At 40.7% G+C, this 144,179-nt stretch overlaps 1 protein-coding gene across 2 annotated transcripts; it reads left to right on the plus strand.

Moving 5' to 3' along the window:
- Nucleotides 1–27,065: 27,065 nt before the first annotated feature.
- On the plus strand, nt 27,066–85,103 carry LOC116801460 (sarcoplasmic calcium-binding protein, alpha-B and -A chains). 2 transcript variants are annotated; one of them, XM_032721196.1, is made up of 7 exons: nt 27,087–27,136; nt 27,193–27,204; nt 27,263–27,359; nt 39,281–39,447; nt 64,813–64,893; nt 71,623–71,775; nt 84,648–85,058. In XM_032721196.1, the coding sequence occupies exons 3-7, from the start codon at nt 27,308–27,310 to the stop codon at nt 84,762–84,764; spliced, it is 570 nt and encodes a 189-aa protein (XP_032577087.1). In that variant the 5' UTR covers nt 27,087–27,136; nt 27,193–27,204; nt 27,263–27,307; the 3' UTR covers nt 84,765–85,058. The 2 variants fall into 2 exon arrangements, with proteins under 2 accessions (XP_032577086.1, XP_032577087.1); XM_032721195.1 differs by lacking the exon at nt 27,193–27,204 and having other exon boundaries at nt 27,066–27,136; nt 84,648–85,103.
- Nucleotides 85,104–144,179: the final 59,076 nt, after the last annotated feature.

Below are 144,179 nucleotides of genomic sequence, written 5' to 3' on the forward strand. Positions count from 1 at the left end.
AAATTCCTCTGCATGGGCGCTCCCGCTTCACGCGGAGCTCTTCTCTCCAGGCTGTTTCTGGGAACGGCTGGCTGCTGGTTCCTTCCTTGGTCCCTGTGACCATCTCGTAGCGTAAGCATCCTGGCCGGGCTGCGTCTGGGAACTCTTGGTTGCTGGTTCCCTCCGTGGCGTTTGAAACCACCTCGCTGCTGCGGCCTTCGGTCCTCGTCCGCGCCATGTAGCAGACGGTGATGCATCTTTCGGCATCCATTGATCTGGCACTCACCCTGCATATAGCAGGATCTAGCGACGTGCCCGCCTCGTAGGCATGTGAAGCAGAGTCGGTGGCTCTTCACAATCCTTCACCTTCCCGTTGGCAAAGCTTGAACGAATTCTCTGCAACTCGTGATTTCATGATGTCCTCCACAAATGGGACAACCTCCATGCCGATCATCCTGTTGATCGCATTCGTTATGGTCGATGCTCGCATGCAGAACTCGACGCTTCGGCTCCTTTCCGTTAACGTCCAAACGTACTCCTGTAGCCACGCGTTGAAGTGGACAACAGTGGGAAAGGGCAAAATCGTTGCAGCACGCCTGGCTCAGTCCACACGCTTGCTCGTAGGAAGCTTGGCCACATGCTCCTCCATGAGGGTTGGGTTCTCCAGGTGCTGCTCCGCCTTCGCTGAGTACAAGAAGGCCGCGAGGTTACTCACTCGGGTAGCGAAAGGAATGATCTTTAACAAGTTGTGCTCCGAAATTGGCTGCACCTCTCGCACGTTGATCAGCTGGCTGCGTATAAGCTGCCGGACGGCCGAACCTAAAGCGCAGCTACTCCATCACGACGCTGACATTACCTGTATGAATTAGTAGCGACTTCACTGTCTTACGGGCTTCATCCTTCAGCGCTTTCAGTAATCTATGGTCGTTCTCCAGATCCGTGCAATTGTACGCTTGGGTCGTCTCTACGACCGCACAGCTGAAGATCGGCCACTCCTCGGCGTGCCCTCCAAATACAGGCAAGTCAGGAAGCTTCCTTGGCGCATATGCTCCCTGGGTTCCATTCGGCGTCATCGCGGCGTAGGATCCAACAAGTGGCGATGCTGTTCCCACACTGGTCGCTGGGCTCGCAGCTATGACGGCAGTACTTATATTTTTATTTTATATATATGATTTATTTATGCAAGTAGATGGTACAACTCACAATGATAAAGCTTTATTGAAAAACAATCATGTATGCTTCTATGGTTACACGCTAGAGCTTTTGATCCCGTTAGTCGATGCTCACAATGTAGAGACGAAAGCTTTTTTAGATTTTTATGTATGTCACTATTGATATTCTTCGGTGCTTATGATCCCGTTCGTTGATATGCACAGAGTAGAGATGAGCTCGTGATGAAGACAAGGTTGTCGCTGTTATGGTAACTCGCGCTCCCAAATGGCGCCTTTGCGCGCTTCAAAATGGCGCCTCTGCGGCTGTCTATGCTTGGCGCTCCTTGCGCCTCGTGACCGCTGGCTGCACAAATTCTCCTCGCTGGCCGTCTAAGCCGTCACCCCAGCTCCTAGCAACTCTGTAACTGGCCGGCTAAGCAGTCATTCCAGCGCAAGTTGCCCTTGCAGTCTCCCTCGGACTGCAAATAAAAGATGTCGTCGCTCGAGTGGAGTTGCCTTCAACGGCTATTGGATCCCGAAGAAAGGAAAGACTTTTCCGGCAGTAGTAGCTCGCTCGTTTTATTCTATGATCGTTCTTTAAGATTATTCAGTACAAATTAACTTAATCATATCTTACTGCAGTTTGCCCGTTTGCACGCTAAGTTTTTCGCGCCTTGCGATGGCGGCCATTAGTGTGCCCGTACACATTTATCCACCATATCCTATCACTATCAGGAAATACTGACTACGCCTATCGATTACACCGTTCGATCCGCGGCAATAATAATAATAATCATATTAATAATAATAATTATAATAATCATATTAATAATAATAATTATAATAATAATAATAATAATAATAATACAAAGTAATAATAATAATAATAATAAAAATAATTATAATAATAATAAAAATAATAATAATAATAATAATAATAATAATAATAATAATAATAATAATAATAATAATAATATTATTATTAATAATAATAATAATAATAATAATATTAATAATAATAATAATAATAATAATAATATTAATAATAATAATAATAATAATATTAACAATAATAATAATAATAGTATTAACAATTGTCGTTGCTCGAGTGGAGTTGACTTTAAGAAAGAAAGGAAAGACTTTTCGGCAGTAGTAGCTCGCTCGTTTTATTCTATGATCGTTATTTGTCGATGCTCACAAAGTAGAGACAAAAGCTTTTTTGAGATTTTTATGTATGTCACTATTGATATTCTTCGGTGCTTATGATCCCGTTTGTCCTTTCGCCTCGTGACCGCTGGCTGCACAAATCCTCCTCGCTGGCCGTCTAAGCCGTCACCCCGGCTCCTAGCCGGGACTAGTCTCCCTAGGACTGCAAATAAAAGATTTCGTCAATGTCGCTCGAGCTAGCGACGTCCCGACCAGTTTCCACCGACGGGAAACGACTCCAACTGTGCGTGCCTGACCAACAGGTTCTCCGCGTCCTTACATTCTGCTGCAGTAAAGCCATATTCCTCGAGATAGCTTCTCTGTTAGCGGCATACGCGCGGAAACCGTAGGACCCAGGCCATGATCCTCACCAGGCGATTGAAGCTCCAGGATCTCTGAAACTGAATTTGTTTATATGCCCCTGATGAAGAAGAGATGCCCAGTGAGTTTGCATTAGATTAACAAAATCGTTTGCCACGACTAATGCAAACTCACTTGGCATCTCTTCTTCATCAGGGGCATCTGAAACACGCTCAGTTCTTTCTTCAGGCACCGGCCAGCTGGCTGCTGGCTGCCTAAAAAATGCAGGTCCTTTTAGCCACCTTGAATCCTGGCCAAGGTCCGTAGTCTCCATTGAGAAGCCTTTAACGACTCCAGAATCTCCGCCACTCGGTTGCCAACAAACTGCTTATACCGGCATGCAATTCTATGGCCCGAACTACTCCACGCTTGGCGCTCCTTGCGCCTCGTGACCGCTGGCTGCACAAATTCTCCTCGCTGGCCGTCTAAGCCGTCACCCCAGCTCCTAGCAACTCTGTAACTGGCCGGCTAAGCAGTCATTCCAGCGCAAGTTGCCCTTGCAGTCTCCCTCGGACTGCAAATAAAAGATGTCGTCGCTCGAGTGGAGTTGCCTTCAACGGCTATTGGATCCCGAAGAAAGGAAAGACTTTTCCGGCAGTAGTAGCTCGCTCGTTTTATTCTATGATCGTTCTTTAAGATTATTCAGTACAAATTAACTTAATCATATCTTACTGCAGTTTGCCCGTTTGCACGCTAAGTTTTTCGCGCCTTGCGATGGCGGCCATTAGTGTGCCCGTACACATTTATCCACCATATCCTATCACTATCAGGAAATACTGACTACGCCTATCGATTACACCGTTCGATCCGCGGCAATAATAATAATAATCATATTAATAATAATAATTATAATAATCATATTAATAATAATAATTATAATAATAATAATAATAATAATAATACAAAGTAATAATAATAATAATAATAATAAAAATAATTATAATAATAATAAAAATAATAATAATAATAATAATAATAATAATAATAATAATAATAATAATATTATTATTAATAATAATAATAATAATAATAATAATATTAATAATAATAATAATAATAATAATAATATTAATAATAATAATAATAATAATATTAACAATAATAATAATAATAGTATTAACAATTGTCGTTGCTCGAGTGGAGTTGACTTTAAGAAAGAAAGGAAAGACTTTTCGGCAGTAGTAGCTCGCTCGTTTTATTCTATGATCGTTATTTGTCGATGCTCACAAAGTAGAGACAAAAGCTTTTTTGAGATTTTTATGTATGTCACTATTGATATTCTTCGGTGCTTATGATCCCGTTTGTCCTTTCGCCTCGTGACCGCTGGCTGCACAAATCCTCCTCGCTGGCCGTCTAAGCCGTCACCCCGGCTCCTAGCCGGGACTAGTCTCCCTAGGACTGCAAATAAAAGATTTCGTCGCTCGAGTGGAGTTGCCTTCAACGGCTATTGGATCCCGAAGAAAGGAAAGACTTTTCCGGCAGTAGTAGCTCGCTCCTTTTATTCTATGATCGTTCTTTAAGATTATTCAGTACAAATTATCTTAATCATATCTTACCGCAGTTTGCCCTCCAAGCTCTCGATCTACAATGCACGCTGAGTTTTTCGCGCCTTGCGATGGCGGTCATTAGTGTGCTCGAACACATTTATCCCCCAAACCCTATCACTATCAGGAAATACTGACTACGCCCATCGATTACACCGTTGGATCCCCGACCCCATGAATAACCGATTCACTTAAATCCAGAACTTCAAGTTTAGAGACGGGTCGCATCAGTGTCCTCGATAGGCCGTTGTCGCTCACGCGCACCTTGGCGCGCCTGACGACACCATGTGCTCCGCTGTAGACTTCCTCAACGATGCCCTTGAATTACTCTCGTCGGGGCAAGGCGGGATCGCAGACGAAGACCATATCACCCTGGTGGATGGGCTTCGTTCTTCGGCACCACTTCTCGCGGCGCACAAGCGTAGGCAGGTACTCCAAGACCCATCTTCTCCAGAAACGGTCTCGCAGCATGCGAGCAATTTTCCACTGCTTTCTTGTAGAACCCTTCATGGGCAGCTCCGCATCCAATCCAGGCGTATCCGGCAGATTGGCGACTCCCTTGAGTAAGTTGTTCGGCGTCAACGGCGCCTCCTGTTCGGCATCCACAGGCACATGGGTGAGTGAACGCGTATTCACAATATTCTCCGCTTCGATCAGGAGACTCTCCAATACATGGTCCTTCAGGGTATGACGCAGTACTCTCTTAACAAACTCTCCCATACTCCGCCCTCAGACGGGTTTACTGGGAAATTGAAAACCCATTCGATGCTTCTACTTGACAACTTACTCTGAATCTTCTCCATCTCAAACACGTCACCAAAGCGTCTGGCTTCGCTGTCAGCTCCCACGAAGTTCTTGCCGTTGACGATGCGCAGTCTACGGCAGACGAAGTTTCTGATCGCAATTATGCAGGAATCCGTCGACAGGTCATGCGCCAGTTCCAGATGAATCGCCCTTGTCGTCAAGAACGTGAACAAGGCGACCCAACGCTTCTCCTTGTGACGGGACACAGTCAGCAACAGTGGCCCAAAGTAGTCCAATCCAGTGTACTTGAATGGCAATCCACCCGCATCCAATCTGTCCTCTGGATGGGGTCCCATTACAGGCGGCGTAGGCCGCACTCTCTGCAACTTGCACTCGCACAATGAGATCACTCTCCGCATCACTCGCCTCATCTTCGTGACCCAGAATCTCATCCGGATCTCAGCCATCGTAGCATCCACATTTTGATGCTTTATCCTGTCGTGGAAATTTCGCACAATCAGCTCTGTCAGACTGTGCCTGTGTGACAGTATTACGGGTCTCCTCGCACTGTACGGCATGCACAGTGTGTCATCAATTCTGTCAATGTCGCTCGAGCTAGCGACGTCCCGACCAGTTTCCACCGACGGGAAACGACTCCAACTGTGCGTGCCTGACCAACAGGTTCTCCGCGTCCTTACATTCTGCTGCAGTAAAGCCATATTCCTCGAGATAGCTTCTCTGTTAGCGGCATACGCGCGCAAACCGTAGGACCCAGGCCATGATCCTCACCAGGCGATTGAAGCTCCAGGATCTCTGAAACTGAATTTGTTTATATGCCCCTGATGAAGAAGAGATGCCCAGTGAGTTTGCATTAGATTAACAAAATCGTTTGCCACGACTAATGCAAACTCACTTGGCATCTCTTCTTCATCAGGGGCATCTGAAACACGCTCAGTTCTTTCTTCAGGCACCGGCCAGCTGGCTGCTGGCTGCCTAAAAAATGCAGGTCCTTTTAGCCACCTTGAATCCTGGCCAAGGTCCGTAGTCTCCATTGAGAAGCCTTTAACGACTCCAGAATCTCCGCCACTCGGTTGCCAACAAACTGCTTATACCGGCATGCAATTCTATGGCCCGAACTACTCCACGCCCAAAAAAATGGCGAGGACATGGGAACCGTCCCACGACGTCCATCTCTTTGCGCCAAGTCGCATTTGCTTTCTCTAACATCTCTCGCAGCAGCAGCCTCGCTGTAATCATGAGGCAGCACAGGAATCCCAGAGGGTCAAACGTCGACATCACCAGGCGCAAATATTCCCTCTTCGTATGGGCTCGACTCAGAAGGCTGCTTGGCACTCGATGATAATCCACGTCTAATCTGATGCCATCCGTTGCTACCTGCCAACGCATTCCGCGGATCTTTTGCTCAGCCTCACCCCATCCGACGGTCTTGACGCGTCCAGGTCCTAAAGCCGTCCCCACGGCTGCATGGAAACTGGCATAACTCGAATCCAGCCTCCGCATGTATCTCCTTCACTCGGGTAGATACGCTGATAGCCGCGTCCTCTGTAGCGAAACTGTCCACATCGATATGTGGTAGTCGGTGATAGCTTTGACAGCTCTCGGATCCAAATCCCGAAACTTAAGGGCATTCACGGTCTTCACGTAATGTGCAGTGCTCGGCGAGCATGCTGCTCCAAACGTCATTACGCTCATCTCATAGACATTCGGATCTCTCTCGTCGTCGCCATCTCTTTAAAGGAATCGTTGGGAACATCTGTCCTTGGGTCGGATCAGCACTTGGTGGAACATCTTCTTGATGTCACCGCAGACTCCGACTGCTCCCTATCTGAAATGAAAGAGCACGGCTGGCTAAGGCGTAAAGTGCTGAGGCCCTTTGTCCAGCTCCGAGTTTAGCGAGATTCCTCCAGATTCGACACCAAAATGTGGCATATACCATAACCGGTCGCTCCTCACCGCGACCTCATCCGGCTGTAGCCTCCTTGCGTATCCTTTAGACACGTAATCCTTTATAATCCGATCATATTCCTGCGCCAACGGCTCATTGTTGACCAGCATCTTGTACGCCATCTCGTAGCTCTGTGGCAGCACAACGTGGTCGTCCTTCCAGAGTAATCCCGTCTGGTAGCGACGACCCACTCTCACCATGGTGTCTTGAAGCATTCTTTTTGCCCGCTGGCTGCGACCTTTAGCGCGGGCTTAACTCCAAAGTTCTCCATGTCGGAGTAGTCCTCCACCAACTGTTCCATCGCGTCATCCACTGACACGACAAGTAGGCACCACCTCGGTGATGGCATAGTCGATTGCCCACTTACACGCCCAAACACAACCCAGCCTAGCTCGGTTGCGGCCGCGTACGGTCACTCTCTAGTGACCCTATTCCCTATTCATCCCTTGGACATCCTGTCGACTTAATGTCTGCATCGGCACACTCAGGCTCGATATGGCATACACGTTTCTCAATACGTGACGAGTGAGCTTTCCAACTCCGCTTATCTTTAAACTCTCCACGTTCTACCTCTCTGGTTGTTCTACCTCCAAACCATTGGATATTTAGCTGACGACGCTCTCCTCGCACTCCAAGATCTCTTCGCAGCTCGTCATCGATCATCGTGACGGAGGATCGTTCATCTAAGAGCGCATACGCATCCACTTTCCGCCGAGCTCCGTACAGCGTAACTGCTAGTATACGGAACAGCTGGTGGCCTCCGTCGGTGTCGACACAGCTCAAATTCCTCTGCATGGGCGCTCCCGCTTCACGCGGAGCTCTTCTCTCCAGGCTGTTTCTGGGAACGGCTGGCTGCTGGTTCCTTCCTTGGTCCCTGTGACCATCTCGTAGCGTAAGCATCCTGGCCGGGCTGCGTCTGGGAACTCTTGGTTGCTGGTTCCCTCCGTGGCGTTTGAAACCACCTCGCTGCTGCGGCCTTCGGTCCTCGTCCGCGCCATGTAGCAGACGGTGATGCATCTTTCGGCATCCATTGATCTGGCACTCACCCTGCATATAGCAGGATCTAGCGACGTGCCCGCCTCGTAGGCATGTGAAGCAGAGTCGGTGGCTCTTCACAATCCTTCACCTTCCCGTTGGCAAAGCTTGAACGAATTCTCTGCAACTCGTGATTCCATGATGTCCTCCACAAATGGGACAACCTCCATGCCGATCATCCTGTTGATCGCATTCGTTATGGTCGATGCTCGCATGCAGAACTCGACGCTTCGGCTCCTTTCCGTTAACGTCCAAACGTACTCCTGTAGCCACGCGTTGAAGTGGACAACAGTGGGAAAGGGCAAAATCGTTGCAGCACGCCTGGCTCAGTCCACACGCTTGCTCGTAGGAAGCTTGGCCACATGCTCCTCCATGAGGGTTGGGTTCTCCAGGTGATGCTCCGCCTTCGCTGAGTACAAGAAGGTCGCGAGGTTACTCACTCGGGTAGCGAAAGGAATGATCTTTAACAAGTTGTGCTCCGAAATTGGCTGCACCTCTCGCACGTTGATCAGCTGGCTGCGTATAAGCTGCCGGACGGCCGAACCTAAAGCGCAGCTACTCCATCACGACGCTGACATTACCTGTATGAATTAGTAGCGCCTTCACTGTCTTACGGGCTTCATCCTTCAGCGCTTTCAGTAATCTATGGTCGTTCTCCAGATCCGTGCAATTGTACGCTTGGGTCGTCTCTACGACCGCACAGCTGAAGATCGGCCACTCCTCGGCGTGCCCTCCAAATACAGGCAAGTCAGGAAGCTTCCTTGGCGCATATGCTCCCTGGGTTCCATTCGGCGTCATCGCGGCGTAGGATCCAACAAGTGGCGATGCTGTTCCCACACTGGTCGCTGGGCTCGCAGCTATGACGGCAGTACTTATATTTTTATTTTATATATATGATTTATTTATGCAAGTAGATGGTACAACTCACAATGATAAAGCTTTATTGAAAAACAATCATGTATGCTTCTATGGTTACACGCTAGAGCTTTTGATCCCGTTAGTCGATGCTCACAATGTAGAGACGAAAGCTTTTTTAGATTTTTATGTATGTCACTATTGATATTCTTCGGTGCTTATGATCCCGTTCGTTGATATGCACAGAGTAGAGATGAGCTCGTGATGAAGACAAGGTTGTCGCTGTTATGGTAACTCGCGCTCCCAAATGGCGCCTTTGAGCGCTTCAAAATGGCGCCTCTGCGGCTGTCTATGCTTGGCGCTCCTTGCGCCTCGTGACCGCTGGCTGCACAAATTCTCCTCGCTGGCCGTCTAAGCCGTCACCCCAGCTCCTAGCAACTCTGTAACTGGCCGGCTAAGCAGTCATTCCAGCGCAAGTTGCCCTTGCAGTCTCCCTCGGACTGCAAATAAAAGATGTCGTCGCTCGAGTGGTGTTGCCTTCAACGGCTATTGGATTCCGAAGAAAGGAAAGACTTTTCCGGCAGTAGTAGCTCGCTCGTTTTATTCTATGATCGTTCTTTAAGATTATTCAGTACAAATTAACTTAATGATATCTTACTGCAGTTTGCCCGTTTGCACGCTAAGTTTTTCGCGCCTTGCGATGGCGGCCATTAGTGTGCCCGTACACATTTATCCACCATATCCTATCACTATCAGGAAATACTGACTACGCCTATCGATTACACCGTTCGATCCGCGGCAATAATAATAATAATCATATTAATAATAATAATTATAATAATCATATTAATAATAATAATAATAATAATAATAATAATAATAATAATACAAAGTAATAATAATAATAATAATAATAAAAATAATTATAATAATAATAAAAATAATAATAATAATAATAATAATAATAATAATAATAATAATAATAATAATATTATTAATAATAATAATAATAATAATAATAATAATAATATTAATAATAATAATAATAATAATATTAATAATAATAATAATAATAATATTAACAATAATAATAATAATAGTATTAACAATTGTCGTTGCTCGAGTGGAGTTGACTTTAAGAAAGAAAGGAAAGACTTTTCGGCAGTAGTAGCTCGCTCGTTTTATTCTATGATCGTTATTTGTCGATGCTCACAAAGTAGAGACAAAAGCTTTTTTGAGATTTTTATGTATGTCACTATTGATATTCTTCGGTGCTTATGATCCCGTTTGTCCTTGCGCCTCGTGACCGCTGGCTGCACAAATCCTCCTCGCTGGCCGTCTAAGCCGTCACCCCGGCTCCTAGCCGGGACTAGTCTCCCTAGGACTGCAAATAAAAGATTTCGTCGCTCGAGTGGAGTTGCCTTCAACGGCTATTGGATCCCGAAGAAAGGAAAGACTTTTCCGGCAGTAGTAGCTCGCTCCTTTTATTCTATGATCGTTCTTTAAGATTATTCAGTACAAATTATCTTAATCATATCTTACCGCAGTTTGCCCTCCAAGCTCTCGATCTACAATGCACGCTGAGTTTTTCGCGCCTTGCGATGGCGGTCATTAGTGTGCTCGAACACATTTATCCCCCAAACCCTATCACTATCAGGAAATACTGACTACGCCCATCGATTACACCGTTGGATCCCCGACCCCATGAATAACCGATTCACTTAAATCCAGAACTTCAAGTTTAGAGACGGGTCGCATCAGTGTCCTCGATAGGCCGTTGTCGCTCACGCGCACCTTGGCGCGCCTGACGACACCATGTGCTCCGCTGTAGACTTCCTCAACGATGCCCTTGAATTACTCTCGTCGGGGCAAGGCGGGATCGCAGACGAAGACCATATCACCCTGGTGGATGGGCTTCGTTCTTCGGCACCACTTCTCGCGGCGCACAAGCGTAGGCAGGTACTCCAAGACCCATCTTCTCCAGAAACGGTCTCGCAGCATGCGAGCAATTTTCCACTGCTTTCTTGTAGAACCCTTCATGGGCAGCTCCGCATCCAATCCAGGCGTATCCGGCAGATTGGCGACTCCCTTGAGTAAGTTGTTCGGCGTCAACGGCGCCTCCTGTTCGGCATCCACAGGCACATGGGTGAGTGAACGCGTATTCACAATATTCTCCGCTTCGATCAGGAGACTCTCCAATACATGGTCCTTCAGGGTATGACGCAGTACTCTCTTAACAAACTCTCCCATACTCCGCCCTCAGACGGGTTTACTGGGAAATTGAAAACCCATTCGATGCTTCTACTTGACAACTTACTCTGAATCTTCTCCATCTCAAACACGTCACCAAAGCGTCTGGCTTCGCTGTCAGCTCCCACGAAGTTCTTGCCGTTGACGATGCGCAGTCTACGGCAGACGAAGTTTCTGATCGCAATTATGCAGGAATCCGTCGACAGGTCATGCGCCAGTTCCAGATGAATCGCCCTTGTCGTCAAGAACGTGAACAAGGCGACCCAACGCTTCTCCTTGTGACGGGACACAGTCAGCAACAGTGGCCCAAAGTAGTCCAATCCAGTGTACTTGAATGGCAATCCACCCGCATCCAATCTGTCCTCTGGATGGGGTCCCATTACAGGCGGCGTAGGCCGCACTCTCTGCAACTTGCACTCGCACAATGAGATCACTCTCCGCATCACTCGCCTCATCTTCGTGACCCAGAATCTCATCCGGATCTCAGCCATCGTAGCATCCACATTTTGATGCTTTATCCTGTCGTGGAAATTTCGCACAATCAGCTCTGTCAGACTGTGCCTGTGTGACAGTATTACGGGTCTCCTCGCACTGTACGGCATGCACAGTGTGTCATCAATTCTGTCAATGTCGCTCGAGCTAGCGACGTCCCGACCAGTTTCCACCGACGGGAAACGACTCCAACTGTGCGTGCCTGACCAACAGGTTCTCCGCGTCCTTACATTCTGCTGCAGTAAAGCCATATTCCTCGAGATAGCTTCTCTGTTAGCGGCATACGCGCGCAAACCGTAGGACCCAGGCCATGATCCTCACCAGGCGATTGAAGCTCCAGGATCTCTGAAACTGAATTTGTTTATATGCCCCTGATGAAGAAGAGATGCCCAGTGAGTTTGCATTAGATTAACAAAATCGTTTGCCACGACTAATGCAAACTCACTTGGCATCTCTTCTTCATCAGGGGCATCTGAAACACGCTCAGTTCTTTCTTCAGGCACCGGCCAGCTGGCTGCTGGCTGCCTAAAAAATGCAGGTCCTTTTAGCCACCTTGAATCCTGGCCAAGGTCCGTAGTCTCCATTGAGAAGCCTTTAACGACTCCAGAATCTCCGCCACTCGGTTGCCAACAAACTGCTTATACCGGCATGCAATTCTATGGCCCGAACTACTCCACGCCCAAAAAAATGGCGAGGACATGGGAACCGTCCCACGACGTCCATCTCTTTGCGCCAAGTCGCATTTGCTTTCTCTAACATCTCTCGCAGCAGCAGCCTCGCTGTAATCATGAGGCAGCACAGGAATCCCAGAGGGTCAAACGTCGACATCACCAGGCGCAAATATTCCCTCTTCGTATGGGCTCGACTCAGAAGGCTGCTTGGCACTCGATGATAATCCACGTCTAATCTGATGCCATCCGTTGCTACCTGCCAACGCATTCCGCGGATCTTTTGCTCAGCCTCACCCCATCCGACGGTCTTGACGCGTCCAGGTCCTAAAGCCGTCCCCACGGCTGCATGGAAACTGGCATAACTCGAATCTAGCCTCCGCATGTATCTCCTTCACTCGGGTAGATACGCTGATAGCCGCGTCCTCTGTAGCGAAACTGTCCACATCGATATGTGGTAGTCGGTGATAGCTTTGACAGCTCTCGGATCCAAATCCCGAAACTTAAGGGCATTCACGGTCTTCACGTAATGTGCAGTGCTCGGCGAGCATGCTGCTCCAAACGTCATTACGCTCATCTCATAGACATTCGGATCTCTCTCGTCGTCGCCATCTCTTTAAAGGAATCGTTGGGAACATCTGTCCTCGGGTCGGATCAGCACTTGGTGGAACATCTTCTTGATGTCACCGCAGACTCCGACTGCTCCCTATCTGAAATGAAAGAGCACGGCTGGCTAAGGCGTAAAGTGCTGAGGCCCTTTGTCCAGCTCCGAGTTTAGCGAGATTCCTCCAGATTCGACACCAAAATGTGGCATATACCATAACCGGTCGCTCCTCACCGCGACCTCATCCGGCTGTAGCCTCCTTGCGTATCCTTTAGACACGTAATCCTTTATAATCCGATCATATTCCTGCGCCAACGGCTCATTGTTGACCAGCATCTTGTACGCCATCTCGTAGCTCTGTGGCAGCACAACGTGGTCGTCCTTCCAGAGTAATCCCGTCTGGTAGCGACGACCCACTCTCACCATGGTGTCTTGAAGCATCCTTTTTGCCCGCTGGCTGCGACCTTTAGCGCGGGCTTAACTCCAAAGTTCTCCATGTCGGAGTAGTCCTCCACCAACTGTTCCATCGCGTCATCCACTGACACGACAAGTAGGCACCACCTCGGTGATGGCATAGTCGATTGCCCACTTACACGCCCAAACACAACCCAGCCTAGCTCGGTTGCGGACGCGTACGGTCACTCTCTAGTGACCCTATTCCCTATTCATCCCTTGGACATCCTGTCGACTTAATGTCTGCATCGGCACACTCAGGCTCGATATGGCATACACGTTTCTCAATACGTGACGAGTGAGCTTTCCAACTCCGCTTATCTTTAAACTCTCCACGTTCTACCTCTCTGGTTGTTCTACCTCCATACCTCCAAACTCCTCGCACTCCAAGATCTCTTCGCAGCTCGTCATCGATCATCGTGACGGAGGATCGTTCATCTAAGAGCGCATACGCATCCACTTTCCGCCGAGCTCCGTACAGCGTAACTGCTAGTATACGGAACAGCTGGTGGCCTCCGTCGGTGTCGACACAGCTCAAATTCCTCTGCATGGGCGCTCCCGCTTCACGCGGAGCTCTTCTCTCCAGGCTGTTTCTGGGAACGGCTGGCTGCTGGTTCCTTCCTTGGTCCCTGTGACCATCTCGTAGCGTAAGCATCCTGGCCGGGCTGCGTCTGGGAACTCTTGGTTGCTGGTTCCCTCCGTGGCGTTTGAAACCACCTCGCTGCTGCGGCCTTCGGTCCTCGTCCGCGCCATTTAGCAGACGGTGATGCATCTTTCGGCATCCATTGATCTGGCACTCACCCTGCATATAGCAGGATCTAGCGACGTGCCCGCCTCGTAGGCATGTGAAGCAGAGTCGGTGGCTCTTCACAATCCTTCACCTTCCCGTTGGCAAAGCTTGAACGAATTCTCTGCAACTCGTGATTCCATGATGTCCTCCACAAATGGGACAACCTCCATGCCGATCATCCTGTTGATCGCATTCGTTATGGTCGATGCTCGCATGCAGAACTCGACGCTTCGGCTCCTTTCCGTTAACGTCCAAACGTACTCCTGTAGCCACGCGTTGAAGTGGACAACAGTGGGAAAGGGCAAAATCGTTGCAGCACGCCTGGCTCAGTCCACACGCTTGCTCGTAGGAAGCTTGGCCACATGCTCCTCCATGAGGGTTGGGTTCTCCAGGTGATGCTCCGCCTTCGCTGAGTACAAGAAGGCCGCGAGGTTACTCACTCGGGTAGCGAAAGGAATGATCTTTAACAAGTTGCGCTCCGAAATTGGCTGCACCTCTCGCACGTTGATCAGCTGGCTGCGTATAAGCTGCCGGACGGCCGAACCTAAAGCGCAGCTACTCCATCACGACGCTGACATTACCTGTATGAATTAGTAGCGCCTTCACTGTCTTCCGGGCTTCATCCTTCAGCGCTTTCAGTAGTCTATGGTCGTTCTCCAGATCCGTGCAATTGTACGCTTGGGTCGTCTCCACGACCGCACAGCTGAAGATCGGCCACTCCTCGGCGTGCCCTCCAAATACAGGCAAGTCCGGAAGCTTCCTTGGCGCATATGCTCCCTGGGTTCCATTCGGCGTCATCGCGGCGTAGGATCCAACAAGTGGCGATGCTGTTCCCACACTGGTCGCTGGGCTCGCAGCTATGACGGCAGTACTTATATTTTTATTTTATATATATGATTTATTTATGCAAGTAGATGGTACAACTCACAATGATATTGATATTCTTCGGTGCTTATGATCCCGTTCGTTGATATGCACAGAGTAGAGATGAGCTCGTGATGAAGACAAGGTTGTCGCTGTTATGGTAACTCGCGCTCCCAAATGGCGCCTTTGCGCGCTTCAAAATGGCGCCTCTGCGGCTGTCTATGCTTGGCGCTCCTTGCGCCTCGTGACCGCTGGCTGCACAAATTCTCCTCGCTGGCCGTCTAAGCCGTCACCCCAGGTCCTAGCAACTCTGTAACTGGCCGGCTAAGCAGTCATTCCAGCGCAAGTTGCCCTTGCAGTCTCCCTCGGACTGCAAATAAAAGATGTCGTCGCTCGAGTGGAGTTGCCTTCAATGGCTATTGGATCCCGAAGAAAGGAAAGACTTTTCCGGCAGTAGTAGCTCGCTCGTTTTATTCTATGATCGTTCTTTAAGATTATTCAGTACAAATTAACTTAATCATATCTTACTGCAGTTTGCCCGTTTGCACGCTAAGTTTTTCGCGCCTTGCGATGGCCATATCCACCATATCCACCATATCCTATCACTATCAGGAAATACTGACTACGCCTATCGATTACACCGTTCGATCCGCGGCAATAATAATAATAATAATAATAATCATATTAATAATAATAATTATAATAATCATATTAATAATAATAATTATAATAATAATAATAATACAAAAATAATAATAATAATAATAATAATAATAATAATTATAATAATAATAATAATAATAATAATAATAATAATAATAATAATAATAATAATAATAATAATAATAATAATAATAATAATAATAATAATAATAATAATAATAATAATAATAATAATAATAATACTAATAATAAAAATAAAAATAATAATAATAATAATAATAATAATAATAATAATAATAATAATAATAATAATAATAATAATAATAATAATAATAATAATAATAATAATAATAATAATAATAATAATAATAATAATAATAATAATAATAATACTAATAATAATAATAATACTAATTATAATAATAATAATAATAATAATATAAATAAAAATATATTTATATAATAATAATAATAACAGAGAATGTTATAGTCGAGTTCCCCGACTATCAGATACCCGTTACTCAGCTAGTGCAAATGCAAAGGCCAAATTTCATCACTTTCCTGGGCTATAAAAAGATTGTTGGGCTAAAAAAAATTGTTTCAAAGTGTGGGCGTGACCGGTTCGGCGCCTTTAAGGCGTTAAAGTGGGCGTGGCAAATATTTTTTTTTATAAATCGATCAAAATGTACAAGAATAATAATCTTATGAAAAGCTTTCGAAAAATGGTTCAAAAGTGTGGGCTTTGCAGTTTTGTGCAGCTTGTGGCCGTAAGAGTGAGCATTGCAGCATGGGTCAAAAAACTTGGTCTGCGTCTTTGTCTCTATAATCTTTATGCTGAATCTCAACCTTCCAGCTTTTTTTATCTAAGATCTCGATGTTCATACGGACAGTCGGACAGATGGACAGACATGGCTAGATCGATTCGGCTATTGATCCTGATCAAGATATAGTTTATATAGTCGAAACGCTTCCTTCTGCCTGTTACATACTTTTCAACGAATCTAGTAGACCCCTTTACTCCACAAGTAAGTGGTATAAAAACTAGGTGCAGAGATAGAAATCAGCAAAAATATTATGACACTAAACAACGGTCTATTGATCCTCACCAAAGAAAGAAAATCGAAGCAGTCAATACGATTACTCTGAGAAGAAGCCACTTGTCCAATATGCAAAAAGCCAAGCTAAAAGAATTACTCAAGTCATTTCCAGATTTGTTAGCAGAACCAAGCCAAAAACTGACCCACACAAGGAATGTTAAGGCAGCGATCCGAACCTCGTCCGACACTAGTGATTTCATCAAATTTCTTTACGACTGACTGCTCTGATGATCGCGTTGCTCCTGCGGCGTTTCTCCTGCAACGTTTTTGTCTTCGTTGTCCTGTGCTTCCTTGACAACGGACGACGTGACAGCCCGAACGGGATTAGGATGTTATGGGGCAGGGTGTATCGTCCACGGGTTGAGGCAACGACCGGCCTGGGACCACCTTTGCCGACCACTGACGCTTTCAAACACTCTTCCACTCCAAAGATCGCTCTTCACTTGCACTGCTCGTTCTTCCGTTTCCCGCGGCCCTCTTGCTGCCCGACACTTCCACAGTTTGCTCTTGTGACTGACTGCCTCAAGCTGCACTTGCGCCGTCCCCTTATAGGCCGCGGAGATCCCGTTATTTCCCCTTTTGGGCCCCCCCTTTTGGTCCAAAGTGCGTCCTCGTTGTGCATGTCCAAAGTCCGCACCGTTACCGTTCGACCTCCGTGCCTTGGCCGGCTCGAGTCCAAGGTCCAGCGCGGTACCGTTAGTTCACGGTTTCTGCGCTTTGCCGGGGTCCAAGGTCCATTAACTACAGTTAACTACCGCCCTTGAGTCTTCCTCCATCGCAGCCGACTTTGTTGTTGCTAGGCCGCTCCCCTGCATCTAGATTTGAGGGAGTTTTAAGACTCCTCACAACGCGCATAAAATGACATTCTTCGATACCCAGATTTCAATAAGGAGTTCCACATAACTACAGATGCTTCAAATTTCCTATAGCATTTCTATCTAGAACACTTTATAAAGCCGAAGAGAGCTATGCGGCTGATCAGAAAGAGATGCTAGTCATAATTTGGACATAAATTAAGGCTGAAAGCAGAGTGCGCGCACGAAGCGAGAAGCTATGAGCAATACAAGAAGATGGCATAGTGAGAGCATTGCGAGAAACAAGAGTAAACGGTGCTACAGTCGTGATGCTTTGATTAAACTTCTTTTATTACGACCTTTCTGTTGATATGATCGACACCGAATGCCGCGCCCAGCGCATTCTCATTTTCTTATTTTCCGTGTGTGAGTGATTGCTTCTGATTCTTATTGCTTAATGCCAGCTTAGAAGTAGGACCGAGATGACAATATGATTCTTATATCTGCCGTAGGAGCCTATATCTGAATTTTATTATTAATGTAGTAACAATTACAAAATCATTAAAATTAATTATATAAATTAAATTAATATTTTCCAATTGTAAATTTCAATAAATGGGCTTAAAATATTACTGTTGTCAAGAGTAAGTTCTGAATTGTTGGATTTTATATAATCTGATATTTTCAGATTCTTAAAGTGGTTAGTGGTTATTTACTCAAGTATTTTGTTTTCCAAATTGGTGTATGAAATATTATTTATTGTAGGTGTGCCGTTGAATGATAGTAACTATGATCAGTCTAAATGAGAACTGTTACATTATTATTTCCATTTATTAGAATGGCACTTTCTTGAATGATATATCTTCTTATTTTCGAATGGTTTGATACGGCTTGGCTAGCGGACGTGTTTTTCATAGGTCGCGTGTTCATCTTTAAACAAATCGGCTTTGGAAAAAATGTATGAAAAAGAGCAGAACAAAAAAAAAAAAAAATTAAAAGAACAACCAAAAAGTGCAGGAGACACTTTGTCGCCAAAACTGATAAGAAAGGTGACGAAAATAGACACTGTGCAGCGCCAGAGCCACAACAATTATTACTCTCCGTTACAAGCACTGGATGATACTACTGAAACCGAAGGCAGTAATGCAGAAATTTCTGCAAAAAAAAAAGACTTTTGTCCCGCCAATTACGGTGCTCACAACATCAAAGGATCAAGTGGATGATATGTGCAATCTACTCAACACTCAAGATTACTCCATCAGAAAAATTTCTATTGGAGTAAAACTGCACTGCACGAATATTAAAAGCTTTGAAACACTGTGCACTCATCTAAAAAGTATGAAGCATGAGTGTTTCTCCACATCATTTATTTTTCCAGATTTTCACCAGATTAACTCTGTTTCTCCTACGAACCGTAACGCTGAAAGTTCTAGCCATGATCTGTTAATGTTCATGTTGAAACACCATTTTAAAATCAAAAATTCTTTTAGAAACAGACGGATCCGACTTTTTTTTTTTTTTTTTTTTTCGCACGGGTCCCACGGCCAAACCTCCCGCCCAACCGACCGAGGGGCGCTGCCGTGTATCGTACGGCTCGATTCGTGAGAAGATATAGACGCGATATAAAAAATAGAATAGGAACGAGGAAATGAATATATAGAATATAATGTGGAATAACTATGTTAAATATTAGTGTTAGTAGGATCTAATTATGTAATAGAAAAGAAAAAAACGATTGCTTTAATAGCGGCAGAGAGTCAAGATTACAGATAATAGGATAAAGTCTATTATAGTCAGAACATAAAACTCTGTAAGGGTCATGCAACTCATAATTAGATATACAATGATTTAAGATAAGAGGTATATAGTTTCTAGTGAATCTACTTGGAACCGAGAAGTTAAGCCGACTAATCAAGTCGGGACTCTCAACATCCCCACGAATAAGCTTACAAATAAAGACTGTTCCAAGCATAGTTCTACGGTTAGCTAGGGATGGTAAATTAATTAAAAGTAGTCTACTGGAATAAGGAGGTAATATATGGTTTGCATCCCAATTTAGGCGCCGCAAGGCAAAAAGTAAGAACTTTTTTTGGACCGATTCAATGCGGTCCGAGTGGACTGCGTATTGTGGACTCCAAACAGGTGATCCGTACTCGAGAATCGGACGGACTAACGAAATAAATAAGGTTTTAGTCAAGTAAGGGTCATAAAATTCCTTAGACCACCTTTTTATAAAACCAAGCACACCCCTGGCCTTATTGACAATAGACGAAATATGGTCAGAAAATTTTAGTTTTGGGTCCAGAAGAAAACCAAGATCATCAACTCGTGTTATTCTGTCCAGAGAGCACCCACTTAGAGTGTAAGTCGTGCGTATTGGGTTGGCACGACAAAAGGTCATAACTTTACACTTGGAGCCATTTAAGTCTAATATGTTATCACGGCACCATATTTGAAATCGGTCTAGATCGGGTTGTAGGTCCAAATGGCGTCCTTGTCCTGAAGGCATAATTTAACATCGTCTGCGTACGTAAGTACACGCGAATGTTTTATTATTAAGGGGAGGTCGTTAATGAATAAGGTAAAAAGAAGCGGACCAAGATGGCTCCCTTGTGGGACACCGGATGTGACTCGGAGAATAGAAGATAACGAATTTTTAAAGAGGACTTGTTGTGTCCTGCCATTCAGATAGCTTGAAATCCAATTTAGAAGATCGACAGGGAAACCTAATAGATCAAGTTTCTTTACTAGAAGGTAATGATTAACAGAGTCAAATGCTTTACTAAAATCAGTGTAGATGACATCTGTTTGAAGATTATTTTTTAAACCCTGTACTACGAAAGAAGTTAGCTCCAAGAGGTGATATGATTGATCTACAAAGGTGCTGCAAATGAGGAGTGATAACATTTTCGAAAAGTTTTGGGATAGCCGACAATTTAGAGATTCTTCTGTAATTGCTTGCATCCAGTTTGCTACATTTTTTGTGAAGAGGAATCACAAAGGACTCCTTCCATATATGAGGGAATTGTGAAGATTCCAAAGATAAGGTAAACAGTTTCAGTAGAGGCTTGCACAAGGCTTCCGCACAGAATCTGAGCACACAGCCTGGGATTCCTTCGGGACCTGGCGAATAGACCGGTTTAACACGCTGAAGATCGTTAAGCAGTGAGCTTTCGTTTATAGTGGGGCAAAATATTAGATTCGACTTAGATACCGCATAAGAGTATGGCTGTTCGGAATGAGGTAAAGTTTAATATGTTGTTTGAAAAAACTCGGCGAATAGATCGGCTATTGCCTGATCCGATGTAACCGTAGTGTTTTCAAAAAATAGCGAGGAAGGGTAAGAACTTGTTTTTCGCTTAGTGCTAACGAAATTATAAAACTGTTTCGGATCCTGTGCAAACTGGAACTTACAACGGTTTAAATAATTTTTGTAGCACTGAGCATTAAGCACGGTAAAGTTTAACCGAGCGCTTAAATATTTACAAAGGATGGACTGTGAACCGGTATTTTTAAATTTCATATAGAGTCTGGACTTTACATTTCTTAGGTGTGTCAACTCTTTATTAAACCAAGGAGGTTTAGAGATTGACGGATAGTACATCGGAACACAAGAGTCAAAAAATGATTTAATTGCGGTATAAAACATATTAATCGCATCCGCCATTATGTTGCAGTAGTAAAGATCGGACTATTTAAAGCCAGCTATAAAATTGTTTAGCCTCCTAAAAATTTGCCTTGCGAAAACAGGGAATTGGTTTTGTTGACTTCTCTGAATTTACTTTTAATACCGTACCTAAGTCGATTTCCACCTCGAAAGTAGGATGATATTGATCTTCAGGTTGAGTAAGAGGTACTACCCTGGACGGAAACACACTTTCAGGACTTGTTACAAAACATAGATCCAAAAGTCGACCAAGGGAATTTGGAATATAATTAACTTGCGACAGCGATAAGTCGAGCAAGCCGTCAATAAAGTCATGTTGTGCTAAAGTGAGAAGGATATTCGATTGTTTTTCTGGGGACCACATTGTGCCAGGTATATTAAAATCACCTAGAACTACCAATTGGTCCCTGTCAGAAAGTTTATTTAAGATGGACTGGATAGCGGACAGATGATTCTGATATTCTGGGAATTCAGAAGATGGCGGAATATAGGAGCACGTAATATAAACTGATCAGTCCGAAAAAGACAGCTTTACACATACGAATTCCGAGTTACGGGAATCGTCCAAAAGTAACTCCTCCGACGCGAGGGTAGATCTAAGCGCAATTAAGACTCCACCTCCCCGTCTGGAGGGACGGTCAAACCTATATATAGTGTACATACCTGGGAAGTCTTCGGAGTTACGTATCTCCGGCTTTAACCAAGTCTCTGTGAGCACTATAATATGGGATGCAAATGAAAGACTATCACAATACAATTTGATTAATTTGCTACGCAAGCCTCTAACATTTTGATAGGAGATAGTAAGTTTTGTTGTTAGTTTTTTGAAGAGGAAGAAGATGAAGAGGCGGATGGTGCAGTGGTCTGGCCACGTGAGGGAAGTTTAGTTCCCACGGGCACCTTTTTCTTATTTTTAATCTTAGCTTCAAACTCTTTTACCACCATACTATCCGGCCAAAAATCACCCGAACATATGGTCGAAAAGAGCTCGTTTGGGACAGTTATCTTGAAAGATGATATGTCCCTAGCGTAAGAGAAGTTACATTTTTCCACTTTTATATTATCGGCTTTTGTTTTGTCTTGTATATAAGACAATACATCCGACGATGTTTGATCAGGGGAAAGCAGAGAAACAAAAATTTGTTTCTTTAGTGGAACCACCGCGAGGGGTTTTGGCCCTGCAGATGGTATTTCTGAAGCGCCAACTTGTGCCGGTGGTCCGGACTCATTGTTCCCTTGTGGTGGTAAACTAATCGAGACAGGTGGAATCACTGGTTGAGAAACCAGTGCAGACAATTCAGAATTTTTAGAAATCACAGGGTGGGGTCCATCCACAGCTGATTGATCGGATTGCTCCGAATCTTTTTTAGCTGCCGATCTTAGCTGCATATGTGGATTTGCTGCGATTGACAGCTGATCAGTTGTGGAGTCCTGTTGATCATTTGCCCGTGGTTGCGGGGCCTTATGCAGCCTACCCCACCAGCGCCTTTTTTGCGCTTTGTAGATTCATCTAATAGCTTGAAGCCATTAAACTTTGAATTAAGCGCGGAAAGAAGATCATCTGCTCGACGAAAACTATCTCTAGCCAAAACTGTTGATCAGTTCTTTCAAGCCACCTTTAGTTTGGCGCATAAACGATTTCCACCAAACCAGCGCACTTAGTATGCACCATTCTATCACATAGCCAACAAGTCATTTTTGGCTGCTCAGGTTTTATAACCTGGCAACAATTTTTATAAAAGCAGACAACATTTACGGTTTCCATGTTTAACTGAAATCAGACCACTGTGCGTGCACGAAAACACAAGACCAAAACTTTCAAGCTAGCTGTTAAAAGAACCACACGAGAGCAGTCTGCACGCTGAGAAATTTAGATTTTGTGTGGGAGAGCGAAAGAGAGAGAGTGAGAGCGAAAAGTGCAGTTTATGTGCATGCAAAAAACAACACCAAACACCACTGCGAACAACGCACAAAAAAGGGAGAGTAAACAAAACAAAGAGACGAAAAATGCAAACTACTTTGTATATTTGTTTAAACTACTGCACAAATCACAAAAGAATCAACTCGCGAAGCGAACGGATCTTTAATAATTATGTTTAGATATATGATAATTAAAGAAAATTGTTTTAAAACCACGGCTGGTTTGACAAACACAAAATAAAACCGGGGAGCAAAAAAAACACGACCACGAGCATTGGTAAACTTCAGGTTTACTATTCCATTTCCAACCATAATCATGAAATCTACCGTCCGGAATATACTACAGACAATATAATAGACCTAAAGAAACATCTCAACCCGTCCGTAATAAACGGCACCCACATGAGATATTGTGGAAAAATACAGACAATCTAACGACACCCACCACCCAAAGTCAGAAATTTAATGAAACTCCTATTCTAGATTACCCAGATCACATATTGCACATTGTCAAGTGAAAGACACTTATTCCTCACAGCCATAGATAAATTTTCAAAAGTATCGCAAACGAGAATAATATATTCTAAACTCACCGAATATATCATAACCCCTTTTTTTTTCCTCGTAGTCCCGAAATATATCATTATGGATAACAAGAATGCTTTCAATTCCCAATAAATGAAGTTCATGCTGGAGATGTCACAGATAGTGGTTCATACTGCCCCACCAAAAAAACAGTTAACGCTTCTATTCGACACTTTCCGAAATAATGAGATGCCTCAAAAAAGGGGGCACAGAGTGCCATATCAAAAGATAACATTTTTTTGCAGGATATTACTATAGACTACACACGACGCCGGGCGAACGATGAACTTAACGAACTAATCGAACGCACAGGTACTAATAATCCCCAGAGGTATAGGGAAGTTGCATACTTCAACGACTTAGCCGGTACACCTCATCGACATCGACCAAATCCGAACTGCCCTAGACATTTTACATGAGCACACTGAAAATAGTCTTAAACGTAGTCCATTATACGATACCCTTTACCGTGAGATAATCACAACTATGCACACATTTCCAAAATTGTATAGCCTTTCCCAAAACTCTAAAAACTAGAGCAGAGCTCATAGACAACAATAACAAACAAGTCCTTGTTAACAAACAATTACAAGACAGAAGTATCTACTACAGTATCTAATGCTCTAGCAATTTCTATACAAAAGACCAGTTCCGTTCGTTTAGAAATTGCTCGTAGATTAGACGACTCCTAAAAGAAGAAATTACTCACATTAGTAATGCCATCCAGTGGGCGCGACTAAACGTTTTCAGATGAATTAATTGAAATTAAAAGAATATTTAAAAGAACCAACATGCCATTACTAGTGATGAAAGAAGCTATGGAGTTTTCCGAAGTCTCTATTCTACATAATAAAACAACACATTTGTGCATCGTAAAAGTCCCAAGCTTAGAAGAAACACAATACCATGATATAATTGTAAAACCAATAGTTAAAAACAACACAACTATACACTTAGACTTTTATCAAATATTTGTTTTCGAAAATCTTACCTATAGTATTCCCCAAAGAAAACAACTCTTAATATACAAAATTTTAATTGCATTCCAAAGTTAGTTCTGGGAAAGAAAGATCTGTGTAGTTTTAGCAACAAGCGACAACTTATCCAGAATAGAAGAAGTCGACGACGGAATCATCATATTAACCGATTACGATGGAATCATATCCTAGATCCTCACAGAGCTTCACATAGAAGCTTCACTTACCTTGTTCAGCTATGAAACGACTCGATGATAACCGACAACAACGTTTCACCAACTTGGAACCGGCAGCCCTGTCTCCTAGGTCGCCTCTTGTACATTTTACAGCTGAGGAAAAAGAAAGACTTTGGTTATATCTCTTGAAGCGTTGCATATACATAAAAGGCACATAAAAACCCATTTAATGGCCAACAGAATAACCCTGCTGACGCTCTTCGGTATTACTCTGATTATCATCCTGGGCCTTCATACCTATAGTCAAAGGAAAAGAAGCATAACCTTGCAGCTTGGACCTATACCGGGAATGAAAACAAAAGTTAACATCAGCTACCTCAGTTCAACAACATTCGTTACTTCTAGAGAAAGCTTGGACAAGCATAAATTAGAGTGGGAAGAGTTAACAACAATAATGTCAACATTGGTCTACAACAGAATGTAATAGAATAACGAAACCCAATATTCAAGCTCAGCGCCAGCGTAATTTCCTGCACACGCCGAGCTACCAAGCAGAGTTCCCAGAATGTGTTTGGCAATTGTTTCCGCTCCCACCAGCGCTTGTGATTCAAGATTGCAGTTCATCTTTGCCTATTGGAAACAACGAAGCAGACGTCGATCCTCTGCCAATAAAGACAGCTAAAGACTCGCAGCTTATTAGGGGCAGCATAAGTAGTTCAGTTGCTAATTGGATTTCCATAAATAAAGACATTGTTCTCACTTCAATTTAAAATCTAACTTTTTCTACACCCGTTACTCGTAGAGTAAAAGGGTATACTAGATTCGTTGAAAAGTGTATTACAGGCAGAAGGAAGCGTTTCAGACTAATTTAAGTATATATATTCTTGATGATGATCAATAGCCGAGTCGATCTAGCCATGTCCGTCTGTCCGTATGAACGTCGAGATCTCGGAACCTATAAAAGCTAGAAGGCTAGAAGGTGAGATTCAGAATACAGATTCTAGAGACAAGACGCAGCGCAAGTTTGTTGACCCATGCCACGCCCACTCTAACGCCCACAAACCACACATAACTGCCACGCCCACACTTTAGAAAAATGTGTTAATATTTTTTTTTCACTTTCTTTTTAGTTACAATACTAATTTGTATCTATTTGACAAAAAAATGATTGCCACGCCATAAAGCCGCCAAACCGGTCACGCCCATCCTTTAAAAAATTTTTTGGCCATTTTTCATAATGTAATTAAGCGTGCCAAAATTTATTTTGCCAAAAAATATTTTGCCATGCCCACTCTAACTCCCTAAAGCCACCGAACCGGTCCCGCCCACACTTTTGAACAATTTGTTATTATTTTCTCATTGGACTCCCCAATATCAATCAATATCCCACAAAATGTTGCAATTTCGCGTTCGCATTCACACTAGCTGAGTTACGGGTATCTGATAATCGGGGAGCTCGACTATAGCATTCTCTCGTGGAATCAACGAATCTTATTTTACTCTACGTGTATCGGGCATAGAAAACATATATATTTATATATTATATATATTATATATATTATATATATTATTACTTAACAGCAATCGACAACTATAGACCTCCGATCACAACGGCATTACGCCTTAAAATTGTACATTTGAATGTTGAATATTGTATTTCCTATCTATGTATGTATATGTATATGTAAATAAAACCGAAAATAAGAATTGTGAGTTTTATAAAATGTGTGCTTTATAATAGGTTATGCATGTACTATAAATATATACTTGTGAATATACCTGTGTGTAAGCTAGTGAAAATAGTAAATATATTTCTATTAATAATCATGTCAATTAATTAACATTCCTTTTATATGATAAAATAATTTTAAATATATTTTACTATTAGTGTTCAAATACAAAATTAAATATAGGTGAATTGTTCATTTAATAAGTATTTTTTTACCTTTTAAAATAGTTAATTAGAGCCTAATCTATCTGGGGACTTTCATGAATAACATCGTAACAGGTAGTCTAAATATTTGGTAGTAGAAAACTGGATTGTTATTGATTGTGATTTAAAAACAGTATTGTAGATTACTTAACATAATAATTACCATTAGTACAATGAAAACTCTTAATTAAAAATAAACTACCTTTTGAAAGGGAACAAATATATACTTATGCACTTTCTATACAATACACGTTTGTCTGTATAATGTTTAGATACATACCATATACATAATGTTGCCAAAGTGTACGACTTTTGGCAAAAGGTTTAGCAAATTTAGTTAGTCTGAAGTAAGCTATTCCGAAGGTAAGGAGCTCATATTTACTATTCAAGAACTTTATACATTAAATTACTATTTATAGATACCAAAAAATGTAATTTATTTATAGACATTTATTAGTTCAGATAGTAATGGTATGTATATATTTCTAGCCATATAAATTTTATGAGGATAAGCTCCAAACAAATTCCGTCATAATGGCTTATTCCTGGGATAACCGTGTCGATTTTGTCGTTCGGTATATGTATGGTGAGTAGAAAAGGGCTTGGGATAACCGCATCCCTTAGTGAACTAAAATTCCTTAAAAACATAAGTATGTTTTATACAAAAAATTTAAGTTTATAGTCCTCTGCATTGAACACATAAAGCAATTACACGCATTATTATAGATATCTTCGGAACTATCCAGTGGCGGCTATATGATAAATAATACAATTTCAATTAACATGTTGAAATCTTAGTTTTGCTTATCGAAATCCTATGAATATATTATAATAAGGACATAGGAAAAATAGAAAAAATTTAAATATCTTGCTATAGTCTGCCTCTTAACAATATATAAATTTTATTTTAATTTTATCAAATGTGGGACGAATATCATATAGCTCATTAGGAACTGCTTCAAAATTAATTAACCAAAATACACGATGGGTTCTGATTAGATATACATATGTTTTTATAATTAGGGTAATCGGAAAGGATTTTTCCAGTTTGCAAACGCACAAATTGCGAAATATAATAAAAATAACATTTACCATTGCTGCGGATCGAATTTATGTAACAATCGCAAATCTGGCAACTTAAATGTTGTGCCATATTTTTGTATTCTTATAATCCGTTAAGGATTATTATTATTATGAGGTCACATGGATAACTGTCATGTTAGGCCAAGCGGACCACTCTCAAATTATTTCGTGTGAAGTAATCAATGCAGCCGGCATGCAAGACTTATATAAGTCAGGTTAAGGCAAAGACATTAGAATAACAAGATACGTAACGCCATTCAATTTTGTGCACTCAATTTTTTTGGGTATTATGGTAATGGTATGCCTGGTAAATTTGACAAAATATGCCCTTCACCTTACTAGTTCTTAGACTTTAAATCTATAATATCTTTATGTACAAATTTTTTGTCTTTCATTGCCTTAACGATATTATTATTTAAATATAGCTTAGAAATAGTAATAGTCGAAACGATGTACATAAAATCACAAAATAAACTTCAAAAATAACCTTGCTGCCTCAAGATATGACTTTTGCAAACAAACGTTTTAATTTTTTTATATATATTTTATAAATTTTGTATTTTTCACTACGTATTATTTTTATGAAAAATTTGTTCACAGTGTAATGACTGCTTTTGGGAAAATTTATTTACAGTAGCTATAATAATTTCTATTGGATTTGCTTTAATTATTAAGTATATTTATTAAATCATTTGACTTAATAATACTGTACATATGTGACCCATTTTTATTAATTAAAATTCAAATAAGATTCAGTTGAATTATGTTGTTAAATTCCAATTTAATATTTTTAAAAAGCGCGCAATTTTGGGTGGGAAGAAAAGCGTGCCAACATTTTGGTTTTCCCTTTAATTTCTCTTAATCCGTTTGCGTAAAGCTAGTCAGTACGCAGAGCTTTTTAATTGTTTTAAAGTATCGCTATATAACCGAGTTTATACTCAATTAAAATCGTTTCGTTGCAATAGTAAAGTACGGTAATATATTCACGCCGTGAATTTCTAATAATTATTTAATTTCAACATACTGCCAAACCCAAACGAATCACCTTCTAGGAAAAGTACGTACACATATACACCTTCTCGTCTATTGGTTTTACCCACACAAGCAAGAAAATTCTATTTTTAGATTTCTTACGCTCTCAGCGTAAGCGTTTTTTGGCCATCACCAAAAAAGTGGCTGCATAGTGCAAAACCAATGTATGGCCGTTACGCATCTTGTTATTGTAATGTCTTTGGTAAAAGGGTATACTAAATTCGTTGAGAAGTATGTAACAGGCAGAAGGTAGTGTTTCCGACTATATAAAGTATTTATATTCTTGATCATGATCAAAAGCCGAGTCGATCCGTCTGTCCGTATGAACGTCGAGATATCAGGAACTATTCTAGAGACAAGGAGGCAGCGCAGGTATGTTGGCTTTTATTAATTTTGTTCGCCAATATCTATCCCAGAAAAATTATAAACTTTATCGATCCAATTATGAATTCATGAAACCCTAAAAAAAATATATGTAATCAAAAACATGTACACGTAGACTATCGGGCCAGGCAGCCGCCTGCAATTCCTAATATTGTTTTTTATTTATATGCTAACTTTGTACACACCGTCAAACTTTACTGCACCTTATCTGTGCAGCAATATTATCATTATCTATGCAGTTCAGCTGCGTGAGCATCTAAGCTCTTCCCTCTCTCGCTCTTTCTTTTGCATTGTAGCACATACACTTTTGGTTTAGCGTTCTGCCGTTTGCTGTGCACTTAAGTCGCTCATTATTCGCTTTCGTTGTCTTGATTCAAAATCTCGTTCGCTAAAACCATTATAAACATATCGTTTGAAATCTCTAAGTAAACCTAATAAAGAGACGTCTTTATTGCTTAAAAACACTAATAAAAAAACATTTGTTTACCCCGATGTGATTTGTGCGTAAAGAATAAATTATGCAAATCTTGCACAGCTGATTAAAGCATTAATTAACTTTAATTAATTCGCTATTGTTGCTGAGTGCGTTGTTGAACAACAATTTTGGTCTTGAATAATCAGACAAATTAAAGGCAGAAAACGCTGAAAGTAACTCCGTTGGTTATGCAAGATTGCATATATGTAAATTAACATTTATATTCGTGCGCGTACATAGCCATATAACGGAAGCTTCCGCCAATTCTTCTTTGCGCTCATATTCCCGCTTGAACCGAATTTCGAGAAAATTCTGGAAAAGTTACCGATATTCAATCAGGGTGACATTTATAATCATTCAAGTATATCAGGTATATCAGGTATATATCAAGTTCTGCAATAATTTCATTTGATTAGTCCGTTCTTTATGTGTCTGATCGATAAGCGTTAACAAACATTTAGAACAATTCTCAACGAGCTCGAAGAACTAGATTTTAAGGAAATTGAATGTAATTTGAATGAGAAACTAAATGACATTCTCGTAAATCGTAACTCCTCTGTTCGGGGGGAGATTTAAAAGCGGGTCTCGCAACTCAACTCCAATTCAACTTTTGCTGACGGTATTTCTCCGTATGATTGTGGCCATCAACAGCTTTCACTCCGGCGTAGGTCACCGCCGCTTCCCCTCTTCAGCTTCCAAAATTCGCTATAGGCTATGCTAACTGGCTGGACTTCTATTCTGTTGATCTTAACTGCACCCTATAACATTCCGATTCGCAAATCAGCTTCAACTTAAGAGAACAAAATCTCGCCAGCTTGTGTCACCGGAATAGGCAATTCTAGTTTTGAGTCAGTAAAAATTTTAATGCGATCTCGAACGTCTTAGTTCTTGACCAACATCACTGCTGTTATGGCCTCCAATGTAATTGAAAGTCAGCCGTCATTGAATATAGACATTTGCAGCTGGAACATACCCCAAAACTTTAAGCTCGCGGACCCAGAGTTTTATTGCTCCCAACGCTTTGACTTACTAATTGGCGCCAGTCTCTTTCACGAACTGCTGTGCATCGGTCAAATCAAGCTTATGCCCTGATTGCAGCCGCAAGAAGAACGGCTGGGATGGGTTGTTTCCGGATGTTTTAGTCGCTCGGATTACACACACTCCATAACTGATTGACCAACTACGACGTTAACGGAGAAGACAGTGCTAGAACATCATTAAAGAGTCCCTCTTGAAAAATCTCCGCACACTAAAAGATCAGGACTAGACGGCTGTCTAGATGCTCACATGCCTCGCTTTTACCCTTTGTAAAAGCCTTTTTTTTCACCAAGATGGCCTTCGCCGAGTATATGGTCAGCTGGAGAAGTCTTCGTTGGATTCAGTGACCGAAGCCCAATCAGCGTATCGAGGGATCATAAGGCGGCAGGACCGACGCAGCGAGCAGTGAATGAGCTGCGTCTGCTGCTCCTTTGGAATCGTTCTGCATTTTGATTTGTTATATAGTTGGCCAAGGCTGGAGAGCATGAAGCTTAGAACTTAACGACCTGGACCTTCCCATCTCCACAGAAACACAAGAGTCTTGTTACTCAGGTCTTGGTGAAACTTTTCACGTATGTCTCCGGTTATAGCGACTTTGCGTTCACGGAATCGTAGGTACTGTAAATAGTACCTTACCAGGAGCGTGAGCTGTGTATGAGTCGCCCTACCGCCATAGGGTGAGATCCAGTTTGTCGTACCTCATGATATTAAGAAAGTTTGCCAACGCTTTGCCATGGTTTCGTGTGTGGTCTTGGCCTCCATTATACGAGTGAAGCGCTTGGCTTCTATAGACCTTCCGAGAACATACGTCTTGGTCCATGTAGTGGTACCGGTATGTACCGAAACAGCGCCTTTGAAGGTCCCCTTCCGTGAAGGAGAACTGGCTAAGCGCCTATAAAATTATGGGGTCGTTTGATAAATAAGAGTAGAGCAAAGCGTGGTGAATTCTTCTACATTCGTCCACTCCGCAACTCTTTCTCGATCTGCAGTTCTGAACTGAGTGTGGTAGGCAGCATCTCACAAAATCCCAACGTTAGTTTCGGAACACATCAAGAAATTCTGGACTGTGCAGACTTGTCGTGCGCCTATGTGCATAGATGATAATCCGTTCCCGGCTAGTCGTGAAGATCTTCAGGGCCACGCGCTCTTGGCAGTGGCCATTTTGGACTCCAAATGACGACCTCAACGTCATTTGGTCGTAGGAAAAATATTTCAGAGTGTTCAGAGAACACGGATTTCGAGTGTGCGCTTAGATCTCCAAGATCGTTAAGCTATGAAATCACCGAAACCTTAATTCATTGTTAATTAGTCAACTCACTGGTTTACGATATTAATCCTACATTTGTGCTTTCCTCGTCAACTCGCACGTCCACGACGTTTGCGAGTTTCTTACGAGTGCTGCTTCTCAGCGCTTGACATACAGTGGACATGTAAGAGAGAGCGGGACCACAATACTACGGATTTAAGCTTACCGAACAATATCGAAAATAAACATATAATTGCAGTGGTGCATCTGCGTTGCTTCGCTTTTTGGCGCATTATCTACGGCGTAGGTAAGTCTCGACGCAGGGACTTCGAACTTACGGCATTTTTCGACTTAACACCTATTATTATTTGTTTAAATTTGTTAATTTATTTGTTTTCTCTATAAAAGATAATCTGTTAAATATTTATTCATTAATATGAAAATGTATTTTTGAAGGATAAGCTAGTCTAATGATTCTGAAATAAAAATAGTTCACGTTACAGATTGATTCTAATTGATTCTAAGTCACTAATTAATTCCGAATTGGTCTATAATTATAAGTAAATTATTAATTTTTTCGATTTGAGGATGTTCTGCTTAGGTAAATTTGAAAACTATATTTTTCTGTAATTTCGGGGGTTTTAAATTAAGTTCTGTTTTAATTTGTTGTTTGTTCCGGTGCAAATTAATTTCATTAATTTTTATATTCGCCTTTTAAAAATGATGTTAGTGATATTAAAGCCTCTAAGGCTTTGCCAATTTTGCATTATTTGAACCTTTTATAATATCCGAAAAGGCCTAGGAAGGATATCAGATTCTTTTTACCTTTTCCGGGTCTGTTTTGGTCCCTTTTGATGTAACAATAAAACCCAAAAAATTCAACACTTTCTTTGAAGAATTTGGTTTTTTCAGGTGCTACTCTCATGTTCGCTTGGCACACACATTTAAGTACTGTGTCAATGTGTATGACGTAGTCAGCAGCATTTTCGGAGAAAAATATCATTACGTCTACGTAGACGTAAGAAATTTTTCTCCGTGTTAAATGTAAGCGCCTCGATAGAGTGCGAAAACACTTGTTTTCTCTTAATTATCATTTTATTGAATTCAGCTTTCATCGAACTTGGGACTTCTACGTCATAGATATTTGTGAAATTCACAGTATCCAGTAAAAAAATGGGGACGTTATGCCAAATATGTGCATTAAGCACTTTTCCTTTACTTTATCACAGTGAATGGGGAGTCGACAAGAGTTATGCTTTTTTTTAGCTCCCTTAGGGGCTTTACATAATTTTTTGTAGTGCCATCATCTATGAAAAATTTTAAAAACTCTCCCCGCCAGTATTCTTTCAATAAAGAGCAAGCAGGACCTTCCTCTAAAAAATTGATAAGCAGTCCAATGAGTCGCGCGCGTTTTCGCGTTTTCGTAATCATCATCTTATTTCGCATTGGCGGCTTGCTCAAAATTGAAAACCCCCTGGCGTCTTTGTCTAGAATTTCTCTCAGAGTAGTTTGGTCTTTCAGGGGCATGTTTCTTCCTTCCCTGCTTAAAGTTCAAGGCATGTCTAAGGTTTAAAGACGATGAATGGATCTCCATTGGTTCTGGGGATTGATTTTGCTGGGGTAGGTTAGAGACCCTGTCGTCCCGTTTGCGCCATGAACCAGTACTTTGATTCTTGTTTGGCTTTTTTAAAAGGGGGTTTTGTTTTCTGGACCGTGGTCGGCACCAGAATTTTTGCTTTGTTTTTCAGGCGCGCGGTGTTGGATCTTGTTGAAGTCAATATTCTGGTTTATTTGCTCCACCGCCCTGGCATATGTGGTCGCGAACATGCTTCGTTCGATACTGGCCTCTGCCTCTCGTGCTAAAGACATTGCTGCTGGCAGGTCTTTGGGTTGTGATGGAAAAACAACAGCCCTTTGGGATTTTTTCAGCCCTAACCTCTGTATCAACCAATGTGGCTCTTTCATATGTCATGACAAATTCGTTTGTAACGAGGATTAATTTTCGTTCGACCTCATCGTTGTACTGCTTTAGGGTTTGGTCGCCTTGACGGACCGACTCAAGTCCCTGTCGTAATAGGCGTAAGGATGTTTTATCTGCATAGGAGAAGAGTCTAATGTACCCAAAATGGCTTTAAAATTAAGCACTGTGTTGTGCGAAACTATCAGAGTTCTTCTTCACTATCACTTTGCGATTTGGTTTATTTGGGCCTGGGAAACTCATAAGGTCATTAATTGATTAACACTGAGCACAAGTTATTGAGAGGCCGAATACTTAATATTTTAATTTGGCAGAAAGTTATGTTTACATTAATAACCGGCGTCTGAAAATTTTTATTTAGAGACGGCAGATAATAATTTATGGAACATTTTAAATGTTAAGACTTTGGGTACATAAGTTGTTTATTTTCTCCCTGTGTGATTTGAAGTTGTCTTAGACTTTATCAGCCCACTTACATGTTTTTTTTGTCCTGTGTTCTGTTTGGTGAACGGCAGGCCTGGCGCTTATGGTTTCCCACGAAACTGTCTTTGCACGGGATTGAAGGTTGTAGATCCAAATATAGAATTATGATGATTACGAAAGCTTCTGGCCTAGAGACTCAGATAGAGTGATAATAATAAGCTCTTTAGTGAATCAGTGGTCAAAGCAAACTGAAAAACGTATCAAACTGTACTAGAGCTAACCGCGGCCAGAAAGCCGACCGGTCATCCAGCAAAGTGCGGGAAACTAGCAAAAACAGCATTTTCCACCATATAACGGCGTGTATGCTAAATGTGCATATAAAGATTATAGGTGACCCAATAATCACCCAAGACTTAAGCTTTCTCATTAATTATCTTAACTTATATAAGGACACTTCAAATAAAACGGTTTAACAGAAATGATCTTCGTGATTAATTTTTTATTCAGTATACGCGACTTGAAATCGGAAGCATGCTACGGTAATCGTAATTTTTTTTTAGATTTCGGCAAAATCTTTCGATTTTGTTATTAGGTGCTCCGGCTCGCAAATTTTATGTATCAGAATGTTTTGTAAATAGTAAACAGATGTTTAAGCTGTTTCCAGAAAATAAACCGGGAAAATTCCGGAATTGCAACAGGCAATTTCAAGAATTTAACGGAGCTATAAATCCAGAATTTCTTTGGTTGCTCTGAACGAAGCGGAACAACTGGATATAAATAAACATAAAACTAGATATATTAGGACACTATTAAACAAGTGAAAATTTAAATTGAAAAAAAATTTAACAAGAAAATAATTCAACTAATAATTTTAAGAAAATTATATTACTATATCAGAAACATTTTTATATACTACTATAAATATGTCAATGACGAACCATTGAATAAGTGGATATAAAACAAAACATTTTTATATACTACTAAATATATTTGTATGACGAAATATTGAATAAGTTCACGTAAAACAAAAAAATATGTGCAACTCAATGAAAATATATAATAAATATAAAAATAAAACATCTAAGCTTAACAGAAAATAATAAAAGGTAATAATAAAAGCTCATAATCTTTGGACATATTGAGCGCAACATCGGTGGTTATGGACGAAACTACAAGCCCTAGAGACGAAATCATCTAGCTGCAGTCTTCATTGTAGCAAGTAAGCTAGAGTTAGAAAATGACACGATTTTTTCGAAGTGGCTCTAGCGGTGGCTTGGAGCCTCTCTCTCTCTCGAATTTTTGTACAAGAGTGAGAGAGCGGAGAGCTCTATAGCTAACAGCTCTTTTCTACGCATACAGTGACAGCCGACAACTGTATGTGTGCACACATATGATCATGCATGGTAAATTTGATAAAATATGCCCTTCACTTTACAAGTTCTTAGGCTTAAAATCTATCTATCTTGATCAATTGGCACCATTACTATTTAAATATAGCTTAGAAATAGTAATAGCCGAATCTATGTACATAATATCACAAAACAAATTTTAAAAATGACTTTATATTAGAATATTTGTCATAAGAGTATTCACATTGCGACGTGTGAAAAATTAATAAGGCAATGATTGTCGAGTGCTTGTGTCCGCACTTCGTGCCTCAAGATATGACTTTTGCAATAAACAGTATTCATATTTTGATTTATTTTATAAATTTTTATTTTCTACTACGTTTAATTTTTATGAAGTATTCTCAATGTAATGACTTCTTTTTGAAAATTTATGTTTTAAATTACAGTAGTTATAATCATTTCCTTTGTAATTGCCTTAATTGCTTAGTATATTTATTAAGTCATTTGACATAATAATAATGTATGTAAATGATCCATTTATATTATTTAAAATTCAAAAATTTGTTCCCTGGGTACCGATTATTACATATATTACACATAATTAATTATCAACATAAATAATTCGAGCGGCGATTTTAACAAACAATTTTAAATTATAATAGTCAGGGCGTGAATTTTTAATTATTATTTTATGTTATCATATTGCTACGAAATTGGCCAAAAACTGCAAAGATGTAAATTCGTTTCTTTGATCATAATTGATTTCGGCCCGAAAACCGTCTTGTTACACAAGTACCAAGTACGCACATATTTACACGTTCTCGTCTCTTGTTTTTACTCACACAAGCAAGCAAATTTTATTTTTTAGATTTCGTACGCTGTCACAACAAAAAGTAGCTGCATAGTGCCAATCCAATGTATGGTTGTTACGCAACTTGTTATTCTAGTGTCTTTGCTTATACCGAACTACTTTTGCCTCTATCGACTGCACTTTCTACCACATGGACTTGCAACAACCCAAAAAGCCAGGCTTCTCTTCCTATCAGCAATTCCAAAGCACTTGCTTTAGTGACTCGATTTGTGGTGCAATTCATGGCTAGTTGGATTTCTGAAAACGCATCCTGCCATGATCGCTGACTCGTTTCCACAGCAGTAAGCATAGTCTTAAGAGTGTTCATCACCCTTTCAACATGCCCATGTGCTCTGCAGGCATATGTAGCTATTTAGTGCAACTCAATCCTGTTTGTTGAACAAAACTCACGGAACTTGTTGCTGGCATAACTTCTGCTTTGATCCGCTGTAATACGAATGGGAACTCCAAAGAAAGACTATATATCTTTAATACAATTTGTGGAGTAAAGAATTCGAGTATGATACAAGTGAACAAACATAGTAAACGCATCTATCTGAAGTATGATATATGAACAATAGCAGACAAATATCCAATAGCGAATATGGACATTTTTTTCTACAATTGATAAAATTAAAGGGTTTCACCAAATAGAAATGGACCCTGAGTTCATATCTAAGACAGCCTTATATTGATATTAAACACTTTAAAGGCAAAGAAAATTATGTAGCAGATGCTCTATACAGGATTAATATAGGGGAAGCGCTCTTTTCTGAAGCTACGCAGCACAGCGCCGAAGAAAGTAACAAGAAACTAATATTTATAACGGAAAAACCAGTTAATAATTACACCAGAAAAGTAATTTTCATTAAGGGATCAGAAAAGGTAAAACAGGAGAATTATTATAAAAAACAGATCACCAACATATCAACATATCAAATGTGTGGGCGTGACCGATTTGGCGGCTTTAGGGCGTTAGAGTGGGCGTGGCAAAAAGTTTTTTGGGAAATCGATACAAATTTACAAGACTAATAAAATTATGTAAAAATATCCATTAATTTTTCAAAAACGTGGGCGCGACAGTTTTGTGCGGATGTAGGGCGTTAGAGTGGGCGTAGCAAAAATTGTTGTTTTCAAATCGATAGAAGCTTTCAGTACTAATAAAAATGTGAATACAATATCAACACATTTTTCAAAAGTGTGGCCGTGGCAGTTTTGTGCGCTTTGTGGTCGTAAAAGTGGGCGTGACAACATGAACGTCAACGTCTCAGGAAGGTTGAGATTAAGCATACAGATTCTAGACCAGATTGTTGACCATGTTTTTTAATATTTTAATTATTCTGTTAAATTTCTATCGATTTGCCACAAATGTTTTGATATATTTTCATATTTTTATGAGTCTTTTAAATTTCTATCGATTTGCCACGCCCACTGTAACGCCCTACCGTTCACGCCCACGCTTTTGATTAATTTTCAATTGTTTTCTTATTTTATTCTCCAATATCTATCGGTGTCCGAGAAAAATTATGAAATTTCGAATTCGCATTCACACTAGCTGAGTAACGGGTATCTGAAAGTTGGGAACTCGAATATATATTTTAAATTTCCGCTACTTCGGCAACATTTTATAGCCATACTTATAGCTATCCTTTTAACGGAGTTTTACATAATACTTTATCAATTTTCGGGAACCGGTGACCTGCTGAAATTTTCCCAACAGCTAAGTGTTCTGTGTTGTGTTTTATATCCGATACTTTTACATTGAAAACTAATTATGCGAATATCAATTTAAAAACTATTAACTTAATTCCGAGTGCTACATAGAACGTTGGTATAAACCCCTAAATGACTTTCAACCCAGTAAGGTACCCGTCCAGTAAGGTACCGATAACAATAATGTCATCTGTCATGTCATCATCAGGCTGTCGGGTCAAGCAGCCGCCAGCAATTCCTAAAATGTTTGTTTGCTTACATGCCAACTTGGGAGACACAGTTCAACTTTACTCCACCTCAGCTGTGCAGCAATATCATTGTTATCTATGAATTTGAGCTGCGTGAGCGTCTAAGCTCGAACCTACAACTTTGGCTCGGCGTTCTGCTGTTCGCTCTCCAATTAGGTCGCCTATTATCATTCGCTTTCGTTATCGTGTGCATATCTTATCGATGCAAAACCTCGTCCGCTAAAACCAATAAAAACAAATCGTTCGAAATCACTATTTAAACCTCGTCTTTTCATTGCTTTAAAATAGCTAATACTTTTTTATTATTAGCTCAATACAGGCAAGACTCTGAATTCCTCAAGAGATACTAGATAATATAATAATATTATAAAAATATAATTTTACACTATAATATAATATTTTTGTTACAAGAACCTTGTCCAGTGTTTAATTATAACATACTTTTAACTTTTTAATTATTTTCTAAAAAGTCACTGATACTTCTGCGAGATATTAAAGTTCTCAAAGAAAATACAGTCGAAAATTATTGATTTTCCGTTCGAAAGCTTTACCGCACTAATTGTTTGAACAATATTTATATATTGCGGACTTAACAAGAGAGACCGCTATAGTCGAGTTTATCGACTATTAGATACCCGTTACTTAGCTATTTTAATAATACTACGTTGATAAAATTATTCTTTTTTAGATATTGACAACAATGGATTTCTGGACCAAAATGATTTTCTTTGTATGGCAGTAAGAGCATGTGTCGTAGAAGGAAAAGGTGATTGCAGCACTGCTCGATTGGATGATTATAAAAAGCTAATGAAAAATTTATGGGATGAAATCTCTGCTATTGCTGACGACGATAAGGTATTTTTACAAATAAAGCTTCAATTTATCCCGTCGTAATCGGAAAATAAACATAACGAAATACATATCCAACCATTTTATACCCGTTACTCGTAGAGTGACATAGCCTAGTCGATCTGGTGACTTTAAAACTTTAAAAACTATGAAGTTGAGATTAAGAATACAGATCCAAAAAACGTAGACCCAGCGCAAGTTTGTTTACTAATGTTGCCACACCCACTCTAATGCCAACTAACCGTCAAAAACTGACACTGACACAAACGCCTCGATTTCAGGAATTATAAAAGTTTCAATGTTAGAAAATTGAGAATAACCATGACGCTTTCAGGGATATAGACGCAGCGCAAGTTTGTTGACTCATGTTGCCACGCCCACTCTAACGCCGCCAAACCGTAAAATAATGCCAGGACGACACTTTTGACAAAATTTTTGATATTTTTTCATATTTGTATTGATCTTGTAAATTTCTATCGATTTGAACAACACATACGGTTCGTTGCGCCACGAGTGACTGAAGTCACCAGCATTTAGCGTTTAGCATTTCTTTTTATCATCTTTGTGTTATCTCCGTCACTAACACTTGAACACTGCTCTGTGTGTGGCCTTTTTTGTGATGTCTTTTAGATTCTTCTATTTCGTAAATTCTCTCGGCTCGTTGCGCCACGATTCATACTGATGTTCTTAGGTGGCTGACCTTACCGGCATTTAGTAGGACCTTAGTAGGACCCCTGGACCTTAAAGGAATGCTCAAGAAATTTCATTATTTGCCTATCACGTAACTTCCCGTTGTTTATTTACACTATGTACTTTTCTTATTCTCTTAGTCAATCTGCCTCCACTTCTATCGATCTGCTTTCCAAACATAAGCTGTTTTCTAGGTGTTTTTACTAAGAGTTTCCAGTGTTGGAAGATGAATTCTACTATCTGCCCGCCCCTGGCTGACCATCGACTAGAGAGTGTGCGTTTTATGATAGCACTAGCGGGGGAGCATAGATAAAATCTTCATCAAATTGTTCTTTGCACCGCGTACATCAATAGCGATCCAAGCGAGACCGTCTGCATGGGGCACACGGAAGGGTACCTAATTTCAATGAGTCCAGACAAGGTATTCTCGCTCAAGAAAGCAATAATCGGTTTGAAGCCGTCAGCAAGAGCGTGAAACAAGAAGGTGAATAATGCTCTAGAGGTTGTGGGTTTTGTTCCCTGTGACTATTACTGAAAAGCCTATTTAACTAGTGTTGGGTAACCCAGCCGCCTGCAATTCCTTAATTTATACTTTGTAAAAATGCCAACTTTGGAGATAGTTAAACTCTACGGCATCTCAGCTGTACAGTATGTTTGACTTTCGGATCCCTCTGAACTTGTTTTACAACCACGACACTCAATACACCCACAAGTGAACATATGATGCATCTGGATACGCGATACAAGCGTAGAAGCATACATACGTAGGGACCCGGTAGCAATTGCTCGGCAAACACTCCCCCTTGCTAAGGAACGAGATTTTCCTATAATCTGTACTGATCTCTGGGTCACAGCCCCGAGATTTGAGCAACCAGCCCCGTAACTCAAATGTCGGACACCCGCGATATGGGTACCAACCAGAGCAACCACGATACTCCTACCTAAAATAAGCAGTCTTGGATAGCTGCTCAACCCGTGGTACCGATAAAAGAGGCTTGGTCAGCCTCCTCCTTTGCCTCCGACAAGCATTGTTAGAGGAACATATTGCCGTATTACGACAAACAACAGCGGACTGTGGTAGTATTCTCGCCCGCTATCCCCGCTGTACAGTAATTTCTCCGCTATATAAGCTCCTATCTCTTGAGCTCTCTCTAGTATTCTCACACCTACACCTTTGGGTTTGCGTTCTGCTGTGCGCTCTGCAATTAAATCGCTCATTATCATTTTCTTTGTATAAAACTCGTCTCTTCATTAATTTAAAATGGCTGATGGAAAAGCTTATTAGCATGCGGTGACCCCTGTGTGATTTGTGTATCAACAATATATAGTGCACATCATTCAAAGCTATTTAACCTTTAACTTTAATCAATTCGCTGTTGTTGCTGAGTGAGTTGTTGACAACAATTTGTGTCTGCACTATTCAAGCAAAGTTAAAGGCGTGACCATTGAAAGTACATATAACCGTTGGTCACGGAAGATTACATATACGAGATATAACGAAATAGCGAGATATATACGAAATATAGCGGAAGCTTTCGCCAATTCTTCTTTGCGCTTATCTTCCCGCTTGAACCGACTTTCGAGTCGCTGTTTCTGCTGTTTCGTTGCTGTTGCCATGGCTGCTGAAAATTCTGGAAACATTAAACATAACATTATGCAAGCAGGATGACATTTTTGAAACGCGGGGCAGATGCAATTTATAATCGAGTGGAACGTCTAGCGGACTTCCTATGAAACTGTGCAATTTTGTTTAATGAGTTCGTTCCTAATGTGAGGTTGGAGCTGATCGATTAACTTCAACAAACATTTAGAAAAATTCTTAACGAGCTTAAACAACTTGATTGGGATGAAGTCGAAAGTGACTAGGTTAAGAAGTTTAATGCCATTATCAACTTTTGCTGACGGCATTGCTTCGCATGATTGTGGCCACCAGCAGCGTACTTTTAGGAATAGGGCACAGTCGCATTCCCCTCTTGAGCATCAAAGATTCGCTGGAGGCTATGCTGACTAGGGCAACATGGGTCCACCCACCAACGAGCTGCCGCAATCCCAAATGCTTCAGGGCGGACAGGGTCAGGGACAGGGTGCCAGTGGCCTATTGGTGGTCTGGAGCATATATCGCAGCCGCCAGCAATTCCTTAATTAATACTACTCGCTCGCTAAAACCAAAAAAATATATCTCCATTGCTTTATATATATATACCATTGCTTTAAAATAGCTATAAAAAAGATTTTTAGCTGAACAGCTAGACAAATAAAAGTTGTAAAAGATTCCAGATTCTACTTGGTCTAGACATATCAAGCTAAGAAATCACTAACACTAAAAAAATACTATAAGCTCCAACGAATTACTTCATAATGAAATACTTTCTAAACCATTCTAGCGTAATTTACGTACATAGGTGTTGAAAGTGGCAATAAAATAAAAGCAGACAAACATTTATCGCTTATGAGCAAGTCTTTAAAAGTTTGGCTGAAAACAGCAATAACAGATGTAGAACGCTTTCACAAACCAATAAATAAAACGCTTATAAACATCTGCAAGACAAAATATGTATAACTAAATTTGGAAAAATTAATAATAATAACAAAATAAAATAAGAGTTGGATTCCCTCAACTATCAGATACCCAACAGTCAGTTGGTGAGAATGTGAACAGGAAATTTTTTAATTTTCTGGGGAATCGATAGATATTTTCTGGGGTATACAGCTGTGTTACACAAAGTAACACGAAGGTATTTTTCCATATCCCTTTTTGGAATCCACTTTTTATAGTTTAGTTTAGTTTTTCATGTTATCCTTTTTTTTTTTATTTACATTCTTGAGCAAATTCACCACTTTTTAAATTAAAAAAAAAATTAAAGAAAATTATATTTTAGTGGGTAGAGGACAGCACTGCTCCCAGGAGAAAAGAATATTAATTCTTAAGCTAAGAAAGGAAGGAACACATATGGGGACATTCAAAAAATCCTTGAATGTTCTGCCTAAATGGTATCCGATGCCGTTTACTATGAATGGAAGCCCGAAATCCGTGGTACCATACGTAAAATCACAGATATAGAGGATCGACGCATATTTCGTTACAACAACGTCTATCCTTTTGCTTCCTTTGGGTATATAAAATCTGAGCTGAACTTGGGAATCAGCGACGTTACCATTCGGAGACGACTACTGAATAAAAATTTTAGTGCAAGGAGTCCACGGAAGGATCTCCTACTTAGCCCTAGGCATATTAAGGCAAGGTTAAGCATCTCTAAAACCTACCTACCTACCAGTCTCCAAATGGCGTAATATCCTTTGGATTGATGGGTCAAAAATAGTGCTTTTTGGTGGAACTGGTTCACTACAGTATATCTGATCACCTCCAAACACGGAGTACCACCCAAAACACCCACTTCAATCATGGTGGACCGAAAATTCTGGTATGGGCTTGTTTTGTGGGGCGAAAAAATTTCAAAATTAAAAATTTTTTTGTATTTTATATTAATTGAGGAATCCGTACATCATTATATTGTATCATAACATAAATATTCGTATGATATTCTTATTCTACAAAAAAACTGTATCAAAATAAGAGAAATAAAATTAAATATTGAATAATTTATGAGCTACTTACAAAATACAAACCTGAGAGACGTCGCTAAATTTCTAAGAAAACTCTAACGATCTTGGCGAGTCAAAATTTAAACGGAACAGAAACGCAAAAAAATGAAATTCTGTCTATGCCTTGATTTGATCTTCGTAGGTACCGTTTGTTTAAATTCTGTTTGCACTTTTACTATGGCGATTAAAAATATAGCGTCTGGCAGTGTAAGAAAATGTACATATGTATATGGTTTTGATTTTGTTTCACACATTTGTACGATGTATGTGCCTACATATGTATGTGGGTTAGAAAATATGTATGAATGTATTTAAACAACTAGAGAATACTATAGTCGATTTCCCCGACTATTAGATATCCGTTACTCAGCTGGTGGCAATGCGAACGCGAAATTTCACCATTTTGGGATATCGTTTTGTCCGTTTTCTATGTGAAAGGAGGGGCGTGGCCTCAGTTTTATTGGTCTACCAATAAAAATTGGCAAGACAAGCAATAAAACGAAGAAAAATTTAAATATTCTTTGAAATTGTGGGTGTGGCAGTATTGGGTGTTTTAGGGCGTTAGAGGGGGTCTGATAAAAAGTTTTGGCAAAACGATAAAAATTCACAAGACTAATAAAATTATGAAAAAATATCCAAACATTTTTAAAAACGGTGGGCAGTTTTGGGTGGTTTAATGGTGTTAGGATACAATACAGGATAGTACAGGATAAATAGTGTTCATTGTCAATAGCATACAGCATACCGGGGTGTAATAACTTTATGTGTTGAGTAATAATGAATTCCTTGCATTCAGCGTGAGGTTTAATGGCCTTAAGTTTAATTATTCTTTTTACAGTACTGTTTGGTTTAAAAGTATTTGGTAGAGTCATTTCAGTGTATTTTATAGTGATTTTAGTTTTAGTGATACATTTTGATATGTCTACTTGGTTTATAGAATCTTTAATAAATTCTATTTGTTTATTAAAACGGTATATAGGGTTTTCATGTAGTTTTCAATACTTTCAGATACTCTATGTTTTTTTGTTTCTTTCCAAATATTTTATTTTAATGTTGTGTTCACTAAACCTCGTTTGCCAAAGTTGTAATTTCATATTTGGTTCTTTCATGTTATTTAGCCAGAATATAATTTGGATTTATAGTATGATCAAAGACACTAGAATAACAAGTTGCGTAACAGCCATACATTGGATTGGCACTATGCAGCTACTTTTTTGGTGACGGCCAAAATTGCTCTCTGTGCGCTAGTTAAGTCCGTGCACTTGAGGGTGGAGCCTTTTGCAAAGATTTGATGTGTATATGTATGAGGGCTTTTAGGTTTTAGCAGATATTTGTGGTGTGAAGACTTCCAATAAAATGCGACCGACTTTCTTGAAGTTCAAAATCAGAGTGACTTTATTGTCAGAAAGAGGCTACTTGAGTACTCGGTTTCCATCTTATACATAAGTACATAGGTTCTTAATTGTAAACATAATGAACATGCCGACTCGGCATTAGGCCAGCCGGGGACAATGTTGCAGTGCAACTTTGTGTGTAATGTCAGCATTCGGCCGGATGCGGTGTTCCAGTTGCCGTCTTCCCGGTTGAGTGTCCGACGATTTGTTTAGAGGCGTGGGGGTTTAGGGGTGGGGTGGTAACTCCTCCCTCCCCAGTTCGAAGTGACGGCCATAGCGAAGGTATGAATGGCGCGTAGATTGGTACGTGATGATCCTCGTGGATGCGGACGATGTGTTTCGTTCGTCGGTGCAGCCATAAGATGACTGCTAGGGACGCTACCAATCCGAGCAGAGTGTAGAGTGTCCAGGTGTGCTGTATGGTATTGTGATGGACGGCCAGGATTTTATCCATTGTTTGGGTGGCTTCGAGGTGCAGTTTTTCTAGGCTTAGTACCGTAATAGTGGTATTCCTAGTTACTTCTCGCATGGGGGGAAGAGTAAAATCCGTCTGTTCAGGGAACGTGTCAACCGTGCCGTCGTAATCGATACCGTTAATCTGTATTGTTTCGTTAATGTATGATGATGGCTGACCCCATTATTGAAAGCTCAGAGCCGTTTGTTAGGGATACCTTCAGTTTGTTCACGTTGAACGCGAAGATGTAACCTCTCTCCGCCTCGAACACGTCGGTGATGGGGCCGGTTTCCCGTACATTGCAGGAACTGTTTTCTCCGTTCAAAAGGTGTTCCAGGCATGTGTTGTTCTGTGGTGTATCAACGTAAAAGTCCTCGTCGCACAAAAATGTATTATCCAGTTTGGGGCATTTACGGGTCATATGGTATTTCTTATAATTAATATTATAAGCTAGGTAATTTGGGGTTATTACAAAATATGTGTTATTTATTGGTAATGGAACTAGTCTGGCGAGGGTATAAAAAGGTTGTTTAAAAATTGGGACTTTGATATTAAAAAAAATTTTTTGTTCGTAGCTTAGCGTATTCATTTGTAGGAAATTATATATATTTTGTTAATTTTTGACTGTGATATTTTGTTTTTCCAGTATTGTTTTTATTTTATCTATTTCTTGTTCATTTAGGATGAACTTGGGAATTATATTTATTTTCGCCAATAGCATACTTTCTGTTAAGTCATTTAAGTGGTTAATGAATAATTCTATGTTATAATTAATCCTATTTAAATATTGTATTTCTTCCAGAAGGGTATCTTGTAAGTTTAAGTGTTTGTAGATTTTGTTTTGTGAGGTATCAAAGAATTTGCTTATCAAAATTTGCTCATTATTTATATGGTCCGTGATATTTTCAAACCGGATAAGTATTTCGTTGTTAAACATTACTTGTTTTTGGAGATTGTCGTTAATGACTTCGGAATTTTTCTTATATTGTCCAGTTCTTCATGTATTTCTTTTTCATCGTTGGCATCCATATTGCCGGTAACAACCTTTACTAGACTACCCAATCCGTTAACCAAACCACGTTTGTTTCTATATGGTGTAAGGGCTTTGAGCTTTACTTGGGCTTGGGTTAATTTGGCTTTTAAAATTGTGACGGAGTCCGTCAAAGTGGAGTCGGGGTTAAATTTATTAATGGTCAGATGAAATTGTTCCATACATCTGCTGTAGTCTTGTAAGTTAATTACATGACTAATTATTTTGTACCTCTCAATTAGTAAGGCTTTCCCTAGTTCTATCCTGGCTATAGGGGTGTTATCATTTAAATAATGGACATGGATAGCCTGAGTTGGCACAAGGGTGAACCTGAAATGGTAAGTTAAGAGGTAGTGGGGTCAGTTATTATCAGTGTTAGGTACGTTGTTGCTTTTGTCCTTTTTCAAGACTGTTTTTCGAATTTTTGATTTTTGTAGTTTTTGATTTCTAGTAGTTATCAATGTATGACCTTTGTCGTGTTTGACTTTGTGAATCGAAAACCTGGGTGTAATCTTATTACGTCTGTTTTCCTTCCTAAGGACTAAAGTGTCTGGTTGTAGGTCTACAGGGTCTGTTCGGGTTTCATTTAATTTTAGGGTTCTCCTAACTACGTCATTTGAAAGTTTGTCCGTGATGAGGGGGTACAACTTCTCGCGAAATTCATTTAATTTCGTTAAGTAGTCGTGTTCATTATTGAACTGGATTGCTTGGTTGAATATATGAGTACGTCCGTTAAATAGTTCAAAGGGGGTATGTTTAGTCGCAGAATGAATAGCGTTATTATATGTGATTAAGGTTTCGGACATTATCTCGTCATGTTCGCTACTGAGTTTCTGTTGTTTTCTGGCGTCAAGTATTATTCTGTAAATCTCAGTTAGTGTCGAGTGAAGCCGTTCAACGGGAGAGTTACTAGATGATTGTTGAAAGGACGTAACGTGTAGGTCAATGTTAAATTGAGTACAGAACTTATTGAACGTATCACTAGCGAATTCTGCTCCCTGATCATAGATCAGCTTTTTGGGAATACCAAATTGAGAAATGAAATGTTTTAAGGCTTTAACTACGTTAATACGATTCCTATTAGTTATAGGTTAGGCAGCCGCAAACTTAGAAAATTTATCGATAACAGTAAGGTTATAATTTTTGTTAATGGTATAAATATCTATATGTAAGATGTCCAACGGTTTTGAAGGTAGTTCGGGTATTTGGTAGGTGATCTTTTGAGGTTGTCTGTCATATTTTAATTTTAAACATGTTTCGCATTTCCTAATTAACTGAGTTATTCTCTCTTTCATATGTGGGAAGAACTGTTGTCGTTTTATGTGTAAATATGTTTCATCGATCCCTCGATGGTTACTATTACAGTGATAGTCGGTTATAATTTTTTCGATCTCCGTACTATCAGTTATTTCGGGGAGGAAGATAAAACATCTAATGAGTTTAAATTTACTGTGGGCTGAGAAGTAGGTTTGGTAGGCTTGTTCCACCATTTGAAAAATGTGGTCGGGGGCAAATACCGCGCATGTCTTGTTTGGTTTTAACGACTGCCTAAGAATGCAAACTACGTCGTCATACTGAAAATTGGGTTTACAGAATTCCCTCCTAAGTTTGTGTTTAAACGGGGTCAGTGTGGCGTAATTTGTATTTGGGGTTATTTTGAACAGGAGCTGAATATTAAAATCATTAAGGGGTTTCTCTGAAATGGGGCAAACATTTTGAGGAATCGATAGGGCTTCGTTATGGTTGACAGAGGCCTCTGGTCTACTGAGAGCATCAGCGATTATATTTTGAGAGCCTTTCTTGTAGACGACTTCGAAAACGTAATCCTGAAGCTGGATTCTCCACCTAACTATTTTAGAATTTGGTTGTTTGAAATTCATTAACCAAGTTAGTGGTTTGTGATCGGTGATTATGGTGAATCTCCTGCCAAAGAGGTAGGGTCTGAAGTATTTGACCGCCCATATAATGGCCAGCATTTCCTTCTCAATTGTGGAATAATTTGTTTCCGCAGTTGACAAGGTTTTACTAGCAAAACATACGGGCTTATCACTATGCACCGGACCTTGGGATAGGACAGCTCCTATTGCGAAATTACTTGCGTCCGTGGTTAGTGTAAAAGGTTTTGTAAAGTCCGGGTATTGGAGGATTGGGTCGTTAGAAAGTAAGGTTTTGCAATATTAAAAGGCCTTTTTGAATTCGTCATCTATTATGATCGATTTATTGTTACCCTTTAATTTTTTTGTCATGGGTTGGGTAAGTCTCGCAAAATCTCTGATGAATTTTCTGTAGTATCCCAACAAACCTAGGAAAGACTTAATTGACTTTTTACTGTGGGGACATGGAAAGTTTTTTATGGCTTCGTTCTTATTCTTCTTCTTGTGAAACGATGTGGCAAAGGAATTCTGTCTCCCGCCTGAGGAAGTAGGATTTTGTGAGTTGTACTTTAAAGTTGGCAGATCTGAGTCTTCCAAAAATAGTTTTCAAGTGTATTATATCGTCTAGGTAAACTAGGCAGATAGTTCCGATAAGGTCTCCAAAAATATTGTCCATCACCCTTTGGAAGGTGGCTGGGGCATTTTTGACGCCAAACGGCATTCTAATGAACTCGTAGTGACCCCCCTCTACTGTAAATGCAGTTTTGGGTGTGTCGTCGGGACTCATTTCTATCTGATGGAATCCACTTGCCAGATCAAGTGTGGAGAAATATTTAGCTTTGCCCAATCTGTCTAAGATGTCCGCGATGTTAGGTATTGGATATCTATCGGATATAGTCTTCTCGTTGAGTTTTCTATAGTCGATAACTAGACGCCATTTTTGCTCTCCCGTAGGAGTGATTTTCTTTGGGACAACCCAGACGGGGGCGCTCCACGGGAATAACTGGATTTGATAATGTCCTGATTTAACATTGCCTCTATTTGTTTTTTGACTTCCTCCTTATGGATATAAGGATACCTATAAGATTTTGTATGAATGGGGGTGTCGTCTGTGGTTTTAATCGTGTGTGTAATCTTGTTGGTGAAGGTCAATGATTTGTCTTCATTGTAGAAGATATCTAGATAACTTTTGCAAAGTGAAAGTAGGCTTTGTTTCTCTTCAGAGGAGAGGTGATCGACGTCAAGGGCTTGTAAAGACGCTGAAGAGTTTTGGGGCTGTGGGGTGTCTGAAGTGATACTAAAAAGTTCAACATTGTTGGCTGTGGAGTATGGCATGCTTTTTATCGGGCTCTCGAGGTACAATAACTGATCCATCTCGCTATAGTTTGTGATAACGAAATTAGCAATATTGTTTTGGGAATTATAAATCCCGTCTGATATTATTAAGTCATTATTGATTGTAATTGAATCGATGTAGAAGTCGCCCTGTTTGGTTTCCACTGGTAGTGGCAAAATAGTTTTCGTATGTCCAGAGATATTAAATACGTTTGAAGTTAAGTTACTGTGGGTCCATAAGGGTATAATGGTACTTGGGGTTTTTAGATTTAGGTTAAGTAAATCTATTTCTGTTTTTAGTAAGATAATAAGTCCATTCCTATCAATCCGTCAAAATAAGAGTGGAACTTGAAAGGTAGAAGGGTCATTTTGCCCGTGATTTGGAATTCTGGTGGAAATGGTATAGAGACGTTTTGATTTTAAAACTGTTCAGGGCTGTTTTGAGTGTTATGGGCGTATCTAAGGTCACACAGTGCTTAGGGTCGACATATTTTGGGTCGATGAAGGAGTGTGTAGAGCCTGTGTCAATTAAAGACTTCAGGGGGTTTGTCTGGGATAGTTTGATTTTTATAAAAGGAAGCGAGGGGCTGTGCGTGGCTGGGCTTATGTACCCTGTTGGTTTCCCGAGGCCGTTTGTTGAAAATTTGAATCAGGTTGAGGGTTCTCCTCTATATTATTCAAACTATGTGAAGGTGCTCGGAAGGGGTTTGATGTATTGGACCGGTTGTCATTGGTGCCGGATTGGGGTGTGCGATTGTGCGAATTAAATGGTCTATTTTGGCCAGAGTTAGAGTTAGAGTTAGAGTATGGTCCCCTACGGTCATTTCGGTCGTTTCGTCCGCCGCGGTAATTGTTGTCGTAGCTATTTCGGTAGGTTTTATTGTCTGATCCATTGGGTCTCTGCTCTGGTCTGTTGGTTCGCTTGTTTTGTGCCTTGTATAACGTCTGCTCTATTTGGCATTGCTCGTATGCCTGTTCAAGTGTAGAAGGGGACTTTATCCTGACGAAAGTCTTGAGAGGTTCCTTCAAACCAGTCATAAAAGCATTGAGACAAACCTCGTTGTAGACAACCTTTTTTGCATCTACAACAGTGTTGTTGTGTTCGCTGTTCTTGAGTATGGAGAAGAGTTGGCTTCTCAACTTTGATATACCAAAGAACAGTTGGCCCAAGGTCAGGTTGTCCGAAAATGTGTTAAGCTCGCTTAACAAGTTGGCCTCACTTTTCTTGCTCGAGTAAAGGCGGATGAGGTTGCTTTTAATCTCATCCCAAACCAAGGGGGTATTCGCCAGTTCCTAGGCTTCGTCGGCCCTATCAATGATTTTGTTCCTGATGGTCCTCAGAGTAAGCAGACCATACGGTGTTTGGTCAGCTCCCCTGATGAGCATCAGGATTTATTCTACGCTAGTGATAAACCTATCTAATTGACGAGGTGTACCATCAAAGGTTGGCAAATGCTCAACAAATGCCATAATATCTTTAGGCTTGAACGTAGTTGAAATTAAGGAGCTAAGACCACTGACAGTGGGCGCCAGAGGGGATGGAGTGGGACGGGCAGAATCGATTCCCGAGGGCATTATGGGGGTTTGGGAAGGTATTGATTTGGGTTCTTCCGAAATCGGGGGAAGGGAGTCAGGACGTCTAACGAGATGTGGAGGCCTATTAATGTTTGGTGAAACTCCAACAACTGAACGTGTAGTTTTCCTAAGGTTGTAAACGAACTTTTTTGACATTAAGTTTGAGGTTACTTAATATATTATGTATGATCGAAAAAATAATGAACAAATTTCTTGTTTACTAGAGTGTATGGGTGTGTATATATGATGTGTATAGGTGTCTATCTTTGGCTTTATATTTTCTCTTTTATGCTCTGCAATGTGATTGATATTAGTATTTGTTTGATATACAAAATTACACAATGAAAGGAAACAAAATATATATATATATATATGTCGACTTCTTTAGTACATTGTCTTGGTTATTTTGAATGTGCAATACATGAGCGTAGCAACCCATTGTAGAAGAGTGAAAGGCGAGAACACTTGACGATACTCAAGCGTTTACCCCTTACCTCGGCTACCCAGACATGGGTGCGCAACTACACATGCAGCGTCGTTGTCGCTGTGGTACGCAGAATGAGCCTCGCTTGGTTTGAAATGATATTTGCTTATGTTTTGATTCTTCGCCGACGTATGGCGGTGTACGTTTTGAGTGTACAATGTATTTAAGAGGCTTTGGTGCTTTGTTTGTTTATACCACAGTGGCATGGTGATCAGCGTTTGATTCCATGCCAACGAGGCGGTACAGTACGCGAATGTATTGGATTGTAGTTGGTATTGTATGTATTGTATGTAGATTCCATGTCAGCGCGGCAGTACGGTACGCTTGCACCCCCTTTTTTATAAAAATTATGACGTTTGGCAGCATATGTACGTACAGATGACGTGATGATCAGCGATAGATTCCTCGTCAGCGCGGCAGTACGGTACACTTGCACTTTTTAATAAGAATTATGGTGTTCTGAAGCGTATGAACATACCGATGGCGTGATGATCACCGATAGATTCCACGTCAGCGCGGCAGTACGGTACACTTGCATTTGTCAATTGAAAATTTATGGTGTTTGGCAGCGTATGAACATACCGATGGCGTGATGATCAGCGATAGATTCCACGTCAGCGCGGCAGTACGGTACACTTGCATTTGTCAATTGAAAATTTATGGTGTTTGGCAGCGTATGAACATACCGATGGCCTGATGATCAGCGATAGATTCCATGTCAGCGCGGCAGTACGGTACACTTGCACTTTTTTTTTTGTATATTTTTTTTTTTTTTTTTTAGCGTTGTGTGTTTGAATGTATGTTTGAGTTTCATTTGGTACTTCACAGCTTCAACTTTGTTTTATAAGAATTTGTTTCTAGTCACTTTCAGTCGACATTTTGAATATAGCTTGTTTCGTTTCTTACATGTTTACTTACAGGTAGGTGATTATTAATAGGTAGGACATCCTACCGGCTGCGCCAGTTAAGTCCGTGCACTCGAGGGTGGAGCCTTTTGCAAAGATGATGTGTATATGTATGAGGGCTTTTAGGTTTTAGCAGATATTTGTGGTGTGAAGACTTCCAATAAAATGCGACCGACTTTCTTGAAGTTCAAAATCAGAGTGACTTTATTGTCAGAAAGAGGCTACTTGAGTACTCGGTTTCCATCTTATACATAAGTACATAGGTTCTTAATTGTAAACATAATGAACATGCCGACTCGGCATTAGGCCAGCCGGGGACAATGTTGCAGTGCAACTTTGTGTGCAAGGTCAGCATTCGGCCGGATGCGGTGTTCCAGTTGCCGTCTTCCCGGTTGAGTGTCCGACGATTTGTTTAGAGGAGTGGGGGTTTAGGGGGTGGGGTGGTAACTCGCTCGCTTACGCTGAGAGCGTACGAAATCTAAAAAATAAAATTTGCTTGCTTGTGTGAGTAAAAACAAGAGACGAGAACGTGTAAATGTGTGCGTACTTGTGTAACAAGACGATTTTCGGGCCGAAATCAATTATGATCAAAGAAACGAATTTACATCTTTGCAGTTTTTGGCCAATTTCGTAGCAATATGATAACATAAAATAATAATTAAAAATTCACGCCCTGACTATTATAATTTAAAATTGTTTGTTAAAATCGCCGCTCGAATTATTTATGTTGATAATTAATTATGTGTAATATATGTAATAATCGGTACCCAGGGAACAAATTTTTGAATTTTAAATAATAAAAATGGATCATTTACATACATTATTATTATGTCAAATGACTTAATAAATATACTAAGCAATTAAGGCAATTACAAAGGAAATGATTATAACTACTGTAATTTAAAACATAAATTTTCAAAAAGAAGTCATTACATTGAGAATAATTCATAAAAATTAAACGTAGTAGAAAATATTATTATTATTATTATTAAGTGGGTTTCTATGTGTATTGCGACCCAGTAGGATCTATTTTACTACCCCTTCATGACTCAAAGATCTCCCTGAAGTCCAATGCACTGTATAAAAGCCAGAATTTTATTGGGGCTCAGGGCTGCAATATTTCCTGTGGGGCTACATACATGCCTAGGAGTCTGCTCCTCTTGATAGCAAGCGCCATTATTGCATGATTACATATAATATGTGCAGAGCTCTCCTCCTCCATGCAACAGAAGCGACAGAGTTCACTGTCTGCAATGCCAATCTTATGCAAATGACTGCGAAGTCGGCAGTGCCCCGTAAGAAAACCAGTTAGAATGCGCACGGTGTCATTAAGGTCTTGAATCTTTTGTGGTTATATTCACGAAGGAGAGCCATAGACTGCCTAAGTCCTGGTATGTGTTCCCAGAAGGACAGACGTTTTTCTTCCTCTATTGACTTAAGTAAGCCCAGTACTCTGTGGTGACCAACACCACAGAATGGTTCGGGACCAATTAGAGGGTTCTCTGCCCCTTTCCTGGCTAGGTTGTCCGCTGGCTCATTTCCCTGGATGTTGTTGTGTCCCGGGACCCACCTTATTGTGAGTTTGTTGACAGCTCCCAGTTTGTCTAGGGCTGTCCTCACTTCATTTACTAGCTTAGATGTTATCTTAGCTTTGCTGAGCGCGTTTATGGCTGCTTGACTATCAGACAGTATAGCAATGTCTTGCCACGATAGTTCCTTTCCAGATTAAACTCCGCACAGCGTCCAATAGCACAGACTTCAGCATGAAAAATGCTGGTGTATCTGCCCATTGATTCGTGGTATTTTAACTTGGGGCCTACAACCCCCATCCCACTTCCCTCGTCGGTTAGGGATCCGTCTGTATACCACTTTATTGTTTGTGGTTTCATAGGGTGTACTTTCCCCAGGGTTGTCCAACTGTTTTTATTACTGAGATGAGTGCTGAAGTTCTGAGCGAACCTGTGCTCAGCTGGCATTTCACCCCTTGGTTGCATCACCAAAGGGATATATCTTTTTAGGCTTTCAGCATCCTTTCTTGTAAGGTTGCAGTCATGTCCTGCTCCCTTACTGCATTTTAGGGTGGCATTTCGATATGAAGCGGCGTTACCTCCATTAGTACTTCTAGGGCTGCAGTGGGGCAGGTGCGCATTGCTCCTGTCATGCATATGCAGGCCATTCTTTGGAGCTTATGAAGTGTCACCTTAGTGGTGCAAAGGCGTGCTCTATCACCCCAGGCTATTACCCTATAGGTTAGTATGGGTCTGACTACCATGAGGTACAGCCATCTTATTATGCGTGGTGAGGTTCCCCGCGATTTTCCAGCTAATTTTTCTACACGTGAAAAGTGCTCTGGTGCACTTATCAATTGTGTTATCGACATGAGTTTTGAAGCTAAGTTTGGAGTCGAGGGCTATCCCAAGATACTTAACTTCTTTACTGGCTTCTATGCGACATTCTGACAGGGTTATTGCCTTCATTCTCTGTAGCTTGTACCTATTTGTGAAAGGAACAATAACAGTTTTGCTAGTATTTAGGCTCAGGCCTACTTCCTTGCACCATTCGCTGGTCATGTTGGGGCCCGTTTGAATGATATCGCAGAGTGTTTCCTCATATTTACCTCTGTATATAATGACAATATCGTCAGCATAGCCCTTGCAAAGTATACCTCTGCGGGTCAGTCTTTCCAGCAACTCGTCTACCAGCAAGCTCCACAAGAGAGGCGAGAGGACACCCCTTTGGGGGCATCCCCTTGTGGTAGATACTGTGGACGACTGTCCTCCTATAGTGGCCATGGCTCGCCTAGATGCCAGTAGTGATTTGATCTATCTACTGGTTGTTGCATCTAGTCCTCTTCTTGCCAGGGATGCGTTGACCGCCTCATGAGAGGTATTGTCGAATGCACCCTGTATGTCTAAGAAGGCACATAGCGCCACTTCCTTATGAGTAATTGAATCTTCAATAAGGCTTTTCAGGTGATATAGGGCAGTATCAGTTGATCTGCCCGCCCTGTAGGCATGCTGCGTCCGTTGGAGCGGATGCTCTACAAGCAGAGTGCTTCTAATGCTGACATCTACTAGCTTTTCCAACGTTTTTAGCAAAAACGATCTCAAGCTGATGGGTCTGAACGACTTCGGATCAGTGATGTCTTTCTTTCCAGATTTCGAATGAAGACCACTTTTGCTATACTCCAGGCAGTAGGTATGTGTCCTAAAGCTAGGCTGCTGATCAGTATTTTCCTGATCGGCACTGCGAGCTGATTTAGCGCTCGTTGTAGCAGGATTGGCTGAATGCCATCTGGGCCAGGAGATTTGTAGGGCTGGAATGTACCAATTGCCCATCTTAATCTCTCCGTTGTTACTTTTGATTTTGCTTTGGCCCAATCAGTAGCACACGGTCTACTTTGAGCCGTTACCGCGGTATTCCCATCCGTTTGAATCGTGCTTCCCGGAAAGTAAGTTGCCAGTAGTAGCTCAAGTTTCTCCTTACTTCCTATAGTATAGGAGTTATCCTCCGTTCGTAGTGTCAAATTTGATTCTGGCACTCCTTTGGAGATTGCTCTGTGAAGTCTTGCGCCTTCCATTTATTTACTATTGCCTCACAGAAGGTTCTATAGTTCCTTCGTTTGGCTTTCCTGATCTCATGGTTATACATAGTCAGTATATTCCGGTAGGCATCCCAGCTCCCTTATCTCTTTGCTTTGTTAAAGAGACGCCTGGTCGCTTTCCGTTACTTCTCCAATTGGTCGTTCCACCATGGAGCACCTTTTTCCCTCTTGGCTCGACCAAGGGAGCAGTTTTCTCTAAACGCGTTAGTAAGACACGAGTTAATATCTTCTACGGCGGCCTCCAGTTCTAGAGTGGTACGGAGTTTCCCGGTTACCACAGAAGCTGTATTCGTATTCGTGGGATTGCGCCTACGCTCGCTACATTCTAGATTTAGCCCTATGTTAAAACGAATAATTCTGTGATCTGACATTGATTCCTCAGGAGATACGTGCCAGTCGCTTATATGCGAAGCCACTGATCTGCTGGAAAGTGTAATGTCCAGAACCTCAGATCTTACCCTGCTAACAAATGTCGGAACATTGCCGACATTTAGGATTTCTAGATTGTTATTCAAGATAAATTCTAAGAGTGACTCACCTCTTTGATTTACGTCGCTGCTGCCCCATATCACGTGATGTGCATTTGCATCACATCCGATGATCCGATGATGGGTGAGTGTGTCCTCTTGCAGTATTCTGCCAGTGCAGTGATTTCAGGCGGTGGGCACGCCTCGTCACCGGCAAAGTATACCGATGCCAACACAGTCTTCTTGGCTGCTCCCACATCTTCTACCACGATCGGTACACAGTCCCGCGTGAGAAATTCTGTAAGTATATAATAATTAATACTTCTACATGCCAGGATACAGGCTCTAGGGCTAGAGGCCCGTTGATCCCAAATTACCTTGGCGTTCTTCACGTACAGTCCTTTTATTCCCTGGTTATACCAGGGTTCCTCCTGTACCAGGGCTAGCCCAAGAAGTTGTTTGGCGAAAATCCTTGCCAGCACAGCCGCGGCCGCCTTGGCGCGATGGATGTTCACCTGAGCTATCCCTGTACTTCCGACCATTAGATGATCGGCTCCATAACGCTGGAGATACCCAGATCACCATCCACCGATATCGCTTCATCCTTACTCAGCAGGTCTAGTTCCATGCCTAGCTCCTGAGAGGATAACGGGGACTGATCCCCCATCTCGATGATGGTCGCATCAAGATCCTCATCATCCGCCAGATCCTCGCTGGATTCGGAGAGCTTATTTGGCTTCTCCTCTCCGCGGAGACTGGTGGATTTCGAGGATTTGGTCTATTGTCTCGACCTCTCTTGTGCCTGATTTTATCGATTTGGCCTTCTTTAGACCACAAACTGAGATGTCTCCAAACCTGAAGCTCAGCTTGTGGTCACTAAATATAATCTTGGCGCATGAGTTGTCATCAATGCCAAGGCTGAGGAGCGAGCCACCACCCTCATTCTTTCTTGATATGAGACGTCAATTCTATGATCCACTTTGATGTTTTGTCCCCTGTCCTGGGGTAGAAGATGGTGATGTTGTGTGACGATGGCAGGTCGTCGCCCATCCTTACCTCCAGGGAGACACCGCTCCACTTACTGAGGCTGCGGACTGCTGATTGCAGCCACTCAGCAGTGGTTGCGTTGCGGCAGTCCACTATCAGGTGGCCCACCCTGAAGTGGATTCCTCCAAACTTGATTGGAGAATCCCAACCGGAGAGGACTATTTCCTCCACTAGTGCGTCCTCGAGCTGTTAGAGGTTCTCACTGCTGAGGATGACTTTGGGGTACCCCTCTGGTACGACCGCAACCTTAATAGCGCCAGTTACGGTCGCATATGATGGCTTGCGTACCTCAGTTGCCTTTGCAGTCCTTGAGGTACTTGGGCCATCGAAGGGAGCAGTCAGTGGCCTGCTCTTCTCCACCTTCTGCCTCTTAGGCGTTTCCGTCGGAGGCGTCAGAGTGAAGTTTACCCGCTTCGAAACAGAGTTGGGCCTTTGCTCTAACGGCTGCGGTGTCTTGGCCAGAGATGCGGGTGACTTGCCCTGCTGAAGGTAACGAAGATACCACTTCGTTCTGGCCCCGCTTAGCCCCTTACGGTTAGGGTCATCCCGGGCCGTCCCGCTTGGCCGGCTTGGACCACATTCGAGTGACTCGGTGTGGCTGCCCGATACTTCCCTCCCGCAACTGGGCGTGCTTGTGCCGTTGACGCTCTCCGTTTAGGAGCATTTTTTGGTGTTACCACCGAAGTAGGCCGCTCTCTGTCAAGGAGACGTTCCTCGTAGTGTCTTGCGATATTTCCCGCAGTCAAGGCCTGCGGTATTTTAAAATTATTTGGTCTATTGCTCATAGTACCCACGAAATGCAGAGAAATAAAAGGTCCGCCCGGGCAGAGATCCGCAGTACCCGGGTAAGACTAACTAGACCGGGCGGACGCCACTTGCCCGGACTCTCCGTTATCGACTGGGCTAGTTATTACACGGGCCCCCAGCCTGGCAAACTTTCGGCACGGGTCGAATGACACCTTAGTCCGCCCCGGAGGTGTGGAAATTTTTGAGAGTTACCAGCTCCAGCCCAACTACGATTAGCCAGCACTCTTAGCACAGACATGACCTTTTTAAGAGCCTGTTTCCAGCCGCCCGCGCGTGGAGAGTGTAGTTGCACTTCCAGTAGTGTGTCACAATTACGGCGCGTACCACCGTTGGTGGCGCGTTGATCCCTTTGTGATACCTACTGCCGTGGCGGCCGTAGTAGAACATAAAAATTTATAAATTAAATCAAAATATGAATACTGTTTATTGCAAAAGTCATATTTTGAAGCATGAAGTGCGGACACAAGCTCTCAACAATCATTGCCTTATTAATTTTTCACACGTCGCAAGGTGAATACTCTTATGACAAATATTCTAATATAAAGTCATTTTTAAAATTTGTTTTGTGATATTATGTACATAGATTCGGCTATTAGTATTTCTAAGCTATATTTAAATAGTAATAGTGCCAATTGATCAAGATAGATAGATTTTAAGCCTAAGAACTTGTAAAGTGAAGGGCATATTTTATCAAATTTACCATCTGATCATATGTGTACACACATACAGTTGTCAGCTGTCACTGTATGCGTAGAAAAGAGCTGTTAGCTATAGAGCTCTCCGCTCTCTCACTCTTATACTAAAATTCGAGAGAACCTAGGCGACATCTAGAGCCACGCCGAAAAAATCGTGTGCCAAAAAATCGTATGGCGTTACGCATCTTGTAACTCTAGTGTCTTTGACATGACCTAAGAATTTTTTTGGCTTTAACAAAAATTGGAACTTGTCTAACTGGTGCTTCTGTAAGCTTCTGAAAAGCTTTCTTTAGTGAGGCTAAGTGCTCAGTAAGAGATAATGAGTAGATGAAATAGGGCTGTTTATACCCTTTACACGTAGAGTAGAAGGGTATACTAGTTTCATTGAAAAGTATGTAACGTGCAGAAGCGTTTCCGACTATATAAAGTATATATTCTTGATTAGGATCATCAGCGGAGTCGATCTAGCCATGCCCGTCTGTCCGTATGAACTACGAGATGCAAAAGGTTGTAAATTTGCAAATTAAAATTTTGCCACACGCCCACCACTGAAACCACCGAAAACTGCCACGCCCACATTTTATAAAAACATTTCGACATTTTTTCATAGTATTATTAGTATTGTAAATTCTATCGATTTGCCAAAAACTTTTAATGCCCTTAAAGTTCCCAAAACTGCCACGCCCACATTTTTTAAATTTTATTAGTCGTGTAAATTTCTATTGACGTTTTGACACGCCCAGTCTAACGCCCTAAAACCGCGCAAAACTGCCACGGCCACATATCTGAACAATTTTTAAATTTTTTCTCATTTTATCCCCTATTATCTATCGATATTCCAGAATAATTAAGAAATTTCGAGTTTGCATGCGGATGTAATCTTAGTGACCGTGCAAGAAGAAAAGTTTCTCATTTCGATTTGGTGAAAGTCTTGCGCTAAGTCAATTGCTGTTAAGTATTGGCATTTTCCTAACTTGCCTAATATTTTATCCATGTTCGGAATCCACCTGATCGTGATTTCCGCCGATGGCCTAAACCCCAGCATGAGTTTCGTGTCGTGGAGTCAAGTCGTGAAAAGTTCGTGTCATTGAGAAATTGTTGTTGAACCCGACAGACGTGCGCGCAGCTCGATCGATCGATCATCGAGCTTGACCCGTTTTTCCACCGTTATTTTTCGACAATTCCGCGTGCAAAGCGTGATCACTGTCAAAAATTGCTTTTGTGTTATGTCCCCATGTGTGACGCAGTTTTTAGCAAAGGTTCTTTGAAACTGCGAACGGGATCAGCATATAAAAAACCCTTTTCAGTGAACGGTTAATAATATAAAATAAATATTTAATCCGAAAGCGATTAAATAGTCCGAAAAGCTTTAAGCGATGCAAGATCGCTCAAATATATATTATAATTCTTTATCTAAAATAAAAAAAAACTTAAATAATTAAATAATCAAAATTTGAGCAAGACCGACACTCGCGCTCAGCGTAAGCGCGAGCAAGACGAAAGCCGGCTCTCAATTCAACGTAACAACGCCTGCTTTTCTTATGTCTCCGCGACAACTAAAAACGCAGGCAACGAGCGGACAATAACGCATAACCCAACGAACCTTCTTGTACCAAAAAATCAAGGAAGAGCGCGCTCTTACTCTCCCGCACTTCTAGCTCCAAAAAAAGACCCGCTATCTGTAACAACAACAACTGGAGCAATACCGACAGCCCTCTCTACTTCGCCGTTGGCTGCACCCGTTCACGCTCTTACTGAGTCAACGAAAACAAAAGCGCAAGAGCCAAACGCTACTGCTGCACAACTAACAAAGCAAAACGCAAACAAAAAAGTTGTGTCGGCAGACTGGAATGGACCGCTACAATACCATAAAGCGGAAGCCTAGCCTTAAAAATTCCAAAACAGAAAACAAGCCGAAAAATATATGCGACAATACTATCTTGATCAACAATTAAGCGCCCGCAAATAACAACAGATTCGCTGTGCGAATTTTAGCAAACAAAACATGTTTTTACACCTACAAGCTTAAAAGTAGATCGGGTCTACAAGTAGTACTAAAGGGCATTGAGCGTGATGTAAAGCCCGAAGAGATAGCTGAAGCGCTAAAGGAAAAGGGATTTAGCGCCAAAATCGTACACAATATCAAAAACAGAAACAGGCAGCCGCAAAAACTATTTAAGATTGAGCTTGAACCAGAAAACAAGCATCTAAAAAATAACAAGGTTCAATCTACAAACCTGAAAACCCCTCTGCACAAAAGAATGAACACGGTACGGGTCCACCAAGGAACACCAATGAAACAAATCCAGAAGTACTTTTTTTGAAACCAACAAGAATCGCTCCCTGGCCTATACCAACCACTAACAATATAAGTTTCGCAAACGTTTTAAAATCAGGTATGACGCCTCCAACCCAAAACTCTCAAGCCTCACATGAAGAACACACAAAATTGGACACACAACAAAACTATAGGCCATCTGAGCAGCAAAAAACGAAAACTGAAGCTATTATGCAAGCTTTACAACAGAGCATGATGGAATTTATGACATTTGTGAATGGTTGTTATTCAAGACACGATGAGTAATTAAAATCCTTTGATACAAATGCTTGTATCCCAGCAATCAAAATAAATAACGGCTACCTTACCTTTCACAGCACAAACTTGAGCTAGCTCAATTCCTACACGAGAAGCATATCGACGTAATGCTTCTTTCGAAAACTCATCTTACATACAAGCAAATAAAATTTTCAAGAGATCAAGAGATTACCACTTCTATGGTAAATATCACCCCGATGGTGGAGCACACGATGGGACCGGTATTAACATTATTAACCGTATATCACTTTTACAAAGAGTTTGCTGAAATTCACCTTCAGGCCACATCTATCAATATACAGCTGGAGGACAACACTCACCTCACACCAGCGGCCGTATACTGGTTAGAGTTGAATGTCTGCCAGATCTGTCATCTGATCACTCGCCTGTACTAATTCATCTCAGCCGGTACGCAGAAATCGTAAAACCACCTTACAGACTGACTTCGCACAAAACAAACTGGCTCAGGTACTCAATACTGAATCTGATATAGAGGGCTGCCCCAGTACACTGGAATCCATTCTTACGGAAGCAGCTTGTAATGCAACAACTAAAATCACAAACGATACAATTAATCCAAATAAGACTAACGCACAAATAGAACAACTCGTCCACGCAAAACGACGCTTACGTAGAGAATGGCAATCTTCCAGATCACCATCTCCAAAATAAAAGCTAAAAATAGCCGCACGGAAGCTGACCAGCGCTCTAAAACAAGAAGAAGAATACGCTCACATCCGAAATATAGAGCAGCTTTTACCAGCAGGTACTAAACATAAGTCACTGTGGAGAGCCCACCCAACTCTTCGCCAACCGACTGAAACCGTTTTGCCCATAAGGAATTCCTCAGGTGGCTGGGCACGTAGTGATGCAGACGGAGCTCCACCACATTTGCCGCACACCTACAAATTGTATTTACGCCAAAAGAGGCTACTAGCACGTTTGCGCTACCGTTTTCAACCGCAAACTGCCACCAGCAGCAATACACCCCAATTGTATTTCGTCCAAAAGAAATATCTAACATAAATAAAGAAAATCTCAGCCCGAAAAAGTCCTCCGGCTACGACTTTTTTCCCCCGAAATGATCATCGAGCTGCCAAATTCTGCAGTTCACTACCTAACGCAGCTCTTTAAGCCATCACAAAACTTGGCTACTTTCCACAACGATGGAAGAGATCGATCATTACAATGATTCCAAAGCCTGGTAAGGACCACACAGTTCCCTCATACTACAAACCAATAAGTCTACTATCAAGACTATTCGAAATATGCCTGCTAATCCGACTGAATCCACACCTGAGAGCCACTATATAATCCCAGCCCATAAATTTGGCTTTCGCGAAAGCACGGAACCATTCAACAGGTGAATCAATTAACAACGGTGATAAGAACTGCATTTGCAAATCGAGAATACTGTACAGCCGTATTTCTAGACGTATCCCAAGCATTCGACAGAGTCTGGCTAGACGGCCTAATGTTTAAAGATAAGTCCTCTTTACCCGAAAGCACACACAAACTTCTAAAGTCATACCTATATGACAGAAAGTTTGCAGTGCGGTGCAATACTGCCACTTCCACTGACCACGAAATTAAGGCTGGAGTCCCCCAAGGCAGCGTTCTTGGGCCTAAGGATTGCCCACCACTTTTGTTGAACATCAAAAGCAGTAACTTACCTAGGAGTACACCTTGACAGAACACTCACATGGCTCAGGCACATTGAATCTAAAAAACCCATCTCAAACTCAAAGCCATCAACTTACACTGGCTCATCAACGATGGCTCTCCCCTCAGCCTGGACCACAAGGTCTTACTCTATAATTCTGTATTGAAACTCATCTGGACCTATGGCGCACAACTATGGGGCAACGCCAGCAACAGCAATAATGACATCATACAGCGAGCACAATCAAAGATTCTGTGAACCATCACTGGGGCACCGTGGTATGTTCGGAACGAAAACATCCAAAGAGACTTAAATATTCCACCAGTCATTAATGCAATCCCAGAACTTATGGAAAAATATCATAGCAAGCCTTCCTTGCACCCCAACCACCTAGCGAGAAATCTAACCCAGCTCAGCAGTCGTTCCCGTCTCCGACGATAGGACCTACCAACCCAGCGAAGAAATTTTTAGGGACGTTTAATCTCAGAACAGTTGAAAAAATAAAACAACTGTTTAGAAAAAATGTGTAATAGTTAAGATTTTTAAACTTAGTGTTAGTTCTTAATCAAAAAGATTCAATAAATAATAGCAAAGTTAAAAAAAATCGAAATCGGAAATTTATTGTTAATTTTTTTTTATTTTATATTTTATATTCGATGGTCGACGACCAAACGGAATTTGGGTTAATTTCTGAGTTAATGTCATTGTGCAATGCGTTAATTATTTCATCAGTAAATTTGTTTCCTGTATACTTGCTACGTACATCCTCCACTCATTACTGTTGATTTCGGTATCAGTGATGGTGGGTTCCATTGGAAAATTTTCGAATTGGCGAATTTGCAGATTTGTATACTCATTTTGTATACCCGTTACTTACTTACTAATGTAGAGTAAAAGGGTATACATGATTCGTTACTCGTTACACTCTATGTCTTAAGAATCTGTATTCTTAATCTCAACCTCCTTGCTATTAGTAAGATGTATTGAATTTAAGATCCATATTTTGGACGTTGCTTAAAGTATTTTTAGGTATCTCAATAAGAGATCATTATCATTTCATTTCATCATTTTATTTGATAAAAATGTATTATATTGGTGCAATAAAGTACATTATATATAACTGTATTTTCAATTTAAATACTTTCTAGGATGGCAAAATATCCAATCAAGAATTTAAGGATGCTGTAAAAAAAACATGTGTGGGTAAAAAGTACGAAGAATTTCCACAGGTAAGGCCAATATCTTTGTTTTTACGGGTTTGATTTCCAGGAGTAAGAATATATACCAGAAAGATATACCAGAACATCCGACCGTATTAGGTATATAAATTCATATTCCACATCCGTTTGAACAATGATGGTTCAATGAAAATGTGGAGACCTTATTTCGAAAGTTCAGCATGTGAGCTCTCATATGGGAATATAATCAATATAGTAACTAAGAAAAAAAACGGTTATTGTTAAAATTAATGTAAATTTAAGCAAGAGAGAATGCTACAGTCGAGTTCCCGGACTATCAGACATACACGTTACTCAGCTAGTGTGAACGCGAACTCGAAATTTTATCATTTTTCTGGGATATCGATAGAAATTGGGGAATGAAATGAGGAAAACTTTTTAAATTGTTCAAAAGTTTGTTGGGGGAGGGGGCGATATGACGGCTTTAGGGCGTTAGAGTGGAATTTACACTACTAATAAAATTTCATCCATGTTCGGGATATATATATATATTGCCTTGTTGTAGAATTATCTCAATTTGCTTACTAACTTCTGTTTCACAAGCAAAAGGATATAAGTAGGGTCTTTGGTATACTGGGTTTTTATTTCGTGACGTATTATGCTTGCAAAAGTTAGGTCTTCTTTTTCGGAAAACTGGATATCTTTAAATTATTTTAATAATTGTGTATATTTTTTCTTCATTGTTTAAATGGTCTGGTCGGTATGTTGGCTCTGAGATAATGTCAATGTTCATTGGAGTAGTTTATTTCAGTTGTAAATTGGTTTTTCTGTATAAATGCTGTTGTAAATTGGTTTTCCTCTATAAATGCTTCAAAATTTTCTGATGAATTTACATTACATGGCTCAAGTTCTTTTGTGAATTAATATTTGTCCACTAATAACTGCTGATTATCAAAAAAAAATCAATACAACCCATATTTTCCATTAATGCTTTTCTTCCTAATAGAATATCAAAAATGGTGAAAACGAATGAATATAGAATTTCTGTGTTTACTGAAAGACTTACTGACTGCTAGACTTAGAAATTTTTTTAATCTTGAATAGCCTGTCATACTTCGGACAATTATTTGTTTATAGTAAGCTTGAATATTGAAAAAGTTTGAGTTCATCATGTTTATTGATGATCCAGTCTCAACTACACATTGGTTTCTGTGATTTTTGAACATGATCTCTATGTAATTGTGGGTTTCCAGGCTGCTATTGAAAATTTTCGGCATGGTGATCTTGCTGATTTGTATACGTCTCGTTTTGTTTATGCTGTAATTGATCATCGAGGAACTGTTCATCGTTCTCACTCACAGAGAGTCAAAGGCATAATTTAACATCGTCTGCGTACGTAAGTACACGCGAATGTTTTATTATTAAGGGGAGGTCGTTAATGAATAAGGTAAAAAGAAGCGAACCAAGATGGCTCCCTTGTGGGACACCGGATGTGACTCGGAGAATAGAAGATAAAGAATTTTTAAAGGGGACTTGTTGTGTCCTGCCATTCAGATAGTTTGAAATCCAATTTAGAAGATCAACAGGGAAACCTATAAGATGAAGTTTTCTTATTAGAAGGTAATGATTAACAGAGTCAAATGCTTTACTAAAATCAGTGTAGATGACATCTGTTTGAAGATTATTTTTGAAACCCTGTATTACGAAAGAAGTTAGCTCCAAGAGGTTAGTGGTTGTAGATCTGCGTTTCATAAAACCGTGTTGACACGGTGATATGATTGATCTACAAAGGTGCTGCAAATGAGGAGTGATAACATTTTCGAAAAGTTTTGGGATAGCCGACAATTTAGAGATTCCTCTGTAATTGCTTGCATCCAGTTTGCTACATTTTTTGTGAAGAGGAATCACAAAGGACTCCTTCCATATATGAGGGAATTGTGAAGATTCCAAAGATAAGGTAAACAGTTTCAGTAGAGGCTTGCACAAGGCTTCCGCACAGAATCTGAGCACACAGCCAAGGATTCCATCGGGACCTGGCGAATAGACCGGTTTAACACGCTGAAGATCATTAAGCAGTAAGCTTTCGTTTATAGTGGGGCAAAATGGTTGTTCGGAATGAGGTAAAGTTGAATATGTTGTTTGAAAAAACTTGGCGAATAGATCGGCTATTGCCTGATCCGATGTAACCGTAGTGTTTTCAAAAAATAGCGAGGAAGGGTAAGAACTTGTTTTTCGCTTAGTGCTAACGAAATTATAAAACTGTTTTGGATCCTGTGCAAACTGGAACTTACAACGGTTTAAATAATTTTTGTAGCACTGAGCATTAAGCACGGTAAAGTTTAATCGAGCGCTTAAATATTTACAAAGGATGGACTGAGAACCGGTATTTTTAAATTTCATATAGAGTCTGGACTTAACATTTCTTAGGTGTGTCAACTCTTTATTAAACCAAGGAGGTTTAGAGATTGACGGATAGTACATCGGAACACAAGAGTCAAAAAATGATTTAATTTCGGTATAAAACATATTAATCGCATCCGCCATTATGTTGCAGGAGTAAAGATCGGACCAATTAAAGCCAGCTATAAAATTGTTTAGCCTCCGAAAATTTGCCATGCGAAAACAGGGAATTCGCTTTGTTGACTTCTCTGAATTTACTTTTAATACCGTACCTAAGTCGATTTCCACCTCGAAAGTAGGATGATATTGATCTTCAGGTTGAGTAAGAGGTACTACCCTGGACAGAAACACACTTTCAGGACTTGTTACAAAACATAGATCCAAAAGTCGACCAAGGGAATTTGGAATATAATTAACTTGCGACAGCGATAAGTCGAGCAAGCCGTCAATAAAGTCATGTTGTGCTAAGGGGAGAAGGATATTCGATTGTTTTTCTGGGGACCACATTGTGCCAGGTATATTAAAATCACCTAGAACTACCAATTGGTCCCTGTCAGAAAGTTGATTCAAGATGGACTAGATAGCGGACAGATGATTCTGATATTCTGGGAATTCAGAAGATGGCGGAATATAGGAGCACGTAATATAAACTGATCTGTCGGAAAACGACAGCTTTACACATACGAATTCCGAGTTACGGGAATCGTCCAAAAGTAACTCCTCCGACGCGAGGGTAGATCTAACCGCAATTAAGACTCCACCTCCCCGTCTGGAGGGACGGTCAAAACTATATATAGTGTACATACCTGGGAAGTCTTCGGAGTTAAGTATCTCCGGCTTTAACCAAGTCTCTGTGAGCACTATAATATGGGATGCAAATGAAAGACTATCACAATACAATTTGATTAATTTGCTACGCAAGCCTCTAACATTTTGATAGGAGATAGTAAGTTTTGTAGTTAGTTTTTTGAAGAGGAAGAAGATGAAGAGGCGGAAGGTGTAGTGGTCTGGCCACGTGAGGGAAGTTTAATTCCCACGGGCACCTTTTTCTTATTTTTGATCTTAGCTTCAAACTCTTTTACCACCATACTATCCGGCCAAAAATCACCCGAACATATGGTCGAAAAGAGCTCGTTTGGGACAGTTATCTTGAAAGATGATATGTCCCTAGCGTAAGAGAAGTTACATTTTTCCACTTTTATATTATCGGCTTTTGTTTTGTCTTGTATATAAGACAATACATCCGACGATGTTTGATCAGGGGAAAGCCGAGAAACGAAAATTTGTTTCTTTAGTGGAACCACCGCGAGGGGTTTGGCCCTGCAGATTGTATTTCTGAAGTGCCAACTTGTGCCGGTAGTCTGAACTCAATGTTCCCTTGTGGTGGTAAACTAATCGAGACAGGTGGAATCACTGGTTAAGAAACCAGTGCAGACAATTCGGAATTTTTAGCAATCACAGGGTGGGGTCCATCCACAGCTGATTGATCGGATTGTGGAGTCCTGTTGATCATTTGCCCGTGGTTGCGGGGCCTTAGGCAGCCTACCACCAGCGCCTTTTTTGCGCTTTGGAGATTCATCTAATAGCTTAAGGCCATTAAACTGTGAATTAAGCGCGGAAAGAAGATCATCGGCTCGACGAAAACTATCTCTAGCTACGCCAAAACTGTTGATCAGTTCTTTCAAGCCACCTTTAGTTTGGCGCATAAACGATTTCATCTCGTTCGCAACCACAAGGCAAGCATCACAACAGTAATTTAGATTTTTACCCTTTGCTAGGTCATCACTTGTACGGCCATTAAAACCAGCGCACTTAGTATGCACCATTCTATCACATAGCCAACAAGTCATTTTTGGCTGCTCAGGTTTTATAACCTGGCAACAATTTTTATAAAAGCAGACAACATTTACGGTTTCCATGTTTAACTGAAATCAGACCACTGTGCGTGCACGAAAACACAAAGTCAAAACTTTCAAGCGAGCTGTTAAAAGAACCGCACGAGAGCAGTCTGCACGCTGAGAAATTTAGATTTTGTGTGGGAGAGCGAAAGAGAGAGAGTGAGAGCGAAAAGTGCAGTTTATGTGCATGCAAAAAACAACACCAAACACCACTGCGAACAACGCACAAAAAAGGGAGAGTAAACAAAACAAAGAGACGAAAAATGCAAACTACTTTGTATATTTGTTTAAACTACTGCACAAATCACAAAAGAATCAACTCGCGAAGCGAACGGATCTTTAATAATTATGTTTAAATATATGATAATTAAAGAAAATTATTTAAAACCACGGCTGGACAAACACAAAATAAAAACCGGGGAGCAAAAAAAACACGACCGTTCGCTTTGAAAGCTAATAGAATCTTGGATGACTATCTACATCGGGGTCATATGAAACCACTCACACCCGCTAATATTCAGGAAAACGCAGAAAGTGTTATTTGCCGCACCACACTGTCATCAAGATGGATAGTCTGACTACCAAGTGTCGCGTAGTCTTAATGGATCTGGCAAGGACAGCTCAGTAATGTCGCTCAATGACCGGCTCAATGACCGTCATGTTGGACAGTCGATTCAGCGTGACCTTTTTGGAGATTGTGTACGCTTCCGACACCATAAATTTGTAATATGAGCCGATATTGATAACATGTTCCGAGGGATCCAAAGCCCACAACAACTTTTAACGTATTGCTTTTCGCACTCATGAGACCGATCCATTGCTTAATTTTCGCCTTTTGAGTCTTACCTACGTCTTGACGCCATCGCCTTTTCTGGCGTTTAGAGTTTTAAATCAACTGGCCGACGACCACATCCAAGAGCAAGCGCGCTTACACATGGTGCCTATGTCGACGATGTCCCTACAGGATGCGATTCGTTTTAAGAACGTTTGCTATTAAAGGACGATCTAATTGGTCTGCTAGAGAGAGCGAAATTTAAATTTCGAAAATTGAGTTCTCGCCTTTAAGATTCCTTGCCAGAAGAAGATGGGAGCCAAGCATCCCTCCCCTTAACAATACATATTTTCAGCACTAGCTGTTAGGCAGATTTCGACATTGTTCTGCATTGGCTTTCCAACAGCACCGAACAGTTGAAATATTGACTGATTTTCCTTTTAGTTGCTAGAACCATGTTCGCACGGAAGACAATCTTGCGGATTGAGCCTTGAGAACTGCGTCCATACAAGCTTCTGGACCATCAACTCTGGTAGAACGTTCCGTTATGACTGGCCAAACTAGTTTACGATAAGCTACCGCCAACAAGTAAGTTAGAGGTGCGATCTAATTTCGACGTAAACACCGAAGAAAGTCCAACCCAGCTTACAATTTTGCATACTTCGCCTGACGAAATTATAGAGCAGTTATAGATCATAAACAAGATCATGGAAGTGTCTCATACGCGTATTTTGCTACTGTTATTCTGACTCTTCGCTCTCGTCAAAGGAACAGTTAATCATTCCTTACCTCAGAAGAGTTGATAGAAGCACGACGTCGACTCATTCTTGAGTCACATCGCGGTCTCCGAAGTCCAACTGTTCTAATTTCGAACCAATAAAACAGATTCACTAAGAGCGTTTCTTGGCCCAAACGCCTCCCAACTGTCACACTCACACTTTTCAAAAATGTTGTAATATTTTGTCTTATTTTTCTCAGTCTTGTAAATTTTTATCGATTTGCCAAAAAAAAATTTTTTCCACGCCCACAATATTGAAAAATGTTTTGATATTTTTTCATATGTTTATTAGTCTTGTAAATATTTATCGATTAACCAAAAAACTTTTTCCTTGCCCACTCTAACGTCCACACCGCGGCCAAAATTGACACGCCTACACTTTTGAAAATTGTTTTTTATTTGTTCATATTTTTATTGGCCTTGTAAAAAAATAAACAGGGATCTGATCGAATCGAAGAGAAGATCTTTCTTTTATTTTTTTTTATTTCTTACACTTTGACACACAAAAAGAATCATTTTTCCCACAAAATGTACATATGTTTTTCATCGGTATCACTAGCCAAGTTCTTCTGGTCATACCTATCTGTCTTGCTAGTTCCTATCGATATCCCAAGAAAATACTCCCTCTTACTTCCAATAATTAAATTCCGGGTATCTGATAGTCTTTCTTGTTTATTTGTGTTTTATTATATATTATATGTTGTCTATTGAAACTATCGATATAGCTTTTACAAGTGTTTAAGTTGTTTGGGAAATGTAACTTTTTAAAGAGTTTTCCGCAAAAGAAGAAGGTTTAAGGCTTTTTCTTAATTTTTCATTTTTTAAGGAAAATGCAGCGTTCAGAGTGACAAATATAATTCTTAAGTTAAAATTAAATGATAAAAATGTATAATGTTATGACATTTATCCGTTTTCTTTTTTATATTTTATAGGCAATGAGAGCATTCATTGAATCAAACTTCAAGCTTCTTGACATAGACAGCGATGGAGTAGTCGGAGTTAAAGAATACCGTTATAACTGTATAACTAGAGTAGCCATCGACGATATTACTCCAATTGATAAAGCCTTTGAAACATTGTTGAATGTAAGTTACATATAATACCCTTGTCTAGGTCGATTGACCATAAAATTGTGTTGGTGACAATATACAAGTTAACACAATCACCAAACAGAAGAAATATAGTCGTAAGCCTCAAGTGTTTAGATCGAGCTTTACCTATAAGAAACGGTACCTTGTTAAGCTTTAGGGATAAGAACTCTTGCTATACTTAAGTCAGTCGATTTTGGGAGATTAGAAGCGTCGGTCATCGCCACGTACATACAATTCGTCTCATTAAGTGCAGACCGCACAAGCCCTGTTATAATTATAAACCTACACTAATAAATATATTGAAAATACTCAAAACGATAATTGGCGCCCAAACGGATATAAAACCTACGATAACTGAATAATTATAAATAAATAACAAAAGGAGGATCCGGAGACAAAACCAGCGGCATTGGATAATCAACTCTAACCAAAAAAATAAAATTTCCTGATTACATAAAATATAATAAGATAATAATTACATAAAACATAATAATAAATATAATTACTAAAACCATCTACCTTAAAATTGTTTGTTAAGCACTATTATTATATTGTAAGTATAACGCTTATTGAACGAATTAAAAATATCAATACCTTTTTATTGCACAACTTATGCAAAGAGTATTGATAATAAAAATACATGAGTGACAGTGATAACTTTTTAGACAATCTCGTGTCAAGCTTAGATAAATGGTCAGTAGGCAAAACAGTGCAAAAAATAATAAGTCATCAGATAATTGGTGGTCGAAAACAAATACAACTAGCGAAATGGAATTTGAAGCTCAGTTAAAAGCGATCGTAGAGAGTGCTGTTGCCGGCGCGCTCGCAGTCCAAAAACAAACATTTGAAAATCAATTGCAGGAGATGAATGAGCGAATCGGGAAATTAACAGTGAACACCCCAGAGGTGGAAACTTATGTAGATGCTGAAATTAGACCAGGTGTTTTCTGTAACGAGCCTCTAGATATAGTTAAATCTCTGCCAGATTTTGAGGGCAAAAGTGAAACATATGTGTCGTGGAGAAAAGCGGCTCATGTCGCTTTTAAAGTTTTTGAAGACTACGAAGGAAGTTCAACATTTTACCAAGCTCTTAAAATAAAAGGTCCAGCGAATACAGTATTGGCTTCTTTTAATACTCCGTTACATTTCAAAGCAATGATCAGCCGTCTTGATTTCACATATTCTGACAAAAGGCCGGTCTACCTAATCGAACAAGAGCTATCAACTTTGCGACAGGGAGACATGACTCTTACTGAATTCTACGATGAAGTCGAGAAAAAACTGACCCTACTTAACAACAAGACAATAATGACATTTGATAGTGCTTTGGCGATGTCACTGAATGAAAAGTACAGGGCGGACGCGTTACGTGTATTTGTAACCGGAGCTAAGAAATCGTTGAGCGACATTCTTTTTGCAAAAGGTCCAAAAGATTTACCAACTGCTCTCGCTTTAGCGCAAGAGGTCGAGTCGAACCATGAGCGTTACCAATTCGCCCTTATTTATTCTAAAAATATTGGAGACAGGGGTCAGAAAACCGAACAAAAGCACAGCGATAGGGATAGAAATTCAATCATGCCCATGCAAACTAAAAACCCATATTTTAGCAAGCGCCAGGTGCATACTTTTGATAACCAGGAAAGACAAGATCCAGTCCAGTTAACAAATCCTGATGTATCCATGCGATCTAGAAGAACTGGAAATTTTGGACAAGCTCCATTTCCGACTCAGGGAAATATTTGGCCATCCCAACAACAAAATTCTTGGCCATCTCAACAACAATATTCTTGGCCATCCCAACAACAAAATTCATTTTCAATACAAAATCAATTCGCATCGCAACCCCAACAGCAAAACACAAGTCAGGCTCAGGGACATGTTGGTTATGCGCAAGCATCAAAAAGACCAACGAGTGGCAGTGCAAGGTTTACAGGGCCAAAACAGCAGAGGATCAACCACTTACCTCATGAGAAAGGTCAATGGGAGGAAGACACAGACGGTTATCGAAAGGAGGCAGAAGCGGAGGTTGATGATTATGAGGACGAACTAGTGAATTACGATCATGTTCATTTTTTAGCCACAAATCCCTGCTACCGTACATAGAAAGAGAGATAGCAGGGAGAACCATAAAACTTTTGATTGACACCGGGGCTTCGAAAAATTACATACAGCCCCTCCCTGAATTAAAAAACATAATGCCGCTACAAAATAAATTCACGGTAAAATCGCTTCATGGTTGCAACACCGTCAAACAGAAATGCTTTATTAAGCTATTTAACACATCTGTTCAATTCTTTATTCTTCTAAGTCTCTCTAGTTTTGACGCAATAATAGGACTTGACCTTTTGAAACAGGGAAATGCAATGCTAGATTTTAAGAACAAAACGTTGAATATCAACAATGAAATGGAATCTATTCAGTTTTTGAGATGTGACAGCGTAAATTTCACCAACATAGAGAATATAGTGGTTCCAAATCAGATATCTAATAAATTCCATACAATGCTTCGAAACCGATTGGCCGCCTTTGCGGAACCGGAAGAAGCACTGCCGTATAATACCAACATTGTTGCTACAATACGTACTGAGGATGACTATCCGATTTACTCAAAACTCTATCCGTACCCCATGGGCGTATCAGATTTTGTGAATAAGGAGACAAATGCTTTGTTAAAGGACGGAATTATCAGGCCCTCGTCGTCACCTTACAACAATCCGGTTTGGGTAGTCGATAAAAAAGATACAGATGAAAACGGAAATACTAAGAAAAGGTTGGTTATAGATTTTAGAAAACTAAATTTAAAAACAATCGACGACAAGTACCCTATACCAAACGTAGTATCCATCTTGTCAAATTTGGGAAAGGCCAGGTTCTTTACAACCCTTGACCTTAAATCGGGGTTTCACCAAATTCTGCTCGCAGAAAAGGATAGGGAGAAAACTGCCTTTTCAGTAGGAAATGGAAAGTACGAGTTTTGCCGTTTGCCGTTTGGCTTGAAAAATGCCCCAAGTATTTTTCAACGTGCTATTGATGATGTTCTTAGGGACCGTATAGGAAAGTCATGTTATGTTTACGTTGATGACGTAATAATATTTTCAAACGGAATTGAGGACCACGTAAACGACGTTGCTTGGGTACTAGACAGACTGTCTGAAGCAAACATGAGGGTTTCTAAAGAGAAATCGTTTTTCTTCAAGGAAAGCGTCGAGTATCTCGGATTTATGGTGTCAAGTGGAGGTATCACAACCAGTCCTAGCAAAGTAGAGGCTATTCAGAAATATAATCAACCTACTAATCTGTTTAGTGTTCGATCGTTTTTAGGGCTAGCAAGTTATTTCCGCTGCTTTATTAAGGACTTCGCCTCTATTGCTAGACCACTCACTGACATTCTGAAGGGTGAAAACGGAAAAGTTTCCGCAAGTCAGTCTAAAAAGATACAAATTTCTTTCGATGAAAGACAATGTTCTGCTTTTGAGAAGCTTAAAAATGTTCTTGTCTCCGAAAATGTAATGTTATTGTATCCCGATTATAAAAAAGCCTTTGACTTAACAACAGACGCTTCGGCTTTTGGCCTGGGGGCAGTCTTATCACAGGATGGCAAGCCTGTTACAATGATTTCGAGAACTTTACAGGATAGAGAACTTAATTTCGCAACAAATGAACGAGAACTTTTGGCCATCGTTTGGGCTTTAAAGTCTCTTAGGAACTATCTATATGGTGTCAAAAACTTAAACATTTATACAGATCACCAACCGTTAACTTACGCTGTGTCAGATAGGAATCCAAATGCAAAAATCAAGAGATGGAAGGCGTTTATAGACGAACATAATGCTAAAATTTTCTATAAACCTGGCAAGGAGAACTATGTTGCCGATGCACTATCCAGGCAGGCTATTCATGTCCTAGAGGACGAAGCCCGGTCAGACATTGCAACAATACATAGCGAAATTTCATTGACTTTTACAATCGAAACTATCGACAAGCCGGTTAACTGTTTTAGAAACCAAATTGTAATAGATGAGGGCACCGCAGACTCAACTCGAACTTTTGTTATTTTCGGAAGCAAGACAAGGCATCTAATACAATTTCTAGACAAAGAGACCTTAATCGGAAGAATTCGTGATGTGGTTAAGCCGGATGTAGTGAATGCGATACACTGCGAATTACCTGTACTAGCTTTCATTCAAAACAGTCTTGTAAATGAGTTTCCAGCAACGACCTTCCGACACACTATGAAAATGGTTAGCGACATTTGTAATCAAACTGAGCAACGGCAAATAGTGTCTTTGGAACACAACAGAGCGCATAGGGCAGCACAGGAGAATGTAAAACAAATTCTTCAACACTACTTTTTCCCTAAGATGTCACAAATAGCCGCTACCTTTGTTGCTAACTGCTTGGTTTGTCAAAAGGCCAAATACGACCGCCATCCGCAAAAGCAAGTCCTCGGCAGAACACCTATTCCGTCACATGTAGGCGAGACATTGCATATTGATATATTTTCTACGGACAGGAAGTACTTTTTGACATGTATTGACAAACTTTCCAAATTCGCTATTGTGCAACCAATCGGCTCTCGAACGATAACTGATTTGGAACCTGCAATTATGCAACTAATGAACTTTTATCCCCATTCAAAGACAATATTTAGTGACAATGAACCGTCCATAAATTCCGAGTCAATCAAGTCACTTTTGAAAAATCGTTTCAATGTTGACATAGCGAACGCACCTCCACTTCATAGTACCTCAAACGGACAGGTTGAAAGGTTTCACAGCACGCTTTTAGAAATAGCTCGATGCTTGAAACTTGGCAGTGGAATGAATGATACAGTCAACCTTATTCTTCAGGCAACAATAGAATACAATAAGACGGTGCACTCAGTCACCAATAGAAGACCGATCGACATTATTCATTCAACTCCTCCCGAATTGGCTAACGAGATAGTAGAAATGGTTAACGAAGCTCAGGAAAAACAGCTAAGAAGAGAAAATGTAACAAGACGAGACAGAACCTTTGAAGTGGGAGAAACCGTCATGGTAAAACAAAACAATCGTTTGGGAAATAAACTAACCCCGCGGTATAGGGAAGAACTAATCGAAGCAGACCTCGGGACAACGGTCCTCATAAAAGGGAGGGTCGTTCATAAAGATAATCTACGCTAGGTTTATTATTTCTTTTCCCTTTGTGACCATCGCCAAGTTAGCAAAATACAAACGTGAAATCTGGACACTAGTAAAAGGGTTTGCAAAAGTTTTTCAATTAAACATTTGTCAAATCCTACTTATTTAATCTTTAAACATTTTGTATTATTTCCGCTTCATCCTCTTTAGAAAAGTTTAAAGGTATGTGATGAAATGCTAGAGCCGAATGATTTGAAAACTTAAAATCCACGCAACCACAAATATTTCCTAAAACTACCATAGAAAATAAATGCATTACCAAAACGTCATAATAACAGTATAGCGCACTCACTCTAATTAGATTTCAAATTCCCGATTAAAAAAAAAAAACACTAATGTTATCAATACCCTTTTCTGATTGTGTTCAACTAAATAGGAAAATCAATACTTGCAATCAATAAGCGTTTTACTACATACTTTAATATCAAAAATATCTGAATGAACTTTATTATAAAATTATAATTGTTATACTTAATTATTGTCAAAACTTTAGTATTAAAACTGTAACTACCTCTTAAGTAGATGAGAAGAGTAGAAGAGGGAATTAAGATCTATCAACGTAGTATCTGCTAAAGACGTAAAGATGCGGCAACTATTTCTGCGCCTGGGTACTGAAACGACGAACTGAATAATATCTGCCATCAGACGCCATACAGAGTGCGTTCAACAAATACGTTCTGATGATCAACTAGTTCAACCAAAATCAGCATCATCGTCGTCAACAAGTCGACAGTTACAATAGAGATTTTTTCCAAGTTCGCTACGATCATCTCCAGAACCTTGTTGCGAACCCATGACATGGAGAATCAACAGAATTTACGAACTTCTTGGATCATCCAGATATGCGGAGCCTTCCCTTCGATGGTTTAATGCAGTACCAAGTTGGCAGTAAGGGAACTTAGTGGCAATGTTACCCGTAAGATCCGCTTTCAAATAGATTTGCCAATTGTAAAAAGTCTGTGGACAGCCTTCGTCTTAGAAGGGGAGGAGTTAACACAATCACCAAACAGAAGAAATATAGTCGTAAGCCTCAAGTGTTTAGATCGAGCTTTACCTATAAGAAACGGTACCTTGTTAAGCTTTAGAGATAAGAACTCTTGCTATACTTAAGTCAGTCGATTTTGGGAGATTAGAAGCGTCGGTCATCGCCACGTACATACAATTCGTCTCATTAAGTGCAGACCGCACAAGCCCTGTTATAATTATAAACCTACACTAATAAATATATTGAAAATACTCAAAACGATAATGTACACGTATTATAATTTTAATAACGCAGAATTTTTGTTATTCCAAAACGTTTTATATTACTTTTTCGTGAACCTTCGTGATTGACACTAATTTATTGCTCGTCATGTATATTGGTTGATATTTGATGTGTGATATTATCAGTAATTTACCGTTACTCGAATATTAAAAGTGTTTACTGAAATTGTTGAAACAATGTATCAGGTAAAAAGACGTTTTGAAACATTTACACTATAGTATTACTATTTCCCCGTGTATATTTATGTTCTTTATTATTTGGATTTAATACCAACAACAGGATTATACTTCCATAATTATAAAATTTGCCTCAATTTTTTTTTAATTTTACATATTTTTTATTGCCAATTTTTATCGCTATGCCAAAAAAAAATACCGGGTTATCACTAGCGCTCCTACTATCAGAGTCAAGGGAATCTACTAATGCGTTCTCTGATGTCACTAAGATTATTTATGCGTAAAAACTACATCAAAAATAAAACTTTTGTCATTTTAAAAAATAGTTCACGTAGATACGTTGTTCACGTTGTTTATCAGATACCGCACTCAGCTAGTGAAACAGCCCAAAACTGCCACGGCCACATTTTTGAAATTTTTTTGGTATTTCTTCTTCATAAATTTCATAGTCTTGTAAATCGATTTGACAAAAAACTTTTTTTTTTTGTATTTTTCTTCATAATTTTATTAGTCTTGTAAATTTCTATCGATTGCCCTCTCTAACGCCCTAAAAACGCCCAAAACTGCCACGCCCACATTTTTGAACAATTTTTAGATATTTTTTCATAATTTTGTTAGTTTTGTGAATTTCCATTGGTTTGCCAAAAAACTTTTTGACACGACCTCTACAACGCCCCAAAACAGCCCAAAACTGCCACGCCTACATTTCTGTTTTGTTTTTGATATTTATTAAATAATTTTATTAGTTTTGTAAATTTCTTTCTATTTTCCAAATAAATAGTTTGCCACGCCCACTCTAACGCCATAAGTATGCCAAAACTGGCACACAAAATTTTTTGAAATTTTTGTTTGATTTTTTTTAATAACTTTATTAGTCTTTTAAAGTTCTATCGATTTGCTTAATAACTTTTTGCTACGCCCTCTTTAACGCATTTTTTAAAAATTTTTGGTTATTCTTTCGTTACTGTGAAGACTACCCGTGGCGTGTACAAGCCCCCAATTACTAAAACCACTGTAGCCACGCCAATCCTTTTACATACAAAACGCCGAAAACGGTAACGCATTCACTTTTAAACAAATTTGTAAATTTTTCTCATTTTATTCCGCTATATCTATTGATATCCCAGAAAAATGATAAAATGTTGCGTTCGCTTTCACACTATCTGAGTAACGGATATCTGATATTGGGGGAACTCGACTATAGCATTTTCTCTTCTTTTTCGTTAATTTTATTTTCCAATATCCATCCCAGAAAAATTATAAAATGTCGTGTTCACATTCCCACTAGCTGAGTTACTTGTAATCGGAGAACTCGACTTTAGCATTCTGTCATGTTTCTCAACTGATAGCTGTCGGGGAAGTCGACTGAAGCATTATTTCTTGTTCTGCTTTTTAAGATGTTGAGACCAATTGCGGTCCGCCTTAGCAGAAGCGAGACAATGAAAGCGTTCCTGTCGACTTCACCACAGGTGAACTTGTTTTCGGGTTTAAGAACCTTTCTCAGTGTGACCGTATAAAATTTCAAGGTACAGAATAAACAGAATGAACTCAGTGTTTTCTCTTTATTCCGTGAATATCTATATGTTCATACGACGCAAAAAGACGCAGTCGTGCCGAAATCATTTCCATTTTCGAATAGAATATGAATGAAGAACTTCAACTTGCTTATCTTGTAGATGCACAACTCTTTGCATAATACGACATTTTCCGTGTCTTCTAATTTGTTGTATCGATATTCTTGACAATCTCATCGCACAGAAAAGTATCTTTAAGTATCACGCATTTATTAATATGGATCGTAGAGTTTGGATTTAGAAGGAAAACAACCATATGATTTATTGGAGATTATAATGCGACGACGAGTACATATCTTTATGTCTCTCAGAGACCCGACCTCAACAAATTACAAATATTGCACAAAGTAACTTGACAGCAGCCGCATCCAGATCCTAATAAAATTTAAAATGCAGAAAATGTTGACTATCACACCATTCCCGCATTAAAAACATTTTCTGGAAAAAGGCTGAAAATACGCAAACTCAAGAAGTTTGTTCGTTGGACAGATACGTAAATATCCAGGCCGAAGATTTTATAGCCATCGCTAAAAAAAAAGCCCATAGTGAATGCAACATATATTTTTCCCCGAACCGTGGAAACTAAGAAGGCTGGTCTTGATAAGCTAAGAAAAACGCGATCCGATATCGACCGGAAAGGTCATGAAAGGAGCCTCTACACTTAAAAGGTCTTTCTTAAGTGTAAGACGAATGGCATGTTTCAGGCGCTATATCTAATGCGCCATAATCGCATTTACTTACAGAATCGGAAACCGATTTACAGGACAAGAGAGGGGAAAAAATAACTTTTGGAGACCATTATGTCTCTTGTTCTCAGGCTGGACTCAAAATTAACATTTGGGCTAAATATGTCAGAGACAACAGAAAAACTGAGTAGACTCATGGCAAACGTTAGCGATCCACTTCCACCTAGGCGGGAACTGCTTATTAATGTTAATAACGCAATTCTCCTATATGAGTGCGTAGTCTGGGATCCAACGCTGAGCATACAATTTGCACACTGTAGAAGTCCATCGGACACAATAGGGAACCTGATTTCGAAATTTAAAGAAAGAAAAAGATCGTTGACGAAAATTTTGAACATGGTTATAAGTAAAAAACGCGGAAAGCAAGGACATGAAGTGCGAAATGTGAATATTTTACCATGGGACCCACTTCGAAGTAATACAAAAGCTTTTCCAAAGTGACGACGTCACAAGGAAGAAGTGACGAAGAGCGGAGGTTTTAAGTGGGTGCCCCACACAAAATTTCCCGTCTCGATAAAAACAAATTATTTATATAACGGTTCGTCTACATGTCGTATGACAAATATTTTTATTTTACTGTCATGAATATTTCTATCGATATGCGAACCAAATTTTGATATTTCTTCCTAGAACTACCACTTGATGAGTGAAGGGATCAGATAGTCAAGGAACTCGATTGTAGCGTACTCTCTATTATTGGCTTTTATTTTGTTTCAATATGGAGAAGGTTTTGTCAGCTTAATTAGATTTGTATATTAAAAATTTAGTTTTCTATCACAAAATTATTTCTCTTTACAATTTAATGATTTTAGAATTTAATTACATTTTGGTAGGTGCAGCCTCCTTCAATATCCTTATTGGGGCAAATAGTCCTAATGGTTTGAAAATTTGTTCTGTTTCATGTTTTATCAGTAGTTTGGTGATGGTTGTTTAATTGTTTTCCAACATGAAGCTTAAAGTCTTCCTACTGGAGTACTTCCTTGTTTACTCGACTTTGACATGTTTAAGTATGAACTCCTCAAAATTTTCATTAGGACTTTAATTGCAAGAGCACCTATTTATGATCCCAAAAATAGTCACATTCCACTGTGGTTCCGTCAGAGGCCAAAAATAAAAAAAAAAAACCATCTAAATATATTTACGCATAAAGTAACCAAATTGTCTCCAAATAGTCAAAATATTTCCAGCCAACCCCAGTTTTTGCTTCAAACCTAACGGTACTTTCTAAAAATAGAATTAAAGTTATTCAAACGTGTTCATTTGTGAAGTGAAATTGCATGCATTGTAATTTCTGCATTCCAAAAGCAAACTTCAAAGGCATCATACTTTTAGTGAGAAGCTTTGATTTAAATAATTTAAAATGGATTTTAAAGCATAAGGTATTCGAAGTACTAGAAGGATGTAGAAGTACTTTGTATACAAAAACTAATAATTAACTAACTAGGTGTTTCCACACCTATATATTTTTGATTTATGGTGCACAAAGAAGGGTACCCACGGAGAGAAATTACAAGAAGTCATCAATATTGTACAATGTAATATTGAAAATAGCGGACACATGCCTATAGTGACTATATATAGTCAAGTATATTGGAGCTTCAAGCTGAGGTAGTCGAAACACACACATGATTGTGCTAAAAAAATTGTATTAATTGGATAGTGGAGATTTAATGGAAGTACCGGTCATAGCGAATATAATCAGTTTTCCAATAATGATTTACAGGATAAAAGTTTATATTTTACATCTTCCGTACCTCTCCAACTAATTTCAAAAGATAACCAACAAATAATTTGGAAAAACTAGAGACCATCGTCAACATTACTTGCAGGCCAGTACGATATCAATTTAAAAAAGAGAAAACCAAACTTTCAATCGAAGAGTATTTTAAGGAAAAAATAAACCTTCTGAATCCAACTGAAGTATTTAAAAATGTTAAAAAGATAAATGTTGAACATAGCTTATAACTAACCATGGTGGATGGGAAAATATGCAACGCCTTAAGTGACTGTCCGTCTATGAAATGTTACTTATGTTGAGCAAGTCCCACAGAAATTAATAACTTGGCAAAATATATGAGTAAAGACGTAAAAACTCAATATTTTGAATTTGGTTTATCTCCACTTCATTATTAATTAACTATTATCATAGTGTTTATTATCATTACCTTAAGTTAATAATAATTTCAACAATTTAACATTTCCAAACTTTGTTTATATTTCTTTCTGGTTATGTTGGAGTTTGGTGGTTCCCTGGGGGAGGTATATAACGCCAAATCATATTCATGTTTTTACCACAATTTAAAAATATTTTTTTAGACCATAAGTTACGATTTTATCAGTCTTATATGATGTATGGTCATGTTAGAATTGATTTAAAAAAATGCTGCATACTTTTACGGAGAGAAGAATATTTTGTTTGCCGAAAAAATGGGTTGTCTATCGAAGAACTGAAACAACAAGACCTTCTCGACAACAGCACGATAAAACTCCTACCAGACCAAGCTCTGCGATTTCTGGTACTCATTTTTAACAGAGTTTTACTTGAGGGTTATTTCCCAAAAGTCTGGAAGTCTGCAAACATAATCCTGATACTGAAACAAGGGAAAAAGCCAACAGAGGTAAACTCGTATAGACCAATCATCCTCCTCCCTTCCCATGGTAAAATTATGGAAAGGATAATTCTCAACAGGATACGTGACGTTGAGCCTGTAGAATTGGCGATACCTGATTTCCAATTCGGATTCCGGACTCAACATGGAACACCCGAGCAACTCCATAGAGTTGACAATTTTGCACTAGAAGCCCTAGAAAGGAAAGAGTATGCGGTAGCAGCTTTTCTGGACATTCAACAAGCTTTCGACGCGCCTTGGTACATGAGGACCAGAAGTATCGAACGCGATCTGAATTTGGCAAAAATTGGAGACAGGATTCAGGAAATAGCGAAGAAATACAACGACAGTCTAGAATCTCACCCTAATAGCCTAGCTAGACGGCTAAGAATCGCAGCCCAAAGCCATCGGACAAGTACGAGAAGAAGATTAAAACGCCACCATTCTCAAGTCCTGTCTGACCGGAACTTGACATAAATCCTACATGATTCAAATCTTCTATATATTACTAAACATTCCCTTCTTTAATACTCTTAATTATGTGATCTTTGTAAATAACAACTTAAATAATAAGAATAGTTAAAATAGGAGTTAATAGTTAAAAGAAGGATAATAGTACGCTAGTCAATTATATAAAAATAATTTCTTAAAAAAAAAAAAAAAAAACTGGGGTTGGAGGGCCCCAATCTGAAAAATATTTTTCGTTTGTCTTCATAAGCTCTAATATATGCCTGAAACAAAATCTTAGGCTTCTAGATATACTGGAAGTATTTATATTCCATACAAGCGGAACTACTGTGCATTCGTTACTGTTCATGTGTTATTTGGACTGATTCCAATGTGCTTTCATATCCAGTGATATCCAGTGATATCGGCATTTAGAAGACACTTTAACGCAGATTTCAACAGTATTCGCTACTTGACCAAGTAATCGAAAGATTTTGTTGCATTGGGATGGATTTGTTTCTGAGTATGTAGTATTTAAGGTTGTCAGATGACTTTTTTTGCGAACCATTTAACTTTAATATATTTGCGTTAATTACAATTAGTAGATTCTAATTTACTAACAAAACGATTTCTTATTTACCTATCTGTAATGAAGTATGTATTTTCATGATCAGAGTAGCAGAGTAAAAGGCTAGATTAAGGAATGAACTACATTCTTTATGACCAGATATCATATAAAGGGTAAGAAATAATTATTAATGGTGCGGGAAACTAACTTGCGAGACAAACTGTGAAAAAGGCTTTTATATTTAAATGCAATTTTTATTATAAAAAAATAAAAAGTTCTGAAATTGTCTTTTTCAGGACGAGGATCGGAAACGTGGCGGTCTCTCCCTAGATCGCTATAAGGAACTATATGGTCAATTTTTGGGAAACACAGCCGATAATCATCCAGCAGTAAATCTCTTTGGGCCCTTATAAACATGGTTTACAATTAATTGTCTTCGCTGTTGTTCAACAACTATTTATTAAGTTTTATTTGTAATTACTATGACTTTAAATTTTCTACCGTATAGAAATAATACATTCATATCATTTTGTGTAGAATCGTCAGATGAGTTCGTTATATTTAATGCTTTATAATACGTTAAGTACAATTGCTCTCAGAAGTTAAAAATAGGATATAGAGTTGGCGTTCTCTCTTAAAAGGGCTCTTTTGTTAAAACCTCTCTCTCAATACAAAGTTGATTTCGATTAAATGTTGTGTTAAATTAATGTTACCATAATGTAAACTATTTAATAAAATGCCTAAACAAAATAGTTTGATTTCTGTAATAAAAGGAATAAACTAAAGAAGTAAGTTGGCTATCGTGGGTCGACAGCAATTCCAAATGGTTTTCCACGCTATTGCGAGGTTGCAATACTTCCCTTATCAGTGGAAGCCCGGGATAATCTCCATGATCCACAAACCTGACAAGCCGGAGCCCGCCTCCCGCGGTTTTCGTGCTGGCCACTGTACTGTCGAGCAGTTCCATCTGTCGTACTGCCTACGACAGTAAGGAATATTGTAACAGCCTCTTCTTGGACATTCGACAGGCGTTTGATCGAGTGTGGCAAATTGGACTTCAACTAAAAATCAAGCCCACGCTGCCTGCTCCATATTTTGGGTTGCTAAAATCGCATTTGGCAGGAAGGAGGTTCGCTGTGCGCTTTCATTCAGCAATTTCCACCGAGCACAAAGTGGCAGCTGGTGTTCCACAAGGTAGTGTCCTCGGCCCCCTGCTCTACTGCCTGTATAGCCACGACATGCCGCAGCCGGATGTAAGCCTTTACGGGCCACATTTGCCGATGACGTGTGCGTCACCTTTAGGTCCCGATGCGAGCACGACGCAGCCGATGGTATCCAGGACTTTGCATACTGGTTCTCGGAATGGGCAAGACGTTGGAACATTGGCATCAATAGCAGTAAATCCAACAACGTCTGCTTTACTTTAAAGCGGAGAACGCCACCGCGCGTCTACATTGAGGAAGCCCCCGTACCACAGCCGTACGCAGCAAAGTACCTTGTAGTGCTTCTGGATCGCAGACTCACATTTGCCAAGCATGTGACCGACATCAGAACGCGCCTACGTGCTAAGGTGGCGAAGCACTACTGGCTACTTTGTTCGCGCAGTAAATTGTCGTTGTTATCCAACAAGCTGACAATTTACAAACAGATCTTAGCACCAAACTGGAAGTATGGGTGCCAAATCTGGGGCTTGGCATGCGACAGCCAAATCAAAAGGATCCAGAATCTATTCAAAATAAGGTCGCAAGACTCATAACCGGCTGCGAGAGGTAAACAGATCTCGCCCACCAAGGAGGGTCAATAGAAGGCAACCGAGGGATCTCATTACCCGATCTCCTTTGACAAGGGTCAGCAGAAGCTGACGCTTATCTTAAATCCTATTTGTTATACTATATGTGATTGTAGTAAAATTACTGTAAATTTTAAAAAGCTAACTATAGTTAGCCGGCGAGCCTAAATGGGCTGAATTAATAGATAAGAAGGACACAAAGGGGCTCCAAGACTTCCCCGTATGCCTTAATAAACAAATTAAATAAATAAAAAAAAATCAATTCCAAGCCTAATTGTCTATCACCCATGGGACCGTCAAGCCAAAGACACTAGAATAACAAGATGCGAAACGGCCATACATTGGTTTGGCACTATGTAGCCACTTTTTCGGTAACGGCCAAAATTGCCCTCTGACCGCTCGCTTACGCTGAGAGCGTAAGAAATCTAAAAATAGAATATGCTTGCTCACGTACTTAAGCAAGAAGACGATTTTCGGGCCGAAATTCTGATCCATAAAACGAATTTACATATCTGGAGTTTTGGCAAATTTTGTAGCAATATTATGAAATAAAATAATAATTAAAAATTCACGCCCTGACTATTATAATTTTAAAGTTTTTTAATATTCGTTTGTTAAAATCGCCGCTCGAATAAGCTACCGTTTACATATTTATATTTTTGTTGATAATTATTATATAATATATGTGTGCAATAATCGGTACCCAGGGAACATCACGGGGCGGCCATTGCAATTGTAATGGGGTCCTTTAATTATATGACCTTAGAGTATATTTTTCAATACTTATCGCAATTACTATTCGCGCTTATATTTCCGTACTTTACTAATGCAACAAAACGACTTTGATTGAATATAGACTCGCTTAAAGCGAAAATTTCAAAAAATCTAGAAGCTTTGCGTATAGTCTACTTTAAGCAAACGGATTAAGAGAAATTAAAAGGAAAAAAGTTGGCACGATTTTCTTCCCACCCAAAATTGCGCGCTTTTTAAAAATATCAAATTGGAATATATCAAAAATAATAAAATGGATCATTTATATACAAATGACTTAATAAATATACTAAATAATTAAAGCAAATGCAAAGGAAATTATTATAACTACTGTTATATGAAAAATGTATTTTTCAAAAAGAATTCATTACATTGAGAAAAAAATACTTCATAAAAATAATACGTAGAAAAAAATAAAAATTTATAAAATTAATAAAAATATAAAAACTGTTAATTGCAAAAGTCATGTCTGGAGGCACGAAGTGAGGTCACAAGCACTCGACAATCATTGCCTTATTAATTTTTCACACGTCGCTAATGGAATACTCTTATGACAAATATTCTAATATAGTCATTTTTGAAATTTGTTTTTTGATATTATGTACATACATAGATTCGGCTATTACTATTTCTAAGCTATATTTAAATAGTAATACCGTTAAGGCAATGCAAAACAAGAATTTTTTTTTTTTTAAGTCTAAGAACTTCTAATTAACTTCTAATTCGATTCGTGTATTCGTGTACTCGTGAAGACGTGATTTCATCGAGCTCCGTATAAAATCACTTGATTTTAGTGAAGTAAACGGTTGATAACATAAAATAAATAAATAAATCAAACTACAAAATTTTCTGTGTGTGGAATAATTAAATAAAACTGTAAAACAGTAGACAACGAACAAATCGATCGTTTATAAATGAGCCAACGCGAATTGCGCGCTCAGAGGCAAAATGAGCAAGACGAGCGCCGACTCTCTTTACATCGGAACAATGCATACCTCACCGTCGTGTCTGAAGCAGGCTGAAATAGCTTTGCACTACTGAATAACTGCGAAATGCAGGAGCAGGGGCAGAAGAAGATAAAGCCGCCACCAATATATCAAGTGCGCTGGTTAACAAATTAGCTGCAATTATCGGAGAAAACAAGTTCCATGTTATACCTCTTACTAAGGGTAACATACAAGAAACGAAAGTGCAGACTCAGGATGAGCCTATCCACCGATCAGTGACGAAGTACCTGGACGAAGCTGGGAAAAGTGACTACACCAGCTGTGCCAAAGTGCCAAAGGATTTCAGGTTGTCATTAAATAAAAAAAGTCATCAGTGACAGCATCCGAAATTATTGCGGCACTAAAGGAGAAGAACTTCAACGCCAAAACGGTGATCAACATTCTCAACAGAAACAAAGAGCCGCAGCCACTCTTTAAATTCGAACTGGAGCCATCGAGTCAGTAAAACAACAAAAATGAAGTACATCCTATATATAAGCTACTGTATTTACTGCACCGAAGAATAACCGTAGAAGAGCCACACAAGCGCAGGCAACCTGTGCAACCTGTAACTGCCAAGAATATGGACACACCAAAGCGTACTGCCCCCTAAAATCCATCTGCGTCGTTTGCAGCGATGCCCACAGTACTGTAAACGGACCTAAGAATAAAAACGACAGTTCAATTAAGTTATGCAGCAACTGTGGCGAAAAACACACAGTCAACTGGCTAGGATGCATTGTTTACAAGGAACTCAAGAGTCGCTTAAACAAATGAGTGGATTCAGCTCGAGATCGTATCACACCAACAGCTCACAAAGTAATGGAACCGACTACAACTAACATCCCTTCGTGTGCCAGCCACCGAACAATGCCAAATTCTTCCTTTGCCAGTGTACTAAAATCAGGGATGCAAGTACCAACAGCAGTCACCTCCAGCGTACAGCATAAAATTCACCACATAAACACAAATAAACAAATAAACACACAGAACATGCAACAGCATCCAATTGGCGTTGAAGCGATTATGCTTTCGATGCAGCAAAGCATGAAAGTCTTCATGACCTTCATGCACGGAACTATGCAAGAGCCTATGAGGAACCATAACATCCTTATTCCAATGCTCGTTTCTTCTAAAACAGGATAATGACTCCCTTAATAATAGCTACCGGGAACGCTAATGGCATTTCGCGGCACAAGCTAGAACTTGCGCAGTTCTTAGCTGACAGAAACATTGACGTTATGCTACTCTCAGAGACTCAACTTACCGAAAAGTACAACTTCCAAATACCAGGATATAAATTTTACTTTACGAATCACCCGGATGGCAAGGCCCATGGATGCACTGGGATACTAAGACGATTGCGAATTAAGCACCACTTTCTTGGTAATTGGTAAGAAGACTGCTTACAATGTACCTCTATAAAACTCCAATGCCATAACGGTGCTCTCAATCTGGCTGATGTCTATTACGCACGTCGCTTCAGAATCTCTGAGGAAAAATTCACAACACTTTTTAACTCGTTTGGTAAAAGGTTTGTTGCAGCTGGCGATTGGAATGCCAAGCACATGTACTGGGGATCTCGGATAGCGAACCCTAAAGGAAAACAGCTGTACAACGCATTCATCAAACCGCAACACAAACTTAACTTTAACTTTTAATTTAACAGATCACCTGGCGCAAAGAGTAAATTAAAAGCAGACTTCTCGCAGACTTACCAAAGCGCTTAAGAAAGAAGAAGCGGACGCACAACTAAGGTACATCGAGAATCTCACCCCCACAGGCACAAAGACCACAGGAACCTACAGGCACCAACAGAAACGGTTGTACCTCTCCTTAACTCTACCGGAAACTGGTCTCGCAGTGACAAGGACAGAACAAGAGTATTCACTGATCATCTTAAAAAAGTATTTCAACCAAATCCAACCACTAACTCATTTACTCTCCGGCCATTAACTGCATCTGACTTAGGACCACAAGATCCTGTAGAATTTCGGCCAAGCGAGATAACGAAAGTCATTAGAGAGCAACTGAAGACTGGAAAATCGCCTGGCTACGACATAATTTTTTTTTTATATACGTTGCCTTCTTTATTGAAGCTTCTCAGTATGAGACTAACAATAAGTTTACAAATCTTAAAAAGTACTTAACTAACAGTCACTATTGCAAATGATATGAGTCATATTATGAGGCATATCATTACGACGAAGTCGGGTTCTGCTAGATAGCCGTGTTAAGTCTCTCGCAAGCCTGTTCGTATGGCTACTTAGTTTGTTGCGATAGTTTTCCATTTGTTTGGCTATTTCATCTCTGACCGGAAGTATGAATAAATTCCTATGTAAGTTATCACTTCGAACGTACCACGGTGCGCCGGTGATGGTTCTCAAGATTTTCGATTGGGCTCGTTGGATGATTTCTACGCTGCTGTTACTGGCGTTCCCCATAGCTGGGAGCCATAGGTCCAGGTCGGTTTTAGGACGGAGTTGTAGAGTAAGACCTTAATCTAGTCTTAGGGGAGAGCGTATACTAAGAAGCCAATGTAGACTATTGGCTTTTAGTTTGAGGTATGTTCCTTTTGCCTCGTGTCTACGCCAAATGAGTCGTCTGTCAAGATGAATACCTAGATACGTAACTTCATTTGATTTTGGAATAACAGTGTTATTTAGTATGAGCGAAGGGCAATCTTGTCTGTTGAGTGTAAAAGTGACGTGTTTACATTTCTGTACATTGACAGTTATTCGCCAGTCAGAAAGCCATTTCTCAATATGTGCCAGAGAGAGAGCAAGTTGTGCAGTAGCTTGCCGTGGATATTTAGAGCGGCTCAGGATTGCAGTGTCATTGGCAAATGTAGATATTGTTAGCTGCCTCGATGTTGGTATATCGGCTGTATATAGTAGATATAGTGTTGGGCCAAGTCCGCTGCCTTGAGTAACCCCAGCTTCTTTGATGTGACGTAACAGTGCCGCATCTAACTTAGAACACTCTATTTTGCAAGTATGACTTTTAAAGCTTATGGTTGCATTCAGAGCGTTGACATAATTTAATGCATTAGGCCATCTAACCAGACTCTGTCAAATGCTTGGGCCACGTCGATAAAAATGGCAGTGCACTACTCTCTCTTTTCGAATGCAGTTCGAATTTGAGTTGTGATTCGATTGACTTGTTCGATTGTTCCATGTTTCTCCTGAAAACCGAATTGATGCTCCGGTATTTTGTTAAAAGTTCGCAGATAGGGTATAATAAAGGTCAGCAGACATTTTTGGAAGAGTTTTGAGAAAAACGGTAATAAACTTACAGGTCTGTATGATGATGGAACTGTATGATCCTTTCCCGGTTTCGGTATCATAATGATGATCGACTTTTTCTATAACGAAGGGAAGTGACCAATTCTATTTATTGCATTGAAGAGTTGACAAATAGTTTGGACGGCACAAAATGGAAGTTCGATGATCATCTTAGGGTTTATTAGATTCCTGCCGGGGCTCTTATTAGGTTTTAATTCCTTAATGATTTTAGCAATTTCAGTTGGTCGAAATTCTATTGGATCCTGTGTCGTTTGGCTTACAACTGCTTGCTCTTGTAATACGAAATTATTCGTTTCTGGGTTTGGTGGAAACACGTTTTGAAGGTGCTCCGCGAAAGTAGAAGCCCTAAGTTTATCGCTGCGGACCCATTCACCTGCAGAATTTCTTATTAGTACAACTGATTCTACCTGGGGGCTTAGAGATGGGTGTGCTCTCCATAATTGTATTTTGTGCTAAAAGGTGATATTTGATCTATGTAGATGCGTTGTGCGCATTCCTGCTCGTTGATTAACTCATTTCTTAATATACGAATGGCGTTTTTGAGCCTTTGTTTTGCAAATGGCGATCTATAAGATTGATATTCTCGTCGTAGGCGGCGCTTTTCCAAGACAAGCTGCTCAATTTGAACATTTATCTTACTGCATATACTGTCTTTTTGGGGTTGAGGCATGGGCTGCTGCAACAAGGACAGACTCCAAAAGTTTAGCGGTGCTTTCTATGTCAGCCTTATTGATGATTCTTGGGTTCAGTTCAATGTGCGAACTTACGAATTTCTTGTATTTTGGTCAGTATGTTATATTGGATGTCAATCGACAGGGTGCATTTTTCATATCCGGACATTGAAGATCATTAAGGAGCACCGGCGGGTGATCAGAAGATAGGTCTGGGAGGGATTCGGCGTTTATATGATTATGTGAGATGTTTCCTGTAACAGTATCTTTCTAGGGTGAGTTGGCCAATATGTGGGTGTGCCCGGAGAGGCGCAACTAAGCTTGTTGCTTACTTTAATAATTGTATTGTACAACTGTTTTCTCTTAGGGGTTACACGACGAGATCCCCAGTGCGTATGCTTAGCATTATTGTCACCAGCAGCTATGAAGCGATCCCCTAGTGTGTTGAAAATATTGGCTTTCGGCTTTCATAAAGCGAGCAGCAGCAAGTGTTATTTGTCCGTTACCCAGCTGTATATTTAAAGATGTTGCCTGTAAGTAGTTTGTCGCAAAGTCGTTGCGGAAAGTATGTTTTATGCGGCTTCTAATCAGGACTCCAGTGCCTCCATGTGCTTTACCATCAGGGTGGTTGGTGCAGTAGAATATATAACCATTTATTTGAAACTTGTACTTGTGTGTAAGATGTGTTTCAGCATTACATCGATATGTTTGTCTTGGAGAAAATGAGCCATTTCAAGCGTGTGTCGCTGTTGGCATTCCATAGAGTTATACGTAAGGGAGCCATTGATTATTTTGACTGCTGCGATACCAGCAACTGTATCAATAGATCCTGATTACGCATAAGATTTTCCATGGTTGTTCTCATAAATGTCATGAACTCGGTAATGCTTTGTTGCAAGTTAAAGATCATTGTTTCAATATTGCCTTGTGGCTCTCCTGTTGGCTGATCAGCATTTACCTTGTTTTGTTCAGCGAGTGGGAATGGAGTTGTAGGATTTGTAGATGCAAGACCTGTTGGTCAGACTGTTTAAGTGGACATCAGGTGTATGTTTTGAATGTATAGTTGTGCTCGGCGTGCTTTGCCCACGCATCATAGCCACTTTTTTGTGTAGCCGATTTTTTAGATCCTTATATACAGGGCAACCTCTGTAGTTTGCTGTGTGGTTACCTCCGCAGTTACTTCACTTTTTCATACCGGGGTCAGCTTTGTTTGATGGGCAGTTAACACAGCTATGAAGCTCACCACAAACTACACATACAGTGCGAAGGGTACAATATTTTTTGTATGACCATATTCTTGGCAATTTGCACACTGTACAGGTCCTTTGCGCTTATGCTGCTCTTGAACAGAGATTCTACGGTGTAAGAGATAATGCAGCTTCTAAATGAGGTGACTCTCATTTTTCTTCAATGCCCAAGAGTCTGGTTGAAGTTCGACTCTGAAAAGAGGTTGTACCTTTTTATCTTTGTTAAATATGTTGATGACTGATTCGGCTTAAAACCTTGTTCAGTTAGGGCTCCTGATATTATCTGAGGAATTATTTCAGGTTCAAGGCCTTTAATAACTATTTGTAGTCCCTTGCTGCTTTTTAGCTGGTACGTATAAAAGTTTTTCTTGGCATAGTTGAGGTATTTTGTAAGCGCTCTGAAGTTTACTTCCGTTTTGACTTGCACTTTTGTTTCAGAAATGTTGCACTCGGCCGAAATGGCAAATCGCTTATCATAGTTGGGCATATTATTTTTTTCTTGTTATGTCACAATTTATTCTTGATTTATTACCCATTGATGAATTTTGCGGGCTTAGTTTTCGCTTTATTTGTATGTATCGATCTATGCCAGTCTGTATGGTCGATTAACTTTTTTTGCTGAGGGTGCAGCACACAGTGAATTTGTTTTTGGTGCTTGCTCGGGCAAGAGATTGATGGAGAGCAAGACCGCGCTCTCTCGCTTGTTGTTTTAAAGTCGTGGTTTTGATTGGGTCGGGGGTGATTGACCGTACGAGTAAGTACGCGTTGTTTCGTTGCAAAGAGAGACGACGTTTGCCTTGCTGAAACTGGCGCTGGGCCCGAAAGTCTTTCTGACTCATTTTTTTATTATTTGATATTATTGAAATAAACGTTTTTTTTTGTTTGGAATAAATTAATAATAAAAAAGAAGAAAAGTTGTACGATATTTGTTGCCGGGAGCATCACTACGACGTTTTTTTTTTTGTTTACTGAGCGTCTTTTCGCACGAGATTTATTTTGAATTTTTTACGATTTGTGCGAAACGGACATAGTCTGGCATCACTCGGTTTGTGCGATCGGTTGGCAGCACTATCAGCTGTTTAGTTAGCCGGGCCTCCTGCAACAATTGTTTATATTTAAACAATTGACCGAAAAAAGAAAAAGGAAGTGGAATTCACGTCTTTTTCTACCTGTGATCGTGCAGCAAACGCGGGAAGCAACTTTGCACACTCTCCGGCTCCACAAATTGGCTCATACGAGCAAACGAAGGAAAGTGCAAACAGGTAACACTTACCCTAAACAAACAAACCTACCCACCCTTGGTAATGAGAGACCAAATCTACATCGCCGTGTAGACGGACGTCTTAAATTAACGCTGCGCGAAATACTCGAAATTATATAAGTTGTGTCGGCCGGTGTGTGCGGCAAACTGGCAAAACCACACGGTGGAGTCGTGCCATAGTTTCGCGCTGCAATCACGCGATTTAATTCTGCGCCTGTTTCAGGTAAATAGGTAATTTATAAGTTTGCGATTGTTGCAGCGGATAAAACAGCTGATAGCGCTGCCAACTTGGCGCAACGGGTGATCTGGAGAGGGTGGCGTTGCCAGATCAACCGTGTGATCAGTGTTGTGTTGCGACAGTAGGGCCCGAAATTCAAAATTAAATTTAAAATTAAACCGTTGAAATTTAATTTAATTTAATTTTGTTACTGGTTACTGGGAGCGCACAAGTCGTTAAGAAAGGGAAAAAGGCACAAAGGTCGCGGACAGACCAAATATCATCCTCTCACCGTGTTGGTGCCTAAGCAGAGGCTCTGGTGTCCGAGTCGAGGCGGTACAAACCTTCATCCGTAAAAGCCAGGGGGAAATCAGTGACCTACGTGGGAACCCCTTTCTAAGGCTGGTGCCCCTCATCGGTCTTCGGACCTGACCACGGCTCTCCAGAACGAGGACCTGAGGGGCATTCTCACCAGAATGAATGGCAAGATCAACATCCTGCTATCCGCATTCGAGACCCAACGGCACGTGACACGAGAGACAAAGGGCATAGCTTGCGAACTCTCAGCCCTTAACAACAGGGCGATAGAGCTGTACGAAGGTACTTCTAGCGAGCATCGCTTGTAGAGCAGTGCTACCCAGACGGAGGTACAAAAGCCTTCCAAAAAGGCTCCTCAAAAGGCGCAGGTACCCAAGGTGCAAGTGCCAAAAGTCCAGGCGCCCAAGCCGAGCAACCCTACGTTGGGTGGCAACGGTGAAGAAAAGGCGCCATCCAGACCTAACGAGTCCAAGCCAGGCAGCTACGCATCTGTCGCCAAGAATGCTAGCACGGGTGCAGAGTGGAGACTTAGCGAACTGGGCAGTCACGTAGGAAAAATCCAGAGAACGCAGAAAGGTGAGCTGTTGCTTGAGGTAGAGGGGAAAGCTTCGGAAAGCGTTTCCAAGTTTAAGAGCGACCTGGAAGCAGCGCTCAATGACTTGGCCTCTGTGCGCACGGGAGCGCAAAGAATAGCTCTATCTTGCAGCGGATTGGACGAGGCTACGACAGCAGATGAGCTCCACAGCTGCATGGTCGCCGAATTCCATGGTCTACAGATAAATCCTGAAGATATCAGGTGCCTTCGCAGAATGCGGGATGGCACGCAGATAGCCTCAGTGCTGCTAAACGCGAACGTGGCGATACCAGTCCTTAAACAGGGCACCTTAATCGTTGGATGGTCAAGATGTCGCTTCACCCAGGACGTTCGACCCACGAAATGCTACAGGTGTCTGGGCTATGGTCATCGATCAGCAACCTGCAATGACACTGACAGGGCAGACTGCTGCCTTAGATGCGGTGAGCGTGTGCACAAGGCAAAGGGGTGTGTTGCAGCACCAAAATGCCTGATCTGATCTGATCTCAATGTCAATCATTGCGCAGCAGCTCAGAGCCTCCTGGCCCAGACTGCGGTTGATCGCAATGTAGACATCATGCTCCTAAGCGAAACCTACATCTCTGGTAGTGGACAATCATCCATGATCCTTGACGAGACAGGTAAGGCAGCTATCAAATGCTGCAGCTCTCTCCACGTCCAGGAACTGGCTGCTTTACCTATGCGGGGTATCGCTTATGCGAAGCTAAAACACGTGCACATGTACAGCTGCTACGCTCCGCCGAGCGACACCCCCGATCAGTTCGAGGAGTTTCTGGAGGCGCTCGTGGACCATGCGAGAGGGCGAAGCGAACAATCGCAGGGTTGGAAGACGAATGCAACTCTATGATCGGTGCTGCCATCCTGTGGCTCGAGAAAGCCGGGCTAGCAATAGCGGCTCACAAGACCGAAGCAGTCCTACTAAGCAGCAGGAAAAAGGTGGAGAACATGCTGGTCTGCGTCAATGGTACACAGGTGATCTCTCAAGAGTCCCTAAAGTACCTGGGGGTAATGATAGATCGCAGACTATCGTTCAAGGACAACGCGAGCTACGCCAGCAAGAAGGCAGCAGTCACAGCCTCTTCGTTGGCTAGGCTTATGCCCAACGTCGGAGGCCCAAGACACCCGGCCAGGAAACTGCTGGTGTCAGTAGCAAAGGCTTCGCTGCTATACGCTGCACCAATCTGGAGCAATGCCACTAGCAGGGGCTCATACCTAAAAGGAGCTCGTTCGGTGCTACGGTCAATGGCCCTCAGACTCATTAGAGGTTTCTGGACCATATCCGAAGACGCGGCGCTAGCGCTGGAATGCCTGCCTGAACCTACGGACAGTAGGTGGTATCTTTAGAAGATTTTAATTTTCCTACCGTAAGTCGAATAATAAAAAAAAAAACCCTTGGTAATGAACCACACGCGCAGCGCACAAGCCGATAACGTAACATACTTAGGTATTCATCTAGACAAGCGGCTCACCTGGCGGAACACATAGAGGACAAGACGACGCACCTCAGACTAATAGCAAGGGATCTTCACTGGCTTATAAACGTTCACCCTCCCCTAAGCTTGGAGTACAAAGGACTCTTATATAACTCCGTTTTAAAACCCACATGGAGAAGCAACATCGACATAGTACAGCGAGCACAGTCTAGGATTCTGAGAATTATTACTGGAGCTCCATGGTATCTTCGGAACGAGAATATACACAGAGACTTACAAAATAAAAATTGTCATTGAGACAATAGCAGAGAAGAAAGTAAAATACAATGAAAAACTACCCTCACATCCAAATCCTCTTCCCCAGCGTTAAATTTGTTAGGCCACACAGCACGAATCATTTCATAAAATGATATTTAGTTAGTTTAGAATAGGATTTGAAAACTTATTGTTAGTTTCTTAAGTAAAAGGGAAGATTCAATAAATAAGCAAAACATGTACCAAAAAAAAAGTCTAAGAACTTCTAAGGTGAAGGGCATATCTTATAAAATTTACAATGCATGAGTATATGTGTGCACACATACAGTTGTCGGCTGTCACTGTATGCGTAGAAAAGAGCTGTTCGCTGTAGAGCTCTCCGATCTCTCGCTCTTGAACAACAATTCGAGAGAGCCTGGAGCGATGACGAAAAAATCGTGTGCCAAAAAAACGTATTACACATCTTGTTATTCTAGTGTGTTTGGTCAAGCAAACCCATCTAAGTACGCACCAGCTTGAGGAATGGCTAAGGTGGAACTGCTCTGGCCTTTAAAGCTCAGCACCTGTTCACCTTAGCCTGATATCGGTGACGCTTCCCTAAGCACAACTGCCCACCTCTCGCTACGTATGGTAGCGGCAATACCGGAGCAAGTATTTCCCCGGCAGAGGAGAGCCCCGCCCCTCCTCTGTAATATTGCCACTGCAACTCGTAAAGAACATATATTATTAAAATCAGTTCATTACATCTTATGGTAGCACGGATACTCAAAAGGCCTACTGTACCATACAGTAGATATAAGAATTATTTAGTCATCTCGGTCCTACTTATAAGTTAGCATTAAGCCATAAGAATGTATATTTAGCTCACTCATACATGTGCACACGGAGCATAAGAAAATGAGAAAGCGCCAGACGCGGCATTCGGTGACGAGCATTTCAACAGAAAGGTCATAATTAAAGAAGTTTAATCAAAGCATCACGACTGAAACACCGTTTACAACATCAAAAGTGGCTTAACTCACTATGCTTGACTCTGAATTGAATGGTGCACCAACTAAAAAAAATTGTTGGGAGCCCTTGGGTTCTTCTGGCACAAAAGCAGTGTTGCGACCCACCACCATACAACGGATCAGCAGTGAAAATAGTAGAGGAAAAGAATGGAGTTGCGTCTCTGATAAAACAGCGTGAGCCACAAGGTGATACTGGTGAACGACATCAACATCGATCTGGAGGAGCTCATGGAAAACATTATAGAAGGAACATTATACCAAGGCTGCGAAACCAGGCTCTCATAGAGTGTTTCTCCGAGCCGTTGCAGATTTTGCGTGCTTTCTCGTAAGTCCGTCTGCCAAAGCGCAACCCAGGAGGTAGTTCTCGGACGAGACTTCATGGAAGCGTGCGAGTTGAAACTGGATCCAGATGCTTTGGGATGGGTTACTCTTATACCATTAGATAGTGAAAGAGATAAAAAAGCAAATAGCGAAACAGTTAGTGAAACAGTAAGCGAAACAGTTAGTGAAACCAAAGACACTAGAATAACAAGATGCGTAACGCCATACAATTTTTTGGCACGCGATTTTTTGGCCGTGGGTCTAGAGGTGGCTCCAGGCTCTCTCGAGTTTTTTTTCGAGAGAGAAAGAGCGGAGAGCGCTACAGAAATCAGCTCTTTTCTACGCATACAGTGATAGCAGACAATTGTATGTGTGCACACGTATGCTCATGCATTGTAAATTTGACAAAATATGCCATTCACCTTAGAAGTTCGTTGACTTTAAATCTATATTATTTTTTATCAATTGGCACAATGCGAAAAATTCTTGTTTTGCATTGCCTTAACGTTATAATTATTTAAATAAAGCTTAGAAATAGTAATAGCCGAATCTATGTACATCACAAAATAAATTTCGAAAATGACTTTATATTAGAATACTTGTCATTAGGGTATTCAGCTTGCGACGTGAGAAAAATTAATAAGGCAGTGATTGTTGAGTGCTTGTGTCCGCACTTCGTGCCTCCAGATATGACTTTTGCAATAAACAGTTTTAATATTTTTATTTATTTTATAAATTTTTATTTTCTACCACGTATTATTATTTTTTATGAATTATTATTATGAAATATTATTTTTTTTATTATTTATTAATAAAATTATTATTTTTTTATGAAATTAAAAAATAATTATCTTTATGAAATATTTATTTCTCAATGTAATGTCTTCTTTTTGGAAAATTGATGTTTCAAATTACAGTAGTTATAATAATTTCCTTTGTATTTGCTTTAATTATTTAGTATACTTATTAAGTCATTTGACTTATTATGATGTATGTAAATGAACCATTTTTATTATTGAAAATGCGCATTATATTCAGCTTTCAGTTAAATTTTTTTTGTTGGTCTTTTCAAATTTGATATTTTTAAAAAGCGCGCACTCTTGGGTGGGAAGAATAGCGCGCCATCATCATATTGTTACGAAATTGGCCACAACTCCAAATATGTAAATTCGTTTCTTCGATCCGAATTGATTTCGGCACGAAAATCGTCTTCTAGCACAACACGCACACATATACGCGTTCTCGTCTCTTGTTTTTACTCACACAAGCAAGAAAATTATATTTTTAGATTTCTTACGCTCTCAGCGTCAGCGAGCGGAAAGAGAGCAAATTTGGCCTTCACCAAAAAAGTGGCTGCATAGTGCCAAACGAATGTATGGCCGTTACGCATCTTGTTATTCCAGTGTCTTTGGTGAAACAATAAGTGAAGCAGTTAGTAAAACCTTAGTAAAACAGTTAGTAAAACGGTTAGTAAAACGATTACAGTGATTCCTCTTGGCAGTGTAACAAGGGATTCCGCAATTAGTCAAAAATTGTGATCAGCATTTACGCCCAGTTATAAATAAACCATTAGAGAAATCTTTAGCATTGACTACGAAGAAAGTGGGCAAATTAATTATGTTGAGGCAATGAGCTTTTACATTGACTCTGAGAAGTGTTGTGGCAATTTATAAGCTGTACCGTGCTTAATGTTTCAATATATTTTGCCACACAGGGCTGTAGTGTATAAAACGAACGGCGGAAGTGCCCGTACCGAACCGATAAAGAGTTAAAGTGCATCACAGCAGTACCGGGTTGATCAACACTTAAATTGTAACTGAACTTGCTATGCAGAAAGCAAATGAGCAAGTTTCACAAAACAAAGATTTAAACAGAACAGAACATAGCACAAAAGAGAATGCAAAATCTATTGCTGCACAGAGAAAAGTATTAGAGTGATAAAATAAATAACTTAATTTTGATAAGCTGCAGCTGGCTGCGGGCTGCATAACCAAACCAATATATGCGGCGCTAAAGATAAACAAATAATGTAAACCATGATCAAAAACAGTTGTTGCATGAATCAAAAGATTTGAGTCGTGATCACTTTCACATGCCAGATTGGATGCCAGTTTCCTTTTTAATCTTGCAGTTGGTAAGATAAATTTTAGTTTTCAAAATCACTAACAAAAATTGTTTTCTTAGACGCCATCCACTTAGTAGTATTGGAAATAAACCGGTCTAGTTGTCACTCGGGCAGTTTTCTTTTAATGAATAATCCAAAATATACTATTTTTTGTTTCTGTCAATATCTTCTGTCGTTTTTTTGATTCCAGATTATTGTTGTTAATTGAGGAATAAACTTAATCTGAAACATAACTTAATTGCCTATTGTTACGCCTCCAAGTGTCCAGGAGGTCGCTATTTCTGAACTCGAACTTGCCTATATAAAATTAAATTGTTAGAAAACGAGCAAAAATGGGCAAAAGATATTACTTTACCGTGAAAGACAATAGTTAAAGGTACAAACTGGCGTTTTTAACTTTTGTCAGAAATTGTAAGAAAATTAGTTATACTCCACGAAATACAGGGGACACGTTAGAATTTTCTGTTAAGATACACATAAATTGGATGTCACACATTATAAAAACAGTACAACTACACAAATATTAAATACATGCGTTAAAAACAACATACGTTGGCTTTTATTTTCCATATTTTACTATAATTTATGTATGCGTATTAACAATCGTAACACCTAAAAATTTAGACTTTATGCCAAAAAAAAAAAACAATTCTGGACAACAGCTCAGTCCCTTGTAACCACGGCAGATCCCTTCTGACTCCTCGCGTACGTATTTTGCGCACGGCCCGCTCGGGTACGAGGTCCACCTAAAATGTCCCGTTAGTTCACGGTGCGTCCTCTTTGTGCATGACCAATGTCCGCACCGTTAACGTGCGACCTCCGTGCCCTTGCTCGGCTGAAGTCCAAGGATCAGCGCCGTTAGTTTGCCGGGGTCCAGAGGCCATTAAAAGGGCACATTCGTGCCTGACTCTTCTCGCACTCCAGCCGTCTTCGCCGTTGCTGTTGCCGCTCTCATGCACCCGGATTTATGAGGGTTTTAACTCCTTACAAAACTCAGGATTAATAGCCCAGTCGATCTGTTCATGTCGGTCTGTCCGTATGAACGTCTCGATCTCAGGAACTAGAAAAGCTAGAAGGAGATTAAGCATAGAGATTCTAGAGACATAGACATCAAGTTTGTTATTGTCACGCCAACTCTAACGATCAAAACCGACCAAAACTGAAACATTAAATGTTTTGATTTGTCTTTGTTTTATTGCTTGTCTTGCCAATTTGTATCGGTATATTAAAACACTGCTCTTGTGGGTAACGTAACTCCTTTCATTTCCAAAACGCCAAAAACGACCACGCCCACACTTTTAAACAATGTTTAAAATTCTCTCTCTTGTTTTTTTTTTTAATAATTTCTTCTATTATTCTATTTTGTAAACATAATTATTGAGACTCCGTTCGCTTCGCGAAATCTCTTTTGAATTTTGCACTGGTTTTTTTCAAATTAACTACATATTTAGCTTTGCAGTCTTTGTTTGTATGTCTGTTGTTTTTGTATGCACATAAACTGCACATTGCACCCGCTCTTTCGTTCTCCTGCACAAAATCTAAAGTTCTAAGCGTGAAGACTGCTCTCTTGCGGTTCTTTTGACAGCTCGATGATCTTCTTTCCCGCTCTCTCCGGCTACGAAGTACTGCAAAGAGAGACAACACCGACCCAACCACAAGGGACTGAGAGCCGAGCGAAAGTTAAACGAAGATCGCCAATACGAACTCGGACGAAGACGCATTTGGAAGAAGCAACCAAGTTTTCTAATAAAGAGTATCATTCTCATTTCATACCCCAGGCTTGTTTTTTTTGAAAGCTTTCCTCCCTCGGCCACAGGTTTGTAACTGGAGCAGCCGGTCTACAGACAAGGGATTAACAAAGCCCACTACGCTTATAGTTTTAATTTTAAAGAGGTTATGAACATGTGACGGTAGTTGTTGTGAGGATTTTAGTAGTGAGTGGTAAAATAAGAAATTAAATAAAAGATATTGAAACATAATGACGTTCAAGTGCAAATAAAACAAAAGAAACAAATAAAATCAAGTTCAAATTGCTTCACAGGCGACCGTATATGTGTACATCAATCGCTGATAAGGCACCGGGCTCGCTTGTGCGGAACAATTTACAACAATTATACCAACAAGTTGCTGTTTCTGATGACCGTATATGTATGCATCAATCGCTAATAAAATGATACCAATTAAAAATGGTAAAGTAATTAAAAAAAAAAATTTATTTTTTGACATATAAAACTGCTTTGTGTGGTGACCGTTTGAGTGTATCGGAGAGCACTTGGTATTCGTATTTGAGACAGGATTGGTACGCCTTTTGGTTATTTCATAAGAATAGGTTGCTGTGTTTTTTTTTTTATTATTATTCGACTTACGGTAGGAAAATTAAAATCTTCTAAAGATACCACCTACCGTCCGTAGGTGGCTTGCACGATTCATAAGCCGTATTGGAATTACGCCTACGTACTAAAACAAAAACCTCCGCGTGCTCTTCAGTCCTTGCTTGCTCACCGGGACTGCCAGTCAAGGTATGACTTCGGTGAGCAGGATGTGAGGCCAGGTCGCACTCCCTGCCTTCAGTGTAGTCCATGAGGGCTCCTCCTTCCACCATTTAGTCGCCTTTTACGACGAGCCGGGAACGCTGAGGTAGAATTCTTCTTCACCTTTTTCCTGCTGCTTAGTAGGACTGCTTCGGTCTTGTGAGCCGCTATTGCCATTGTGTTCTTTCCTTTCCGGAAGCCATATTGATGGCTTCCTAGGCCGTTGATGTTCTCGGTGATTGCCTCTATTTGTGTATACGTATATCCAGTAGACATAGAGGGCGGTAGCTGTTTGCAGCATGTGCTGGTCCCTTGCCTTTCGGCAACAGGACTAGCTTCTGGCTTTTCCACCTTGTAGGGAAGATTCCGTACAGAAGACATTGCTGGAAGGTGGCCCTGAAGATGTCAGGTCTACCCAGCGCCACTGCTTTAATAACAGCTCCAGGAATACCATCTAGTCCAGGGGCTTTGTGGGGTTTGATGCGCTTAGCTGCCTCGACGACTTCACGTTCTGTGATGCACGGGAAATATGGGGCAGGGGCTGCCTCTGTTGGCCTCCATAGTGTGGTCTGCTTTGGAAATAGCTCCCCTACAATGTTAGCCAGGACCCCCGGGTCGGATGGGGTTACCGCTCTCCTGCTTAGCTTGTTGGTAACAAGCTTGTAGGCGAGGGCCCAGATATCGCTGTCTACGCCATCCTGCAGCTCCGCGGTCGTATACCGCGCTTATACGTGTTTTAACTTCGCATAAGCGATACCCCGCATGGGTGAAGCAGCCAGTTCCTAGACGTGATACCTTCAGGATTTATCTGCAGGCCCTGGAATTGGGCGACCATGCAGCTGTGGAGCTCCTCTGCTCGTCCAGTCCGCTTCACGATAGTGCTATTCTTTGCGCTCCCGTGCGCACAGAGGCCAAGTCATTGAGCACCGCTTCCAGATCGCTCTTAAACTTGGGAACGCTTTCCGATGCTTTTCCCTCTACCTCAAGCAACAGCTAACCTTTCTGCGTTCTCCGGATTTTACGTACGTGACTGCCCAGTTCGCTAAGGCTCGGGTCCGATCTTAGCTTCCGAAGCATCTCTGCGTATGAAGTCTCACCTGTCTTTTTTACGATCAGTGCCTCAGGTTTTTTACGCAGGCGCATAGGCCTCACCTTGGTCCACTCTGCACCCGTGCTAGCATTCTTGGCGAACGATGCGTAGCTGCCTGGCTTGGACTCGTTAGGACTGGATGTCGCCTTTTATTCACCGTTGCCACCCGACGTAGGGTTCCTCGGCTTGGGCGCCTGGACTTTGGGCACTTGCACCTTGGGTACCTGCACATTGTGAGGACCCTTTTTGGAAGGCTTTTGTACCTCCAGCTGGGGACTTCCCTCCCGTCTTTTGGATGGCACTGCGATGAGAACCGAGATTCCGTCACCATGAGTCGGGTTACCGACTCCTTTGGTGGGGGATCTCGTAAGTCGGGAGCTGCTCTTAAACGGGTCGTTGCGATCAGGGGGACTGCCCCCTACTGCGCTGTCCATCAACGCGGGTCCACCAGACGGGCCCTGGCTCAGTGTATGACACATAATATCAAAGTGCTGACCCAGCATTGGTCCGGAAGCCCGTGCGCAGCCCGTAAACAACGCATATTTGCGTGGCCGCTGCGAGTCTTTGCTAGCTTTAAGAATCATTTTAAGTTTCAGTTTGAATTTGCATTTACCAGAATAAAGCGCGGCAGCTCGTCAACTCTGACTAAGCGTCGTAAAACATATTTTTATTAACTACTCTGCCAGACCACAAGGCTGGCAGTTAAAAGAGGAAAGTTCCTTTCAACGTAAATAATAATTTTTTGCTCCCCGGACTGTTCATAAAACAATATATCTCTACACATTTGTTATATTTAAAAAACAATAAAATTTCGTTGACTCCTGAGTCATACCAGTAGTTAATATGGGACGCAAGAGAGGGCGTGGTCGCACGGATTTTGTGTGCAAACTATTTGTGATTTAACAACAAAATGTACAAAGTTTCAAGTCTGTAGTTTAATTTTTAGACTTCACTTCGATCGATACGTCTACCAGTCGATGTATTTGTTCAGGGCAGCCGTGGGACTTCCTGAAACCAAATTGGTGTGGAGGTATGTGGTTCACTACTTGCGGCAGTTCCATCAGGCGGGCTAAGAGTATTCTCTCAAAAATCTTAGAGAATATTGATAGCAGGCTGATTTTGCGATATGCATCGATCTGCGTTGGCGGCTTTCCGGCTTTAGGTATCATGATGATACGTGCTCGCTTCCATTTCCTTGGAAAGTGCCCTAGCCTTAGCATGGCATTAAAAATTTTTACTAAGGCTAGGACTCCTTTGCGTGGCAGAGACTTCGCAGCACGGTTGTCGATGCTATCGTAACCAGGTGTTTTCTTGATGTGTAGCGCCTTCAGCTGCATCATGACTTCCTGCGGAGTGGTATACCTAATGGGGCGAGCCGGTACGTCAGTAAAGTTCGGTGATCAAAATCAAATAAAAATTTCAAAAATAAGATTATAAATCTCTTTCACTTTAGTCGCAAACCTGCAGTCGTTGCTGTGCAAAACAGCACGCATTTCAAACTTTGGACTCTGCCTTGCAGAGTCGGCATATGGACAACATCAAACAACAGTGGATAAGGTGCGTTAAACTTGCAATTTGTGCCCATTGGGCCCATCTTTCTGTGGACTTCTCAAAAACTGAAAACGACCCTGCCCATTAGGCTGGTGACTTGTCTCTCACTTGTTAACGCACAGGCCGGTGTGAGATAAGAAAATGATTTCTATTTTTTTCCGAGTTGAAAATTTAGTTATTTATTAAATGGATAAAAACACACCTTCTAGTCCACCGGTCTCGGAAGAGCTGAACCGATTCGAGAAGATGAAGAAAATCGCTGGACATACTCCAGCAGAGATACGAGCCATGATTGCCTCAAGGCAATATGATTCTTTAGGCCTTTCACAAGGAAGTCTTGGTAAAACCAGCTCTGCTGCAACAGTGACTAATACAGTTACCACTTCTCTTGCTTGTTCAACAACATCAACGTACACTGTGGGAGCTTTGACAAGTACTGCTCCGACAAGTACTTCTTCGACAAGAACTGCTTCAGTTACGTCCACAGGTTATACTACTTCACCAGAGGTTCCCCGTCTGGGGTGCTCGTTTCAGACCATCCACCCTTCTGGACGCAGGAAGCGGAACCCTACCGATTCTGGAAAAGATCCTACAATATTGAAAAAGCAAAGAAACCATTTCCCGTGCGTCTATGGGAAAAACAAAACAAGCTTCCCCATCAACTAGTCTGTGCAACAACCGTTTCGCACCTTTAACTGAAGAAATAAGCCTTACCGAAGATATGGATACTAATCAGGAATCAATTGAATTTAGCGCTGACAACTCAAAGACTGACCAGCTGCGTCAAACGGCAGCTCCAAAACCTCCTCCAACATGTGTTCCTAATGTTAACAGTATCAGTAAGCTAGAAAGCACACTCAACCAGGTAAGCTCTGAAGAAAAATACGACATACGTATCTCCAGATCAGGAATCTCTCGAATCTACACCGCAAATGCAACGTCATTCAGAAGTGTGGTTCGTAACTTGACTGCCCTGAATTGCCAGTTTTGGCATCATCAACTACGTGAGGAAAAACCATATAGGCTGGTGCTGAAGAACATACACTCAACTGTCCCAAGAAAGGAAATAGAGCGCTGCTTCACAGACAAAGGCTTCGTTGTACTGAACATCTACTCCCCAAGGAACCCTGTCTGGAATAAAATCTTGGCTGATGGAAATGACGACGAAGAAGCCATTATCGCACAAACTAGATAAAATCTGTTCTTTGTAAATCTTAAGCCGACTCCGAATGTGGCCGAGTCTCTAAAAGTAAGCCGTATTGGAAGGCACAGGGTTACAGGGGAGAAGGCTACTCGCAACAGGGACATAGCTCAATGTTACAATTGCCAAAATTTTGGCCACACCCGCAATCGCTGTCATTTAAGCCCAGTTTGCGGGAATTGTGCGGGTGTGCATCCTACCGGTTCTAAATCATGTGAGACACACCTAAACAATCAACACGTATGTGCAAACTGCATTGAGAATCACCCTGCCAATTTAAAAGGCTGCAAAGTCAGGATAGAATTGAGTAAAAAATTAAACTCAGGGCCTAGACCATTAACAGAAATAATGAAATCCGCCATGTACAATACGCGTCGTCGTCAGCTGTCAGAAATGGAGTCTCTTATGCTGACATAACAAGAACTAAAACTGAAAACATCTACAGCGTTCCTGTTCTTACACAATCACTCTAAATACTGGGGAGCAATACAACTCTAACAGGAACCTTGCCACTCTCAAGGCAATCTTGGACATTAACGCCAGATTGAGAGTCTTAAACTTAAAAATCGGATTATGGAACGCAAGAGGAGTAGTACAGAAGAATGAAGAACTTCGACTTTTTCTTATTGCTCACTCTATAGACATCATGCTTATTACTGAAACTCATATGCGCCCTGGACTAAAAGTATACACTCCTGGCTATGAACAATATTATGCCAATCATCTAAGTAACACCGCAAAAGACGATTCTGCAATCTTCATCAAAGCCAATATTCGCCACAGTCAAAATAAATCAACAATTACTGATTTACAAGTCACCAGTCTCGATGTACCAAGGAGTGGTGGTATTATCAAAATAGCTTCTCTGTATCTTCCTCCAAATAAGCGTTGGACAAAAAACGATTTTGATCAGCTACTGTTCACATTGGGTCCCAAGTGTATAGCAGGAGGGGATTACAATGTTAAGCACCAATGGTGGTGCAACCTATGGGCATGCAGTCGAGGAAAACGACTACAAAAGGCCATCATAACTAGTTCTAGCGAAGTTCTAGCTACAGGTGTAAAAGGTAGGTTACTCATCTAACACTAGACTGACGCCAACAGCTTTGAACTTTTTTATCGTAAATGGGGTGCCAATAAATAAACTTTCAATTGAAACAAAATACGATCTATCTGCTGATCACCTTCCCATAGTAGCCACATTAAGCCACACTCCCCAATATAAATCCAGAAGGAAATCCTTACTAGCTCCCGGCTCCTCTGTCGAAACATTTAGGAATGTCCTAGACAGAAGCAGAAGTGTCGTGGCTGCGACACACCAGGAAGCAGAAATTCTCCTACCCAGAGTAGACGCAGTATACTTCCACAAAACGCTGTATACTTCTCATACATCTCAAACGAAGAGCTAGACGAGAATTTTCCAGAACAGGAGACGCACGCGCCCACAACATTTACAAAAGGTTATCAAATCGTCTTAACAAAGTTCTGGTGAAAAACAAACAAGACCACTTTGACCAAATGCTGGAAAATGCAAGTCCTGCATCCACTAACTACTCGCTGTAGAAACTCACGAATAACCTTAAAAGACAAGTTATTCCAAAGGCTCCTATCAGAAATCCGGCTGGTGGTTGGTGCGGCTCCAGTCAGGAGAAGGCCGATATCTTTGCAACCAGCTTAGAGGATAGATTTAAGCCATTGAATCTTACTCCGGCAGAACACCGAAACAGGGTGCCAACACTCTTGGATCAACCTTTTGAAATGGCCCTTCCCACAAACCCTGTTACTTTGGAAGAGGTAGTAACGCAGATCAAAAAGCTCAAACCTAAAAAATCGTCTGTTGAGGATCTCCTAAATAACAAGACGCTCAAACTCCTTCCCATCAAAGCTGTACTTTTCTTAGTCCTATTGTTCAATAGCGCTTTAAGGCTGGGACACTTTCCAAGCAAATAGAAATCAGCAATCATAACGATGATTCCGAAGACTGGAAAGCAACCCACTGAAATAGATGCATATAGGCCCATTAGTCTTCTACCCGCGCTAGGGAAAATGTTGGAAAGGGTAATATTAAAACGCATACTCAAACTTCCAAGCGTGAGCCAAGCTATTCCAAAGTGGCAGTTCGATTTCCGAAAAACTCATGGCACTCCAGAACAGCTACACCCAGTGACAAACTTTGCTTTGGAGGCAATGGAGGACAAGATGTATACAACAGCTGTATTCATGGATATACAACAAGCCTTTGATAGAGTTTGGCATGATGGTCTTCTAAGAAAGCTTAAGACCATTTTGACGCCACAGCTATTTCTTCTGATGAAAAGCTTTCTATCGAACAGACAAATCGTCTACGCGTACAATCTCAGCAGGCGTACCCCAAGGCAGTGTTTTAGGCCCGACTCTTTATTCGCTGTATACTTCGTATATGCCGGATTCCTGGTGCTGTACAGAAGTTGAAGACGAAAACGTTCTTATTGCAACCTACGCGGATGACACCGCGGTAATGGTCAGGAGTACAAGCATAAGTGATGCAACCAGGGGCCTACAGGAATATGTGACGGCCTTCGAGAAGTGGGCAACGGAATAGAATATCGGCATTAATTGCAGCAAATGTGCTTGCGTCACATTCACCAAAACGCCTTTGAACTGCTCTGGAATATCCATGCTCGGCTCCACACTTCGACACGAGACCTTCTACAAATACCTCGGGGTGATTTTGGACAGAGGACTAACGTTTCAAAGACATACGACTATGATCAAGCAAGCAGTACTTTCAAAGGCTGCAAAAATGTCGTGGCTCTTATCGCCGAGAAACAAACTCTCATTGGCAAATAAAGTTCGCCTGTATAAATCCATCCTGACCCCAATTTGGAAGTATGCGTTGCAAATATTCGGAATTACGGCCAGAACTAATCTGAATAAAATAAGAGTTGCTCAAAGTAAAGTAGTTAGATCACTATGTAACTCCCCCTGGTACATGAGAACCAGAGATATAGAAAGAGATCTTAATATTCCAGAGATGGGCGATGTATTGAGGACCCACGCGGAAAGTTATATAGGGCGACAAGGTTCCCACCCCAACACCCTGGCCAGAAGGCTTATCCATCCCCCGAAAAAAAGAAGGCTAAAAAGATTCCACCCACATCATCTCCCATCGTGATTATTATAATTATTTGTTCATGGAAAAGAAATCAACTAAATATTGTTAGAATAACTTAATTTGTAAAGTAATATATAAGTAATGTATATATTGGTATGCCTATGCTGTAAAATTTTATGTAAAACCTGGTAAAGCTGCCACATAGGTAGCAGTAAACTTGTTTAATTCCAATTAATAAAATTTACAAAAAAAAAATTTTAGACTTTATGCCAATTTATATATATATAATATATTTATTTGCATGCAGACGATTGCGCACGCTGGTTGGAATTCGCTTCACTCAAAAAGTTTATTTGCCAACATGGAAGATCAGGCGCAAGAAAATGCCAACGCTGCGACATCAGAAGTGGGATCGGTCTACTCCCAAGACATTTAGAGTGATTAGTGGCGTGCATTATTAGAATCGCAAAGTAAAAATTTCATGGAGTTGATTAAATCTATGCAGACTACCAAAGTGACGCTACCGAAGTTTAACCCACACACTGAAAGTGCAGATGCAGCTGCATGCCGCAAAACTGTCGATATAATTATGACAGAAAATGTGTTTAAAGGAAGCGCTTTGGTTACGGCACTAAACTCATTAGAAGGAGGAGCGTCCCAATGGTTATCGCAGATTTGCTACAGTGGAATTAAGTGCCCAGAATTCAGAGAATTATTTACACAACGATATTATAGTGTAGAGACGCCGGCAGCCACTTTGTTAAACGTGTACAAAAATGGCCCAAGAGCAAATGAGTGCTTGTATATGCCAGCAGGCAACTAACGGCATTGCTCTTGAAATGGAAAGAAATGAGCAATGAGGAAATTGCTGTATCGGTCGTGCTCGCACATGTAGCTCAAATAGACCACCGCTGCAGTCACAACGAATATCCAGTTACGAAGCGAATTGGAAAGACTCTGCGTGTCTTTGCTTTTGGTAAACGTAATGACCAAAAGTTACCAGACTGTGCTATTGCTCCAGAACATAAGGTGCAGAAATAATCATCGCGCATGGAGTGTCACTATTGTGACGAACCGGCCATAAGTTCGCAGAGTGCCGAGCCAGAATGTCTGAAGAAATGAAGATGGCAAAGAGTAACCCTACACACAGAAAATCTACTCCAAGGAGGGACATTTCAACCATAAATACAAGGTGCACAACATCGTCAAGCCAGGCTGAGAAACGAGATAATGTGTGCGCCGTTGTCGGATCCAAGAGGGAACTAGTACCAGATGGGTAAGCCCGTTCCATACTTTTTTGATTCTATTTTGAATGAGGGATTACCGGATGTGCTCATGGAAGGATGAATTATTAGTGCTGTGCTTTTAAGTGGTATAGGTAACGGCTTCGTGACATGCACGATGCAAATTCTAGCTACGTAAAGATTTGAAATGTTAATTTTATTTGAAATAAGATTCAATGTAGGCGACCATGTCTTGCTCAAGAGTGAAGAGCGGCATAAAACAAAGCTAAACCCAAAGTTTGGGGGCCATATGTAATGGCGGAAAAGCTTGATGGTGACCGAGATGTGTTGAGATCTTTGACAAGCAAGAGAACGTATAGTAGGCCCATAGAATAGTTATGGTCGATGCCTGTTGAGGTAGACGCAGACCAATGCGAGAGATCGCCGACTGAGGCACTCGTAGAGACCAATGTGAGAGATCGCCGACTGAGGCACTCGTAGAGACCATAGACTCTTAGTTAACTATTCACAAGGCTACAGCTACACCATATGGTTATCTGCGCAGTGACCATGTGGCGGGGGCTATGAGGCTCCGGAGGGCCCATGACGCATGAGGCTGCGTGAGATCGTTGCAAGGAGTGCAGCAAGAGCCTGAGAGTGTGACATAATGGAGACAAAAGAGAGAGAATTGTACACTAAAGAATGAAAAAGAGAAAGAGGTGTGAAAAGAACTACGATTACTGTTTGATCAGTACGAAGGGACGTTTGAACGATCGAAGGGACAACACGCAGGAGACTTGCTGTGCTAATCAATATGAACACGGAAGTGAATGATAAATCGCACTCGGCTTCTCCGACACCAGACGCCAGTTTTAATCATATTCGATCCGCAATACCCAATAAAGCTGCATACTGACGCAAGTTGTATTGGGTATGGAGCGATCCTGTTACTTAAAATTGACATTAAACCTCATGTTGTAGAGTATTACAGTAAGTGTACGTCTCCCGCCGAATCTAAATACCATTCATACGAACTGGAGACGTTAGCAGTGGTAAATGCTATAAAACATGCTATAAAAATAAAAAACTTCCGACATTATTTGCAGGGACGTAAATTTGTAGTATATACTGACTACAATTCTTTAAAGGCCAGCCGCACAAAACTAGATTTAACACCGAGGGTGCATAGATGGTGGGCGTTTTTACAGGCATTTGATTTCGAAATAGAGTATAGAAAAGGCGAGCGAATGGCGCATGTGGATTTTCTCTCTCGAAATCCAGTTCTTGAACAACACAAAGGTATGAATAAGATTTCAGAGTTACGAATCAATTTGACCGAGGTATCTGATAACTGGTTGGTTTCAGAACAACAGCGAGATACTGAGATACAAGATATAATTGTAAAGTTAAAGAATAATGAGTTACCAGGAATAAAACATATGAATTGCGAAAGGGAATACTACATAGAAAAATTCAGCGAAATAGTAAGACCAAATGTTTGCCGGTAATACCAAGGGGTTTTTGATGGGCCGTCATAAATCACGTCCATGAATCCATTATCCATCTTAGATGGGAAAAGACGCTGGACAAAGTCTATTGTTATTACTGGTTCGAAAATATGTCTAAATATGTGCGTAGATTCGTAGAAAATTGCATTACATGTAAAGTTTCTAATTAACTGGCGCAGTCGGTAGGATAACTCAAAGATTGCTTGATGCGAAAATCTAAAATTTTTAATTCCTGTAATCTGTGTTATCCGCCAAAGAACTTACGTAGTGTTACTGTGAAAGTGAAGTGTTGGCCATTAATACGCCTACACTTAAAAGATCAGTGAGACACATCTGTTTAAACAACAGTGAACTTCCAACACTTACCGGAGCTATAAATCCAGAAATTTTTTTTTGGTTACTCCGAACAAGTGAATTGCTGGAAAATAAAAAAATAAAAAAAAAACACCTAAAACTAAATATATTAAGGAATTACCAAATAAGTGAAAAATTAAAATCTAAGTGAAACAAAACATAAGGAAGTAAACCCAAATCAATCAGTTTAAAAAAAAATCTTTAATACGAACTATTAAATATGTGCATATAAAACAAAACTATATACACTCAAAGAAAATATATATCTAAATAAACTCTATGTAAGCTCAACGGAAAATAACAAAAGAAATAAATCTTAATGTGTTTTCAAGAGAGGAGAGTTATAGACTTCAAACGTAACATAAGTGAAAAATCAATAAGAGTGAATAAAATTTAAATGAACAAAAAAAAAAAAAAACTGAAGATATAAAGTTTAATTTGTTCAAACTAAATAAACTAAAACTATACAATACAAAAATAAAAATAACAATTATAAAATTATGAAATAACCGCTACTCACGAAACATCAGCAACTATAAACATTTAAAAAAAAAAAAAAAAAAGAAACCAACAATTTTGTACTCTAATAAAAAAAAAATGGCAGTAGCAGCACCAAGCCCAATAATGCTGTCCGACTCGAACATGATTCAAGTTGAACGACAAATAAATGGAGTCGAAAACTTCAACGGGGACCCACAGACCCTGTATACGGTCATCAGCCGCATCGATTTTATCCTGGCACTATATCAAACGACCGACGAGCGGCAGAAGCTCACCATCTTCGGACACATTGAGCGCAACATCGCGGGAGATGTCATCCGCACACTAGGAGTTACGAACCTCACCACCTGGACGGAACTCAGGACTCATCTGATCCTAAACTACAAACCCTAGAGACCAAATCATCTACTATTGGAGGACTTCCGGAATACCCAATACCGAGATAACGTTCGTGAATTTTTAGAAGAAGCTGAACGTAGACGGCAGATATTAACAAATAAGTTAGACTTAGAAAGCGACACTGCAGAAACTACCCTGTATAACCAACTAATACGAACCAGTATAGAAACATTAATTCTAAGATTACCAACTCACATCCAGTTAAGAATAATTAAATGCGAAATTCCGAATTTAAGATCATTAATAAATATATTGCAAGAAAAGGGAATTTATGAAATAGCAACTACATACAAGAACAATACAAAGCCAGCCTCAAATCCCATTAAATCACCTAACAATGCAACTCACAGACAAACAACTAACTACTATAATCATACAACACCATTCCAACCATCATACAACGCCATGTATCAACCAATTCGCCAACCAATTTCATATATACCACCTCAATTACCCAGAACTAACCCTAATCCGTTTTCCCAATACCAATACCGTCAACTTCACCCTCAACCTAACGTATCTGTTATAGCTCAACCTAGACCATTGAATCGTCAACATACATTTGACCAGAACCGACCAGGACTTAGTTATTCAAACGCACTAAATACAAGAGAAAATATAACGACTGGTGGACCAGCACTGAAGAGACAACGACCGTCTGACAGTGGACAATCACATATGAGTTTTGATGAGGCTCATTACCAAGAAGAACTAGACCAAACTCATCAACAGTTCAATCCTTACATGCATTACGGGAATCATCCCCAATATCCTTACGATCTTTACATGCCTTACGGGCCGCCCCCCAACAACATCCCGATTTATTACATGCCTTACGACCCCCCACAACAACATCCGGTTGGCATACAAGAGATGGCAGAGGCACGAGAAGAGCCAACTGAACCTCCTATGGAATTAATAACAGAAGCTGAAACGGCTGAGAATTTTCGGCCCCAAGCCTCGGAACAAGCCAATTCATAATTATTAGACACAAAGGACTCAATTTAAAATGCTTAATAGACACAGGCCCAACAGTAAATATGGCCACTCAAAATTTTTTCAAATTACCAATCCAAGAGATAGCAAAGAAAATAAACTCAAGTAATGGCCAGTTCATTGCACAAAAGAAAGTAACGTTACCCAAAAATAATCTTTTCCCTAAACCATACGATTTTTTGATATATACTTTTTCAACTAAATACGACTTGATTTTAGGACGACAATTACTTGACGAGGGAACTACATCAGTAAATTACGGACACCGTACAGTTACAATATACGGACATGTGCACGAAATGATCGATGCCTTCCTTCCTTCAGAAGAAATACATATTCAAGATACACAGAATAATTCCTTTAGGCTAGACCACATAAATTCCGAAGAAAAAGCAAAATTGATAACCCTCCTAAAAGAATTCCAGGACCTTCAATATAAGAAGGGAGACCAGCTCACATTCACTAATAATGTAAAACACACTATTAGAACATCCCATAATGACCCAGTATACAGAAAGCCTTACGGATACGCACCCGGACTAGATACGGAAGTAGAAAACCAAATAAAAGAAATGTTAGATCAGGGAATAATCCGAGAAAGCAATTACCCTTATTGTAGCCCCATTGTAGTAGTACCCAAGAAAACAGACACCTCCGGACAGAAGGACAAATACCCAATACCAAATATGGACGAAATCTTAAGCAAGTTAGGAGGATGCAACTATTTTACTACAATTGACTTAATCAAAGGGTTTCACCAAATAGAAATGGACCCCGAGTCTATCCCTAAAACAGCCTTCACAACTAAGACAGCGCATTACGAGTATACCCGTATGCCATTTGGACTGAAAAACGCCCCAGCTACCTTCCAACGATGTATGAACGATGTACTTCGTCCACTATTAAATAAAATCTGTATGGTATACTTAGACGACATTATTGTATTTTCAGCTTCCTTAGAGGAACATCTTCAATCCCTTAGAGCAGTCTTTCAAGCATTATCTAATGCTAATCTAAAACTCCAAGTAGATAAATGCGAGTTTTTAAAACACGACACATTATTCCTAGGACATATGGTTTCTCCAGAAGGTATAAGACCTAACCCAGAAAAACTACGAGCAATAGAAAATTACCCCCTTCCTACTAAGCCGAAGGAGATAAAATCATTTTTAGGACTCACAGGTTTTTATAGAAAGTTCATACCCCATTTCGCACAGATTGCAAAACCCCTAACAACATGTCTTAAAAAGGACAAAAATGTAGATAGTAAAAACCCGAAATATATTTAGGCATTCAAAAGGTTAAAACTCCTTATTTCTAACGATCCCATACTTCGATCACCAGACTTCAAGAAAAAATTTGTACTCACAACAGACGATAGTAATGTAGCTCTAGGAGCAGTACTTTCTCAAGATGGTCACCCCATAAGTTATATTAGCAGAACACTTAACGACCATGAAACAAACTACAGTACGATTGAAAAAGAACTACTAGCTATTGTTTGGGCAACGAAAACGTTTAGACACTATTTGCTAAGTCGACAATTTGAAATAGCAAGTGATCACCAACTGTTGTGCTGGTTGCACAAGATGAAGGAGCCCAACGCTAAATTAACAAGGTGGAAATTCAGACTAGCAGAATACGACTTCGATATTAAATACGTCAAAGGCAAAGAAAATCATGTAGCAGATGCCCTATCCAGGATTACTATAGAGGAAGCGTTCTTTACTGAAGCTACACAGCACAGCGCCCAAGAAGACAACCAGAATTTAATTTCCCTAACAGAAAAAGCGGTAAATAATTAAAATAGACAAGTCATTTTTGTTGAATATAAGCAATGCCCACATGTGCATATGTAATTTTGTATGAGAACATACATACATATACATGAACTGTATGTATGTATATGTCGGCAAATGAACTGTTTCGGGGTCTTCTGTTGCCGCGCTCCGCCCGCGAGTCGTACACTTCCTCGGTTGCGACATATTCACGCGTCCACTTTCTCAGAGTTTTCAAACATAAGTGACCCGTGTACATTTCAACATCACTCCATTTCGCTTGATACTTGCTGGTCCGAACCCACCACAGGACAAGCATTTGTCCCACTCTAACGCATCGTCGAACCGAGGCTGTGTAGAACAGAGCAAAATCCGTTAAACTCGCATAACGGAACACAGCGAACAGCGATCAAAAAAGAAACGAAGACAAGAACAGCTAGATACGAATTTTATTTATTAGAGATGGAACATAGAAAATAAAAATAAGACTAATAATGATGCGACACGGCCTTCCTGACCAGCACACGTCCTCGTGTGTAATATAAGTTTTGAAATTAAACAAGCTTAATCTAGAAAGATAACATTAAACGTAATTCAGAGTATTAGTATAGGTTCTCTTTTATATATTTTTTTTTTTTTTTTTTTTTTTTAATTTTATTTTTCTTGTTATCGACCAACTCGAGTGACAGAAGTACCAAGAAGATCGTTTGTTATTATTAGCAACACACTAGGACAATTCAACCCGCCACGCCGCCAGTCACCAGACATCAAATAAGTCAACACAGTAACACGTGTACCTACTAGCACTGGCAACTTGGCGACGTTGCATGTGTCCCCAATCTCGCATTGAAATCCATCAATGCCTCTCATTCACTTGAGTCTTCAAACAACTCAGTAACTTTTCCGCTCACATTGGCATCCACCAACGGATTTCTAACGTCTCTTTCAACGTTTTCATCCACATTGGAATCCACCAAGAGATTTCTAACGTCTCTTTCAACGTTTTCATCCACATTGGAATCCACCAAGGGATTTCTAAAGTCTCTTTCAACGTTTTCATCCATATTGGAATCCACCAAGGGATTTCTAACGTCTCTTTCAACGTTTTCATCCACATTGGAATCCACCAAGGGATTTCTAACGTCTCTTTCAACGTTTTCTTGATCGTCACATAGATCTAACTCTTTGGGGATCTCCTCTGTTGGCATACTGCGCAAAGCTTCATGTGGGTACTTATAAGTCCGCTTATTAGTTAAAGATTTTAAAATATAACGATCTCCCTCAAGTACCTCTGTCACGAGGAAAGGTCCTTTATATTTTTGGTCTAATTTTGTTTGGTGCCTTTCTTCGTTCTTAAGTAAAACATAATCGCCAACACTAAAGTTATCAAATTTGGCTTTGTGCTTATCGAATCTAGTTTTTTCATACAAGGCGTTCTTCTTAATATTTTCTCTCGCGATATTTCTTATAATATTTACATCGATTTTATTAACTTGTTCACATATTGATAACATATTAAATGGTCTACATTCTTTTCCGATTAGTAATTCAAGAGGACTGGCTTTCGTTATGCGATTTGTAGTACAATTTATAGCTAGTTGTATCTCTCCTAAGGCATCTTGCCAAGAACGATGGCTGCTCTCTACAGCCGTAAGCATGCGTTTAAGCACACTCATAACGCGTTCTACCTGTCCATTGGCACGACTAGCCCCTTTTGCAATTAAGTGTAGTTGAATTTTTTGCATGGAACAGAATTCACTGAAACAAGAGCCTGTAAAGCATTTACCCTGATCTGCAATGATTCGTGTTGGTACACCGAATACGGAGATTGACGCCTTCAAGGCGTCTATACAACTCTCACTATTAATGTTTACCGTGTGGTGCAAACAAACAAACTTTGTAAACGCATCAATCAGAACGATAATATATTCCTTTTGATCCCTCTTGCCGCTTAATTTTCCCGTAATATCTATATGGATCGTGTGCCATGGAATTTCTACTTTTGGTATGGGGTGGAGTTCGATTGGCAATTTTCCTGACGGAGGCTTAGTTAACTTACACGTAATGCAATTATCAACGAACTTACGAACATATTTGGCCATGTTCTCAAACCAGTAAAATTCGTACATTTTGTCTAAAGTCTTTTCCCACCCAAGATGTACAACTGCTTCATGGACATGGTTCACTACTGACCATCTGAATGATCTGGGGACAACTGGCAGGCAACGAGTTTTACCGTTCCTTTGAATTTTGCGAAAAAGCATTTTCGAGCGTAATTCATAACTTTTTGCCAAGCTCTCACCCAATTCATTGTTCTGTATTTTAACAACAATCGTGGAAATCTCTGAATCCTTTTGTTGTTCTGCAAGTAACCAGTTGTCCGTTATTTTGGCCAATAGAACATGTTTTTCTTCCTCACCAGTAATAACCCGAGCAGTTGGCAGTGGATTGCGTGACAAGAAATCAACATGTGCCATTTTGGCACCAGGTCTATATTCTATGTCAAAGTCGAAGGACTGCATATATGCCCACCAACGGTGTACTCTCGGCGTTAGTTCAGTCTTGTTGCGAGTAGCTTTTAGGGAATTACAGTCTGTAAAAACAACAAATCGTCGCCCATGTAAATAGTGACGAAAGTGTCTCATGGAGTTATACACAGCTAAAGTTTCAAGCTCGTACGAATGATATCGAGATTCCGTCAAGGATGTTTGTTTGCTGTAATACTCAACTACACGACGTTTATTATCTATTTTGTGGAGTAGAATTGCTCCGTAGCCATCCATACTGGCATCTGTATGCAGTTCAATGGGATGCCGAGGATCGAAGATAACAAGGACGGGCTCATCTGTAAGCAATTTAATAACTTTTTGACGAATTTGTTCGTGTTCAAGTTTCCATTCAAATATTTTGTTTTTGCAGGTCAGTCTATATAAGGGTTTCATGATTTCTGAAAACTTTGGCACAAACTGCCTAAAATAAGAGGCTAGGCCAATAAATTGTCTTACTTGGGTAACAGACTGCGGAGGCGGTAAAGCGACTAATGCTTTTATCTTAGATGGATTTGGTCTAATTTCGCCCTCTTTTACCACGAACCCCAGATATTCAACGCAAGATTTCAGGAATGAACATTTTCCGATATTAAAAGAAAACCCAGCCTGCGATAATATTTTCAAAACTGTCCTTAACCTTACAAAAGCTTCTTCTTTTGTTTCTGCGATAATCATTATATCGTCCATATAAACGATAACGTAAGAGTGAGCAAGCTCACCCAAAGCTTTCATAACTGCACGCTGGAACACGGATGGGGCATTCTTTAACCCGAAGGGCATCGTTAGAAATTCGAATTGGCCGTCAGGTGTCACAAAAGCCGTGCGCTCAATTGAATTTGCGTGAATAGGTATCTGATGAAACCCGCTGGCCATATCCAAGCAACTAAAGAAACTTGCTCCACGCAACCTAGATATCTGGTCACTAATTAGTGGTAAGGGATATTTCTCTGCAACTGTGTTTGTATTTAGTTCGCGGTAATCCACGCAAAGACGATCAGAACCATTTTTCTTTTTAACGAGTAAAACTGGACTGGCGAACGGTGAGCTGCTAGGACGGATGATGTTAGCTAACAGCAGCTCATTAATCTTGTTTCGGACAATTTGTTTTTCCTCTATACTAAGTCGGTACGGTCGTCTGTGTACAGTTTTTATTGGATCAATTAAGCGTACTTCTAATTCGCCAGTTGTAACACGATTTTTGGGAAAACCGTCTATAAATGAGTCACAGAATTCATTCAAAAGATTTACCAAGATTTTCCTATCCTCGCCACACAATTCGGTATTAACATTTTCAAGACTAAAACTACTACTCAAAGCAGATAGGGTTTGCACAGACCTTGTTTTGCATAACTCTATTTTATCTATTGTTATAGTAGCACTAAATCCCTGACTTAAAATTTCACGTCCAATTATAATATTATAATTAATGAAATCATTAAGAATTACGTGAAAAAGCACTTCGAGACTGTAACCACTTATTGTTACGCTAGACAAAATTTGTAATGTACTGGTAACAGTATTATTTCCGATACCCTTTAAAACTACAATGTTGTTAATACGTGTGCCCGAGAGTTGGGTGGACACAGATTCTCTTACAAGTGAGCATTCGGCTCCAGAGTCGAAATAAAATGGATACGACTCACCAGATGATATCAATGTCCCAATTGGCTCGACTACGTGACACACGTTGACACGCTTCTCGTCGGCTTTAGTTTGGTTTGACAACGATTGTCTTGCAGGGCAAGCTGACGCTATATGCCCCTGGTTTCCACATCTATAGCAAGTAATTGACCCAGGTTTAGAGTCAGATAAGCGCCCAATACTCGAACTAGATCCTTGTTGATTCTTTAAGTTGTTTTTCATGGAGCGGCAGTCAACTATCTTGTGGCCAATTTTTCCACAAAAGTGGCACTTAACATTTGGGTGTAGGCGATCTCTTTTGCTGGTAGAATTTTCTGGAACGGGATGGTCCTTCCTCTTGCCATACGAAAACGCTCTTAGCTCGTTCTGCAACTCGTTGCGTGTTTTGACAGTAGTTGTGAACACAGTGCGTTGCAGCCTACCATCTATATTTGCAGCATGTGCCAGGGCAACAGACACTGCAATTTCTTCTGCGGTCATAGACTTCCATTTTGCCATAAGTGTTGTTATTAATCGGCTACCATACAGCGCAAGACATTCGCCGTCGTTTGGCCGCCCGTTTAACACATTAAAGACTGTTGCTGCTGGCGTCTCATTGCCTTCATACTGCTGAAGGAACATTTCTTGGAATTGGCTCCAAGTCATTCCGGCGAAACAAATTTGTTACAGCCAATTAGAAGCACTGCCCTCCAATGATTTGGTTAAGGCCATGAGCAAAGCACTGCCATCCAGAGGATTTTCTCCTATAACAAGGTCCACTGTAGAGCACCAAGTGGCTGCACTTGAACCGGCGGACTCAGGGTTGAACTTGGGTAGCACAACCACTTGTGTAGTCTGCGAGCCCCTCACGGCATTTACAATTTCTAATAGACTACGATGCTGCATTTCTAAAATTGTGGACAGGCGATCATCAGTGATGGCTTGGGGCTGAGGCGATCCCACTTCTGATGTCGGCAAATGAACTGTTTCGGGGTCCTCTGTTGCCGCGCTCCGCCCGCGAGTCGTACACTTCCTCGGTTGCGACATATTCACGCGTCCACTTTCTCAGAGTTTTCAAACATAAGTGACCCGTGTACATTTCAACATCACTCCATTTCGCTTGATACTTGCTGGTCCGAACCCACCACAGGACAAGCATTTGTCCCACTCTAACGCATCGTCGAACCGAGGCTGTGTAGAACAGAGCAAAATCCGTTCAACTCGCATAACGGAACACAGCGAACAGCGATCAAAAAAGAAACGAAGACAAGAACAGCTAGATACGAATTTTATTTATTAGAGATGGAACATAGAAAATAAAAATAAGACTAATAATGATGCGACATATATATATACTTACGTAGTTATTAATTTATTAGTCGAATAAATGATCCGTCAATAACAACGACAAAGATCAACGCTGAAAACTTTAAATTGAAACACGAACAAATTTCGGTTAACGTCTTTATTTCAAGAATGTCAGCTTAAGACTACTGTACAGAGATTTTATCGGCTCGAAGTTAGTCGCGAGAAACGGGAATGTCTATTCGGTGTATTTGTGGGTGTGGGGTTTGATTTTTCTATATGTGTACAAAAGATTTCATGTGTTTGTGCATGTGCAAGATTGTATGTACAATGCTTGTAAGCGTAATATGTGAAGCATATTATGCTACTTCCCTCCCCTTAAAAGGAAGCTTATGCTTGCAATGGGCTTGACGCATATAATCTTGGTAATGCAGTTGGGTTAGTATCTTGTGTTTCTATAGTTGTTTTTGTTATTTTTAGTTTTAATACAAACTTTTAGATACAAACTATACAAAACGTGAGGCTAATGAGTGATACGATAATAAAGCCTGTAATATTATTATTTGATATTAGTTTTACAATGTCCTTATGTTCTATTGGTTTTATTTTTATTAATTCGATGGGTGTGTACAATAGCGTTAGAGTTAATTCGGGACTCAGCTGATTTTCGTTTAACGTTATTTTTCCTATTTTGATTTTACATTGTTTTATTGTTATTATTTTGTTGCCGTTAATTATTACATTTTTATTTATTTCTTGGCAATCTCGTTCTATAATAGTATTTTTTTTTTTTTTTTTTTTTTTTGTTTTTTTTTTTTTTGTATATTCCAAGTAAGGATATTGTTTCGCTCTACATATTTAATTATCTGGTTAACTGTTGTAGGAATGAAATTGCATATTGGTTGAGTGTTTCAAATAAATATTTAAATTCTGTCTATTTGTCTGGTGTAAAGTTATTCCGCCAAGTTCTCTTCGCATTTTATTGTATAAAAGGTCAATTTGAGGAATGTTAGTGTAGTTAGTTATTTTATTGTTGAAATAGTGAGTTAGGTTATCTATATCGGAAAGGTTTACGCGAAGACAATGATGTTCATATTCTGAAGGGATTTGAATTGTTTTATCGGAAAATAAGAGGTATCCATGGTTAGTATTAATGTTATTTATTTGAAAACGTAAGGAGGAATATTATGATGAACCATGGGCCTGTGGAATGTAAAGTTTATTAATTTTTTTCTGTTTTTTAAATTGGGTCTTGTAGTAATGTGTTTCTCTATTTCTATTGGTGATTTTGTAATGGTCTTCGTCAGTTTGTTCGACGTTCCTTGTTAATTTAAAAGGGTTTTCTAATTTCCCTTTTTGCAACGGTCCCTTCCTATATCTAGTGTCGACGTTGTATTCTGTTCGGTCTTTGTTTATTTCGTTGATTTTAATTTCTTTGTTGTGTTGTGTATCTAAAATTGGTTGTCCAGCATAAATAAATATGTGGGCAGGAGTTTGTCCAGTAGTATCGTGTTTCTCCAACGCGGTCCAGGAATGGCTGCACGCAATCGAAAAATGGACTGCCAAATGGAATGTGGCCATTAACTCCTCAAAGTCAGCCTGTGTAACTTTTTCCCTGCGACCCGGAACCTGCACAGATCTGACCTTCAATGGAAGCCCTATCACCAATGCTAGATCGCACTGCTACCTAGGAGTTCATCTAGATCGGAGACTGACATGGGGGGCCCACATCACGTCGGTCAAATCAAAGTCACTGGCGAAGCTAAAAAAGCTCGACTGGCTCTTCCACTCCAGCAAACTTCAAATGAGCTCTAAGGCTCTTTTAATCAAAGCCATTCTCGCTCCAACGTGGAGTTATGCCATCCAGGTGTGGGGAACTGCCGCCAAATCCCAGCTTAATAGGCTCCGTGTGGTCCAGTCAAGAGCTGCACGTCACGCATCTGGGCTCCCCTGGTACGTGACGAACATAGTCATCGAAAGAGATCTGAAAGTTACCCTTCTTGGGGATCAGATTAATTTCCACAGCAGCCGTTATGCCGACAGGCTTATGGCCCACCCGAACCGACTAGCAACTATCCTAGCTGATCCCATCTCTCTCCGAAGACTGAAGAGGGTACACCCCAGCGATCTCCTTACCCGGACGATAACATAACATATTACATTTTCTTTTGTACTTTATAATTAAGATACCACTTGGTCTCATTTATCTTTATCACACATTAGGTTAAGTTCAGAGGAATTACTGAACGATTCCTTTTGAAATCTTAATAAATAGAATTAGTTACTCCAAAAAAAAAAAAAGTATCGTGTTTGGTTTTGTGGTTGTAAATGTAAAGGATCGTTTCTATTTTACTGAGGTTGGCTTCATTGTCATCGGAATTTTTTATAATACGGATTTTTTCATTTATCGTTTTGTGAAGCCTTTCTATATCTGCAACACCTGTTTTTGTAGTGTTAAGTTGTAATTCCACATTTTCAGTTTCGAGCCAACGTTTGAGGGCTAAGCTAGAAAATGCGCCATCTCTGTCTGCCTTTAGGATTTTAGGTTTTCCCAACTGATTGAATATGCGCATCAGAGCATTTTTACATTCTATCCAATCTTTTGTTTTTATCTGCTCGAGGGTGGCAAATTTAGAATAGATGTCGATCCAGCTCAAATAGTGATTTCCTTCAGAGGAGTAGATATCTATTACAAATTTATCGCGGCAATGTTCGGGTTTAGGGGTGACCTTCATTGGCATTTTTGTATTTCGGTGTTCTGTTTTTGCTAAGTTACAAACTTGACATTCGTTAATTATATTTTGAATGAGGAGTTGGCTATTTGGGAAGTAGTATGTTTCGCTGAAAAGTTTTACAGTTTTCTGTATTCCGGGGTGTAAGAGTTTTTCATGTGTGTTTAGAATTAGTTCTTTAAAATTTGCGTACGTGGGAATGTTTTTTAGTAAGATGAGGCTTCGGAAAATTTTTGTATGTCTTGGATTCATTGTCTCCTTATATGCTTTTTGAATTACTTCAAAATCTGCATCGCTTTTGATGTAAAGAGCGCTGGTTTTTGAACAGAAATAATCGAGTAGATATCGTTTGGCTATTTCGGGGGTCTTTTCTTTATAAGAAAGGTGTATAATTTGTTTTTTGAAGTAAGTTTCTATTTCTGTACTATTGGGACCTTTAGTAAAGATGATTTGCCTTTTATATTGATTAATAGCTTTTTCTGATAGTCCGATCAAATTGTTACTGTCCTCTTCGGCACTATGTTGTGTAGATTCACCAAAAAATGTTTGTTCTATCTTTATTCTAGAAAGTGCGTCTGCTACATAATTTTCTTTTCCTTTTATATATTTTATGTCGAAGTCATATTCCGAAAGTCTAATTTTCCATCTTGTTAATTTTAAATTAGGTTCTTTTAGTTTGTATAGCCAGCACAAGGGTTGATGGTCGGAAGCTACTTCGAAATGTCGTCCTAAGAGATAGTGTCGGAAGGTTTTAGTGGCCCAAACTATTGCTAATAATTCTTTTTCTATGGCGCTATAATTGACTTCATGTTCATTTAATGTTCTGCTGATGTAGCTAACAGGGTGTCCGTCTTGTGATAGAACAGCTCCTAAAGCTACATTGCTGGCATCTGTTGTTAATGTAAATTTCCTCTCGAAATTCGGTATTTTTAAGATCGGGTCTTCAGAGATTAATAATTTTAACTTTTGGAATGCTTCTAAGTATTCTGAACTGTTTATATCTATTGTTGCTCCTTTCTTTAGGCACTTGGTCAGTGGTTTGGTAATGTCAGAAAAGTTAGGTATAAATTTCCTATAATACCCTGTGAGTCCTAGGAAGGCTTTAATTTCTTTAGTTTTTCTTGGTAATGGATACTTGACTATAGCTTTTATTTTATCCGGGTTTGGTTTAATCCCGTCTTTAGTGATAACATGTCCTAAGAAAGTTGTCTCTTGTTTTAAGAATTCACATTTGTTTAGTTGTACTTTTAAATTTGCCTGTGATAATTTTTCGAAAACAGCCTGTAAGGCTTGAAGGTGTTCTTCTAATGATGTGGAGAAAATTATGATGTCGTCTAGGTATACTAGGCAACATTTATTTAAAAGCGGACGGAGTAAATTATTCATACATCGTTGAAATGTAGCGGGGGCATTTTTAAGCCCAAATGGCATTCGCGTGTACTCGTAGTGTCCATATTTTGTAGAGAAGGCAGTTTTGGCTATTGACTCTGAGTCCATTTCTATTTGATGGAAGCCCTTTGCGAGATCTATTGTTGTGAAATAATTTGACCTCCCTAGTTTTCCTAATATTTCATCTATGTTTGGTATGGGGTATCTGTCGTTTATTGTTATTTCGTTCAATTTCCTATAGTCTATTACGATACGAAGCTTCTGCTGTCCAGAAGCATCTAGCTTTTTAGGTACGACCCAAATGGGGCTACAGTACGGTGAATTACTTTCTCGGATAATACCCTGTTCTAGCATGTCTTGGATCTGTTTTTCTACCTCCTTTTCATATGTCTGTTGGAAACTATAAACTTTAGAGTAGACGGGGATATTGTGTGTGGTGTTGATAACATGTTTTTCTTGGTTTGTGAACGTGAGCGTGTCACCTTCGTGAAATTGAATGTCTTGGTATTTTATCAGTAGGTTAATTAATTTTTGTTTTTCTTCTACGTTAAGGTGTTCTAGTCGGAACAAGTTTTCCTGAAGTGTGGAGGTTTCTAAATAGGTGGGGTCTTGTGGAAATGAAGGGTCCATTTGGATATGATTCCGTTCTGTAATGTTATTACTGTCTTTTATCTTATATATTTTGTTAAATAGGGTAGCAGTTTTCTTTTTATAATCGATTATTGCTTTGGCTTCGGACAACAATTTGCGTCCAATCAGCATGTCATAATGATCCGAGAACGGGTGGATAAAGAAGTCTTGGGCAACAGGGAAGTAGTTATTAGGTGGTATACTCGTAAGTGTGTTAATAATTAATGGGCCATTACTAGTGTGGATTAGCTGATTGGTTTCTTGTATTGGCGTTTGAAAAATATTTCGCGTGAGCATATTTATCGTAGATCCTGTATCGATTAGACATTTCAATTCAGTATTATTATGTTTTATCATTATATATTGGTTTGATCCGGGGCTACTAACCGAAAATTTTCTGCTTGTTCAAGGTCAACTGGTTCGTTGTCATTTGTTGTTGGTATTTCCTCTTCTGTTATCTCTGAATTGTCGTAGTTCTGTTCAGGGGGAAACTGAATTGATTCTTGAGTATAATTCAATTGGTAGGGATAAGGCTGAGGGTGAAAATATTCTGGATAGCAGGGATAATAGTAGTTATAATTATAAGGATTTTCGGGTTGATTAGACGTTACTTCCTGGTATCTTAGCTCTCCTGTGCTCATCTTAGACTGTCCACTGTCTGATGGTCTCGGTCTTTTTATTGGGTTATTGGTTTGTACGTTTCTGTTTTGAGGATATGTTGTGGGCATGTTAGTGTGGCTAGGTCCAAATCGGTTTTGGTCAAAAATATTTTGTCTGTTAAAAGCTGGGATTGGTCTGGGTACTTGTGACATGGGTATGTTAGATTGTGGGTAAATGGGTCTATTTTGATATTGAGGAACCGTGTTTGGGATAAACCTGGGCATATGAGAATGTGGTTGGTGATAGGGTTGATAGACGTTATTATAGAATGGTTGTAAGGGTACAAAGGGTCTAATTTGGTTATTCATTTGTCTATTTTGGGGGTTGGTTGTTATTCTGTTTGGAATTGAAGTTGGCTTCATATTATCTTTACTTGAGGTTGGTGCCTCATAAAGACCTTTTTCTTGTAATATATTTATTAGCGATCTTAGGTTTGGAATATTACAGTTAACTATTCTGAGATAAATATGGCTTGGAAGTTTTTGAATTAGATTTTCGATGCTGGTTTGTATTAATCTGGTATAGAGAATGGTTTCGTTAGTATTATTTTCCAGTTCTAATTTACTTATAAGTATCTGTCGTTTTCTTTCGGCTTCTTCGAGGAAATGTCGAATGTTACCTCGATATTGTATGTTCCTGAATTCTTCCAGAAGTTGGTGGTTCGGTGCTTGGGGCTTGTAGTTAAGTATAAGCTGAGTCCTGAGTTCGCTCCAGCTGCTGAGGTTGGTTACTCCGAGAGTGCGGATAACATCGCCACTGATGTTCCGTTCGATGTGTCCAAAGATTATTAGCTTTTGTCTTTCATCTGTGGTCTGATACAGAGCCAAGATGAAGTCGACGCGACTGATGAAAGTGTACAAAGTGTTGGATCTCCGTTGAAAACCTCGATTGCGTGTATTTGTCTTTCTACTTGAATCATGTTTGATTCAGACAATTCTATTTGTGCTGGTGCTGCTACGGCCATCGTGGTTTGTTGGTTTAAAATTTTTTTTGTTAGTGTCTTTATTTAGGTTTGTGATTTGGATGGGATTTGTGTTCTAATTAATGGTTTGTGTCTTTGCTTATTTCTTTTCGTATTCAGAGTAGGCACATAAAAGCACGGTGCTATCAAAAAGAATGAGCCGATAAAACAAGAGGCTCGCTTACAGTTAGTTCTGAAAACAGAAATTGCTCACAAGCAACGGTGGGCGCGAAAGGGTTAATTTCCACTTATTTTCACTGTTATTATTATTGTTCGCTTTTTTTGTGGTTAAGTTTATTTGGTTTTCACTTAGTTTAACTGGTAATTTTGTAGTTCACTTAGTTGTAGTTACGTTTTATTTAAGTTTTACTTAGTTTAACGGTTATTATTTTAGTTCACTTAGTTGTAGTTACGTTTATTTAGTTTTTACTTAGTTTAACGGTTATTATTGTAGTTCACTTAATTGTAGTTACGTTTATTTAATTTTCACTTAGTTTAACGTTTATTATTGTAGTTCACTTAGTTGTAGTTACGTTTATTTAGTGTTGCGCACTTAGCTATTTCACATTGTTTTGAGTAACCTTTTGTGGATTTACTACTCAGTGAATTCAAAGGCGTCTTCTTAAAATTTGATATAATTTTAAGTTTTTTTCAATTTCACTATCACTCTGTGGTTTCGGATATGTTTTTGGTTCTGAACTGACTGTACCGATTTACCGACGCGAGCTTTTGAAGTTGTAGTTGTAGTTGTAGTTCTTTAGCGGATGATACACAGAGAATTGAATATGTTTAATATCGCATCAATTAGTATCATCCTACCGACTGCGCCACTTACGTAGTTATTAATTTATTAGTCGAATAAATGATCCGTCAATAACAACGACAAAGATCAACGCTGAAAACTTTAAATTGAAACACGAACAAATTTCGGTTAACGTCTTTATTTCAAGAATGTCAGCTTAAGACTACTGTACAGAGATTTTATCGGCTCGAAGTTAGTCGCGAGAAACGGGAATGTCTATTCGGTGTATTTGTGGGTGTGGGGTTTGATTTTTCTATATGTGTACAAAAGATTTCATGTGTTTGTGCATGTGCAAGATTGTATGTACAATGCTTGTAAGCGTAATATGTGAAGCATATTATGCTACTATATAAGTTAATAAGCAGCCGCATGAAGCTGGCATTTTTATGTGTATCAGTTTCAGTTTCAAATAAAACTTCTTCGCGTTCGGACACGCGGCTCAAGACTTTTTATTTCGCATTTACTCTTTCAGCCTTCGCTCTCAATTCGCTGAGTTTGGGTGAAGATTAGGATCTTCCCATTATGGTTGTCAGTGTTCCACACTTGGAGCACCTTTTCAATAAACAGAAACGTGTAGTGAAACTCAGGAGTTAGATTGTGGAGTCTACTCAAGATTGCCGGAATGAGTAACCTGTATCAGATCGATAAGCTGGAATATGGCTCCTATGAAACGTGGAGCATCCATATGCGTGGTTTCAGAAGAGTCCGTGAAACCTGAGGTTGATACTGGAGGTGCTTGGCAATCCCAAGATGAAGAAGCATTGGCCACGATCATCTTGAGTGTGAAGTCTTCGCAACTTGGTTATGTAAAAGGGTGTCTCACTGCGGCTGAGGCATGGAAAGTTTTACAGGATGTCCACCAGCCGAAAGGGCCGTTACGAACGGTCATGCTGTATAAGAAGTTGCTGAGCAAACGTTTGTTGGAAGGGCAGAGTATATCGTCACATATTAAAGAATTTAAGGAAATCTTTGATGCCCTTGATGCGGTGGAAATTGGTATCACCGAGAAATTGCGCAGTGTTGTTTTGCTGTCGAGCCTTCCAGAGAGTTTCGAGAATTTCGTTGTCGCCATTGAGACGCGCGACGAGCTGCCGTCTTTCGATGCTCTATGTATAAAGCTGATCGAGGAAGACACGAGAAGGGGAGGAGCGGAGCAGCAGAGAGAAAAACAAACGGAGAGCGCAAAGGCATTTACTGCAGTACACAAGCCTCAGGCGCCGTCGAGAGGAGCTCGGCCGAGCGCAAAGAAGAGAAAAGACGTTTTTTTTTTTTTTTTTTTTTTTTTTCGTTTATTGAATCCTTATGGTAAACTATATACAATAAACTATATAAACTATATATATATAAAAGCTAAAAGCTATATACACAGAAGCATTGCTTCGCGAGGACGATCAGGATTTGCTCACTCGTGAACCCTCCTGGCTCTCTCGGCTCTTCTGCGCTCGGTGGTTATCGCTGCGGCGAAGCTGTTGACCGCTTGCCATTCCGCCTCCCCCTGCAGCATGAATGGGACTAGGTTGTCCGCATTCAGTCTGCCGCCAAGTGCGGTGTCCAGAGAGCTCCGTTCCCTAGCGTATTTAACGCACGAGAAGAAAACGTGCTCAGCTGTTTCGCTCCGACCACATCCGCACCATGGACAGTCATCCGCATCCTCGTGTCCAAAGCGCTTCAGGTAGTTGCGAAAGCATCCGTGCCCGCTGATCAGCTGCGTTAGGTGGAACGTAATATAGCCATGTTTCCGCTCTAGCCACGGCTTGAGGTTGGGTATCAGCTGCTCCGTCCAGCGACCCTTAGGCTCGTTGGTCCACCTGTGCTGCCATGTCTCCAGGGTGTGCTGCCTTGCTTCAGCTCGTATTGCTTTCTTGACGCCGGGGGAGAGTCTTCGACCGTGGGTTTGGTTGAAGACCACTTCGTTTTCCTGCGCTAACAGATCCGGAGGCGGTATTCCTGCGATCAGCAATTCCGCCGCGTTGGACACTGTTCTGAAGGCGCAGCAGACACGTAGGGCCGAAAGTCTGTGGGTAGCATTTAGGCCCTGGGCGTAGCTTTCGGTACTAAGCGCTTTTGCCCACACCGGGGCGGCATATAGCATGGTCGCTCGGGTGACGCTCGTCAGCAGCCTTCTGCTCGCCTGTTTTGGGCCTCGGTAGTTCAACATTATGTTTGATAGCGCCCGATTTACTCCTGCTGCTTTCGAGCTAGCGTAGGCAAGGTGTTCTCGGAACGAAAGCCTGGTGTCAATCATGACTCCCAGGTACTTGATTGCCCGAGAGGAGGACACCTTGGTACAGCCTACTTCGATAGTGGCCGTCTGAGCCAATGTTCAATGACCCTGATGTTTTGGTTACAGCTTTCTTCGGCCTTGCCGGGATACTTGTCGACAACGAGCAAGGCCACGTCGTCCGCGAAGCCTACAATCTCGCTCCTCCCGACCAGCGGTAGGCGAAGTATCCCGTCGTACATGGTGTTCCACAGAAGCGGGCCGAGGACCGAGCCTTGCGGGCTCCTGATGTCTAGAGTGACCATGAGGCAGTACTCTTTGCTACCACCCTTCCATCTGGTGCCGTCGATTGCTTGGGCCGCAACTTCGACCACTCTGTTGACAGCGTCGACGGTGGACCGCGCTTTCCTGAATCCAAACTGGGACCGTGAGAGGTCACCCGCGTCGGCGATAGCCCTCTCTAGCCGAATGCACACCAGTTTCTCCAGGAGCTTGCCAGTTCCATCGATGAGGCATAGTGCCCGGAACGATGAAGGCTCCTCGGTTTTGGGAGGAGAAGCAGCTTTTGGATTTTTCAGCAACTCGGGAAAACTCTTTCCTCCAGGCACTTGGTGAATGCCTTCGCAAACGAGTCTGGCTGGAGGTAGAGAGCAAGCCGAAGCGCCCTGATCGGGATGCCGTCGGGTCCGGGTGCCTTGCCGTCCTTCAGCAGTTTTGCCAGCTCCAGGATCTCATTACTGCTGACTGACGTCACTGCGACGTGGTCCCCTGTGGCTGGGTCGGCTGGGCGTAACCCATCCATCACAGGGAACAGATGTTCCGCTACACTGCGGAGCATCGCTGGGTCCAGTAGCTTAGGAGTCCTTGTGTACGCCTTCTTGACCACCACCTTGTAGGCACTTCCCCATGGGTCGCTGTCGACAGAATCGCATAGGTCGAGGAAGCATTTGCGCTTGCTCTCCCTTATGGGTATCTTAAGCGTTTTTCTGCGGGCTCTGTACTCGGATTGACATTTGGCAAAGGACTCCGCACCTCTCGCGCGTTGGTAGCGACGTCTGGCGGAGAGGCACTCTCGACGAGCCGTCTCTATCTCCTGGTTTCACCAGTAGACAGGGGCTCTTTGTCGGCTATGCGACCTGCTCGATTGCATGCTGGCGTCGCACGCGGCCTTCAGCCGCCTCATCAGCTCCACTGCCGTCAGCTCGGCTCCTTGTCTGCTCGCCATGGGTAGGAACTGCTCTCGAAACACCTGCGTGTCCAGAGAGTCCGTCTTGTATTTAATCCTGGTCTGGGCTGGTGTCTGGGCTTGGGACGAGGGTGGGCATACCAGGTCGCAGATGATGGCCAAGTGGTCACTGGCAGTGTAGTCCTCGCTGAGTCTCCACCTCGCTAGCCTGTACGACGAGCCGCTAGTGAAGGTGAGGTCCACCACAGAGCCCAGTCCGGCGCGCCTGAACGTGTACCGGTTTCCATGGTTAAGAAGAGCCAAGTCCAACGTCGCGAATGCCTCCAGCACCATCCTGCCCCTCGCGTTGGTGGTTGAGCTGCCCCAGCTCTCTGACCATGCGTTGAAGTCGCCCGCTATGAGAACCTGGGTGCGGCCTCTAGCATCCGCTGCCAGTCTGTCCAGTGCCCGGCTGAATGCGATTAGGGTCAGGCTGGGAGCTAGGTATACGCTGTACACCCACCATCTGCCTACCCTAGCCCTAACAAATCCGATGTCCGAAAGAACATCGGTTATTTGCTGGGTTTCTCTGCTGCACCTCCAGATCGCTGCTTTCTTGGTGCGGTCGAAAGCCCAGTCTGGGCTAGCCGCCGTTCGGTAGGGCTCGCTAAGTAGCGCGAGCTCCACTCTGCGTTCACGCACCGTCTGCACCAGCAGGTCTTGGGCTGCCGTGCAGTGATTCAGGTTTAGCTGAATCAGCCGCATCATTGCAGTGCCTTTGGAGCTCCTTTACCCGCCAATGGGCACTTCCGGGTGCCTATTTGGTGGTTGGTCGCTTGGCTTCCTCTGCTTGCGCACAAGAAGCACTTAGCTTCGTTATGGTACTCAGCGGCCTTGTGTCCCGCGGTCCCACATCTGAAGCAGCACTGGCTTCTGTCAACGGTGCTTCTGCAGTGGGCCGCTATGTGGCCTTCTTCCAGGCATCTGAAGCATCTTTGGCGTGGCTCCAGCTCCTTGATCAAGCATTGGGACCATCCTACCCTCAGCTTGCCACGCTTGATCAGCGGGTCCGTCAGATTGCCTGGGACTGCTATCACCGCAGTCTTCCCTCCGTACTGCGTTTGCCGGAGGCTCTTGATAGCCACCACTGCTGCAGGGATCTCTGCCTGGGCCTCCAAGGCACTCTTCAACTCGTCTTCCGAAGTGAGCTCGTCGAGGTCGCGAATCACGAATACCTTGGATTGTGTTAACGCGCGAAAGCTGGCGCGTCAGGTCTTGGGCTGAGGCACGTAGCTCGAGGAGCAGTTCGCAAGAGAAAAGACGTAGTTTGTTATAACTGTGTGGGCGTGGGCATTTTAAAGCGAACTGTCGTCGCGAGAAAGTAAACAAAGAGAGCGCGACACAAAAACAATGCTGCTTGTTAAATGCGCTGTATGGTGGTGGTTTTAGCAAAACACAGTTGTGTCTCGATAGCGGGGCTACCAGTCACATGTGCTGTGACAGAAGTGTTTTTACTGAGTTTGAAGAGCACACTGAAAAAATTAGTCTTGCTGGAAATGGATTCCTACTAGCAAAGGGCATAGGAACAGTGAAGCTGAAGACTGATTTATGTACTCTGGTATTGAATAACGTACTCTTCGTCCCAGATTTGAACGGCAACTTTATGTCAGTCAGCCGAGCAGCTCAGTATAAATGTTTTGTCAATTTTGGACCACATTACGCTGACGTCATTCAGGAAGGCGAGCGAATACAGCGTGTAATGAGAGCTGGTAATTTGTATATGTTTCAAGGGAAACATAACAGTTGTTTTGCGGCCGTTGATGCTGATGGTTCACTATGGCATAAAAGGTATGGCCATTTGAATACAAGCAGCCTACAGGAGATGGTGAGGAAGAAGATGGTGTACGGTGTTAAAAAGGTCGTTTTCAAACCAGACGCAGTATGCAAGACGTGCATGCTGGCAAAAATACATGTGCAACCATTTCCGAAGACAACGAGGAGCAGAACTGAGGAGCTGTTGGATATGATCCATTCAGACCTGTGCGGGCCATTTAGCACACCGTCACTTGCTGGATCAAAGTACTTTCTCACTTTAATAGACGACAAGTCCAGCGGATTTTTGTATATTTCTTGCGGAAGAAGGACGAGGTCTTCACTAAGTTTGTCGAGTTTAAGAAACTGGTCGAGCGACAAACAGGTAGAAAGATAAAATGTATCCGGAGCGATAATGGTGGTGAGTTCGTCAATAATGTTTTTGATGACTATTTAAAGGCACATGTGATCGCTAGACAGCTGACTGTTCCACACACTTCCCAACAAAATGGAGTTGCAGAACGAGCCAACCGCACGCTAGTAGAAATGGCTAGGTGCATGTTGCTGCAATCGGAGTTGGGTAAGGCTCTATGGGCTGAGGCGATATATACTGCGGTGTATCTGAGGAACCGATCAACGAGCAGAGCATTACAAAGCAAAACCTCTATGGAAGAGTGGACCGGAAAAATACCAGCAGTAAGCCACTTGAGGGTTTTTTGTGCCATAGCAGTGGCATTGGACAAAGGAGTCCATAAAGGTAAATTCGAATCCAAAAATTCAATAGCGGCTAAGGGGTACCGTCTGTTTGACAAAGAGAAGCGGTGTGTGATCGAGAAGCGAGATGTCTTTTTTGATGAGTCTGGTAGTTTGGTAAATCATGGAAATACCATTGAGTTCCAGTTTCCCGCAACTGATGACCCGGAGCCGCAGAGTGATTCGAATGCACGGGAAGGTGAAGATACAGAACCCGTGGGCAGCAGCGACGACTATGAGAGTGCAGCTGAGGTAGAAGAAGCTGAAGTACATGTGGGGCCTGGACGGCCAAAGATTGTTCGGACGAGCAGACCAGGGCGCCCGAAGAAGCAATACAATGTACTTGGCGTGTTGATGGCTAGCGACGTCGAAATTCCCAAGTCCTATGAGGAGGCCATCAATTCGCAGTATTCTGCAAAGTGGGAAGAGGCAATGGGCCTGGAATACAAGGCGCTACTTGCAAATGAAGAAATCGCCGGTGTGTGGCTTGCAAGTGGGTGTATTCCCTGAAACGAGACGTCTCTGGTAGAATTGAGCGCTTCAAGGCACGAGTAGTACCAAAGGGGTGTTCGCAGTGGACTACTTCGAGACTTTTTCTCCCGTGTGCAGGCTCGAGAGTGTGAGGCTCATTTTGGCATTGGCAGCAGAGATGCAATTGTACTTGCATCACATGGACGTATGCACGGCGTACTTAAATAGCGAGCTAAAGGATACTGTGTACATGAAGCAGTCCCAAGATGCTGCTAATCCCGACCAGGTGTTATTGCTGAGGAAGGCAATATACGGCTTAAAGCCGTCAGGCAGAGAGTGGAACTCCAAGCTCGACGGTGTTCTAACAGGCTTGGGATTTAAGGCCTGTAATCATGAACCATGTCTTTATCAGCAAAGTGGTCAAGGTAATCTGATGCTCATCTTAGTATATGCTGATGATTTAACTCTAAGATTTCAGAGTCTTTCGAGTGCACGGACAAAGGTCCACTGCATTTGTTCTTAGGCATGGAGGTGCAACGAGATGGCGACCTTGGAGAAATCACTTTGGGCCATTCGCAATATATCAAGGAACTATGGCGGGCATATGGCAGCGAGAACTGTAGACCAGTGACGACACCTTTGGATGCAGGGCATCAAGTGGTGTGCTCGGGTGAGCAGTGCCAGAAGGTCGACGCAGGGCAGTATCAGTCTACAATTGGTGAGCTAATGTGGCTTGGGCTTACTACCAGACCAGACATACTACATTCGGTGGAGAAGTTGGCTCACAGGAACCAGGACCCGCATTCTGAGCACAAGGCTGTGAAGCACATCCTCCGGTACTTGGCGTCAACTGTGGACGTCAAGCTGCATTATCAAAAGTGCGGTCAGGCATTTACCGGCTTGGTGGATGCAGATTGGGGAGGCGACCGTTTGGACCGAAAGTCATACACAGGGTATGTGTTTTTCCTGTCTGGCGGACCAGTATCATGGAGGTCCGAGAAGCAGCAGAGCGTGGCGTTGAGCAGTACTGAAGCCGAGTATATGGCTCTGACCACGGCTTGCAAGGAAGCTATAGCTTTACGAAGGCTAATAGTGGAGATCGGATGCGGTGATCTGAAGACCCCGACGGTTATGCATGGCGCCAACCTGAGTGCGCAGCACTTAGCGAAGAACCCGGTTCATCACCCTAGGACGAAGCACATCGACATTCGATATCATTTCATTAGAGAAGTCATGAAAGAGGGTCACGTTGTGTTAGAGTACACTTCTACGAATGAGATGATAGCAGACATTATGACAAAGAAGGGAAAGCATAATGGGTTTATGAAAATGTTAAATTTGTTTTAATTTTTGTAAACATGTTGGCATTGAGGAAGGCTGTTGAATATAAAGAATGCCCACATGTGCATATGTAATTTTGTATAAGAACATACATACATACACATGAACTGTATGTATGTATATATATTAGTAAATAAGCTGCCGCATGAAGCTGGCATTTTTATGTGTATCAGTTTCAGTTTCAACTAAAACTTCTTCGTGTTCGGACGCGCGGCTCAAGACTTTTTATTTCGCGTTTACTCTTTCAGCCTTTGCTCTCAATTCGCTGAGTTTGGGTGAAGATTAGGATCTTCCCATTATGGTTGTCAGTGTTCCACACTTGGAGCACCTTTTCAATAAACAATAATTTTCACTAAGGAACCAGAAAAAGTAAACAGGAGAATTATTATAAGAAAAAGATCATTCATATTTCGTACGAAACACTCACTCATAAAAAAGCCAAACAGCATTTGATAGATTACTTCGTAAACAACCACAGCGCTTTATACATAGACAGCGACGCTGATTTTGAAACAATACAGGCAGCCCATAAAGAAATTATCAACCCAAGCACCACAAAGGTAATTAGAAGCCTAACTTTACTAAAAAACATTAAATCATATGCAGAATTTAAGGAATTAATCCTTCAATCCCATGAAAAGTTATTGCACCCAGGAATCCAGAAAACTAAGAAATAATTTAGTGAAAACTACTTTTTTCCAAATAGCCAACTACAAATCCAAAACATTATAAACGAATGTCAAGTTTGTAATCTAGCAAAGTCAGAGAGATGGAGTTATGCCAACCAGGTGTGGGGAACTGCCGCCAAATCACAGCTTAATAGGCTCCGTGTAGTCCAGTCGAGAGCTGCACGTCACGCATCTGGGCTCCCCTGGTACGTGACGAACATGGTCATCGAAAGAGAACTGAAAGTTACCCTTCTTGGGGATCAGATTAATTTCCACAGCAGCCGTTATGCCGACAGGCTTATGGCCCACCCGAACCGACTAGCAACTATCCTGATCCCATCTCCCTCCGAAGACTGAAGAGGGTACACCCCAGCGATCTCCTTACCCGGAGGATAATATAACATATTACATTTTAAGTAATTGATAACTAGACTAGATTTTTCTTTCTTTTGTACTTTATAATTAAGATACCACTTGGTCTCATTTATCTTTATCACACATTAGGTTAAGTTCAGAGGAATTTTGAAACCTTAATAAATAGAATTAGTTACCTAAAAAAAAAAGCAAAGTCAGAGCATAGAAATACCAAATTCCTATTTAAACTCACGCCAAGTATAGAATTCTGTAGAGACAAATTCGTTATAGATATTTATTCTGCCGAAGGCAAACACTATTTGAGCTGTATAGACACTTATTCAGAATTCGCTACACTAGAGCAGATAAAAACCAAGGATAGATTTTTATATTTTTTACGCAGGACAACCTACCTTGAACACGCAGGAACTAAAGAAAACTAAAATAGACAAATTAAACAAAGGTAGAGAAGACCACGATATCGACACAAGATACAGAAAAGGACCATTACAATAAGGCAAATTGGACAACCCATATAAACCAACCAAAAACGTAGAACAAACAGACCCTGACCATTACAAAATTACTAATAGAAACAGAGCTATGCATTACTACAAAACACAATTCAAAAAACGAAAGAAAATTAATCAAACCCATACCCCGACTCAAATGGCTACCAGTTAGACTACACAGATTCACAATTATATTTTGAAAAAGAAAACAAAATGTATAGTAATGAAAATAAAGAAATAAACAATGAAAGTGTCACCAATATAATTAAGCACCTAAATCCAATCTGTAATTTTAAGCCAATACCCACAAATGAAATAATGAAATATATAGAAGCAAACACTATTGTAACTTGGAATTTAACTCAAACCACTCTTAAACAAAATTGTCAAAACCCAATCAATAACATAAAAATAGAAGGGAACAAAATGATAAGAATATAACAATGTAAAGTAGAAATAAATGATATCATTTTAAGTGAAAACCTTTTGAACCCAGAGATAGATTTGACACCACTATACACACCACTTAACATAACTAAAATAAAAATTTTAAAACACAATGATATTGTGGAAATGATTTCACAAAACAACATTACACTTTACATACTAATAATTATTGTTACTATTACACTTATTCTATTATACTTATATTCAAAACATTTTACTCTTAATCCATTTATAATGATGTATACAAAACTAAAATTAAGAAAAAAACTAAATCAGGACACACCACCACAAACTGGAATGGAAGAAGTTCCACTACCCTTACTATATCCATCAGTCCCAGCCCAAGTATAGGCTTCTCTTTAAGGGAAGGGAAGTGACGTATTCACGCCAACTCATCAAGATAAACATATATGCCACGCAGTCGTGGCCAGCTCAGTTAATGGAATATTCGCGCCACCCGAACTCGGCCGCTCTTGTAAACAGATTCCCAAGCCTGACCTAGCAGTTTCGTCTGCTCTCTCTGAGGCTCTCCTCAATGTAAACATCCGAGAACATCTCCCAAGATTAAACTAACATAACATGATTAAATACGGATCATTTGTTCGGCTCAATTCAAAAACTATTTAACTATATAAATATAAATTTATTTTACTGAATGATTACAATATTTATTCTTGAGAAGAACACCGACCGATTATAATTAGGCCTCAAACTGAACTCTCCTTATTATTCTGATTTGATTGACGTTCAAGCGTCGGTTTCGAGCTTTTCTAATATGGACGTTAGGGTTCTGATCAAATGAAGAGAGAGTTTTGGAGTTGCTGACTTTAATTTTCTTCGCATTTCTCTTGTGTTCAAGTGCATTCGCTCTTGGATACAAGTGCTCTTAGATTCTTATAGTTTTGTTTATTGAAATCTAATACTTTTGTTTTCGGGATTGTTGGTCCGAGCTTTGAACGTGGGAACGTGACGATGGTGCGAGGGCTTAAGCAAGGAATGTTTATAATAGGCAACGGATGTTTAGTCTACCAGTGGGTGACTTATTTGAAGTTTGGGTTTATTCCACTACACCTTGCCTTGAGGATCATATGACAGTCTTATTCCTATCTAGTATCTGTTGGGTACATACAGAGTAGTGTCGGGTGGTGTTTGGGTGTACATGTGTAGGCATGTGCTTAAGTCTTAGGACTTATGGATATGTCACTATATATAAATACTAGACTCGTTGAAAAGTATGTAACGGGCAGAAGGAAGCGTTGCCGTTACCGCTCAAAACTCAAAAACATTTTACTAGTCTTGTAAAATTCTATCGATTTAAAAATTGTTCAAAAGTGTGGGCATGGCCGGTTAGGAGGCTTTACGGCGTTTGAGTGTCACGCCAAAAGTTTTTTGGCAAATCGATAGAAATTTACAAGACTTGTTGTGCAGTGCCAGATCCCCTTTGCATACACCTCTTATTCCGTCGATCGTTGCCACAGCGCTTCCTCTTCCTCCTGCAGCTAAGCCAAACGCGCATCCCTATCTGCTGGAACCGCGGCAGGGTGGCGACTCGTGCCCCACGAAACTCCTCAAATCCTCCGGGCCCTCGGTTGGTGGCGCGACTTCTAGGCCTATCCGCCCCTGTCCCTCCGTCGCCCGCCGCACGCTGTGGTACGCCATCTGTCCATCCGGTAACGAGGTCCGCGTACTCGCCTCAAAGGGAATCCGCAGCGGTGTGTGTGTTAAACGTTAACGGTACTTGGCTGCGTATCCTCCCTCACACTCCAACGGGCCTGTGTGTGTGTGTGTGAGTGACTTCTGCTCTGATTCGAATCGCTGTTATCGTCTTCCCCTTCTCCTCACTCGTTTAGCACTCGAAGTCCCCTGGCCCGCCGGCGCCCGCGCTTCCCGGCTTCAAATCGCTGATCTGATCCGTCTTCACTCTCCTGGTTGCGTTGAGTTCTAGGATGCAGAAGATAAGATTTTTATTTTGTGTTTGTCAAACCAGCCGAGGTTTTCAGTAATTTTCTTTTATTATCATATATTGTAAACATAATTATTAACGATTCGTTCCCTTCGCGGGTGATTCTTTGTGAAGTAGTTTAAACAAATAAGCTAACTCTTTTGGATTTTTTATCTTTGTGTTTTGTTTACTTTTCCTTTCGTGCGTTGTTCGCAGTGTTGTTTGGTGTTGTTTTTGTATGCACATAAACTTCTCTCGCTCTCCCACCCAAAATCGAACATTTCTGCTTGCAGACTGCTCTCTTGCGGTTCTTTTAACAGTTCGCTTTAAAGTTTTGATCTTGTGTTTTTTGCACACTGGTCTGATTTTAGACCAACATGGAAACAATAATTGTTGTCTGCTTTTATAAAAATTGCTGCCAGTTTATAAAACCTTAGCAGCCAAAAATGATTTTGTTGGCTATGTGATAGAATGGTGCATACTAAGTGCGCTGGTTTTAATGGCCGAACAAGTGATGACCTAACAAAGGACCAAAATCTAAAGAACTGTTGTGATTCTTGCCTTGTGGTTGCGAACGAGATTAAATCGTTTATGCGTCAAGCTAAATGTGGCTTCAAAGAACTGATCAACAGTTTTGGGGTTGCTAGAGATTTCGTCGAGCCGATGATCTTCTTTTTATGCGCTAAATTCACAGTTTAATGGCCTTAAGCTTTTAGAGGAATCTCCAAAGCGCAAAAAAGCCGCTGGTGGTAGGCTGCCTAAGGCCCCGAGCAATTGATCAACAGGACTCTACAACTGATCAGCTGTCAGTCTCAGCAAATCCGCAAATGTTGCTACGATCGGCAGATAGAAAAGAATCGAAGCAATCCGATCAATCCGCTGTGGAGGGAGCCCACCCTGGGATTGCTAGTTTCCGAATTGTCTGCACTGGTTTCTCAACCAGTGATTCTACCTGTCTCGATTAGTTTACCACCACAAGGGAACATTGAATCCGGACTATCGGCACAAGTTGGCACTTCAGAAATACAATCTGCAAGACTAAAACCCCTCGCTGTGGTTCCACTAAAGAAACAAATTTTCGTTTCTCGGCTTTCCCCTGATCAAACATCATCTGATGTTTTGTCTTGTATACAAGACAAAACAAAAGCCGATAATATCAAAGTGGAAAAATTTAACTTCTCTTACGCTAGGGACATATCATCTTCAAGATAACAGTCCCAAACGATCTTTTTTCGACCATATGTTCGGCTGATTTTTGGCAGGATAGTATGGTGGTAAAAAAGTTCGAACCTAAGATCAAAAATGGGAAAAAGAGCCCGTGGGAATTAAACTTCTCTCAAGTGGCCAGGCATGACTTTATTGACGGCTTGCTCGACTTATCGTTGTCGCAAGTTAATTATATTCGAAACTCTCTTGGTCGACTGTTGGATATACATATGTCTTGTAACAAGTCCTGAAAGTGTGAAGAAGATCAATATCATCCTACTTTCGAGATGACAATCGACATAAGTTTTTTTTTTTTTTTATTACTTTGCTTTTTTATTTATTGAATCTTCTTGTATAAGAACTAACAATAAGTTTAAAAATCTGAACTATAACAAGTATTTTTTGAACAGTTGTATTATTTTTCCAACTGTTCTATGATTAACCCTAATAATTTATTCGCTGGGTTGGTAGGTCCTTTCGCCGGAGACGGGAACGGCTGCTGAGCTGGATTAGACCTCGCGCTAAATGGTTGGGGTGCGTCTCAATGTCGATGAGGTACAGTGCCAACTGTGCTGTAGCTTGGATAAGGGACCTTGATCGGCTAAGGATAGCTGTATCGTCGGCAAATGTGGATACTGTTAAGCGTCGGCTGTATAGATGAGGTATAAGGTTGGCCCAAGAACGCTGCCTTGGGGGACTCCAGCCTCAATTGTATGATCAGTGGAAGTGGCAGTGTTGCACCGCACTGCAATTTTTCTGTCATAGAGGTAAGACTTTAGAAGTTTGTGTGTGCTTTCGGGTAGGGATGTTTTAATATTAAACATTAGGCCGTCGAGCCAGACTCTGTCGAATGCTTGGGATACGTCTAAAAATACTGCTGTGCAGTATTCGCGATATTCAAATGCAGTTCTTATTTCCGTTGTAATACGATTCACCTGTTCAATGGTTCCATGGCTTTCGCGAAATCCAAATTGGTGGGCTGGGATTATATTGTGGTATATCAGATGTTGATTAAGTCGGATCAGCAGGTATTTTTCGAATAGTTTCGAAATACATGAGAGTAGACTTATTGGTCTGTAAGATGAAGCGACTGTGAGGTTCTTACCAGGTTTTGGAATCATTATGATAATCGACCTCTTCCATCGTTGTGGAAAGTAACCAAGTTTGGTGATGGCATTAAAGAGCTTGGTTATGTAGCGAACTGCAGAATGTGGCAGCTGGATGATCATTTCCGGTGTTAGAAGGTCGCAGCCGGGGGTTTTTTTCGGGCTGAGATTGTCTTTGATTATTTTAGTTACTTCTTTAGGACGAAACACAATTGGGGTGTGTTGCTGGTGGCGGTTTACGGGATAGGACGGTAGCGCGAATGTGCTAGTAGCCTGGTTTGGCGTGAACACATTTTGTAGGTGAGCGGCAAATGTGGTGGCTCTGTCTTCATCACTACTGGCCCAGCCACCTGAGGAATTCCTTATCGGCAAAACGGTTTCAGTCGGTGGGCGAAGAGTTGAGTGGGCTCGCCACAGTGACTTTTGTTTTGTGCCTGTTGGTATTAGTTGCTCTATGTATCGGCGCTGATCGTCGTCCTCTTCTTGTTTCAGAGCGTTGGCCAGTTTCCGTGTGGCTACTTTTAGCTTTTGTTTTGCAGTTGGGGATCTGGAAGATTGCCATTCTCTGCGTAAGCGTCGTTTTACGTGGACGAGTTGCTCGATTTGTACGTTGGTCTTTTTTGAATTTATTGTATTATTTGTTATTTTGGGT

This window comes from Drosophila sechellia, chromosome 3R (genome assembly GCF_004382195.2).
Source record: "Drosophila sechellia strain sech25 chromosome 3R, ASM438219v1, whole genome shotgun sequence".
Classification (NCBI taxonomy): domain Eukaryota; kingdom Metazoa; phylum Arthropoda; class Insecta; order Diptera; family Drosophilidae; genus Drosophila; species Drosophila sechellia.

Bases quoted from the DNA above. Each gene is read 5' to 3' on its own strand.
- LOC116801460 (XM_032721195.1), top strand. From the start codon at position 27,308: ATGGCTTATTCCTGGGATAACCGTGTCGATTTTGTCGTTCGGTATATG. The intron at 27,360-39,280 runs GTGAGTAGAAAA...ATTCTTTTTTAG, and splicing joins TGTCGTTCGGTATATGTATG to ATATTGACAACAATGGATTT. The intron at 64,894-71,622 runs GTAAGGCCAATA...TATATTTTATAG, and splicing joins AGTACGAAGAATTTCCACAG to GCAATGAGAGCATTCATTGA.